Consider the following 144179-nt stretch of genomic DNA (forward strand, 5'->3'; position numbering starts at 1 on the left):
ACTTTCAGATATTCCCTTTGTGCTGCATGAGTGATTTTTTTCTTTAAGTACGATACGTCTGATGGATGATACCTGATTTACTTTTCATGCTTTGCCTCTATTTAAGCAACACAGACTGTGTAAGAAAGTGTGTGGAACGGATGATAGCTGAATGTGTTTCCATTCCTGAAGGAGTAACTTTGAATATTGAGATGGTGAGAGCATGTTCTTGCATTTTTCTTTTTACTCTGGACTTTCAAGACTGGGTTGAATGGTCACATAGAACCAAATTATACCCGTCCCTGAAAATATAGAGAAGGGTCCCTGACCCTGCAGATGCCTCCAAGCTAACAAGAGAAAATGTTAGTTTGTAATTTGGGAAGGAATTTAAAATAACAAAGAATTAAATATGTATCTGTCAGGTATCTTGATAATTACCTGGTTTTGTTACGTTGATATTTTACATTAAATGTAACAATGACAAATAATTGTCAAGGTACCTGACAGTCTGATAATGGTTGAAAGGTGGATTAGAATCAGAACTAAACATCTTCTAGAGTTTTTGTGTGGAAACAGCATTAGTATAATTCATTTCAGAGCCTGACCTTGGGTTTCCTGCATACATCTCTGATAAAGCTTTTTAAGGACAATAGTGATGTCAGGCTTTCTTCCCTCGTTCTCTTTGGCTGTTTGGTGTAGCAGTACTTAAAACAAGAGGAGTCAGAGTGTTTATATCCCCGAGGAAAGGGAACTTCAATCTGCTTTTTGTGTTGAAAGAGAAGATGCGTCTTCTCTGCAATACTCGTGCTGAATATCTCTTAACAGGCTTTGCATTTACCCTTCACCAAATGGATGCCTCATTGCTCCTCACTGCAGCTTTTCTGTTTCACTTTGTGTATATACACAAATATTTTGGCAGTAGTGCCTCCTTTTAATCTAGGTTATGTTCTTAAATGTTGCCTGTGGTGTTTTACAATTCTTACTGTACCTTCTATGAATGCTATATATAATATCAATACAGTATAATATAGTATATACATGATACAAACAAGCACACAAACGTGATTATATGTGTAAAATAGGCTTTACGAAGTCACAAAAAGTTATCCAAATCACCAACTTTTTCTCTGGTTCCTTTCAAACCCCTTTTTCCACCACGAGCGGCATGCGGTTTCACAGTAGTCTTTCTTTTGCTTGACTGATTCCTACAGGATGCTTCCCAACAGGCTCATTTCCCAGGCAGTTCCCAGTGCTGCGGAGGGGCTGTTCAGTGTTTAGGAATTGCTGCCACAAACAGGAAGCGTTTCATGCTTTCTATTCACAGTTACTTGAGGAGGGAAAGGACATGGGGCCCAGGGCAAGAGCTACTTTGTAATAGGAACAGAAAGCTGACATGGCTTTTGGTTATACCGGTTCATTGTGTTGGCTGTGGAAAGCAGGCGGCAGTTAAGTACGTGGGATATTCAGCTGGAATAGACTGACTCCTCCGTGGCAGAATGAGTAAATCAGGCGGTTTCACTAACAATGAAGTCCCAATAATGAAATGCAAAATCAAATAGATAATCAATAATGTGGCATTCTAACAAAGAAGTAAATAAATGCATGTTTACAGGAAAAAGGGTTACTTAAGGTGAGAGGCAAAAGCCATTATATTTTACAATCTCTGAGTTCCAGCAGTGCTACATGATTTATGAGATGGCACCTCTAAACGATATGTTGAACTGCTTTAACCTTGAGTTTTCAGCCGTGATGGGCCATGCAAAGATAAACACACAAAACTCTACTGTTCCCCAGTTCCTTTAACATTTATGCTGTTCAAACCGTGTAAAACAGGAAGGCTGATTAACAGATGAGATTGCTGGCTATGAAAAGGCATCTCCTCAATTGCTGTATAAACCAAGGAATTGAATCAGATTTCTAGCCACATCTTCAAGAAGGTGTCAACGCTTGCTGCCTTTCTGCTGAATTACAGAAAGCTGCTACTTTTAGATAACTTCCTGCAATTTACCAGCAGGATCTGCTCAGCGACTGCTGCAGTCAATGTTCTTTTCCTTTGCCTTTCTTTGTGGACAATGAAGCTTCTCTCTTTCATGAGAAATCTTGTAGGCTGACATCAACACGCAGTGATTGAGTTCTGAGTGCTAAAATTGAAATATATCTTTTTTTCTCCTTCTTCTTGTCTCTCTTTTGGAGAAGATGGGAAATTCTTACGCCGGTCAGCTCAAGACAACACGGTTTGAAGAAGTGTTGCATAATTCGATTGAGGCATCTCTCCGCTCAAACAACTTAGTTCCCAGACCAATCTTTTCTCAGTTGTATTTGGAAGCTGAACAGCAACTGTCATCACTGGAAGGTAGGAAATAGTGGAATTTATATTTCTGCTCAAAAACAATCCTGCTGTTTGCTCTCCTAAGGCCCAGCACATACATTTCAAATTGGAGTATAAAAACCCAAAAGTATTTAAAGATTTTTTTTGAACTTCTGTGATCTACATATATGCATATTTATATGTTTTAGAATTGGATTAAAAATACAAACTGCATTGTCTTTTATTTTGACAAATTCAAACCATTTTCTTGCTCAGATTTCTCAATATATAGAAATTGTTCCATTAAATGTGTGGATGAATCTCTGGAGATTTGGAACATAAATCTGTTATCCTATAATTTATCATACACTTCTGAAAGTTATACAGTAAATGATGGCAAACACATGACAGATTTGTAAAAGTTATATGCTATGACTGATTTGCATTGTGATATGTGAATAAATACAACAGAAATAGTTTTAGATTTTAAGAAGGTTTATAAATACTTTGGGCATAATATTTTCACTTACTCTGTGGTTGCAAAGGTAAAAATTTAGAATGTGTTCTCTCATAAACCCTGTACAACTTGGTATTTAACAATTGAGGTTTGTCACTGAATTTTTTTGTGTGTTGAGAGAAGTTTCTTTTGGCCAGGTTTTTGTGGGTTTTTTAAAAATTCCACAATTAGGTGTTTTGGTGTGCTGTTATGTGTAAGCATCTGGTGGTTTTCAGTGAGTTGTGTGCTGAATGCCAGCATGTTGGTGCAAGGTTGTGTTTAAAATCTCGTTGTTAGCCATTTCTGTCACCAGGGTGGCGTTCCATTTCTTCGAACCAGGTCTACCTCCCACGTTATACTTTGTTAAAGATGGCTAAGATAGACACATAATGAAAAATGCCTAATGGTTAATAATTCATAGAAATGGGAAAAAAGCTCAAGTAGCAGTACATAAAACAGTATTTTGCCCAGATTAAAGTCTTTATTAATACCTCATGGTAACAGCTGAGAAAACATTCCTTAAAACATTAAACCTGCACTCAGCTCACACATCATTAGTCATCTTTCTTTCCCCTCCTAATGTGGGACTTAATAATGAATACATATTATTGTTTAAAAATACACGCTGCTTATTCCCTACACAAAGTAATCCTTCTATCAAACCCTTCTGTGAGGTTTTCATAAACTTTTCCATGGCAGCCAACGGTGATGTCACAAAATGGATTATGACATCAGTTGGGAAAGATGCTACAATGCATTGTTCAGGGACAAAAGCGCAGTTTCACACTTCTGTAACTTCTTTCTTTCAAAGCAGTCAAAGAACTTTCTAAACCTTGAGGAGCTGATTGTGTTTTCTTTGCAGTTAATGGAAACGGAATTGGACTGTAATTAATTAAAAGTCTCACAACAGCCTGGCAGAGAACATTCCTTTCATGGAAGTTTCAGACTTCAGAGCTCCTCCTAGGTGTTCCTTAGGTGAGAGAGGTCTGCAAGTTGGTGTCATGTACTCCAGTCTTAAAATAAACTGAGATTTGCAGTTCCAGCTACATGAATCCCTGCATTCTGTGGGCTAGGAGGCATCTGAAGCAGAGAGCCACCCTTGGGGTCTTATATAAGTCCCTGTCCTTCCCTCTCATTGTCATCTTTCCTTGGCCCTGGCCTTCTGACATGGTGATAGACACGGACTATCCTTGATCATAGCTGTGTCTTGCTCCTCAATACAGCAAGTTTTTTCCTGTGGTGAAGGAGACAGCAGATAAATAATTGAGACAAGTTAGTGCAGTGGGTCAGTGCAACCCAAGTGTTTTGACTTTCTGTTTTGTGGATTGCTAACATGTTACAGATGTTCAAAGTAGCATCTGGCCACAAAACCAGCTACTTGTAATAAGGCTGATATTATGGATTTTTTGTTCATGATGTTGTTAAAATATCAAAATTGGTAGAGAGTCTGATGCTTGAGTATAGAATCAATTTAAGAAAAAAACAGAAAGGAAATTTTTCTCAAACTTTATTAATCACCTGCTCTAACTTGCCATTATGCTTTGGTTTTTTTTGTTATTTAAAAATGGTTTTCTGTCTCCTGTTGATACATAAATGACCATCTAAACCAGAAAACAGTACGTAGCCACTGACACTAGCCTAGTATTACGTATCTGTTGTGATAATTTATGCCTAAAAATAATTCATTTGTGCGCAAAGACTGTGGTGTGCCTGGAGACAAGTGAAATGAGCATGTTAGTTCCTTCTGTTACAAGTTTGTAAGCTCACTGCAAAAAATTTATTTTCCAATGAGTATGTTTTTTCGGACTACATGTTCCAGATTTGAAAAAAGCAGACATATCATAAATGTATGACTTTACAATCATTTATACAATTACATTTGCCTATAAAACTATTTGTAGCTATGTGAATTAGAATTACCGCATTCATCTAAGTTGATTTAGACATCATGTCAGATCTCCATGGCTCCAATAATAGTATTTGTTTTCATTCTGCTGTTTGGGTTTTTTTTTCCTAACTTTTATTATTGATGTGTTCCCTCTTCAGACCTGGGAGATCCATGCGGTGCTGAAAATAGACCAAAACCATTATAACTATCTAAAAAAACTTGCTAGAATTTTTGTTTTATCAGAAGGCTGTCAGTTTGCACTGGTTGAACATTTCTAATGAAGGTCTTCTAAATTTTTCCTCATATTTTCAGTCTTTGTAATTGCAGAACATATCTGCAAATGCCAGTAAATGGTCTCAATGTTCAGGAACTTTCTATGAATGTACATTAAAAGGTCTTTAGCATAGAAGGCAAGGTTATTTGGCTCTAACAGGTTTAGATTGTCTTGCATATCAGGTTTAGATATCTTGCAAATCTCTGCACAGTTATTATCATAGAAACTGTAAATTAAACCTCTGGACTGGATTGCTGGTTATTAGAAGTCAATATGTGCAGATCAGTGAGGCTCTTTAATTCTTCACTTCTGAAATTAAAACCCCATTTGAATCACAGCCACATTTACAGTTTCAAATCCTTAATCACATCTTACTTCTCAAACCCAAAAAATATTTCTTCCTTTCCCCCCTGGTGCTCATAGAAGAATTCAGGTGCCGTGTTTTAACCCTCTGTATTATGTTTGTTTCAGAGAGATGTGAACCCAATTTTAAATGTTAACAGCAAGCATTATTTTTCCTTTAGCATCCAAGTCCTATACCACCAATATCAGTGGGACTTCAGTGGTAAGTGGACGGGAAGCTTGGTGTGGAAAGCAGTGCAGAGCAGCAGGGGCAGCTGCCTCCACTGCAGTGGGGTTGGTCATGGAGTGTTGCTGTACTCAGCTCTGATAGCAGCACTGTGTGAGCTTTGCAGTTAGGCTGTGGTTAACTGATTCCCTGGTTCCTTCCCTGCTCTGCATTTGAGGGAGGCTGTCTGTTCATTGGTACATTATGTTTTGCAGCTGGTCATTTAAGCCCCAATGCTGCAATCAGTTTGTGGATAGCATAAGCCCTCTGAATAGTCCCACTGAGAAAAAAATTGTGTGTATATTAAAATATTCACTGAACTTATATTTAAATTAAGGAGAGAACAGTTCTCCATGTGAAATGCCTTAATCATACTGTATAAGCATAGAGGTCTAATAAATCCTTTGTGACAACTGGAAAGGACTCCTTGAAGCAAACAATGGTGTTTGTGGTATCTATGAATAAATTTAAATCCAATAAAATATGGACAAATCTCCACAGCATGTTTGCTGGTTTAATGGTGTTATACCAAGTTACATCACCTGACTGCCTAGTTCTGTAAGATGCAAAGGAAGAACCATGGTCCTGAGTCCACTTCTGCCATCCTGTCTCTGGTTTTGAGTGCTTGATTGTATGTTCCTCTGGGATTGCTTAAGAAAAGAAATGGAACAGATGCATGCAAGCATAGAGATCTTTGAAGGGCCCTGCTTTCAAAGTAAAATGGAAGCAGAAACTGTATAACCTTTTTAAAACAAGCAGCAGAAACCCTAATGATGCTCTTTACAGGTGACAGCGGCTCATTCTTGTGTATTATAGATATGTATTTGCTTTTGTACTCTTTTGATTTTTGACCTGAAAGTGCTGTAGCTCTCCTATTCCTTAGTCTCTAGTTCCATTTATTACTCTTTTTTAATGCGAAAATACCTTTTACGGCTGAACAAACCTAACTGCCTCAAGTGGAAAATCCCATGTCCTTCTCTCCCCAATCCTCCTAGCCCTAAGTTCCCATTTTCTCCTTTTTAATAAATACTGCATTTTTTTGGATCTTCCACTGAGCTAATTTAACACATAAACCCCGTAAAAAGAGATCCTGGTCTCTTTTGTTTGCTTTGTTAGTTCTCTGTGGGGCTAGCAAGCTGGGATGGCTCAGCACAGGCTCCAGTAAGTGTCAGACCTGGCACAAAGAGGAAAGAAGGGGCTTAGTGGCTACAAGTGTAAGGCAGGAGAGGAGAGCCAGACTCACCTCTTTTGCATTGCATTTGGATGTCATTCAAGGTTAAGTCATAACACTTTACTCACCCCTGACTTAAATAGCAAAGCCAGAGAGCTTCACTTTTGCCTTTGTTGCCTTTCAGCATTTTTGTCTTTAGACTAAAAGAGTCATGTTTAATGTTCTGTCCTTATCTGTGTGCACCAGGACTGAAGCTTGATGTTTAGACACTTAAAAGTAAACATACTCCTCAAATCCTTATCTGGACCATGGTGTAAGCCTTAATAACTTTCAGAGACAAATCTTCAAGCCCCAGATTTACATTCTTCAGTTTCCTCCCTAATTCTTATTTATCCCGTAGTATTTGTTTAACTCTTTCTGCAATAATTTGCCAATAAAATATAAAGATATTCTGAGGAGGGTCATATAAACAAAACAAAAAAAATCCTTGATGAATGTCCAATGGGATTCTGAGTGCCTGATCTAAAGTTACTTGAGGCAGAGACTGTATAGCATTGAGCTTTGGAGGATGACTGCAGTGTGTTTCATTGTCTTTCTGTTTCAAGACTAAGAGCTGGACCAACAAAATAATGTAGGAGTTTAACTGCTATTTTGCTTGCCTAAGTCCAAACAGCTTGGAGACTCTCGAGCACCTGCAGCACTTCACAACTCAATTTTGCCAGTGAAAGCTCTCTGTTTGCTACAGCCGTGTCTCTCTGAAGCCCTGAAGGGAGAAGCCTAAAACGTAAGCCCAATTGGGTTCACCTAGTACTATCTCCATCATATTTAAGGCTGGATCTGATCTAAAATTTTCCTTAGCTCTGTCCATAGAAGTGCCCTTCCTATTAACCTTTTAGGTGCACTGCTCTGCTTTCCAGCTTAGTCCCATGTGTGTGACTGAGCTGTAAGAGGGGATGGAGTCACTGCTCAATATGTCTTCTTGTAGCTCTTGCCTTATGCATGAAAAAATTATTGTCCTATGGGTGGAGAGAAGGAAAGCAGTCTCTAGTTGAAAGGCTGAAGCATACACCAATAATAAGTAGGTGATTTCTCTTAGCAAGCAAACTATCAGATAAAAATGCTGATTTAGGCAGCCAGCACAACAGAAAAATGTTTTATAGCAGACAATCTAAAGAAGAAACATCTTCCTAAAGCCCTCAAAAAAATGAAACCTACCTCATATATTCTTCTCTCCAGCACTGAATATTGCCTCCTAGTCTAGCACAGTCAATGCACAGGCTACTGTGAACTGTCTTCTGAGACATGTGCCTTTCCTTGACATTGTACAGGAAGCAGCAGAGCTTTGTTCAGAGCTCCGGATTCTGGTAGGAAACAGACAGCCTGAGAATTAGGTGTTCTTGTCCTGGCATCATTTGTGGTGAACCTACTTCCAAACAAGAATGGTTTCTTCAGTTTCCTGTTGTGGTGGTTTGACCCTGACTGGAGGCCAGATGCCCACCAAAGCCTCTCTATCACTCCCCTTTTCAGCTGGGCATGGGAACAAATATATATTGAGGGGCTTAGGAGTGGAGATAAGGACAGGGAGAGGTTGTTCTGCAATCAGCGTCATGGGCAGAACAGACTCAACACGGAATAAAGGAAAGAAAATTCTCTAATTTATTATACTACACTACACACCCAGTGACACCAGAGTCGGGTAATGAGCAGTGTGACCAGATCTTAAAGCACCTTCCTCCCACCCTTACCTTCTTAGCAGATGTCTCTTTAGTCATAATTTCACTCCCTTCTTCCCCTCTAACTGTGGCATAGGGAGGGGCAGGGACGGGGTGTTTCGATCAGTTCCTCACGATAAGTTTCCTTCTTGTCCCAGGGCGGGGGGATTCATCACACCCTTCCCCTGCTGCTCCGAGGGGTCCCACCCATGGGAGACAGTCCTCCAGGAACTTCTCCAATGGGAGTCCTTCCCATGGGGCTTCAGCTCTTCACCAGCTGCCTCGGCGTGGGTCACTTCTATAGGGTTCAGTCATAAATAATGTCTCTCAGGCCCAGACTCCTCCAGCCTGGTCCTCCACAGGGTCACAAGTTTTCCCCCAGCAAACCTGCTCCAGTGAGGGTCTCTCTCACTCATCTCTGTGTCTCTGTCTCTCTCCACGGTCTCTAAGTGCTGGCAGAGGCTTGCTCCAATGTGGGTCACAGCGTCTCCTGCATGTCTCCACCTGCTCCATTGTGGGGCCTCTCCACGGGCTGCAGGTGGGGTCTTGGCCTCTTCCATGGGCTGCAGGGGGACACCTGCTCCACCATGGGTTTCTCCATGGGCTGCTGGGGCATCTTTCTCTCTGGTACCTGGGGTACCTCCTCCCCCCACTTCACTGGCCTTGGTGCCTGCACAGCTTCTCTCATCTTCTCACTCCCTTCTCTGGTGACAAAAAGCAGCTGCTTGCGGGTTTTTTCTTCTTTATGTGATTCCCAGAGGTGCCGTGACCATCACTGCAATGACTCAGGCCTTGAGCCAGCTGGTGTTTGCTCTGTCCTGCAGAGAGCTTCTGGCTGCTTCTTGCAGATGCCACCCCTGCAGCCTCCCTCCCCCACCAGAACCCAGCCATGAAAAACTATGACACCTGTACAACATCAAGGACACAAACAATGCCTAATTAGTAAAATCTGTACTTGGACGGTAGCAGGGATATTCTGCAGTACTAAGAAGTAAGGACTTTGGCTTTATATTGGCTGGTAGTGTTATAAACAGTGGATAGAGTTGCACTACTGTGATCAGCAAGAGTTCAAGCATGAGGAGTTAGACCTCTAAAAATCACAAGATTAGTTTAAAAAAAAAGAGATTTTAAAAAATAATAAATCAAGGCTTCTTTTTTCTTTATCCTTCAGTTTCTTTTCACTTTCACAGGTGCAGTTGGGTCACGCTTTGGAACAGGTTTTTTGCACAGGAGCTCTTTTTGATGAAAGACATTCTATTGTAAGCATAACTGAAAGTTAGAGCTTTAAGGAAACAACATGTTTCTTAAGAGTTGGCAACAGTAAAGTCATTGTCAAGAGGAGAGAATCCAGTTCAGTCTAATACTTTCTGTAACTGGGTCACCGTGTTCATTCAGTGGTTTGTTGCCAGCATTTTCTGTTGTCTAAGTCATTTATGCCATGATAATTTGTAGCAGGCAGCAGAGCAGATAATGAGGAAGAAGAAGAGGAAGAGGAGGAAGAAGGTTCAGAATCAAGTAGTCCTCCTGTTTCTTACCAGATGAAGCCTCCCCCAGAAGGATGTTGCACTACCGATGGTAAGAATTACCCTGAAGGTACTGTTGGAAGGCATTTGCCCTACTGAAAAGAGTAGGACCAGGGCCATTCCCCATGTAATTCCTCAGAATGAGTTCATCTATATGCTGTAGAAATCCTAGAGGAAATGAATGGTCATTACGTGCCACATAAAGCTATATTGTTCTTCGTTGATCTTATATTTGACAGGGTCTTTGCCCACTGTGTCAGATAAACATTTGTGTTGGAACGCCTGGCACAAGGACAGAACTTCTGTTCTCTTGGGCAATGTGCCCTTTAAAAAGTTGAATCTGCAGGCATGGTGTTTGCTAAAGTGAATGTGGTGATTCTTAGCTTTATCATTGTTTTTTTCTATTTAAAGTATGCCTCATTCCCTGTTGCTATAAAAATATTCCAAAACCCAGTGAAGTTCACCAAATACTGAGAACTGTCATCTCCACTTTTGAATGTCTGTCCTAAGTTATGGTGCTGTTATTAAATAGTCCTTTAATGAAAAAAAGTGAGTACTAAAGAAAAAAACCTTGCCAACTTAAAAGACATTCAATTGTGTTTTTTTCTAGGTTTCTGCCAAGCTGGTAAAGATTTGAGACTGGTTTCAATTTCCAATGAACATATTGAGGTACCATCAGGGTTTTTGCTTGTTGGTGCAAAATCACCAAATTTACCTGACCACCTTTTGGTGTGTGCTGTGGATAAAAGATTCCTGCCAGATGACAATGGGCGCAATGCCCTGCTGGGTAAGTGTCTCTGATTGCAATCAGTGGATTCTTCTCTGGACTACAATAAATAGCTCATCTTTTTTTTTTGCAGAGTGAGTTCATCAGATCTTATTTCCGTTCCATGGCTACAGTAATACTCACTGGTGACGCACAACAAGATAACAACTCAGAGCTGGCTGTATTTGCTTTGGAAAGATACAGAGTGAGCCAGTTCATTAGAAATGCTTCAGCACCTTCTATCCATTAGTACAAGCCTAAAGTTGTTGTCTGATTGGTTTATTTCCCAGTTGCTGGAATTGCACATCTGGTAACTGGAGTAGTTGAACTGCAGCCCATCTCTGTTTCAGCTTTCCAGATACTGACACGGACAGGCTGTAGGTCTGTCAAGTAGAACTTTCAGGCACATGCATAGTTTAATGATAGTTTGGACTACAAAATATTTATGAGCTTTTTGACTTATTTCTTTGAGACAGCAGTCATACTCTCTCTCTGTGTTTGAACAATAGCATGGATTCTGGATCCTCATCTATGATTCTTTTTTTTGCTATTATCACAATATAAATAAATATCAATTAGTGTACATCGGAATTTTTCCTGTAAGTGTAATCAGGCAATACTGTGTGTTCGAATAATACCATTTGTAGGATACTACATTTCTTGCTTTTCATCTATTTAAGAGTCTAATTTCTGACATAAATCTAGGTCCTTCTATCTATTTTTATGATAGCCTTTCTGATGGCCATTAGCCTCATCCAAGTCAATTCAAATAGAGAAGATCTGCAATCAAGTGAATGAATGAACTGAATATTGATGCTATTAAAATGGAATATTTTTTGTATTGGGAAAAGTGGTGTGTAATCAGAGGGAGAACTCTTTCTCAATCAGTTACTCTCAGGTTCCTATGTGCTATTTTCTTTGTTAACCAAAATATGCAGCATCAAGTATCTATCTACCAGTCTGAGCTCTAAATACCAAAAAGGAAACATTTGCCATGTCTTTAACAGTTTTCTTTCACAAATGCTGAGGGATATGATGTGAAGTCAGCTGTTATCTCAGCTTGAGCAGCTCTTCGAGGCATTTGGGATGGCAGGGTAGTGTGAAGGTGCATAATGTAATTCTATGTACAGTAATTTCTTTCCTCATGTGATCTTGCAGACTTGGATTGGTCACAGTACATTTGACCAGTGATTGTAAAAGAATTAAGAGGGTTGTAAATCACCCACGTGTTGTCATTTTAAAGATAAAGACAGGAATGTTATACCACTCAAGTCATTCAGTGCTAGCACTATTAACAACTTAAGCTCCTTAGGCTGTTAGGAGAGAGGAAGTAGTGTATTTGTTAATTGCATGCTAAAGAAGAACAGAAAGAGGCAACAGGAACATAACTGAGAGGTTTTTATGCTACTTGCATCCTTGGCGTGCTTATTGAATACATTTTAGTTTCCTGAAAGCATTTGAATGCTTATTTTTGGCTGTTGTTATACACTGAAACACCGATTAATCACATTATTTTGCAAAGAATTTTAGTAATCCTGTAGGAAGATTTGTATGTATTCTATAACAAGCTTCAACATGAAAGAAAGATTCAAAATCTTCATCTGGGAGCTGGAAATAAAATGCTCCTGGTCCCTAATCTAATGAAAAAACATGGTATATCTTATTGGCGTGAGGATGGTTTGATTCAGGTTTTCATACAGTGATGCAAGTCAAATCACATTAAGTGGAATTAGAAGCAGTCACAAATAGTCTCATGGTTTCAGACACAGTGAGATAGAAGGCAGAACCATTCTTGCTTTACATTCTTTAACACAGTGACCTCTGTCTTGTGATAGATTTTGAAAACATTTCAAGTGAAGAACGGAAGCTCTTTTTTATTGTCTTGCTTTATAAGATGGGATAGTCTTATTTTCAATCTCCTGAGTTTAGGCTGTTCTCCCTTAAACATGTTGGACTTTTGAAGCAGCTTGCGGAGTGGTCCCTTCAAGCCTGTCTGAGTCTAGAAATAGAACTGGATTAATTTTGAATCGAAATGAGCTGTCATCATGAGTCAGAGTATATCCCACACTTCTGGTAAGCCTTATTGGTGATAAAGGCACATCACCTGTACACCTTCAACCCCACTGGTTTTACTTAATTTCATGCTTTTTCTCTTCAGATACGGTATTTTCTGTAAGGCAGCTCTTAGTACTGTCAATTTTTTTCCAAAACAATTTACTTTTTTAGGAAAAGACACTAATGAATTACCTGATATTTTTCTGATTTCCCATGTCTGTCTTCATGTTTGTGAAGATGCCTGTGGAGTGCACAAAAATTCCAGAAGGAAACAGGAAATGTCTCAGTAGCTTCCGGGCCAGCTTTTGACTTATGGTGTTGTTCCCATTAGGGGCTGTTGATATGCCTCTGGGGCATGTGCCAATTTATTGATTATGCTGTCCCACCACCAAGGCATATGTGCTTGTGATTTGGAGGTCATTTCTGGGGGAAGTTGTTTTGTTTCTTTGTTTTTACAATTGATGTATTATTCCATAGGAAAAAAATATCCCATATCCTGGAAAATACCATATTATTGGCAAGGAAAACATTCTCTGTGTCCAAGCATCTGCCTCATATGATTCTATTAATCAAATTAGATCACAGGTTTAACTACTCTGCAAAACAGATTCAGCTTTCTGCCTTTAGGAAGCTGTTTCTTGGGTTTTATTAAACCTAAAGGAATGCTTAGATGGAGGAAGCACTTCTGTGATAGTTTAATATTTATTGTTTCCTAATACAAACAGCTAATGTACGACTCCCAAATGTTTTTTTAATCTTTTTTTTAAATTTTTTTTCCCCATTTTTTGAGTCTCCCATGACAAACAAAGCAGCTATTCACCCATCATTTTCCTTCCCCAAAGACCAAACAGCTGCCCACTTTCCTAGCAGGGAATAAGAAATCCCCTTTTCTTTTTTTCAGTGGGTTCCTAAGGTCAGACTGACAGAGGAAAAGATGAGTTTGCTTTGCAGTGTAAGCTGCATGTTAGATGAAAACACTGTAGTATAAAATACTGTGGCTACTTCTCTTAACATCTGCAATGGTCTGTTGGGCTTCTGTAAGAGTAGTGAGTTTCCATTTAAAATTTAGGACTTCAGTCTTCAAATGGCATGGTACTGAGTAGGTATGAGAAATGTGGAGCATTTTCAGTGTTTGTTTGCTTTTCTTGTGAGAACTGGAAAGAAGAAATCGTTGTGCTGAAAAGTTGAAAATATAATAATTTATTGTTTAAGCAAGCTACCAACTTTCCACAACAATATTAACATTAATTAAAAGCCTGTTATTTAAAAGAGAAATAGGAAGACATTTTATGAAAGATTAGATTATAAGAGATGAGGTCATGAAATATTAAATGGATATCATGGAACCATAGAGTGGTTAGGGCTGGAAGAGACCTTATATCCTTCCATCCTGAAGATGTCTCTTCATCCCTAACACAAGCTCACTGTTGATACAAAGGAACCATTTCCCCAGTGAGAAGGTAGGTCAGGCTTCATACCCTTTTAGTCCAAAGTCCTTCTTCTGACCAGAAGGACCCTACTGTGGAAGAGATTTTTAAATTACAGACAATCGATCCCTGTGTTGTGAGCAAATTCAAGCAACTGCACGTGATAAAACACTAGCTACAATCAAACACCTTCTGATTAAACAATCTTCAGAGGATAACAGCCTTAAGTCACCACTGAACTGAGCTGGATATGAACTGGTGACCTAAAGGTGAAAGGCTTTTAGCCCCTAAACTCCAGGCATTGATTTTGAATTCTCTTGTGAAATCGATCCCATGACATAGATATATTGAGTCACCTTATGGCTGCCCCAGCTCCCCTGACCTTTGTCCTCTCTATAATGTATGGAAGAATATTTAATGCTGCTTGTTTATGAAACAAGCTGTTCCCTCTATCAGTGGCTGCCTTGGGCCACAGCATGTGAACAGGGCGTTCAGAGAAAGGAGGATGATGAAACGTTTGGGTTCTCCATGTTACAGAGTGGAAGCAAACCTGGCAGTGCCCTGCGATGAGTGATGGTGGAACAGCGTTTCATTGCATTGGAATTATAAGATCATGCTGTGTTCTCTGTGATGTCAGGGCTGAGCAGTTTTAACAAAGCAAGGGCTGTCATCAGAGAGAGTCGGTCAGAACGAATGGGATGAAAAACGGCCTTGACAGAAACTTGCAAGAAAGGCCTCTTAGTCTGACTTTGAGTATCTGTGAAAGCTTGAGGTGAAAGATAATAGTTTGATTTAAAAGGAAATTAAAAATTAAACTTCTAGAATGTTTTCCAAGGACTTTTCAAAACAAGTGGACAATTTAGATCTGTTCAATCCTTACTAGACCTCACCTGTATGCTATACGTGGTGTAAACTGATTTCCCAGCAGACCTCACATAGTTAAAAATAAGTGATATGGGCAAAAGGTTATTTTAGGTCGAAGTTATTGCTAAGTCTGGTTTAGGCAGATGGTGATTTACAAAGGTTACCTGTAATGACTGATTTAAGACCCACATGGAAAGATTCTATGTGCACTGTCCAACTTCCCTTAAAGAAATATTTCTACCTGTGGCTTTGGCAAGTTGCTGCACTTGCACCCTCCCAGCAAAATGATTAAACCTAAAAAGTGTACAGGTACTTCTGATTTACTTTTGGAAATGGTGCCCTCATAATTGTACTTGAAAACACATAAGGGTCTGTAAGTGGCAGCCAGGCAAGAATCACAGTGCTGCTGGTCACACTCAGTGTGCTGGCTGCTGAGTGTATGGAACATTTTCGTAGACTAGCAGAAGCATTTTTCATAATTTCTTTAACTGCATAAAATGCATGCAAGCTGTACAGCTTTTGCCACATCCATTCTAATTTTGTTTCCTTTTGTTGTTGCTTTTATTGCAGCTACTGAAGGCTCTGTGATGTTAGACAGATGCTTTTGTGCTGACTGATATAACACAGAGGATTCTGCAGAGTCATGACTTGTCCTGATTTTGAGTCATAATGACCTTTATCATCCTACTGACCAGGATCAGAGAGATAATAGGCAGCTTTCAGTAGTTGTCAGCCACTTGTTCCCATGGATACCAGACCAATTTCCACATGAACTTAGGTTTTTAATAAATTCTTCACAGGCATTTGAAAACTAATGAAAGTACTTGGGTTGTAAATCAAGCAACAGGTGTTTACAAAGCATTGTATTTTGGTGCTGTGTATTTTACAGAAGGAAAAATGTGTTGACTGTTAATTTGAAAACAATTTATTTGAAATATGTGATAAAAATTATTTTCAGAACTGGCTCTTAATTTTACCTACCATATTATTGATTCTTTACTCCAGTTATTGTTATTGTCCATATGTTACGTGAAATATATTTCCTTTAATTTTGCCATTTTCCAATTCACTGAGCAAACCTCCTTTCTATTTCGGTTCTTGTGTTGACGCATAAAAATGTTCATTAGATATGATTAGATTAGAATAAAACAAAACCTCTTGTTTCAGGTCCTGTGTAGGGAACAGAGAGAACATTCCTGCAGGGAAGATTATCTTCTGATTGCACACTATATATAGGATTTCTTTGGAGATAAGAAGCATTTTCAGACAGTTGCATTGCTCTGATGCAAGATGAAAATTTCTTAGGAAATACTTCGGAAAGCAGCCGCCCCTAAAATTGTTCAAGAATCCAAAGGCAGATAGTCAGCTGTGCAAGGAGTGCCCTTTATTTATGGTGATAATGATGTCACCATCATAAGCCCCAATTTGAGACTCAAAGGGTGTCTCTCAGTATGAGAGGAAATGGCAGTGTCCCTGGGAATGCCCCAGCGAGCCTGAGTGCAATAAGCTTCTTTACGTGCAAGGACTATGTCTCTGTCCTGTCTATAAAGTTGCAGACACTTTGTTTCCGTAATCATAAATACTTTAAACTGCTGTGAAGTGCTAACACAGTCCAGCCATAATTTGAGAAAGCTACTTTATATTAATAGCCCAGGAAGGCTTTAGTGTTTTTTTCCTCTCTAAAAAAAGCAGCTGTAGTAGGACTTGATCCTTAAATATACTCAGATCTAATTAAGTATATTTAATCTATTATATTTACTTTCTTGAGATGTAACTGCATGTTTTATTTCAATGAAAGCTGGAACAGAAGTAAAGCAAAACCTACTTTTTTTGGTGTTGAATAGGGATGGAGTTAAGCATGTGATTCAGTACTCCTCAGTCAGAAACATCTTGGTTTAATTTTTCACAGGTAGATAATAAATACGAATTATGATCTTTTTCTGATGGGAGAAAATGAAAAATATGGTAATTTTATTTGTTCTGTAAACATGGACTCTGTTTATTTCAGGCTGGTAGGACAAGTGCAATGAAGTGTACTTGATGAAATACATATTTTTTTTAAGGAAAATGTTACTAAAAAGCTTCCTCTGTGCAAACCAAAATGATTATAACTACAGCTTTTCTCCAGGAAAGATTCATGTTTGGATGCTATTAATAGTGGCCAACCTATCTCATTGGATTATATGTATTGTTTATTTTATCAGGCTTCTCTGGCAATTGTGTTGGCTGTGGCAAGAAGGGTTTCTGCTACTTTACAGAATTCTCAAATCACATTAATCTTAAACTGACCACTCAGCCCAAGAAACAGAAACACTTAAAGTATTATCTGGTCAGGAATGCACAGGGAGCTCTGACCAAAGGATCTGTAATCTGCTGGAAAGGGGCAGGTAAGATAATGAAGCTGTCTTCCTCGAGCTCTGGTTTTCGTCATCCAAGCTTAGCTATCACAGGGACTGGCGTCTGTGTAAAACCGAAGTTGAAAGAAAGACTTTAAAGCTAGGTGATTACTAGAGCAGCTGTAAAAGGCAATTGACAGACCAAATATGAGGGTGGCATGTCTGAGGGCATCAGTTCCTCCTTTCCAAGTGCTGTAACCTCTAAGTGATTCATGTGGGAAACTATCAAATCAAATATGCAGATAAAAAGCAAATGCTGCTATTGTCAGTGGATAAGAAGTTTCTTTTTTGTTGAAGAGTTCAGAGGCCGGCAGTCTTCATCCAGCACCTGCTCAAGCACATTGTTCCAGCTGCCGGAAAGTTCAGGCCTCTTGGGAAGCACCTCAAGCGAGCCGCTCCCAGCACCAAACCCAAGTGCTCCAGCTGGGACTCAGCAAACAGGTACCTCTTAGAAGGAAAATATGCTGCGTTTCCACCCGTTCCTCCTCTTCCTGCATCTGTATTTGTGTCTACTTGTGTGAATGGAAAGACAAGGCCTTAAGCACACTGCTACATAAAATGAAACAAGTTGAGATGTAGAGATACCTTACAAATGCAGAAAGCAGTCATACACTGAAGGCTTCTCACTGTCCATTTTCTCTCCTCAGGTTTATGTATAAAAGGTTAGCAAATAATAAAATAGATGTTCTGTGCCTTCCTTAGAGCTAAGGCAGACCACAATTTTTTAAAAGCCATTATTGTTAAAGTTGCTGAGAGTAGAGCTTACATTCCTCCAACTGGTGCTTGCCTGCTCACAGACAACAAATGTTACAGGAACCAGTGTCATGTCAGCTTTTCCTTCTGATCCAGTCTATTTTATGCTATGCCCAGAATCCTCTTTACTGCAGGTATTATATAGGCATTAAAAGCTTCCAAGTTTTTCCTTCTGCTGAAAAAAGTGGCTTTAATATTAGCAAACTATGATGACTATCTGCAACTTTTTTGGTATTCAAAATTCTTTCTGAAATATTTATTTTTCCATTAACTAGACATCAGTAAAAGCCGACGGGTGACAAAGGTTTGAGTGACATCTGAGTTTCTTCATAATGAAAACAGCTTTGCAGTGTCTTGTAACTGTTGCCCAGATTCACACAGGAGAACTGAGGCACATCTGTTGGTTATATTCCCTCTGTGAGTTAGAAGCCTGTTAAATAGTTGTGATCTCTCTACAGAACAAATCATTAATCTCTTTGTAAGAGCAGATTGCTGTTATTATTAGTTGTTATTGTTCAGAGGTTACATATATTAAAGAGCTGTGTTAATTTCAAGAATATTAGGCTTGAGAAAACCTCTTTTTAATGCAGCATAGTTAAAAAGCTTGGAAAGGGGATATCAAATTGGAATGGAGACTTAGGAAGATTTTTAGTGTATTTTGAAGTACCTGACTCATTCTTTTAGCTGGTTCTTGAGTAAACATCATGTAAGAGCTAGGGTCCACCTGCAAAGAAGCTAAAGAATTTGACGTATGTATTTTTTTGCAGAAATGTTTTTTACCCAGGCACTTATGTGGGAGAGAAACAGCAATAATCTGGTATGAGGTCAGAAGTGGGTTTGTTTTATTCAGCGTTGCATTCACTCTGAGCAGATTCTGATGGGTCTATTAAAGTAAATGACCAAGTGATCAGTTTCTTATACCATCTGGGAAACTTGAACTAGAAATGTTTAATGTAAATACTTTTTTTTCTCTTTTTCTTTTTCTTTTTTTTTGCCAGCTGCACCAATAGATCACATCCCTTCAACAGCAGCATTCAGCTCAACAGTTTATAATGGCAAGGAATCACCTAAACAACAGTTAGTGAAAAATAACCTGTCTGCTCTGACGAGGCCTTCCGTGCTAGGTATTTGTATGGATTTATTGTTTAAAAGCCCCAAACTCTATATTCCACAAGTATAATAGAAACATGGAAGAAATTATATCATGATCTTAATCTCCTGTATGAATAGAAATTGCTATTCCCTTCCCAGTGCTTTCTGACCATAGAACTTTTTTCCTATGTTAATTTTCAGAAAAAACCCTCTTGTTTACAAGTTTTCAGCCATAGCTGAAGGGAACTAAGGATAATTTATAAACTATGGTTCACAGGATGATTCCTATGTTGGAATTAATTTTGGGATGAAGCACTAGACTTTGACAATTTGCTCCAAATTAAGGAAACTGCACCATTGCTGTTTTCTGTCACAGACTGTATTCTGTGTCACTGACTTACTTAAACAAGAAAGTTTGTCTTCACTATGGCTAGAAACGTGCTATAGCTCTATTTTAGAGTAAGTCCTCCCAAGTTTTCCTGCTGTCATCACGGCCGAATTCTTTTTCTCTGCCCATTCAGGCTCTTGACCTCTTTCTTCCATGCAGCAACGTATTCTTGCTAATTCATTTCAATGGATTGCTTGCACATATCTGCAGGAAAGAGCACGGTATTTTCAAATAAAAAAAAAATAATCTTTCTATTGCTCTCTCTTGTGACTTGTCACAACATTATGCCCTAAAGGAGTGGCTGAACAGCACAGATGGCTAAATACTGCCCTCACGTGGAAATGGTTTAAAAGACAACGTCATCTTTGGAAACCTGTATATTAGTGCAAGTGAACAAGCTTATTCTAAATCTGAATACTTCAAGTGTATTTTTTGGTTTTATACCTTTTGCAAAATTAACCCCCTTTGTTATATAAGCTTCTTGCTCTCTCTTGAATTTTACGGGGGATTAACCATACTGCCAGGAGGTGCAGACCTCTCAGTGTGAAGTAGTGTTATTACATTTGCATAGTCATGTCCAGAAATAAAGACCTCAATCCTGCAAGATGCTGAGCAATTCCTGGACTCTCGATAAGAAGTACTTCATGTTAGTGGATGCTCATAATTCTAGGAGTTTGCAGGAATTCTGAGAAATTAAAGGAAGAACATTCAAGAAATTAGTCATCAGGAGCACCTAGAAAAATTGTGAGAGAGTTATTTTTTTACAGACAAAGGTGTCGGACTTACATGTGGAAAGGAGGGAAGTGTGGGAGTAATGTGCTAGGGGTTAATATGGAATATCATAACAACAAAGCTGGTAGCCACCAAGAAGTTGTAAACATCCTGTAAAGAGGAAAATTGTTGAAAAGAACTCAGACCTTTATTAATATTTCCCTGAAACCGTTGAGAATATTATTTTACAATGAGCTACCTGAAACACTGTTTTCACATGTCCAGAAATAAAAGGAGCAAAATGCCCAGAGTGCTGACTTCAGAATATTAACAAACATTCTTAGTACAACTCTCAGTCTTAGTACGTTATTCTTAGTGCTGAGTAAACATTGGTATAAAACAAGTGAAGTCTGCCCAGATAATTAAGACTTCTCTGCACCAGACAGTTCCTAGAAATTTAAACAGGACATAGCAAAACAAAGTAAAACAGCATAAAAAGTGATTATATTTATTGAGGTGACTCTGCCTACTACAGTACTTAAGATGCACATTCAATCTTTGCAAGCATGTTGAATTACCATGGAAAAAAACCAAATACATTTTGTTCTAATACTTTTCTGCAATATTACTGTTATTCAGGCACTTTAACAAATCCAGGGCCTCCAAAAAAGCGCCATAAAGGTTGGTCACCAGAATCTCCATCATCTACTGAAACTTGGAACTTGCAGCTCAACCCACAGGTTCCAAACAGAGTAAAAACCGGTAAGCTGTGCCCAAGGTAATGATAATGCTTGTTTCCCTATTCAGAAAATAATGGGGGAAAAGAAGCGATATTTCAAAGCTGCATGCAGACTCACAGTAGTGTTTTGAAAGGTGTTTGATACCTACATTTAGGTGCTTCATTTCCATTGATTCAGTTTTGAGGCCCTGACTCAGGCCCTAACTCTGATTAGTATCCAGTCAGTGAGTCATTATTAATGAATCTCAGCAGGTGCCTGTGCCCATCTTCAGAAGCTGAAACACCTTTGGGAAATTAAAAATAGTGCCATAACACAGGTCAAAGTACTGTACATTGCTTCAATTGTTTGTCACAGTGTTCTCGGCACTTGGAGTTTATACTCTAGATAAAGACTAGACTGACATACAGTGAAGTAAACATGTTTTCTTCAAAATGTTTTCTGTTCTTGTGCTGTTGTTTAAATTAGAAGTTTACAGTTGAGAAAACGTTGAATCTTATTTTTTTCTTTCTTGCTACAGCAAGACAATCTGTTCAGAATCAGTGAAACTAAATGTATCAAATGGAACACACAAATCATAACTATATTCTGCATCACATAAGTCTGTATTCTGGCATCCATACCCAGAACTGTTTGTTTACAAACATTTCAAAATCTTGAGATGCATGTGTGATGTTCAAGGTCACAACAATATAATTAGTCCTCCAAGAAAGTTAGCATAATAGCATGGATTGTAGTAACAGCTCACAAAATGTGTAATGTAACCATAAAAAGAATTTAACACTGATACCAAATGTGGGTATGAGGTGAAGCTGAATAACTTTTCTCTGAGGAATCCATTGTTAAACCTGACACCAGTAATGATATGTCTAAAATCTTAGATGGAGGAAACCTATCATCTTTACCACATTCTGCTTTGGTGGGGCCAGCCTCATCTCCAATGTTGGGCTCAGGAGAACCGGTCTCAGTTCCTGACAACTTGCTGAAAATCTGTAAAGCAAAGCCAGTTATTTTTAAAGGTAAAAGCAACAACTCCCCAACAAGACCTTGTATCTTTTTCTGTAAGAGATGTGAAGATCTATCCTACTGCTAAACACTGCTAAAGCTGTCAGATTTAAAAGGTTTACTGTTAAAACTGTTTAATGCATACATGGGAAATTAGAAAAGTAATGGGATGTGTACAAACACTGTTTATTTTATAGGTCATGGAAACTTCCCTTATCTTTGCGGGAACATTAACGATGTGATAGTGAGTCCTTTGTTGTACACCTGTTACAGAAATTCACAGTCTTTATCTAGAGCCTATGAACAATACGGCGCCTCCACAATACAGCCTATTTCAGAGGAAATGCAGCTCTTACTGACTGTCTACTACCTTGTTCAACTAGGTAAGACTATTTTACATCCAGATGGACTTCAACAAATATATTACTTGCTGACAAATGAGAAAGGGAATATTAGGGCAGGACCATTTTAAATATCAGTATTAGGACATGTGATATTAAACAATTTCATTTACAGTAATGAAAAAAACTAAATCATTAGTTCTTGAAGACAGATTGAATTACAGTAATGCAAAGTTCATCTTCTCCTATGATCTGAGACCTCAGCAACTAAAATTAAAAAAGGAAAAGAGCTGTAATTCACTACTCTTGCATACAGTCTGGTTTAGACGTATTATTATGCTGAGAGAGGCAGCACTGAACATCTTAAATATTTCTAATTACTGATACTCAGGTTCCAATTAGGGCAGCTTTACTTGAGCGTTACAAAGACATTTCAAAATGAAGAATTTTGTTCACATCTCCTAATGGCAGTAGATTCATGCATAGATAAATCTGAAACAGGATCACCTCTAAAAAAGTACAAATTAAAAAAAAATGGGTTTTGCTCAACAGTTTTTGCTTAATTTTTTCCTAATACTTTCCTCTTAATTTTTTTTAGCCTCAGACCAGGTCCCTTTGATTGAGGATTTAGAACAGATCTTCATGCGTTCGTGGCGGGAATCACACCTCTCTGAAATCCGTCAGTACCAACAGGCCATTCCCCAGACCTTTCCCCAAGCACCCAGCCAGATCGCACCAGTGACTTCAGCCCAGCTCCCTTGGCTGGCCGGCCTTGCGGCCAGCTCCTGTAATGACAGTGTCCATATCATTGAGTGCAGCTACTCCCTGGCTGAAGGGCTTTCAGAAATGTTTAAGCTGCTCATTGAAGGAAAATTAATAAAGACAAACTATGTGGTGATCATCTGTGCCGGTAGAAATCGAGCCATTGATTCCTGTATCGTGATAACAGGTAAGATCCTGAGTGTCTGACTCCAGGTAAAGCAGATTCATTCAATGCTGTGAGAAGGTGGCCTGGAGTTTTAATGAGCTGCCACAGAAAGCAGAGCTTTGACCAACAAGTAATGTGCTTTGATGTACCCTAGTTGATGCTGTGCAGTTGGGTCTCCTCAGCAAATCACGTTCTGCTGGCGTTGCCCATTTGCGCACTGAGGCATCCCAGCCAACACTACTGCAAACAAATGACAGTGAGCTACAGCTCTCTGACTCTGTGTGACTGGGATATTACTGTGGGGGGAGGACCAAAGGTTATCTTAACTTCTAAAATACAATCTTCCCGTGTCACTCCTTTGACAAGCTGTTGAGGGCTATGCTGCTAATTAAATAAATGAATAGCCATTCAAAGATTCATTATGAGTGCAAGGTAATTGACAGTTCATTTGACTATTTATAGGGTCTTTTTATATACTGTATTAGCAAATATTTCCTAAACCAGGAAAGAAACACAGAGAATTATTAACCATGAATCTGCCTTGCAGGTCTCTGGTGCATAGGAGAGGGAAAAGACTCATCTCTGCCATTCACTGAGCTGGGTAGCAGTTTTATTATGACTCAGAACACTTTTAACTTTAGCTTGAAGTGCTTTCAAAATTACTTTTTTTGTCTTTTAGGAAAGTATCAGGCAAGAGTTCTGTCTGAGAGCATGCTCACTCCTTCAGACTACCAAAAAGAAGTTAATTATCAGCTGGTCACTGGGAAAGTGGAAACTCTGGGGTCCTTCTTTAGCACACTCTGTCCAGGTATCTAATAGATTATAAAGAGGCATGTTTCCAAGTCCTTGAAACTTTAAAGTTGAAAACAGCTGTACTTGTTACTTTTCCAGAAGACATAATTATTAGAAATATATAAAAAATGCAAGACAAAGTTGTGAAAATATACTTGAATTTAAATTCTTCCTAAAAAATGTCAGTTTCTAAAATCCCTGTTTCATAGAAATATGCCAGTAAATATCTGGGCATACTGTTCTTAGGTATTCAAATGAGCACCATCAACGGTAGGACTTGCCCTTTCAAATTACTGTACTGTGACCTTGATCATGATGCATGGGAAAGAGGAAAATTGCAGAAAGCCAGTGTTACTGGATCATTTAAAAACTAATACTGAGGATTACTGCAGGCCGGATTATCTGGGGACAGACCCAGCCACATGGAAAGTTAAACTGTTATCACACAATTAGAGAAAATGCATCATATTTATCAGTGTTAATGGGACATCACAGTGTCTTTTCCCAGTCATGTCATGTCAGTAAGTCTGTCCTTAGATCACGAGAACCCTTTAGAATGTGACATGATACTTGGAGTGATCACTTAAGAGTAACTAATTTTCCTTGAACCATTGTGTACTTATGTTAGTGTTTCTGCTCTTAGTATCTTCAAAGATAAGTTCTCAAAATCAGTTTTGCTATTGGTATTGTTTGAACAGAGTAAGGAAATGAGCATCCTAAAAATAGTTGCTGTCTCTATCTGCCGGATTGCATTTCATGGTGCAGACCCTGCCTTTCTGAGCTCAGTGGAGACATGTTCAAATATCTTTTCAACTGCTTAGATAACACTAAATGCCCAGGCAGGCATGCTGTATTCCCTGCATAGCATCTGTAAGCAGGGACCCTGCTGAATAGAACAGGACCATAGAATCATAGAATCACAGAATTGTAGGGGTTGGAAGGGACCTCGAGAGATCATTGGGTCCAACCCCCCTGCCAAAGCAGCTCCCCAGCTCATATTGCACAAATAGGCGTTCAGATGGGTCTTGAATATCTCCAGAGAAGGAGACTCCACCACCTCCCTGGGCAGCCTGTCCCAGGGCTCTGTCACCCTCACTGTGAAAAAGTTCTTCCGCATGTTGGTGCGGAACTTCCTGTGCTCCAACTTGCAGCCATTGCCCCTTGTCCTGTCTCCACAGAGCACTGAAAAGGGGCTGGGCATTCCCCCCTGCATCCCATACTTAAGATATTTATAAACATTAATTAGGTCCCCCCTTAGTCTTCTCTAGGCTGAACAGTCCCAGCTCACTCAGCCTTTCCTCATAGGGGAGATGCTCCAGGCCCTTAATCATCTTTGTAGCCCTTCTTTGGACTCTCTCCAGGAGATCCCTGTCCTTTTTATACCAAGGAGCCCAGAACTGGACACAAGATTTGTTTGCAGACACGCATAGGTCAATTAAATGCACCTTGTTTGCTTCAGCATTGTTCATAGCTATGAAATTCAAGTTGTTCTTTCAGCTTTATAGGGAATGACTTTTCCTTCTGCCTCTCAAAAGTGTTAAAGATTTAAAAATATTTCTCAGACTTTCCAAAGCTTCTTGCAATCCTTATTAGTGAGCAGCCTAGCCCAACAGTGTGCATGTAAAGTAAGCCAGTTTCATGTCTTTGTTGTTGCTGACTTGCAGCAGGGCCTTGAGGCTAGTTTTCTGCCATCATCCATAAATGTCCTTAGCCAGTGGTCTGTGGAGTTGGTCTGTCATTCCCTGACCTGATTTGCATTTTATTACTGATATGCTGTGAAAACAGATGCAGTAGAATACCAAGAGGGTTCCTGTATAAAAAAAAAAACACAACAGTAAGCCAAGGGCAGGATAACTATCTAGCATGTAAAAGCTCTTTAAGATCTACAAAACAAAATCAGTATGAAATGCAGCTCTCATTAATATGAATGTTTATTCCACTATCCCTTCAATTTGATAGAAGGTGACATTGATCTTTTGCTGGAGAAATATTATCAGGAAAACCAAGGTCACATCTCTTCATCGCTTTCTGCTTCAGTGAATAAACCAATGGCACTGAATGGAACAGGAATGGCTGCATGTACAAGTAAGTAAGGAGGATTGTCTGAAGAAGTAATGCAGTAGGGTACTTGAGACCTGGTGTGTACAGTTAGATCCATCTGGGCAGAGTCCTAGGCTCTTGTAGGCAAAGGTCCTGAGGGAAACAACAAGTCATGTCTCTGCATATTCAGCCTTATGCTGATGGATGCTCTGCTTCATTCCACTGGGTATTGTAGTCCCTGAAGCTCTATGGTAGCAGAATGCTGTTGTACATACATGTTCACTTTTGGCTCTCAGACATTTAAGTGATTTACAGAAACAAAATTCCAAGTAGCCAAAAGATTTCTTTGCATATTCTATATTGATTCTCATAAACTGGAACTTCTGTTCATAAGCAAAGTACCTTAAAGAGTAGGTCAGTCACCCTTTGCCAGACTCTAACAGTTTGTGTTAGATCTGACTTTGGGAATATATCTAACCAAAGTTTTACCCTTTTCCAGGTTATGAGATTGAACGACATCAGATTCGTCCATTCCAGCTAGCAGTGGCTCAGAAATTGCTGTCTCATATTTGCTCAATTGCTGACTCCAGCACTCAAAATCTTGATTTGGGTTCCTTTGAGAAAATGGATTTCTTGATTTGTGTTCCACCCTCTGAAGTGACGTATCAGCAGACTTTGTTTCATCTCTGGCACTCAGGTCCTTATTGGTTAACTTTATTTTAGATTTGCAGGAAATTGTTACATCATTTGTGTCTGGAAATACTGAAATTTATTCCATCTCTCTAGGTATTTTATTAGAACTCGGATTAGAAAAGGAACATCTCACAAAGCAGAGAGTGGAACAGTATGTTATGAAACTAGATGCAGAAGCCCAGATTAAATTCAAAGTCTTCTTACAAAACTCTATGCAGAATCCACATACACTCTTTGTCCTAATCCATGATCATGCTCACTGGGATCTAATGAGGTAAGAAAACTTAAGTTGTTTTTAGAGAAATTATTATTGTTTGCACAAGGTCTCAAGATCAGCTTTCTGATCTATTCCTTCCTTCATCTTTGCATCTTTCTGCTAACTGTCTCTTCCCATGCATTGAATAAACATGTTTTCTTTTAAGGTCCTTTGTGATTTATTCTTATCCTGCTTATTATATTATGTCTCGGTGGACCATTTCAGATTTTCTTCCTCACCATTCCTACCTTCTTTCAGCCACAGTTCTTGTTTTTTTGGCTGTTGTCATTTGTTCAAAGGAAAGCTTCCTGTTAATGTACACAGAACTTGTTATCCTCTGTTGGTGTCCTCTGGGCTGTGAAACATGCAAAACCTCTCCATGATGAGTGACAACTAGTGAGCCAACACTGCTGCTCATTTTTTTTTTTTTTTAACTGATTGGAAATATTCCAGTACAATGTTTTTTTTTTCTCTCTAGAATCACTGGTTTGTAAGAATTGAAATCTTCTGTGGACACAGAGCAATGAGAGGTAGACTTCTCAGGGAAGTGGGGACGTTTCTGTCCAATGTTTCCCAAGTTCCCTGTCAGCTCATTTGCATAACTCATTGCTTCCCTCGCAGAGCCCTGTTCCCTTGGCTTCTCCACAACCTTGCTGCTGAGAAGTTGGGCTGCTTTTTCTTTTTGGCTCCTGAGGCCACTAAGGAGAATACACTGAATTCCAGCTTTGGGAGCATGGGAGTGTTTCTGAACCCCAAAGCTATGAAAACTTGCTTGTGTATGCAAGGACAAGGTCTTGTCTTTCCCACTGGTTAAGAATAATATTTTTCACCAAACCTTTATTTTTATGTGTGAGGGTTTCCTGTTCAACTCATCCATATGATATATTAAGAACTTACATGGCCCGTTGCAGCTCTCAGCCTTTAAAGCATTAACTCATATAACATCCATGAGTGATATTGCTGCTTAACACTGATATTTTTTTCCTGTTATTTAATGAAGATACACGAGTGGAAAATATTTAAGTGACTTTCTGCACAGCACAATTCATGCCACATATGTGAAATCAGTTAAATGAGCTGCCTAAAACAGGAGTGGGATTGCCCACATAGTCACAACCTGGAGATGAGCATCTCAGACTAACATCACGGGTGGTCACAACCCATTTCTGGAGTTACTTGTCTCTCTCCGCTGGTAACAGAAGCAGCCTGCAGTGACTAAGCTTGTAACTTAGTCACTGCAGCTACATGCCAAAAATGGAGTAGCATGAATTTGAACTGAGGTTTAATGCCAGAGCAAGGAATTGACCCTAAGTGTTCCATGATACTGGCATTTGTCCTAACAATAACTATTCATCCCTTTCATAATAGCTCTATCTCAGGTAGTTTCCCTCTGGTTTTTGGTGTTATACTGACTGTCTGTTGTTTTCTATCTTGATTTTTGTAGGTAGGAATTACTTTTACATTTAAGGGCACTAACAGTTTGGCCAACATTGCTACAGGACTGCACGTCTATTGGTAACTGCCAAAACATCAGCTTACTTTCATCCTTTTATTGCTCATATTCTGGTAGCTGTAAGGGACTGGTGATCTGCTGGCTTGGGAGTTTATCAGACGTACAGAAATTTTCAGCTGTGATGAAATAATTTACATTTCTTTTCTCATCCTTCTATGCAACAAAACCAGGGGAAAAAACAGAGTCCTAAGTTCCCTGTGTGTGTTTAACTTTGATTTCACATCCAGGTTAAAGCTATTCCACTAACACAAATGTTTCCTCATGCTGATCACTTTGGAGTGTTTTGGGTTTCTTTTTCGCAGTGCCATGCACAGCCTTTATCCTCAAACAGAGCTGTCTACGGGACTTGTTGATAGACTGCTGAACTGCAGGGAGGTGAAAGAAGCACCAAATATTGTGACTCTCCATGTGACTTCCTTCCCCTATGCGCTGCAGACACAGCACACTCATATCAGCCCATACAATGAGATCCACTGGCCTTCTTCGTACAGCAATGTAAGAGGGATGCTTTGAGGTGCTTTTTGTGCGCTTGTCTTAAGTTATTTTACATTTATATACTTGATGAAACTGGAAGCCCCGTGATTTTTGTAAACAAGAATGAAGTTTGCATGGCATCTTTTTCTTGTTCAGTCTGTGGCAAGTTCTTTTCTTCCTTTGCTTATCCTGCCATTTCTTGCTTTTTTCTTTATTCCTTTTATATCTTCTATAAACTATAGTAGCTCTGCTAAAAAGTTTTGAGCTACATAAACAGAAACCATCTGAAAAATCTGTCACTAGTGCATTACTGTATTTCTTCATATATATGCCTATTTATTCCATACATAGCTGTTCTGTCTGTGCATATGTGTATGTGAGGGGAGAAAAAGGGAGAGAGAAACAAGGAAAATTTGGGTCAGACTTCTGCTCTCTCAGAAAATCAGTTTTGTTTCTTTCATTGTTTTATAATGTCTGAGTAGGTTTATTAGTGAATGTGATTGTAAATATAAAAGATACCAATGATTAATCAATCGTAAATTAATAATTGACTGGCTTTACATTATATTTTTATTGCTTCATTTGCTTTAGGGTGTAGATTTGTACCATGAAAATAAAAAATACTTTGGACTGTCAGAATTCATTGAGTCCACCCTCTCTGGACATAGTATTCCGCTGCTTCGATATGACAGCTCTTTTGAAGCAATGGTCATGGCTTTGGGAAAGAGGTATGGTATCTCCTTTGTTTAAGACAGGAAGTTTAGGAGGTGTGTTCTAGTGACCTGAGTTACTAGCTAGAAGCCTCATTTTTCTTTTTTTTCCCCCTGTCTGTCTAACAGATCAGTTGTGTGTGCAAGGCCATTTTGCTCATTCTTATTTCCTCCTTCCATCTGTTTTGTACATATTTGGCCTGCAATCTAACAATCTAGGCTGCCTCCCACAATGAACATGCACGCAGTTTAGCACAAATTAGAGTGTGTTCTTCTTGTGACCAGTAGCTACTTCTCCATTACAATAACCTAAAATTGCATCATCATGTAATTTATGTTACTACTTTTGTCCAATGTTATCACTTGCTGACCCTGGTTCTTTTTGATGTATAAAATTTTTGTATTCTGCACTTAGGCAACAAAGACAAGTAGACATATCACTGTGTTTTGTACACTTAAATCAGCAGTGGTGACTTCAGAACATCATCAGAGCTTTAAAATACATCATCAGTTTTCCTTGGTCCCTGTGGACCAAGTCTAGAATCACTATAAAAGGGTAGTGACACATCATGTGCGTGCGTGCAGCTGCGGGACAACTCTTTGGGATCTGTAAGAAGAATGAGACAGGACAAATAAAATCTTAGGAATTCCTATTGCCAACTGGGAGATGGAGCACATCCACACTTAAGTGCTGGGGCTTGCTAGAGGGAGCTCCGGGACACCAATCACACGTGTCAGGCACTTTTCTGAGCAAGCCATAGTTCTACTTTTTACTGTGCTCCTGGGTTTCGTTCCTGTGAAATGAAGCTACTGCTTATCCATGTCTCTCAGGGATTGAAACAGGGTGTGCCTGGGCCTGGGAATTTGGAGTGCTCGTTGCATGCTGGCTGCGTATTCAGTCCTCCCAGAAACAAGAGTGAGTTTTTTCAGGGCTTCAGATAGAAAACAAGAGAAGCACCCCACCCCCTCTCTCACCCCTTAAGAATAATACATAATGAAGAATGCTATTCTCATTGGTAAGAGAAAGTAATTTTGATTGATGATGTTACTGAGTGTCTTAGCAAATATTCTGTGACAAATTTTGTAACAGCAGTAAAGTCTTGTTAATTTAAAGAGTTGTAAGCTTACTGGACTGCTTGTTTAGTAAATCTTTACTAAGAAGTGGAGAGTCACATCAGTTCTGGTTGTGAAATGACACCTTGCAAAGGCCATCCAACTGCAGTTTGGTGAGATTCTGTTGTATAGCAGATATGAAGGATTATTCACAGGAGAAAATCCTGCGTTTGCTGTGTTTTGTAAAAATTAACCTTTTCACTTTAGCCTCTAATACTTCACTATTTAATTCACCATTTATTTCAGGTTTCCCAGATTACACAGTGCAGTGATTAGGACTTTTGTCCTCATACAACACTACTCTGCAGCTATGATGGCTGTGTGTGGTCTTTCTCAGATGAAGAATTACACCTCAGTTGAAACTCTGGAAATCACCCAAAACCTAATAAACTCTTCAAGACAATGTCCTAGTGGCCACGGCCTCATGGTAGTGTTGAGAATCCCATGTACTCCGCTGGCTGCGGTGGCATATGAACGTCTGTATAATGTAAGGGAAAGACTAGCCCTTGAAGATAACTTTGAAATAATCCTGGGAAATCCTAATTCTGGAATCACAATAGGGAAGCACTTTGTGGAGCAACTAAAGGTAACTCTCAGAGTGACATATACAGGGATGCTTTGTTAGAAGGGAAGGTGGGAATAAGTTATGGTCATGAGCTGAAGTGTGGGGCTTACTAATAAAAACTATCATAAGGAGCATAACTTTTACCTCTTAGACATACTGTCTGTGATACCTCTCGTGTCCTACCTCTGTTTGATACTAAGTGGATTATTAACTAATATGGCTGGAACAAGACTTCCAGGACCAAACCCCCCAAACAGTCAAACAGCTCTTATCTACAGGGACCATGAGCAATAAGGACAAAAAGACAGAATCGCCACTGTTTTACCAGAATTTATTACAAAATTACAGTGCAAAAAGGTTTTAGTCAGTCGCCTGTTGAGAGTTGTGTTATTCCTGTCACCAGCAGGTGGCAAAAAGGCACCAAGTCAGTGATGTTGCTTACGGGTCCTAGAGCACCCTGCTATTCACAGCTCAAGACTTTATGCTTTCTGGACCATGCATTAGTTTATGGATTAATTTGTATTCTTCAGGTCCAGAGTCATGGGTCACCTGTTTAATAAAAGCCTCTGATACTACCTTGTTTTTCATAAAATTATCACAGTCTGATCACCAAATCAAAACTTGATTTACATTCTAAGATGGCATAGTGTATATATGGTACACTCTGTATTGTATCTGATTCAGTATGTATTACATGAAGCCACTGAAGATCCAGGAACTAATGCTGATCTCATTCTGCTATAAATTAGGCACAATATTTCCTGAAAAAACAGTGTTAGTTCTCCTGATTATCTTCTCTGATATGCATACCAGTGGTACATGTACAAATGTCAGAGGCTGAGTTGTCCTGTTGGTCCTACTGTCTAGGTCAGTCCTACTGCAAAGAGGACTGATTGGTGTGAGTGAAGCAGTATAGCCTGATGCTAAACAGTCAAACAATAATTTTAGTTATCAAACTTCTCATGAAGTTATCAGGAAAACTGATAGATTTTGGGAAGAGCAGAAGACTTCAGAGGGTAGCAAGCAAGGAGAGTGGTATGTGTATGTGAACGTTTCCAGCTTTCCCCTATCTCTCAAAGGTGAAAAAGTCATGTTCTTTGCTCACATTTCCCTGAACTCAGACATCCATACACTATCTGCCACAGAAAGCTACCCTCTATAATCTTTTCTCCCCCAAAACTCCTACTCATTTTTACAGTCCATTGTACCATATCCACTCTACTTTTCTATGCCCTGGCCTCATAGCTGTGCAACTGGGAAACTGGGAGACTTTTCAGACTGGAACATACTGTCCCCAATCTCTTCAGATTTACAGCAGGGAGACTGCACAATTCCTAGAGCATTACAGGTAGCAATGTAGCTACATTGAAATGAGCTCTGTTCTGTGGCTTCCCTTGGCAGAACATCCATACATATAATGGATGATAAAAGTATATATTTCTGTATTTTTGTGTCATACAGATATGTCCAACAGTGTTTCTTACCTTATACAGATCTGGCAGAAAATTGAAGATGTAGATTGGCGGCCACAAACCTATTTGGAATTAGAAGGTTTGCCTTGTATATTGATATTTAGTGGTATGGATCCACAAGGGGAGTCCTTGCCACGGTAAGAAGATCCAGTATTTTCTCAGTGACAGTTTTTTATCCATTGTTTATCAAATGGCTTAAGACCAACTGTGTAATTACCCATGGAGAAGAAAACAGATATCAGTGTCAAGTTGTTTCTTTTTTGGCAGTATCATAGATATCAATCCCATATAAACCTCCTGTTTGTAGCAAGATATAAATAGCTCTGAAAATATTATGAGAGTTTCCCCAGTTTAGAGGAGAAAATAAGGGTATGTAAAAAAAAAGAAAAGAAAAAAATATAGTTACTTTAGATATTTTATGTAGTACAGGATGTGTGGGGAGATCAGTGCCTTCTGGAATGGCAGTTAACTAAATGGCAGTTAGCTAAACAGGATGCCCTCAGGGCACTAAATGCTTGTGGATGTCCAACTGAATCCCATTCTGTGTGTTCAGCTTAGAACCCAAATGACTATTCTTCTTCTCATGCTGATGCTAACGTTCAACTCACTAGATGAAGCTGCATATGTGGATTAAGAAATGTGTATGCACCACAGTGGTAAATGTATCAAGCACTAAAGCTGTACTGTGCTCTGTCTCATATGTAGCCTAAGCAGATCATGAAAATTTCCCCTTTGTTTGTGTTTGTAACAGAAATACAGGAGTAGGTTACAGTGAGTTTTCATACTATCCCCTCTTATTTCTCTCCAGATCACTGAGATACTGTGACCTACGTTTAATAAATTCATCTTCTTTGGTAAGGACTACCTTGGAGCAAGAACTTGGTTTGGCAGCATACTTTGTGAGCTCAGAAATTCACACAGAGAAAGCAGTCGTGAATGATGTGTTAGAAAGTGACCCTGAGAAACTTAGCAGCACTGATAATGAAGATGAAGAAATAGCAACAGAAGGTATTACTAGTAGTGATAATAAAAGAAGCTGTAAAATGATTGAATTGTATTAGAAAAAGCAGGATTGTTTGGATACATACTCAGTGTGGGGTTTTGGTGTTGCCCTCCCCAAAGCAGGGAAGTGTGTGGTTTCCCATCTGGGAAATGGTGACTCGATCCACTCCCTCGCAGCAAGGACAACTGCACCTAAACTGTCCCTGCTTGATGCTGGCAAACCTATACTCACAATGGTGGAGATTCCTCTCAAGAAAACTGTGTATAGCACAGCTGAGTAGTGTCTAGTCTGTAAGGGATTAAGTACTACAGCTAGAAAATATAACTGAATATAGTAACTTCTGAGTACTCTTTGACAATGTTCAAATGAACAGTGTAGAGTTGAGAGAGAATTTAGGTACATATAAATGTGTAAATAAAACCCAACAATTTAACCAGGAGCTGTTGGGGGTTTATTCATAGAATCACAGAGTGTTTAGGTTGGAAAGGACCTCAAGAGTCATCTAGTTTCAAACCCTTTCCATTATTCCATGGTGCCCAAAGCCCCATCCAAACTGGCCTTGGGCACTGCCAGGGAGGGAGCAGCCACAGCTTCTCTGGGCAGCCTGTGCCAGGGCCTCACCGCCCTCACAGGGAAGAATTTCTTGTATCTAATCTAAATCTACCTTCTTTCAGCTTAAAGGCCATTACCTCTTGTGTTATCACTAGATACCCCTGTAAATAGCCCTCCCCAGCTCTCTTGTTGGTCTCCTTTAGTGTTGAAAACCTGCTAAAAAGATCCCCCTGGAGCCTTCTCTTGTCCAGGCTGAACAAGCCCAACTCTCTCAGCCTGTCTTCATAGGAGAGGTGCTCCAGCCCTCTGATTATCTTCATGGCCTCCTCTGGTGGCGTCCTCCAATGCTCCATGTCTTTTTCTTGGGACTCCAAAGCTGAACTCAGTACTCCAGGTGGAGTCTCACCAGAGCAGAGTAGAAGGGAAGAATCCTTGCCCTTGACCTGCTGGTCATGCTGGTTTTGATGCAGCCCAGGATGCAGCTGGCTTTCTGGTCTCCAAGTGCACATTACCAGGTTATACTTAACGTCTTGTCCACCAGTAGCACCAAGTCTTTCTCCTCAGGGCTGCTATTAATCCATTCTTCAGGACTTTCTTCTGAAGGACCTTGCACTTCACCTTGTTGAACTTTATGTGGCTTGCACAGGCCCATATCTCAAGCCTGTGAAGGTCCCTCTGGATAGTATCCCTTGCCTCCAGTGTGCCAGCTGCACCACACAGCTTGGTGTCCTTGGCAAACTTGCTGAGGGTGCTTTTGATCGCACTGTCCATTTTGTCAACAAAGACATTGTTAAACAATGTTTGTCCCAATAGTGACCCCAGAAGAACATCACCACTGCTACCCACTTGGACATTGAGTCATTGACTTCAACTGCTTGAATGTGACCATCCAATCAATTCCTTATCCATCGAGTGTTCCATCTAGCAAATCCATGTTTCTCCAGTTTAGAGACAATAATGTCATCCGGGACAGTGTCAAGTGCTTTGCACAGGTCCAGGTAGATGATCTCAGTTGCTCTTCCTTTATCCACCAGTATTGTAATCCCATCATGGAAGGACATCAGATTTGTCAGACACAATTTCCCCTTAGTGAGGATATATTTTTTGAGTGATAGTTGATGGGTGTTATCAGTTATCATTAAGTTTTTTACATTGTTTTTACTCTCTATTGTAATACTGTCCATTGTGCCTTGTAACTGTGGAAAACAAGGGACTTTTATCCCCATAGGTCCATTTAGTTGAAGTACACTGAGATTGTGTGTGATCAGAGTCAAATGGAAAGTTGTTAGCAGCTAAACTGTAAGGCTCTTACCATCTGTAAGAGCAGTACACTCCTCCAGAGCCCGATTCAAAACAACTGAGATAGACTTACAGTCCAGCTTTTCTGCTGGCAGTGCTTATGGTAAAACTGTACAGGAACAAGCATTTTAACTCAGAAGCCTACGCTAGGTACCTCATGTGCATCTCCTTGGTGGCTATTCAAATATGGATTTTTATCACCAAAAGCTGAGGTGTAATCTGGTCATAAAGCTGCAATGTACAAGGTAGGAGGTAATTTCGTAATGTACCGGCAAAATAGAGCTTGGTGCCTCTTGGTTTCCCTGACACTGGAGTAGTGAGGAAAGTAAGACATAGGTGGAAAGAGAAAACACGGTTGAGACATGCCTACAAATTACCAGCTCCTGGCTGCAACTTTTATTTTGTGAGCCTGTTGCAGCTTAGCATAGTTAGATTAGACCATAGGGCATTATTGCATGGTAGGAACAGATACTCTTACTGAAAACAGTGTCAGAATGAGGACAAACTGCACACAAACTCTTATGTACTTTTCCCTACTTTAGCAATGGAGCTGTGCCTTCTTACAAGCTTACTTAATCTGTGTATTGTTTTTGTTTTCCCTTGCTACCATTCACAAAACAGGTTCTACTTCAGAAAAGAGAAGTCCTATGAAAAGAGAAAGATCTCGTTCGCATGACTCTGCTTCTTCGTCTCTTTCTTCAAAAGCTTCCAGTAAGACCTTAAGATCATCTCTTTTAAGTGACATTTAGGACATAAAAAGACCTGTTTATCATCTTGTTAAATAAATTATAAAAGGCACTAAGGTTTGGGTAAGGTCTGTTTTAATGGGATCACTAAAGAGAACTTTACTAAAAGTAAGGATCAGACTCCTGAAATATAGGAAATAAGACCTTTCATGCTTGAAAAATAGTCACAGTGTGGGGTGCCAAAACCAGGCACTAATAATAATATGTGCCACTAAACTATGAAACCTCAGTCAGCACTGTGATGGCCGAGAGCGTTCACTGAAGCCATGACAATTCATGAAAAAGAAAACATGCTTCACATTTTTAAAAAATCTTTTGGAAATCAGTAGGAGAGGAAGCAGGTTTGGCCTTTTGGGCTTAGTCTGGAATGTTTTGGGTAATTTGGGTAATTTTTAAAAACTTCAGTTTCTTTTTAATCTGCAAACAGAAAGCATGAGGCAATGTTGAGAAGTGCTGCAGCTGTCTGGTCTAGTAAGTTTGTTTGCATGTATTTTATGCGGATAATATTAACAGGAGAGTTGAGTAGAAATGGGGAATATAAATTGTACTGTAACTTGCTAGAAGTAGCAATCTCATGCAGCTTTTAAAAACATGATGGTTTTTGTCAATGAGTAAATTCTTTTCAATCTGTTTCTAGTTGCAGCACGGTGACTTGCACATTTGGCATGATTTCTCTTCTACAGGCAAAAATTTTTAAAAAATCTTGAAAACACCTGGATAAACTTCATAAACACTATAATTTTCAAAAGTCTTTTTCTTCAGTGTCCATGAACCTGGCTGTGGCTTTCTGGCCTCAGTTTGCCTGTGGTTGAAATCCTTTTTCCTTTCTTTTTTTCCTGTGCTCATGGATACTGGTATTTTGAAACTTGGATACTGGTTTTCCTTGAAATCATTTATACCACTGGGGATATTTTTTTGTTTATTCCTAGTGTCCTTTACTGGTTACTTCAGTTTAATATGCAGCTGAATTATATCTTTTATATCTAAACATTGGATTTTTATTAGTTCAAAATGTGGGGGTTTTTTGAGAACCCAGACTGTCATTTTCACCATGAGAGGAAAGCTGGTTTTGTTTATGTGCATATTCAGAGAGATGTTCTTAGTGCAACATGGAGACTGGTTCCTCAACCACATCTCAGTCTGCTCTAAAGACTGTGAAATGTTTGCATCTCCCCTTTGGAATTCACTAAGCAATGCAGATGCTCAGAACCACTTAAAATGAGGCCTTAAACTTTCAAGAATTTGCAGCATTTAGATTATATAAATTAAAAATACACCACTTTTTAAAAATCACTAATTAGCTGTGAGATATATCTACAGGACATATTCAGGGCCAACATTCATGAGTTCAGTGTGTGCTCTGGGCTGACCAAAAGCTGTATGAACACATTAATGCATTATGTAGCACCAGAGACTAAAGAGCCAGGTTTTATGAGGTCAGAGTGAGTGCTGCAGTGACGCGCACACGGGTGTCAGATCAGATCTGACTCAGAGGACTGTTTCTAGACATCAGTCTGTGTAGACATTCCTATGGCCTTGATGGGGTAACAGCCTGTGAATACATATTTTTTTATCCTATTTTAAACAGTGGTTTCAGTGATGTTTTATTTGTCTTGAGCAATGAAACTATCTGATGAACACCTTAAGCAATGGATGGAGGAGGGAAGTAGAAGACAGGACAATCAATCACTGATACCTTGCTTATGCTTTAAAGTTTAAAAAACACTTTCTGTGTTGAGATGATTACTCCAAGCTAGTGCCATTATGACTTCCTGTATGAGAAAGGTGAAAACAAGGATAGGAGCAGGATTGCAGCTCTTGATGGATACTCTATCTAAATGCTATCTTTATTTTGTTTGTTTTGCTTAACTGTGGTATTGACTAGCAAAGATAGCTGCACTGTGTTGAAATACGAATTTTCTTTCAGTTACAGCATTCTGCAATGACTCATCTCCTCCCTTAGTACCAGCAGGGGATACAGCAAAATCCCCCCACCAAGTCCTAAGCAACAGCACTGAAGAAACAACAAATAGCTATGAAAAGCTGAAGCAGAAGGTAGACAAGGGGGCACAAACAACAGTCAGCAAACACTTGCCCCCAGTAACTGAACAGCTGGATATGAAACAAAACATTAAAAGCGCACAAATTTCTATTACCTCATCGTCCTCCTCACCTTTCTCCTCCTCTTCTTCCTCCTCTGCACCCACCCATAACTCCTTCATCCTACAGACATCTCAATGCTCCATGACCAAAGCATCAAAACAGCCACCCATAGTTTTCCTGCCCAAACTGGTTTACGACATCATTACTTCTACGGACAGCAGTGGACTTCCTAAATCATCTTCCCTCTTGCCCTACCATTCTGTTATGTGGGCAAGTTCTTTTCGCCCTCTGATGAGTAAGATGATGACTTGCACGGAGCAGTCTCTATACTACCGCCAGTGGACAGTTCCCAAGCCTATCCATATGGACTACAACAATAGAAATGAGGGCAGAATGGACACCTTTCACCCAAGGAGGCTGCTGTTGAGTGGGCCACCACAGGTGTGTAATAAAATCAAGGTATTATCATTGATTATCTTTGTCTAATTTTTTCATAATCTCAGAAAATAGACATTAGTTATTATTATTATTCCTTGAAGTTGGAGGGGTTTTTTTTAAATGGAGAGTAAGTTGCTTGCTTATATTTTATTTCCTAACTCCTTCTAATAAAATAATCTTCCTTTCTTTATTGTTAGCCTGAGTTCAAAGACAATGAAGTTGCAGCAATCAATATTCCTTTTCTGTTAAGTCTCTCTCCATTAAAATGTTTGGTCAAGAGATAGATTTCACGTATAATTTAAGTTTGCTAAAGTTGAATATACATTTACATTTTAAATAAAGATCAAAGATCTGCATATAACCACTTTCATCTGATCATTCTGAAGACAGTTGGGTGTTTGTAATTAAGTTATTTTCTCTGTTTCCTCTACACAGCAGACAGAAATAGAAGCTGTGGTAAATAATACATTCAAGAAGGCCAATTCAACATTAGCATAGCCATACTGACAAGATGAGTAGCTGACCCAAGAGTTTTTAAATTACTTTGAGAATATATATGGAAATAGGTATAGTCCTAAGAAGTTCCTTCTCTTCTAAATTCTCTATGAATGTTTAGCTCTTTTCTCTGAACAAGGTAGTTCCTATTTCAATGCATATCTTACTTGCTAAAGGTAATATTGTGCCTTTCCCGTTCTAGTGAAGTACAAAGCAACATGATAGGAAGATACACAATTCCTACTGAGAGCACATGGATGGCCTGTGAACCAGAGAGTTCAGAAAGAATAAATCCCAACCAAGACCAAGACTCATGTTTCCAGTTATTGTAACATCAACCCAAAGAATTAATCTAAAGATAGTTACTGGATTATCTTCTCAGATGATCCACTCTTCTATGCCCATCTGTCACAAAGGGAAACTACATATTGCTAGTTGTTAAATGATTGTATTCCATTGTACACCCAAACTTATGGGCTTTTCATACTGGGTCTTTCTGCAAATGTTACTGTAATTCACTTAGGATTCCAGAAAGTACTCTGGCGAGCAATTTTTTCACTGTCCTTTCCTTTGACCTAAATTGTCAATGCTTGCCAAAGATTGAGGTATTATGTGATCAAGAAACTGAATTTCATGCTTACCTGCAGCATAAAACAAATACCTTCTGGAAGAGAGATGTTCTTTATTTCCATCTTGAAGAAAAACATATGCTGTGACAATTTTTGTTAGAATTTTATATGCATACACATCAACCCCCCCAAAGGTACCATTTCCAAAGCCACCCTAAATATCCAGATTAGCTAATAAGTAAATATTTATTTGATATTCATTTGGTCATGGGTCACAAATGTAAACCTGTGATTCACAGAAGAGTGATTCAAAGACCTTTGAGAGCACACTACACACCTGTGAGAAGGTTTTGGTGCTTCTCACACTTGATAGTTGTAATTTAACTAATTATATTTAAAAAGGCAGCTTCCTTACTCATCAGCTCTGTTCCAGGGTACAATATTCACCACTTTTCATTTAAAAGCCTTTTCTTTTATTTCAAATATTGAATAGAACTCCTGTTGATGTGCTGTATGGCAGTGAACTTCAGCCTTAATATCACTCCTTTCACTTGAAATTCCATCTCTTCTCCAGCTGTCTTCACAATGCAGGTTATTTCCTAGTCTTGCATTGGGTCATACAGTTGGATCAGTTCCTAAAGGATACCCTTCACGTGTTTATTCATTTTATATCCTTCAGTCCTTTCTGAAGAGTATACCTATTTCACACGGAACAAAGTCACATGCATCAAATTGGGTGTATCATGTCATGTCTTCTTCCTAAGTATAAAAACTTTGGGGTATATATTCATTTCAATGTGTGGAAAAAAGCAGTTTTGCTTCTTTTACTATTTCAACCTCCCAAAATACTAAAACCTCCCATAAACCAAACAAAGAGTTATGAAAGTACGTTGATTGTTTATTGGTTTAAGGTATAACAATGTAGTTTCTTCTAGGGAATAGTTAGAGCAAAATGCACAGATATTAGAATTACCCTTCTATTTTTAGAAAGAAATAATTTTGCTTCCTGAAATACATTTTGCTCACATGTGTGTTTGATTATATTAACATTTTACATGGGCTTAACGCCAATTATGAAACAGCAGCAGCGTTAATAACATCTCAGCCAAAGTATGAGTTCCAGAGTACTACCTTTTCAAAAATTAGGAAGTAGTTGTTTATCTGGCAGCAATTACTTTGCTAAAATTCAAATCAGGATGCGGTTTGTTGCTCAAAATATGAAATCAACACAAGAAAACTAGGCACGTTAATGAAGCAGCATGATAATTCTCCATGCCAGGGTAGTTATCAATAAAGTACACTCACCCTTCTCTCATGGAGACATTTTAGTCTCTCTAATCTCAAAATGTTTTTCTAGAAGACCTGATCCATGTTTACAAGGACAACTATATTCACTAGAAGGTGCTGTATGTTAGAAGACCCTACATGCTTTTTTTCAAGAGGCTGTAGGGAATGCAGTAAAAACTGGATAGATATAGAATACACCTATATATTTAACTTTAAGTGAGTTCACACCATCCAGGCTAACCCACTGGTTAATGAGTATGAATAAATATGCACCACTGTGAACAATGTGTGTCTCTGACTAGACATCTAGTTCCTAGTGTGCCCAAGAAAATGCCTGTCAGGAAGCCTGAATTAATGAAAATATGTTTCTTAGAAGCATTCAAGTTCCCCAAATTGCAAATCAAGGTTTTGTACCTTTGTCTCTTAATGTGATAATACAAAACCTTAGAGCTAGCATTTTCCTTAAGGGTTGAAGCTGCTTGTGAACGCAGCGCAGTCCTGTGGCACCATATCCAGGGCATCAAGCAAGCACCTCTTAAGACACTTTCTAAGGAAGACAACTGCATCCCATATTATTTGTTTTCCTCTACTCCTATTAAAATCTTGTTACAATGGGCTTATATAACACTCAGCTTATTTAAGAAAAGTATTAAGGAAATATTTAATATATCTATTGTTAGCTATGTTTTAGAAGAATATTGCAAGTGGAAACAAGAAGAGCAAGTACCATTTGGCCAGCTGTCTGTGGAGCATGAGTATGTTTTCTATGAGTCATCATTGATTTGCAGACCACACTTTGAAACCACTACTGTGGTACGTGAGAATATCTCTCCTGGAAGTTCAAATAGAAGGGCCTTATGAAATTATTTCCCCTTTCGCCATATTTCTTCAAATGTGAAGACTGAAATCAGATGATACTTTATAGCAACATGTAAGAATAAAAAAAATACTTGGGGTATTTTTTAGTATTCTAGTATTTAGTTCTGGTATCTAGTGTCTGATCCAAGTTAAAAAGGGGAGCTCATTACCACTAGACCTGATGCAACAGCTCTTCTGGATGTCACCTCCATGAATAAGTGTGGAGGTGTGCACATAATTTCTCTGACTAGAATTTCTCTCTCTCGGAAATTCTTAGACTGTTTTCAGCTTATCCTTGATATCAATGGCAAGCACAGTTCAATGGTCAAAATCTTTGGATAGCTTTCTACTCCTCTTAAGCAGTGTATGTCTCTGACACAAAAAATACATATTCTTATCTCTTGAATTATCTGCAGGAAGAATTGGAGTTCATACTCCTTCCTCTTGCTCAGCTACAGCTGCACTTCATGAATTGAAGAGCTTCATGATAAACACATTCTTAGTCTTTTCTGGGCCAAATCATCCCTTGCACTAAGGTGGAAAATAGAAATCAAAATACAAATCTTTGCAGGCTTCAAGTTCCTTAGTTATCACGAGTTTTAACAAGATTTTTATGTCTTAGTCTTCTAGGATTTTCTTCCAAGTCTGATTCATCAGATGTATTTCAGGAATGTCCTTCTGGGAAGTAGAGCTGTCTGTAGTAGCAGCACCCCTTGTGTATGTTTTGCAACTCATTCCAGGTTCCTTCATTCTTTTAATCTGTAGCTTTTGTGTGCCAAGCAAAGACAGGATATGGAAGAAAACACCTTGCTCAGAGTACTTTCTTACCACTTGTCATCGATGTTAATATATTGTATCATGGTTAAGTCCAGAGTCACTAACTAGGATCAACACAGCATCGTACCAGGTTTCTCTAAAGATGCATAAAGCTACAGCCCAACCATGTATCCAGTTTAAAATTTCTTTGCAGGTCTTCTATTTTGGTGTATTTCCTTACCTGAGCATGTTACAAATTCAGTTGTTCAAGGCTCTTCCCTTCTGTAGTAAATGTTGATTGTAAATGAGAATTCATTTTCCTCTCTTTTTATTTTTGAAAATGTACTTGTCAAAATGACCCAGAAAAGGTGTTCTCCACTTCACTAGTTCATTTCTTCAGCACCAACTGCAGGCCCACGTGCACATGGATGAAGCTCAAATATGTATGCAGCTATGTGCCCAGCCAGATCTCTCTCTTTCCTGGCAGAGAGACATTCTGAAAACCTGGAGACATTCCTGCACACTCCTATCAACTTCTTACATACAGCGTTGCTAATGCCTAACAGTTCATAAAGCTCATGGTACTGTGTTTCACACCTATTATGTCACAGATAATGAGATTGTGTAGGACCTAATGCATGGAATATTTTAAGTATACATTTTAGTTTAGTGGTTAAGGACTAGCACTGGTAGTCCTGTGGTTTCCAACATTCTGGACTCATGATCCTACAACTTTGTGTCTGAGTTAATTGACAGCTGATAGCTTTCATCTAAGTACCATGTTGTCACACCCAGATACCTAGTTGAAAACCATTGGTGAGGGCTGGTCCCCCAGGGAAAGAAAAAGACATGATTTTGAAAGATTCAGTTTTAAATGGTTACCAAAAAGAAAAAGTAAAGTTTTCTGCCTGTTATTCTGTTGACAATTCTACGTATATACTTCAAACAGATTAGGAATTAATTTTTCACATAGATACCTGATATTAAGGGAAGAGGTTCTGTACTTTTGACAAGTGATTTCTCATATGTTTGAAATCAGGGAACTGTTAATCTGTTGGGCCACCCTGCATTTAATCAAATCAGAGGCACCTTAAAAGAATTTGTTCATAAAGGCTTATGAAGGTAATCTCAGATTTGAGAGAAAACATTGTAAAATGCTGTGAGGGCAGTGAGGCCCTGGCACAGGCTGCCCAGAGAAGCTGTGGCTGCCCCCTTCCTGACAGTGTTCAAGGCTAGGCTGGATGGGGCTTTGGGAAACCTGGGCTAGTGGAGGGTTTCCCTGCCCAAGGCAGGGGGTTGGATCTAGATTGTCTTTGAGGTATCTTCCAACCCAAACCAGTCTGTGGTTCTATGATTCTTTTTTTTTCTTATTGAAATCCATTGTGTACTGCTTCCTGTTCAAGTGTAGTGGTTTGTAAAGCTGTCTGCTTAGATATGGCATTATTGATATTATCATCAGTAAGCTTATACCTTTCATTATAAAAACTATAAAAGGGAAGCAATACTTAGATATGGCATTATTGATATTATCATCAGTAAGCTTATACCTTTCATTATAAAAAACTATAAAAGGGAAGCAATACTATTTGGTGTAAAAAAGGTTATAATCTTAAAAATTTAAAAACAAACATTTAAAATGTAATTTTGAAACAGTGGGAGGGAAAGAGTAAAGTTTCCATACAAGAGGTGTAACAACACATTGTTACATATACCACGACCTGCAGGAGTTGAAGCTGCCTGCACAAGTTCTGCTATAGCTGGGTGCAGCTTCGTTCATTGGGATAGTCAGGGTGCCTCAGTAACAGTCACTGAACTGGTAAATCATGCAAATGTGAAGGGGCTGAGGTAATTCTTGAGTTGTCTGGCAGTTTTTGCAACATTTTATGAGCTTGTATGGATTTTTAAAAGTTCTTTGCCTATGTAACAACTCTAACATCAGGAGAGAAAATTCTCATCTGTGGGCCTGTGATTAGAGCTGTGACATAAAATGCATTTTCCAGGCTAGGTTCCCCTGTAGAGAGAACAGAACTGTTGGGAATTTAAGCATTTCATTTATGCCAAGGAATATAGAAATGCAGGGATTTGCAAGCAATGAATTTTAATGTTGGTTTCACTGCAGCTGCAATTTCCAGATACGTGGAAAGTAACTTTTTTTTTTTAATAACATTGCTTTTGTATTTGCTAATTTATATATTTACAGATAGGGAAAACAGGTGCCTATCTGCAGTTCCTCAGTATTTTGTCCCGAATGCTGATTAGACTGACAGAAGTGGATGTTTATGATGAGGAAGAAATCAACATCAGTAAGTTCTGGATATAAAAAAATTTACTTCTAGAGCCCGTAGAAAAATATTATGTTAAACTGAAAAGTAGTTGTCTATCTTATGCAATTCACCTTCGCAATTAATTTATATTATTGAAATATTCTAAGAAAATTTTTGTGTGGTCTTCAAGTGATATTTAAGAATATGTTATTATCTTACTCATAATTTGGAGTTTAGTTTTTCTCTCTGTAAGAAAAATCACATATTTCTGTTTTTCTTGGGAAGTAATCAACAGCATTTATGTGTATTAAATGATATCATGCTATTGGGTTTCACTTTAGAGTGGGAATGGACTTCTGTTGTAAAGTATATAAAAAGAATCAGTGAAACTCTGGCAGATCTATATCATGAGGAGCAATGTCATATTTTCTAAGTATATAAGACTACAAGAAGTAGGAAAACAATCCCTAATCTCTAATAGCTAATTTTAGTCTAAACTTCCTTTATTTACACTGTATTACTCCCTTGTGTTTTCAGATGTATTTTTGATACCCAGCCTCAGTAACTAAGGGCTGGATTACATAGAAAAATATGACTGGTACGTTATAGGATATGTCTAGCTCTGCACAAAAAGCGCGTCCACAGTCAGCCATGGAGGGTCCCAGATGGATGCTACCTGCCTGCTAGCTGCCTTGGTTAGACCTTGGTCGGTCCAGTCATCGTACTGGGGACTGTGCCTCACCTCTTGTCTCTGAGGGCTTTCTGGGGAAGTACCCAGGAGTCTTTCTCCACACTGAACTGTGCTTGAGAAAGAGGCAACTATACCCCGAGGTTTATGGCAAAACCCGTGGCAAAGGTGACTAGTCTGCTAGGGGAGAGGCTTGTATAAGCAATCTTTTGTGTTTTAGGCAGGATTTTAGAGGTAACTTGCAGTCAGGGCACAAAGATAATTTCACCATCTGATTAATTCCATTTGAGTTTCATATTTACTTTGGGTGCAAATAAATAGGGGACTTATTTGTTGTAAATAATAATTTAGTTTATACGCATAGACATGGAGTTAGGGCTTTTCACAGCAACTTACAGCTGATCCCCAGGCTGAACTCCTCACTACTGTTCATTTAACCCTCGTCAGATCTTTCAACCTCTTCATAAAGGCAGAGAAGTGTTTTGTACAGACTTGGGTACATTTGGGGTTTTATGCCAGTTCCCCTGTTTCAGATAAAGGCATGATGTCACCACACATTATACCAATTCCATTTACTATTTTTCTCTTACCCTAGGCTGAATGATGTTTGAATTACTCTGTCCTTTATCACTAGAAGGGGCATTTGACTTTAATGCTGCACTGTACTTGATACTACCATTTATGAAGCTTTAAAAATGCTTCTTTTCCTCAGTGACAATAATATCTTTCCCCAACTGATTTCACAAATGTGGTGGTCAGTGGAAAGACTCCAAATGCCTGGATGAGGGTAGATCAGCCTTACAAGACCCTTGACATTGTTTTCAACATCATCCTACAAACTGCTCCAGTAAGATTATGGAGGTTTGAAAAGCAAAGGTTTAAAAAACAGAATTGCATTGAGGTATGACATATGTTTGTTGAAAGGTGCAATTCTTGATGCATAATAGTAGTGCTTCCTAAGAATGATGAAAGAAAAAATCACATACAGGAAAAATAGGCATAACAAAAACATCTATAGCAATATAAAGAGGTTTAAAAATTGTAATTACATGAATTCTTATCTTCCATTAATATCATAGACGTAAAAGAAGAATCTGATCAATTCTACCATCAACCTGGAGATACGTGGCCAGATTTGGAGACATTTAAGAAGATGCCTTTTGACTATACAATCCATGACCCAAAATATGAAGATGCAAGTCTGATTTGTTCAAAGCTTCAGACTATAACCAGCGAAGGTTAGAATTTGAAAAATCTAGATTAATACACATATATGTATTTATTTGTTTTTAATGTGAGAATCCACTGAACCACTGAACAGAGTGAAATTATCCGAATAGTACTTGACTAAGTAATAGTGAAAAAAATCTTGAAGTCTGTGAGATGAAGCACCAAGGTGTGAACATTATAAATGTTTTATGGAATTTTAGATAGGTAGTCTTTCATTTAAAAAAAATCACAATCTGACTGACAGCTGGGTATACATGGAGATGCTGAGAGTGAGGCAAATGCTGTTTGAGACTGACATTAATAACTTGGTCAAAGCAACAGAACACGATGCCAGCAAGTTCATGGATGATACCAAATTGGAGGAGCAGTCAACATGCAAGAAGGTAACATTGTTGTTCAGAAAGACCTTGATAGGCTGGAGAAATTGGTTCAGGCACCTCAAATCGTTCAACAGAAGTAAATGCAAAATCTTTCAATTGGTGTGGAATAACCTTTTGCATCTGTACAAGCTTGGTGCCATCTATGTAGACAGCAGCTTTGAGAAAGGCAACCTGATGGTCCTAGTAGACAACAGTTTGAATATGAGTCACCAGTTCTCTGTTGGCTTACTGGTTTATTGAACTAACTTACTAAAAATCTAGCAAGCAGGTCAAGGGAAATTATTATTCGTTCATGCCTGACACCTGTAAGTAACATATATGGAGTATTTTGTCACAGTTTTGACTTTCCAGTACAAAAAAGACATTGACCTACAGAAGTGAGTCTAGTGGGCACCCACTAAGACGGATAGAGACTGAAGAACATGAATTACATAGAAAATTGAAGAGAATTAGGTTTGTTTGGTCTGGAGAAGTCTAGCAGGGACATCTGATTGCTGTCGTCAACTTCACAGTGGGAACTTATAGACACAAACTATTACAGATACACAACATAAGGACAAGAGACAAAAGACACGAGTTGCAACATGGGAAATTACAATTAGATAGTATGAAAAATATTGTCAGAATAGAAGTGGTCAACCCATGTAGGGGGTTGTGGAAAGAGCCCTGAAACTCACATTCTTAGTGATTTTCAAAACTTGACAGGACAACCTGATCTGATGCTAAAAATCTGAGTGAAAGGCTTGGCCAGAGGACATAACAAGTCTTTTTCAGCAGAGATTATGTCTCATCTTCCTTCAGTTTCCCATAAAGGTGACCCTTTCTAAAATGCAGATATTCACTAATGAGCAATATCACTAGATCTGCAAAGTTCATTTCACATAATCTACTGTGATGTCCCTTTCAGGACAGTAAATGTCTATCACAAGACTTTTTTTTTTTTACTATTTATTACTTTTGCAAGCATTCAACTACTAATAACAAGGAACAATAATTTTAATAATCTGGTTTCTTACACCTCAGCCTTATGTGAAATCTGGACATAAGCATTTATAAACCATAGTATGCTCAGAATGAATTTATACTCTGCTTTACATGTGTTTAATCCTCCCATTGCTCCTAGAAGATAGTTCCAATGAGGTAAGTGGTTTGTCATAAGGCAATTCATTCTGGCCTTGAATATATATTTAAGTTGTTTCTTTTTCTAATAGACAGATCAATGAGCAGGAAACAGGAGGATATGTATACACGTCGTCAAACAACTAGGATGAGATTATCCAAGTATGCAGCGTATAACACCTACCATCACTGTGAACAGTGTCATCAATATATGGGTTTCAATCCTAGGTACCAGGTAAAGATTTCCAGATATCATGTTGCAGATCAGAAAGTGAAGCAGATACAACCCAAACATGGTTCTGTATACATTCAGGACATTTGAATTGCCTTGCACATTCTATGTCTGTGTTAAAATCAGCTGATTTACAGGTTTTGTTATTTTTTTTGAACTTTGCCTGCCTTGACCTCACTGCAGGTTTGGGGACATCAGAGGACTGCTCTTTGCTTGTTCACTGGCTTATTCAATGCTGGAATCTACCTTCAACATGTATAATTCCAGTTGAAACTACTTTCCCAGTAAACTTTTCCCACTGGGACTTATATGTTCATCAAAGTAACTACAAAAGGTGATACTTCTGATACAGGAGTAGTCCCATGTAGAATACTCTGTATGTGGCATACAGACTGTTACCACTCAGAGTAACCATCCCCTTTCCTGTCTGTTAGAATGTGAGGTAAAAGGTATTAACAATAAAAATACTGAGTTTTATGCGTCAGTGTTTTTGAAAGAGCAACCTCTAAGTATTGGTACCATCTGCAAGATGAAGCTGGAACAATGGTTTCAAAAGAGGGAACAGCTTAATTTATAGATTTTTAGTGTTTGCATTAACCTGGGGGACTTTGCTTAAACACCTGGTGAATCATGAGGTAAAATCTAATGCAATCTAGTCATTGATTGTGGTCTGTTTGGTAGTGTTATAAATGTCTATTAACCACAGACCTTGTAGGAAATTAGTTTGATTTTAACCACTGGAATTTTCTTATTTTTTCCCATCCTCAGATTTATGAGTCCACTCTGCATGCATTTGCCTTTTCCTATTCTATGCTGGGAGAAGAAATCCAGCTGCATTTTATCATTCCAAAGTCAAAGGAGCATCATTTTGTTTTTAGCCAACCAGGAAGACAATTGGAAAGCATGAGGCTGCCACTAGTCACAGACAAGGTAGATGGATAATTACATTTATGGCCATATATATGGGAGAGAGACACCAACAAGTTTAATAATTAGGGTCCATTACACTTCTGGTCCTGCTGCCAAGAGAGAATTATGTCCTGATACTGAGCTGGTATTTTCTCCTAGAAAGGGACACATGAAGCAAAACTGCCAAGCCACCAAAAAGCTGTTTCTTTTGCTTGTATCAAGGTTGATCCTTTGGTATATATGTTCTTATCTGGGGCAAAAGTTAGTTGGTTATGGTTGCTAATTTTCCTATTGAGCTGATCTAAAATGTAGCAGTTTGTCTAGTGATAATGAAGCTGATTTATTCTTCTGAAGGATCTGGTTCTCTTTCTTTAAACATCCTTCAGCTTAATACAGAAACTCACACTTTTTCTTTACAGAGTGAAGATTACATCAAAAGCCCCACTTTCACTCCCACCACTGGTCGTCACGAACACGGACTTTTCAATCTATATCATGCAATGGATGGAGCCAGTCATTTACATGTTCTAGTTGTCAAGGAGTATGAAATGGCCATTTACAAGAAGTATTGGCCCAACCACATCATGCTTGTTCTTCCAAGCATTTTCAACAGTGCGGGTGTAGGTAAGTATAACATAAACTTCTAACAAGTGCAGACACACAACCTGGGCCCTTGAGCCCTTGGGCCCTACTCTGCAGCGAAATGTAGACATGCACCTTGGAGCTACAGTATCAGTCTGGTGATATGGATTCTCTTTAAAGACAATGTGTCACAGCTGAAGGTAAAATTAAATTCTAAAACAAGTTAGACACACATCACACCATAGAAATACTTACTCTCCTCTATTGATTTTAAAGGGAGCTCAGAGTGTTAACTCAGAGTGAGTTACCAACCCTGTTTCCTTGAGGAAATCAGTTACCTACAATTTGCGTACACAGTGATTAGGTACATCTTTTAAGTTCTGCTAATACAATGTCTGTGAAATATTCCTCATCTGGCTTTTCCTGCTGGAACAACTTACAGACAACTGTAGCAGTAAACATTCAAAGTAGATTGTCAGGGGAAATTGTTCCCATGTTATTCAGTTGATCAATCAACAACTCTAGATATTTGTACTAAGAGATGCTAATGGAGCCAAATATCTATCAGTTTAAAAGAATCAGTCAGTGAACCCTTAAGACAGTAATAAATCTTTACCCCAGAAGTCAGGCTTCATTTTCTGTGCTTCCTGGGGGAGTGTGTAAATCACGTGCTTGGCAAATGACTAAGTAAGTTGGCTCTGGGGAGTGTTAAGGTGTTAAAATCTTAGAGTGATTCATACCCTGGTCTGCAGAAATACTCCAAGAGGCTTCCAAGTTAAAAGCACAGCATTTCTGCCCCTACTTTTAATCTGACAGTTTCTGTGCTTGGTTGCAGGTGCTGCACACTTCCTGATCAAAGAGTTGTCTTACCATAACTTGGAGCTTGAACGAAATCGGCAGGAGGAGCTGGGGATAAAACCCCAGGATATCTGGCCTTTCATTGTCATTTCAGATGACTCCTGTGTTATGTGGAATGCAGTGGAAGTTGATTGTTCAGGAGAGAGGAAAAGGTAAATAAGAGTAATATATGTTTTTTACAGGTGATCTCTTTTAACCTTTTAAAGCATATCAGTTTTGAAGTTACATATTTGAAATATCACAACATTCCCCCTGTACAAGCAGAGAATAGTATTTCCCTAACGAGAGATGTATTTTCCCTAGATTTCTGCCTTAGCATAGCACACAGTTTAGTGCCTGGTTTTCATTCCTGGTTTTCATTCCTGTCCACTGACTTCAGTGCCCTGCAGCCTCTGCTGTATAGCTTGACTCCAGCCCGAACTACAGTTGCTTGGACTGCAGATGTCAGACTCTGTATATGGTCCCTGATGCACTGGGCAAGCGTGGGCATTCACATGGACACTTTTAACAGGATTTTTCTAAAGATGATAAAAGACATTTTTGTGCAAAATTTGCAACTGATTTCCTCTGGCTCTTTTGTTAATCCCAGTCTGTATGGCTCCTTTATTAGCTCCTCAAGTCCCCAAACAAGTATTGGTGTTTTCATTTCTTTAGAGCATTTTTGTACTAGGTATTTTTATCTATTCCCAGAACAGTGCTATGCATGATTTACAGCAAACCTTCAAAGAGAATTAAAGTAAGTGAAAACTGAGATTTATGGACTCTAGGGGTGGGCAAGGAGGATCTTATACTTTGCACTTAAGTTATGGCATAAAGTCAGCAGCTTTCCCAGAAGCATATGGAACATTATCCAGGTAAACTGATCTGAATAAATATTTTGAAAGATCTAGACTAAGTTGCAGATCTGTCATAACATTCCCCACCACCTAAGCACTAGTTCATTTTAGGTTTTGATTAGAGACATAAGGTTGCAGTAAAGTAGGACAACACTGACCTTATCTACCTGACTCTCATAAGTACTTTCAACTGTTAAGAACTGCTCTTCAGCTGAATGAGATACTGCATATTCTCTACATACTTTAACACATTTTTGGAATTATGGTAGTGACTATACATGGACTGAAAGGAATGTCTCCTTGAAGCAAATTCTGCAACATATTGAAGCAACTCCCAACGTCACTCACTATGCCTTAATTGGGATGAGGAAATGGTCCAGTAAAACAAACAGTGCTGAGATCAAGGAACCATTCTCCTGCTGCCATGTGCATGATTTCATTATGCTGAATGTTGATCTGACACAAAACGTACAGTACAATCAGAACAGGTAAGTGAATTTGTAGCATCGTTCAATAAAGATAATGAACCAAATAAAGGAAATTTTACAAAAGCTCTTTTGGCTTTTTTGGGGGGAGGTTGATAGTGGAATGCAGACAGATTTTTTTTTTTTTTTCTTATGGATGGTTCAAATCCTTCCCAAGCTGCCAGCAGTTGGAAAAACACAGGAATTTCCATAGTTCCAAATAAAACAGTCATATTTGAATTATAGGGTAGACACACTCAGCAGTGTCCCCTGTAGTGCTGGTCCTCTCGCTGTGTGGTCCAAGCGGCCTTTTGGGAAACACTGCCCTTCCCCTCCTGCCAACTGGTGTGTGCTCCTTTCCAAAGGAAATGGGGGTATGGGGCAATGGTGCATAACCAAGCCTGGTTCTGGCATGGCACTGAGGCACAGCTGGACTTTTTACCCTGCATAGCACGACACTGGAGCACACTACATGTGTGCTCATCAGGACAATCAGAGGAAAGGAATAACATCACTAACCCTGGTGGTTGTTTCTCACGTTCAGCTGTCTCAGAAATCCCACTTTTTCATTTATTGTGCCACACAGGATATATCACGTTGTAACATTGCCAGGCACAGTATCACCACAGTTACCAGAACTGAATTTGGCAGGTACATGTCAGGGATACTGTGACAGAGATGTACTTTACTTGCAAGACAGAAGCAGCAATGTATTTTATTAATAACAAAGTGAGTTAACAAAGTTCAATAGTAAATGCAAGAGGGATTTAACAAGATTTGATGGCAAGGTACACTGGATTATTTAATGCATAAAGTACAGAGTCAGACAAAACTGTCAGGGGAATCCTCCCGTTGAGTCAGGAGGTTTGGAGTCAACCCCCTTGCTTTCTAAACTCCTTCTCAGAGAAGACTAGGTGAGGCTGGATCCAATCCTAGTTTCAGACTTGGTCAATGGTTTATGTCTAAAGGGATGTATGTGCACAATTCAATCTTTTATACCACTTTGCTAAGATTTGCAAAGTTTCAGCATGCTTATTCCCAATTCACTTACCAAGTGTCTAACATGATAAAGATTCTCTCAGCCTCAAGGAGCAACTTTGAGAGGCATTCCTACTCCTGGCATGCAGCCCACTGCCATGCAAGAGGACTCAAAGGGCTCTTGGGCTACTTATTGTTTATGCAAGTCAGATGATTTACTCATAGTCATACTGACATATGGACCAAAAATATCAGTATTTCCAAATTAGGTTAGAGTTGGACATAAACCAGCCCTGTAGTGAGGTGGGTGCATTGCTCAAATTCACCCTTGGCTATTGTGTTGTTATCTGCTTCTGAATCCACTTTGAGATGGGTGTAGCCATCACAAACAGACACATCTTTTGCCAAAGCCACTGGTGGTCATTGCTTGAGCAGGGTTTTGGGAAATAAAGGTCAGTTTGGGGTAGGGGGGAACACACCTTTGTAGTATATCATCTCACAGAATTTAATTGATCTATGTATGAAATAAAGTGGGTTTAGCCTCACTTCTGAGGGACAAGTGTTTATTATAAGACAATGAAGTCAGTATGACTAGAGGTGGGATTAGTTTGTCTGGAGCCAGTCTTCAGGCACCTCAGAATATGCAAGATACCCATATGGGGCTGACACGTACAACATGAAACCTGCATGTGCTTTTCTGTAAGCTAGGTAAGATACCCTAGATAATCTAACATGGTTTCACACACCTGGACTTAGACAACTGAACATCAGTCACTGTACTTCTCAGAAGAACTCTCCTGTCTCAGGAAGATGTCCAAATTTACTTACAACAGTTTTCATTGTTGTGTGGATAAAGAGAAGGCCTAAATTTTTCTATTACCACCAGCTTGGCACTTTAAAAGAGTGTTTTAAACTTGCTCCCAGGATCTCCTTGTGCAGAACTCTGCTCCCCAGCTGTGTAACAGCATTACCTTATGAAGCACGAAGAGCTAATGAAGGGAACAACAATACAGTCGAATGATAGGAGTACAGGCAGTGTAACACTCAAATGTGAGGAATGCCAGGCCATGCCACCCATTTCCTGACCATGCCTTTAAACCACGCCTGGCTCACCACAATCCTCTGTGTGGGGGCTTTTGAGTGTTGAGTATTGTATGACCAAGCCGGGGCTGTCAAAGAAAGAGATTTTAAATCACAAAGATGTTGACAGTTGGCAATACCAAACATCCACGTAAATATTACTAAGATCAAAGACAAGATTTAAAAAACCTGTAATTGAATGCTGTGTTTCTCACTGATGTTGACTGTTGCAGTAGTTGCTCAGCTCTCTTTTATCTAAGCCCTTGGTTGTTAATCCAACAGTTCTGCACGTCATCCTGTTTGCTGTGTGATATATGTGTTCACAATGGAGAACTGTGTCTGAATTTTCCAAAAGCCACAGCACTTACATTCAGTCAGCTTTAGAAGTTTACTTTTTATTCTGTTGCATTTTATTTTTCAAATGGGTCAAGTTTAGCTGAGGGATGTTTGGCCTTATTCTTGCTTAATTTATTCCTATGTGGCATCAGTTCTGTTGTATTAAGAAAAGACTCCTTGTCTTCAAATAGTTTTTGTCTCTAATACAGAATGACATTTCTGTAAAGAAACATTGAGGATATTCATATTCTAAGAGGAAAATGAACAGTCTGAGAGCTGTGCATTTGACAAATCAAATGTAGGGTCTCATTCATTTCCTTGGAAGTCAAAGGAATTAATTTCCTTGACCTTATTTGGGGTAGTAATGTATGTAGCTATTTCCTATGACTGTTACTGTAGTAAAGGGCAAAGAAATAATTTAACTCCTAGGTCTTCCCACTGGCAATTTATTAGCTTTCTCCTTCCGCTTTCCGGTGTCATTCTCTCTGTCATTCTGATCTTCTTGAACTCATTCTAGCACAGTTTATTATTGCAAAGCTGAAGCCTCTTTCCCTGATTGATAGGGTCTGGTGGAGTGCCAGTGTGTTTGACACCTGTCCTTTCTATGGGGCAGATCAAAGACCCTGAGCGCTTGTGTTTGTTAGTGTGTGATAAGAAATATTCCTCTGAACTCCTATGATTTTATTCTTCCCAGATTTACATGTGATGATGTTGACTTCAACTTGCGTGTGCACAGTGCTGGCCTTCTCATCTGTCGGTTCAATCACTTCAGTGTCATGAAAAAGCAAATTGCAGTAGGAGGACAAAGATCCTTCCACATCAAGTCTAAGGTGGGAACTGAGACCTCTGTTTCACTGTTGCTAAAGTTCTGTTTCCTTTTTGTACCCTGTAACCAGGAGAGCTGAGGTATTTTGGTGCATCACAAGTTGCCAGTAATGGGGTACGTCTGAAATGCTTAGGTTTGCTTTGTTTAATTTCTTTCTGAAATCCAGAATATTCTTGGTCTAAACACACCTTTCCTTTAAAAAAAAATAAAAACACCTAAAGTATCTTAACAATCCAGCCATTCACTATCAGGTTTTTATCTATAGCTATGGAATTGTTTGTCTTTGTATGTCTTTAAGTGTCAGAGAACTTTGGGTTCAAAGAAACCCCGAAGGCTCTATAAATTCAAATACAGTTGTGTGAAACTCATAGTTCTTTGGCAGCAGACATTTTTGGCTGAATGACTTTGCTTCCTGTATAAATCTTAGATTTGTAGGATAGAGATATATTTTATACAAACCAAATTTCAGATAAGCACAACATGATTGATCAGGATTGACTTGTACCAGAAATATTTTTTCCTCATAGGTATCTGACACTCCAGTTTCAATCTCCCCTGCTCAGTACATTTGTGCTCCTGACAGCAAGCATACCTTCTTGGCAGCACCTGCTCAGTTGCTCCTTGAAAAATACCTCCAGTATCACAGCCATCGCTTCTTCCCTCTCTCTCTGAAGAATTATAGCCATCCAGTGCTATCTGTGGACTGTTACCTTAACTTAGGACCACAGGTACTGAATAAAATAATCTTCAAGCAGCTCTAGAAATGTATAGACTATGTTTTGGATGAGTTAATTGATGCATTTCTAAATAATAGGTGCACAACCGTTGGAGAATTGGGTATTAGATCCCTATAATGTTAAAATCAAATTATTAGTCCAATGGAGATATTAGAGGCTACAAATAATGTACACAGAGAACAATACCAGAGTTGTCCTAAATACTAATATAGTCTGTGAATTGTATTAGACTCTGAATTAACACATAGCACATTTTAAGAAGTGTTTTCTCAGTCTGCTATAATTTGATCCTTCTTACAGCAAATTTCTTCCACAAGAGAGTTGTACAAATACTAGTTAGCCCTTAGAAAGCACTTTGAAATACAAAAGTTGTAGCTCACTGAGGCAGGGAAGCAAATACCAAGAAAACAGTTGAAACAGGAGATGTTGACATTAGTTCTCAGGAGCTGTTGGCACTCTCCAATGGGTTTGGAGCTAAAGCCAAGTTCATACTTAAACTGAAACCTAAGTCAGGTGGAATTACGATACTAAGGCGATGTTGTTCAGGAGAATGAAACTGGTTTTACCTTTTTACCTGACTTGAATACTAAATGAAATTCAGTCGCTGGATTTACTAAACTTCTTTACTAAAACAGCTGTGTAATGACCTTCCCATAAAAGTTGCTCCCAGAACATTTGTAACTTTGAATTTCCTTTCTGGCTGAGCTCCTACAGGCCTACATTCCCACCATGCTTGGAAAAACAAACTCTGTGAAAGGGCATTGTACTGTTACTGTCTGTATCCATTGCATCCTTTCAGCCCTAACCTGTTCAGCACACGAAACTAGTTCAATTTGGTTCTAGAATTGTAACCTGAGCTGGAACGTGATACAATAGGATTGAACGAATGTGGATAAATATAGGCATCCTGGACCAGAGTCTCAGTTACTGTGGGTCAACCTTCCTACACAGAATCATGCTGATTTATGCTAGATGAGGGTCTGCCCCATCTGAGTAATACAGTGGCATTTTGGAAACAAAGCCTTGTGTGGAAGATTCCTTAATTTATATTTATAAATCCTGAAAGAGTGCTATAAATATTACCAGTTCCTGGTGGATTTGGGGACTAGCCATAAAAATAAACTAGACAAGAAGAAACCTCACACATTTATGTAGATGTGCAACTCTACGGACCTAAGTAATCCTATCACAGTGTAAATGAAATTAGGCATTTCTGAAGGGTTCTTTTCATGTCCAACTGCACACTGTATTTACTCATGTGTAGATAAACTGTCATTATGGTTGTGGGGAGCTATTGTTACTGCAGCTTTCAAAACCTATCATACCTAAACCTCATGTTATAAATAGTAATGAATAGTAACTGCTAATGCATAGTTATTAATAATGTTGTTACATAGAATTTTTAATAAGTAGAGAGATGTTTAAAAAGATCACAGCATTTGTAGTTGGAAAGCAAGTCTGATTTTGAGCCAATACTGAAAGCTGGATACCAGGCCTTCGTTTTATACGGAAGACTGACAAATGTTTTGGATTTTTGTTTTATTTTCTTTTCCCCTTTCCCAATCAGATTGCAGTTTGCTACGTGAGTTCTCGGCCTCACTCTCTGAATATCAGCTCCTCTGGTTTGACATTTAGTGGTCTCCTGCTATACCTCTGTGACTCCTTTGTTGTAGCTAGCTTTTTGAAGAAGTTTCATTTCCTTAAAGGTGAGCTGCAATAATTTTATTACAGAGAATTATATGACCTGGTCTCTGGAAACCTGGAGAAAAATGTATTTTATATGAAAACATACATGCATATACATGCATCTATTCCTATTGGTCTTTACACAGCCCACTCATCTTTAATGCTTGATCATGCTGGCTCTGTACTGAGGTATACTGGTAGAAGTGCTCTAAGTTCTACAGATTTCTAAGTGGGGAAGAATGTTGGCTCTGTGTCATGCCTACTATTAATGGATAACTCTTTACTCATTTATGTACCAAGCATTTACCTGTTGTGTTTTTGTAGGTTTTCTGATTTTTTCTAGAAAATGGGTTTTGTTTTGGATAAGCCAGGCAATTATTATAGCATGTAGCACAAAGTGTATTCGATTCAGGATTTCTCCATTTCCCTGGGCAGTCTGCTTGACCTAACCAGTCACATGATCATTAAACTCTGCACATGACTGTCGGTCTTGTGTCTTTTTATTGTATTCTCAACTTTTTTTTGTCTTGGGCATCTCCTCCTACCTCACCATCTCTTGTTTTGAACACTGGTGAGGTAATTATTTCCTCTTTGTTGAGCCCTTTTCTCAACAGTCAGGAATTCTTGCAAGCAGGTTAAAGTAGTATCAGCATGCCAGCCAAGACAGTTGATATTGTTCACAAAAACATGATATTCTGGATACACCTGTGTTCGTAGCCATACAGACCAGATTCTTCTTCCCCAGCACATGATCTTACCAATCCAAAAAGCAATAAAGTTTGTGATTGGTTTAAGGACATCTTTAGGTGGTTTCTGGTCAGCAAAGAGCAGTGTGTAGTCAGCCATCGTGGCGATCAGCCTGTGGTGTAAGTGTTTTTCTGACCGAGAGTTTCACTCCACAAGGTAATGATCAGTAGGGCTAAAACACTAATGGATGTAGAGATTTATCTTGCTTTCTGCCAGGACACATTACCAACTCCTTAGACTTGACAGTTTGACCCTTCCTTACCCCAAAGAGCAGGGAATGTATTGTTAGTCCTGATTACTAGATGAACACTAGATACCTCACAGAATCACAGAATGGTGGCAATCATCTAGTCCAACCCCCTGACAGAGCAGGATCACCTAGAGCAGGCTGCACAGGACAGTGTCCAGGTGGGTTTTGAATGTCTTCAGAGAAGGACACTCCACATCCACTCTGGGCAGCCTGTTCCAGGGCTCTGACACCCTCACAGTGAAGAAGTTCCTCCTCATGTTTAGGTGGAAATTTCTATAGTCAGATTTGTGCCCAATCGCCTCTTGTCCTGTCCCTGGGCACCACTGAGAAAAGACTGATCCCATCCCCCTGAGCCCTAACCCTCAAGCATCTATAAGCATTGATAAGATCCCCCCTCAGTCTTCACTAGGCTGAAGAGTCCCATGTCCCTCAGCCTCTCTTCTCGTGCAACCTCAAGTTACAGAAGACCCTGATAAATAGGGAGCTGAGCACAGCTCTCCTCAGTTCTATGACATGAGCGTCCGAATTTTCTCCCAAGCCTGTTCATAACTCCTGTGATGAAAACGGTGGAAGTTCTGTGTGCTAAGGGGTGATGGGAGGTGGGTGACCTGAGAACAAAGGGGATACTCACACGCGTTTCTTTTCAACTGCTTGTTTAGGTGCCACCCTGTGTGTGATATGTCAGGATCGCAATTCTCTTCGCCAGACTGTGGTCCGGCTGGAGCTGGAAGACGAATGGCAGTTCCGCCTGCGGGATGAATTCCAGACGGCCAATGCAAAAGAGGACAGGCCGCTTTTCTTCCTGACTGGACGACATATTTAATTGAGAGGAGACACATTTCCTAAATGAAACAAGATGCTAATTGCCACCATCTCATGAAATCACTTTGAGAGGCTCTGCTTTCTGAACAGAAACAGGGCTGTTTGCCATTGTTTATCAGAATGACATCTAAACAGAAATATGCTCATATTTCAAAATACTGATGTGAATTTTCTAATTTAATTGTCTTCTGGAAGTCAGTCCTAGCTCCTGGGAGAGAAGCCAAAGATCAGTACTCCACATGGTGGAAACAATTTTGGACCAGAATGAGTCAACGAGCGTGCTGCTTCTGTGACAAAAATGACCAGATGCAAGTTCATAACCAAGAGTCTCAGAAAACTTCTTGCACATTCCAGAAAGTAGGAAATGTAAACTTAGGGGCAGGTTTTGTTTTACAAACCTTATTTATCTAACAGTTGGCACAAGGCAAATGGGTTTTGTAGTATACTGCTACTGATCTATCCAGGTAGGGTTTTTATATGAAGATTTGTAAAGTATATTTCTTAACTAGTGGGAACTCAGTTGGAGCCTTAATTTTTGGAAAAGGTGACAACCTGGATAGCTTTACCATACAGGACTCTTGGGACAGAAGCATAATTATATTTCTGGTTTTATTAGCATAAGGAAGAGAGTTAAGAAAGTAGATTTTAAAATGAGAGCTGAAACTTAAGCCTGAAACTGAATTTACCTTAAGTAACCGAAGAGACCAAATGGATACATTGTCCTGCAAGTGACTTAGTACTTGTAGAACAGTGCTGTTCCCTAGCTTCTGGCTGAATTGTTGCACTGGCTGCAGAATTCATGCTGGGCCCAGTGTACTTAGGACAGCAGACAAAATGGTTCTGAAACACTCCCAATACACTTTCTGGGGATATTTTCTTGCCAAGGTGCTTTAAAAGAGTCAGAAAATGGAGGTTACATGTCTGAGGAATTCAGGTAGCAATCTGTTCTAGAATGGCACCAGGCATCACAATATTTTGTATGCTCTAAATGTGAAGTCAGTGATCACAACCTTTGTCTATGTTTTTGGAAATACAAGTTGCAAAGTTTATGTTTGTCTTTATAGAATCAGTGTTAATGTCACTCAGTCCAGGTGCAGGAAGGATGAGTGTACACATTGTCAGAAGGCATCTAATGTTTGAGAAGTCCTTCCTTGCTGGTTTCACCAATGGGAGAATCATTGATTTTTTACTGATGAAATACCATTAGGTGACTGGACCCATTACACTACTGGCCTCGAAATACAGACATCAGTATGATTGTGCCAGAGAGCTGATTTAGGTTCATTTACAGAGGAAAAAAAAAAGGTAAGTTCTGTAAGATTGAGAGACTTAGATTGCTATTTACAAAATAACTGATAGAAATCAGCATGTGTCTCTATTTCATTGTCTTTGTTTCAGAGTAAGAATTCACTTTGCTTAAGTTTTGAGAAGGAAGATGGCCATTGTCCTGTGTAAATAGTATTACCTGTTCGGTTTTCACCAGTTGATTAGCTAATTTAAACTTTTTTTTTTTTTAAAGCGTGACATTCATGTCTAATCCATCTTTTATAAATAAAGTTCATGCTGCATGGACATTTGTCTTGGTGATGTACAGGACCATCAGGTATGCCTTTGTGGGGAAAAAAGGGTTGGCTGAAAGGAGCTAATGTGATTAAGGAATGCTCCGAACTGATCAAGAGAAAATGCAATACTGCTTAATGGCCTAAAATGTAACACAGCTCAAAGTTACAGGAGTTTTTACAAGAACTCAGAACTAAAGATGGAGGGTTGAAATCTCCTTCCCTGTAACCACATACTTCGAAGCATACTTACAAACACTTGTACCATGTGTTTGTACACTTTGTGTTTTTGATGTGAGATCTGCAAGTCTTTAGACATCCGTTTGCACCAAGAAACTGGGCAGGGGTGGGGGCAAGTGTTAGGTACATAATAAATAACTCAATCACATCCTTTCTTAACATTCCTTTTTGCCATAAAGTCTTCAAAACTTTGCCAAAATGCAGCTGCTAGTGGGCTGAAACCATCACACTCTTGAGTGCTGTTTCACCGTTAACCTTTTGCTATGTGATTTACCTACCTACTGTATCCTGTCTACAGGACAGGGGTCTCAGGACCTGGTCTCATCAGGTGTCTGTCTATCATGTCACTGAGTGCGGTCATTCTCCATCGTGGAGTACATACATAAGTGAAACTTATGTGTATATGGTGAAACTTGCTTGCATAGCCCGTTGCCTGACAGAGCACATCCTGCTATAAGATCAGTTATTCACTCACTGCATGACCAGAATGCATTACTTCCTGTCATACAACCAGCTATGTAGCCAACATGGTAGAAAAATACAGCATTTTGTTCACAGAATGCCAAATAGTAACAGAGGATCAGTGATGGAGAGCCACTCTCCAGAGCTCCATCCAAAGGTTTCTGCAGCCTTGACCTAGTTTGCAAGCTAAGCACCCTTGGAATGTAAGCTTTTGTGGAGAGGGACAATGCAGGACCCATGCCCAGGTGAGATTCTGAGTAATAAAAATCAAGAATAATAGTAAATAACTCAAATCTGTTTGGATGGGGCTGGCATCCTCTGCTACAACTTCTTTGTGCTCTAGTTGGTTACCAGAGACGCATGTGTTGAGCTGGGAACCCAAGTCCCAGGTCCATCCATGTCTTGTCTTGCCTTTTGGGGGAGGTTGCTGGCTTTCAGTCTCAGTAGCCTTAGTGAGAAAACGTGGCCCATGCCTATGACCACAGAATCAGAATCATCAAGGTTAGAAAGACCTCCAAGATCCAAGTCCAACAGTCCCCCAGCCATCTATATTACTAACTAAATCATGTTCCTAAGTACTTCATCTAACCTTACCTTGAACACCATTATTTTTAGAGACTTTTTCAGTCTTCCCTTCCTGACTTTGGACATGGCAAGAAGAATTCTTTATTACAGGAATTGCCTTGATGTCGTAGCAGCAAACCAAAGGCATTGCCTGTGTGCTTTTACGGCTTTACAGCCTCTGCCTTCTTCTCTATGGCCTTCCATGCTTGCTGGTTTAGTCATCCACTATTATCACCTGCAGCTACTATTGCTAGCATGCTCTGTATTGTGTGTCAGAGTGAAGTATTTTATGATTCAGCTTCTGCCAAAGGCAGTAGCCAAATATAGAGAAGGTTACTGGGAAGGTGATATTATTTTCCTTCCTAACATCCTCTTTCCACTATCAAAGCACTCTTCACAAGCACGTAACAACGCCTGCTAGCTAAACATCTGAGTCTTACAGATGATTTGAACACTAGAGGATGTAAGGGATTTCATCTTTCCCTAGCAAATGCCTCCTATCATGACAGGGAGTGTACAGATCTCAGCTCCCACTCTCCATCTAAAATCATCTGCTAAATATTGCCTGAGTGGGGGCTGCTTTTCCAAGGCTGTGTCCGTGACGTTCTGGTGAAACGTGTCACTCGCAAAAAAAAAAGGGGGTACAAGTAACAGGCAAACAACCCAAAGGAAGGGTCAGGGGAGAGGGTTGCAGGGTGGGAAACAGAGAGCAAAGGAAGTAGGAACTGTGAACAGAGGCAGCAACATGGAAGAAGCTGAGGGGTGAGTAGGGCTCCTGGCTATTGTAGGAAGTGTTTGCTGGGACACGAGGACTCTGGACAGGGGCTGTGTGCACTGTGTGAGAATCATGATTTTCCTGGCAAGAGTAATTCAGGTGGGTGGTGTGAGCACCCAGCATAGCATGTCCCTGTCGTCTGCCACAGGCTGCTGGGGTGGGCTGGCTGCCGTCTTGGCAGGGCATCGCAGGGCATCACAAGGCATCATTGCTTCCCAGGGTCCGCTCCCCAGCCACTGCCATGGTGTCTGTCACAGAAATGGCTGTGCCAGAGCTGTTTCTCAGAGTCACAACACACTGTAAGTATCTTAAAGACCAACCTCCACTTGCACCCATGTGCCAGGCACTGCTTACCCAGCGAGCACAGTCCTGCACACTGGCTGGCTCCTGCATCCTTGCTATGCAGCCTTTCCTGCTCCATGCATGATCCATCACCCTACCTTCTCATTCTCCCACCAGAGTCCTCCATTCACACATCATCCTGCAGCCCTCAGCAACCAGCCTTCACATTTCATCAGTTGTCACTGAAATATGGTGGCTGTGCTGAGGTGAAATTAAAACTGCACTTCCTTATTCCAACTTCTTCCTTGAGCAGCTCTTTGGTGAAAGATAGTACTAGTGCCATACATCCTCTGCCTGTCAACTCCTTATCCCTGCTCCAGTTTTTGCCTGGAGAAATACTCTGGTTCTGGAATTTGCTAATGCTTTTATAACATTTCCAGTTCTTTTTTGAAGCCCCCAAAATTGTTGTGGAGGACACAACTCCGGGAGGTCTGATTGCTGGCATTGCCCGTTGCTGGGATATTATTTGGTGAGGGAGTGGTGGGCTGTTGGTTATCACAGCGATACTCCTGCTCCGTGAGAGATGTTTAGACTCAACTGCTATCATTTCAAGAAAGGCTTTATAAAATTGCTGCATATGTAAATGTGATTTTGATTCAAATCCTCAAGAAAATCGAACTGTTTGCTTTAGATTTACACAGCAATATAAATGAAAGAGATTTCTTCACACGTTACGTGACCGATGCGTGGATTATGCACTTAAACTCTGGACGTACTGTGGAGTATTATTCTGGCAGAGTGTGCTGAGGTGCTGTAGGAAATGTGGAGTGGCACTGTTAACAGGAGCATGACGATTTTCTTAGAGACAACAGGAAAGTGAGTTTTTACTTGATGATACCTACAGGGACCAGTAACTGTTTGGAGAACAGTTATTGGCTCACAGAGTATTGTGGTAACCACTGGATTAATTCTGCACCATTTATTACCTATGGAAAACTTCCTTTTGCAAACACGCAGAACTTTGGGTTTGGTGATGGTGTGATTTCTCTCTACTCAAACTTACATTATTCTGGTAAATACTGTTGATTTATCAGCCATAAATATCATATATCTGTCCCAGATGAGATGGCACTTGTGTTAGGGCAGGTTGGCAGCATGGTGTACCAGTCTGGATTCCCCCATCAGGCTCGTGTTTGGATTGCACATGCACTGGCTTGAACCTTACCTCTGCCCTCACTGCGTGTTTTTTATTCCTTGTTCTTTTTAGTACCTATAGAGCTAAAAATGCCAGAGTCCATTGCTATGTAATTTTCTTTTATTCTCATGGTCTGACTCAGCTGCCCTTCCAACAGCTTTATTGCTATAGTTACCAGATGCTCAGCCCCTTTCTCTCTCCCTTGTGAAAGCTCTTCTAAATATCCTTTTGGAGGAGGTTTTTCACGCTTTCATGTCCAGCATGCTTAAACAAGCCTCCTAAAACATCTCTAGTTGATATGCAGCAGGCCATATAACAGGGAAATGTGTCAGACATGGTGGGTCGTGGGACCTCAGAGGAGTCACAGCACAAGGCTGCAGGTGGGCAGCCCCCACTGAGCAGAAGCTCTGCCTCTCTTGGTATGGGTGCTGCTGGCCAGCGCAGCACAAGTCCCAGGGCTTCGTTTCTGCTCTGTGCCCAAAGGCACAAGGCAGAGATCTTTCCAGCTGCTTCTGGCATGGGAGGTCTTGGGGCTGGAAGAAGGTCATGACACTGTGGTGTGCCAGAGCACCAGAAATTTCCCCAGCTGAAGGAGACAACAGACAGAAACCTGATCTGTCTCCCGTTTTCCCTCAGTCTGTGTGTCATACGTTGTGTTCGCAGTGACAGCACTAGAAGCCCTGGTCTGGAGACCCTGCCATGCCTCACATCCCAGGAAATGGCCATAGATGCAAAGCAGGAGAGTTACAGCACAGCAGCTACATAAGGTAGATTTTATTCTTGCTTTCTTAACATAGGCCTGTTTCAGGGACCATAAGTTGCCGTGGCTGTTTGTGAGGCAAAAGCGCTTAGAGAAAGGAAGTAGAGAAGAGCAGTTCCACACGCTTTGTCCACAGCAGCTGCAGTAATGTGAAACGGCTGGAAAAAGCCAGATTGGTTTAGGGGAGTGACGCTTTCTCAGGCCAGTAGAGTTGTGATTGTACTTAAAAATATCTTAAATCAAGATCACATCTTCTTATCTGTTCAGCAGAAAAGTTCACTCCAAGGTTGCCGTGATGTAGTATTACTATACTCTAATATTCTGGGATGATTACGGATGGGTTTTTTTCCTTCTCATGATACAGCACTTCCAAACACTGTTTATAAAAAGAAGTTGGCTCTTGTTGACCCAGTCCTGTCATGCAGTGAAATCATTAGGCAATGTTTAAAGCTGACATCAAGATTCCTGTTTACACTGCGTAATTCTCCAATGAAACTCGTTGCTACTGGATCTCGCAGAGGCCACCGGCTGAGCAGGAATCCACAAACCCTTGTGAAGCTTATGATATGAACTGTGGGTCTGAAAACAGCTTCTGAGGTTTTGTGTCCGTCCTACACACTTCCATGTGTGTCTTTGGTTGAAAACATCAACAGGGCAAAATCATCGAGTCCTGAGAGTGGGGAAATGGGAAGGGAGTGAGGGAAAGGCTGCTGCTGGGGCGGTGGGGAGCACAGGGAAGGGAGCAAGAGACAGGGGCCTGGTTCTGTGGGCATGGCAGCAGGGGTGGTGGGGAGTGCGTGGTAGGAAGGGCAACCTTGGGAAAGGCTGGAGCAACTGTCCTAATTTATGAAAATGATGAAGAGAGTTCTTTTTTCATCTGGTTATTCTTCCATTTCTGGTTTTTATGATCAGAGGCATTTGGTGATGGTCACCTTGGCACAGAGGATATCAGATTATCAGGTCCATTGATCTAGAAACTGTAGTCATTGGGTTCACATATGTTGCACAGTGGAAATGCTTGTACTTGTTAGTGCTTTCTGGTGAAGGCAGAAAGGTCCTGAAGTTGGATGATGCAGAATATGACAAAGGCTTCAGAAATACAGTGTGCTGGGAAAGCTGCAGACCGATTTAGTGAAGAATTTTATAAATAAACATTATGCAATGCAGTACTATGATTTAAGGAGTTTTTCTGATAGATTGTTATACTTACCCATCACAGCTTGAAAGCAAATTTAACAGAAGAAATGGGTGGAACAGTGGAAAATTACTTGAACAAACATTGGATCCTATCTTTTAAATGTAGTGAATAGACCTTTCAGCAGAAGCAGGAATGCCATTGAAATCCGTTAGGTGTGGCATTTCCCTGTTTAGCTGCAATGAGGAGAATTGTATTGAATTTCCTTCCCCAAAATTGTTCCAGAAAGAAAATGTGATCTGTCAGATAGCTAATAAATGGGTTTGTGTGCTCACATCCTTAAGATTTGGTATATAACAGAAATAAGTAACTTGGTAACTTAAGGGCTGTGCTGTTTTCTTCTGGAAGTGTTAGCCTATGACTTGAGATTGACTTGGCTGTTGGGTCAATTTAGATTCTGAGCTTCTAACATGAAATGTGAAATAATCTATGTGTCAATTGTCTGAAAAGCAGGTCTCTTCCAATGTCAATATCCTGTGATCCAAAGTCACCCATCGGGGACTGGCCCTGGCAGCTCAGAGTGGTGGTTTCAGGGGTCAGGGCAGGTCAAAGCTGGCAGCACGAGGCTGCCTGCCAGCACAGGGGGGATGCTGAGGGCAGCCCAGTGCATTCCCACAGGCACACCAAGTAACTGGAGTGAGCTGAGAGTGTGTTGCTTGCACCCGATGCCTGTCCTGTGATGCAAACTGACATTTCCTTCGCCCAGAGAAGCTGTGGCTGCCCCCTCCCTGGCAGTGTCCAAGGCCAGGTTGGATGGGGCTTTGGGCAGCCAAGGCTAGTGGAGGGTGTTCCTGTCCATGGCAGGGGGTTGGATCTAGATGGTCTTTGAGGTCCATTCCAACCCAAACCAGTCTGTGGTTCTGTGTCAGACAGTTTGGCAGTTGTATTAGCTTTGGTTGGTACACAGGAATAATATTCCCAGTACTCCCAAAGCTCAAAGGCAATGCTTCCCTCTCAGCTGGGATGGCACAGCTCTTCTTGGGACCTTGGAATAAGGACTTATAGGAAACTGTTTCAGACTTTATAAAGCTCCATATATTGTAGTGTGGGATAAAGTGGATGGCAGAAGCAAGTACAGCTGATGCTGACATTGCTATTAAAAACAACACACTCTCACACCACAGCCTGTGGGACTGTGATACCCTGACCCTTAAGTTGATGGTGCCTGGTGGGCTGCTAATTATCAGAAGGACTATCACTTTATAGTCCTGTCTATCTTTACATGCTGCCCAGCTTAGTGACACTCACAGTGATGACAGACCTGCAACAGGCTATTTCCCTACTCAGTGCTATGTTCCCAAAGTTTTCTTTTTCCATCACTTAATTATTTTTCATACTTAAGGGAAAAAAAACAAACATATAGCTTAAGTTTAAATATCAAACATAACTGGCCATATTTGTTGATTTGGTAATTATTATCAGATCATAGCTGATATTAGGACTTCCCTGCCATGGTGTGCTATAAATAGCCCATTTTGTTATGTAACTCATTGGGCAGAATTAGAAACTTTACCCAAAGTCAGAGATGTAACAGAAAGATTCAGGGGTTTCAATAGCGATTTTATGTCACCAGCTACTGCAGACAGATGCCTTGTAAGCAGAGGAATAGCAAATAATGAAATTCAAACCAAAGGTTGTGGATTTGAAAGTATATCATAGATGTGAATGAGCAGTCAGTCCAGGCACAGAGGTTTCTCTTTGTCTTGGTGACGAAGCTGCTGTTCCCTTCAGCTGCCAGCAGTGAATTCAAGATGCTGGACTCGCCAGGCTGCCCTTACAGAACCAGATGTCTCACAAGTGTCAGGGCCAGTTTGCCTGAAGTTACATAGGCTGAGATCTCTAATAATTGGAGCCTACACTCTGGTAGCAAACCGAACCAAAGCAGAAGACCAAAAGGAACAAATGGAAAAAGAAAACGGCCCTCCTTCAACCTTGACTGCACAGCAGAACAGAGAAGCTGTGCTGCCTTCGCACACATACAGTTGTGGCTGTGGAGTTGTGCAGCTGTGCAGAAAGGCAGAGTTAGATTTTGACATTAAGAACCTGTCTTGACAAAAAAATCAGTCTGTTAAAATCCATACAAAAAATCTGGTTAAAGATGGTAATAAAATGTTGGCAGTGAAAACTCTTCATATGCTGTGCACAGAATTTATAACTCAGCAAAGTGTCGGACTATCAAACCTCATATGAAGGTAAGGATGCTGACTGTTTGGAGGTGAATTTGTGTTTGCCAGGGTCTAATTTTTCACTGCATCTTATGACTTAATTAGGATACCCGAGTCAGTTGCAAGGAAAGTGTGCTCTGGTTTACTGAGCTCAGGTTTCTTGCTCTGACTGCTTCCAAGAAGCTCAGCAGGTAAAATTAGCAAGCAAACGTACTCACTGGGAAATTATACTCTCTGAAGCTTTGTTGTCAACAGCTAAAACTCTAAAGGCAGTATTTTTGTGTATGGCCAAAACCAAGAGTGGTTTTAGTAGAGTATGCAAAGGATGGGGGAAAATCATCACCTCGGGATGTCGTCTGAGGAGGAGGACCAGCCAGAGACACCAACTGGTTCCCCTTGGTCCTGGGTAAGAGCTTATGCCTTATGCATGAGGGGATACCTTATCACTCTCTACAGCTACCTGCAAGGCAGTTGCAGAGATGTTGGGGTTGGTCTCTTCTCTCGTGTGACAAGCATTGGGATGAGAGGGAATGGCTGGAAATTACACCAGGGGAGATTTAGGTTAGATATCAGGGAGAAGTTCGTTACTGAAAAGGTTATCAGGCATTGGAACAGGCTGCCCGGGAAGGTGGTGGAGTCACCATCCCTGGAGGTATTTAAAAGGTGTGTAGATGAATTCCTTAAGGACACGATCTAGAGGTAGGGTAGTTATGGTTAGGCTGTGGTTGGACTTGATGATCTAAAGGGTCTCTTCCAACCCAGGTGACTCTGTGGTTCTGTGATTCTATGAAGTAATACTGAAAGCCCTAGGAAAAATGCAACAAGCTGTGCTGTGTGTAGAACTGAGCATCACCAGATTTTTACTCTCCTTTTGAAACGTGTGTTTCACTGATGGATACATTGTCTGTTCTAGTTCCACCTCTGGACATTACAAAAAAATTAAATGAGGGAAACCCTCCTTTGCTGCCCTGCCAGTGTCAGATGCTACAAGGAAACCTGGCTGATTCTGTACTGTTTGCTTTGCTGTCTCAATGTCTGTGTAAAGCAGCACTGTTGAATGGTATCTTTTAGGTATAATGGAAGGAAAGTGATGTAAGCAGTAGTGTAAATGCTTGCTCTAAAGGTCTGTGTTAAGAGCAGAGCCAGAGAGACCCCTGTTAGAAATACAAAAATGTTGTCTGTATTTTTTTAGTAAGGGGGAAGCCTGAATGAAAGACGATCTGCACCAACGATGCACTAACAGTGGTCATATGGTCCCGTGTTTTAAGGTCTGGGCTTGATGCCTAGTGCTGCTGCTAAAGTATATGTGGGTCAGTATGGTTTTCGAGTGGAAAGATAAAGGGTGCATTAGCTCTGAAAGGGCTTCAAGTGGAAATAGGAACAGCTCTACTGAATGGTCTGGGAATTCCCTAAGGGAATAGAAAGGGGTACAATCAAGGCTCTCAGTTACCTTAAAAATAACCAACATTAAAGTGATTTAAAAACAATTACATGTGTTGAAATTTATGGTTTCATTTCATAACCTTAAATTTCTGAATCTTTTTAAAGGCATAGACATACATGATTTTTCTGGAAACACTGATGTTTGAAATAGCTTATTAATGTTTGTGGTCAGGCTTGGGGGCATGTGGGCCTGGAACAGATATTCCCTGCAGGTACCCAAGCAGCTATCTGAAAGAATTGTTTTTGGAAGGTAAAAGCCATGGCATGAATTGGTGCTGATAGAAATGCAGAATTAAAATGGTCTCATCTTTGAAGGAACATGCAGGTAGGGTGAAAAGGAGTACCAGTTGTTCTCTCTGTCAGGACATGGGTTTCTCAGGGAGCAACAGTTTGTGCGTGTTGGTGAATGTCTATTTTTGATGTGTAGGAAGATGATTTATACATGTTGTTTATTTAATGAAACCTAAGTGGAAACTTTCTATTTCCACTGAAAATCCCCTACAGACTGAGGAGAATGAAGGCTGTGGAGAGAGAGGTGTGTAATGGTTAGCAGATGGCTGGAGTGCTAAGGGGCATCTCAGTGACATTCAGGATAAACTGAACTCTGAATATGAACAAAGGCAGGGATTTTTTAATATTTCTTTTAAACTTGAAACATCAGTGGATTTCTGGCTATAATTTTAATTAACAATTAAGATGTCCTACACAACATTTTGAGGGTTGCATTTGTATGTGTACTTTAGCTTCTTAAGCTTCTATGTGGGAATTCCCTTCACATGTAAGTCCATTAAATTCCCACCGCTCTGTGGAACAATCTGTTCCACGACAAATGTGTAAGTTTCATCACGTGTTAAATAAACAGTGCATACAGCATATTGGATTTCTGATAGAAATAGATGTGCTAAAGATCATTTGAACCTCTTGCTACTGGACTTTAGGAGCTGCTGACTGTGCTTCTGCTAAGGGCTTCAGGAGAGAGGCATTTCCCTCCATAGCACTGAAGCACTTCAGCATGTCTCACTATCGTGTAAGTTGAGGGGATGACAGAATACATATATTTGAGCGTGTTAAAAGCTCATAATAGCGAGGTGTTGGAGAAAAAGACTCCCTAGATATGCAAAGATGAACATATGAGTGCCTAGGCTTTGAAAAGTAACCTGTGATTTAAAAAGTACACGCTTCCAGAAGCAAAAATTTGGTTTAAGTGTGTAGACCTCACAATACTTACTCTGCTTCACCATGGTGTTGCAAGAGGGCCACAGAGATATGATTTCATGCAGACATTTTCTTTCTATAAGGGTATGAATGAGATTGTATATGTCTTGCCTTTTCAGAGGAGGGATAAACCAACCAATAAATTATGCACCACTGAGAGAAGCTGATATGACATAGTGGGGATGGTGGTACCAGAATTTAAACACAAGTGACCTTAGACTTGAAACAGAAAGGTGCTTAGGAGCTTCTGTGAAATCCCCCCAGAGCCACCATACTGAGTACCCAAAGCAAATGGGCACACTTGAAAACTGTAATCACTGTTTCCTTCCCCACTCACCTTCTCCCCCACCTCCCACCACCCTCTCCCCTGCCCTGTGCCCGCCCCCCCACCTTCCTTAGGTTAACCTGAAGCTTCTCCTGTATTTTGAGACCCTCCCAGAGAAGCCTTGCAGAAATGCAAAGCCTTGCTGCAATTAAGTTGCCATCTGCTGCCAAAGCTACTGCTGCAGTTGATGCCGCCATGGGAGAGGGCCTGGATGGCTGCTCAAGGGCAAGTTTCCATCAATCTCTGCCCAGTACCAGGCCAAACCACCAGGTTATTTATAAAACACTGTCATTTCCCTGGGGCAGTAGGCAGTCCCGGATTTACCAAATTCCAGCAAGGTACCTATTTAATTAGCATCAGTTTCTTTGGAATGCTGAAAGCATCTGTGTGTCTCACTGTGAGATGTTTACCGCAAGAAAACTGCTGTTCCTCATAAGCTGGAAAGCGGGAGCTGGGGCCAGGACTGCTCATACCTGCAAGGTGGTGCTGATTCAGACTGATTGGAGATCACAGCCCATCTGCCTGGGGGCTGCAGCCACCTCAGTCTCCTGCACTTCACAGCAAGGGTGCCCTCAGGTCTCATGGCAGCTGTGCCCGCAAATGGGTATGGTCTGGGGCCTGGGACTGCTCCATCCCGTGGACCTACCCCATTCTCTGGGGAATGTCCAACATGGGGCCTGATCCCCCCTTGACTTTCTGACCCAAGGCTGATCTGCACCGCTTCAGGTACAAGGATTCAACTACCACTTGGTGCGCAGGGTCCATGGTGTGGGCTCTTGTTCTGTTTTATTCTGCTGGGCCTTTCTGCACCCATCTGCTGAGCAGACCTCAGGCTTTTCAGAGGCAGGAGCTTCTTTTCCCCGTGATGGCCTTCCTGTGCCGTGCCTGGCAGGTCACAGCTGCAGCCCAGGGAGCAGGTGCTGCCTGTTTGCAGCCCCTTGCTCTCATTTTGGAGGGCTGACACTGCAGCGACTGAAGGATGTATTTTTGCAAGGGTAAATAAGCCTCAAAGGTATTCACCGCAGACCTGCTTTCCTTCAGTATCAAGTGCATGTGCTGCCTTCTCCCCTACTGAAAAACAAGCACTAAATTGAACCCTTCCCTGAGCTTCACCCTGGAGCACCCAGAGCACCTCTGGAGACCAAGTCCTTTTGCATTTTATTTAGAGCAGATTGCTGGAGGTCAGCAATCCCTCTGTATCTGGAGATCATGTCTCAGAGAGCCTGCCCTGTCTTAATATAGATTTGAAAGTTCAGCTTGGTCTGTGGGGACCAAAGGCTGTGAGGGCAACAAGCTGTGAGGGCAAACAGTGTCAAGGCTGTCAGCTGCTTCGCCCCCCAGTTCCTGTCGCCTACACTGCCTTGGCACAGTAACAGTTCTTGGCGTGATGAGTAATGCTTTAATAAAGCTTCTGTATGTTATGGGGCCGTCAATGCAGTCATAGTGTCAGCCTCTCACTCCTCTATTTGTAGTGGTCTGTGACAGCTGAATCTCACCTGGAGCAGCAGTTTGTGCCACAGCTGAAGGCCTGGTCAGCCCAGGGGTGAGCTTCAGCAGCCCTGACCAAGCAGCTAAGCAAAACCTACACTGAGATCTGTGCTGCAAGTTCAAAACACTACTAAAAGGGAGGCATGTAAGAAAAACCCAGTGCAAACAGGCAGAAAGCACAAGCACCAGGGCTACCTTAAAATCTGAGATATTTTAAAGCAGTGAGCCTTATTTGTTTCCCGCTGCCCACTTTCAGATGTTTGCATTTAAAAGTTTATCAAGCTTGTACCATTCACAACAAAGCTTAAAACTTTTTTTGCATTTAAAGCCCCCTGTCTCTGGGAGATAAGAAAACGCTTCCTGAAAAGCAGCAGAAGTCTGGTGCTTACACTGTAGGCTCTTGAGAGCTTCTGGTCCAAGTCAGTGAGCAGATAAGGGCTAGGCTGTCATCAGCTGAGCATTTCCCACCACAGTCACCCAGGAAGCCAAGAGGCCATAGGTACCAAAACAGGGTGTGCATGAAAAGGGACACCTGTGTACCCACATTCTGTGGGCACCCCAGAATGTGCATTCTTTGGTTTTAAAGGGGATGAGCTGGGGAACTCATCGAAGAAGAGCATTCATGGCAAAGTGCTTCAGGAAACACAGAACTGTCTTCTACTGTGCTTGAAATTATGTATGTGGAAGGGGTGTTAGGGAAAGGAGAGCCAATGGTCTTGTGGATCTCACTGCTTTCACAGAGCTAGCTATGCCAAAGAAATGACAAACGGAGCTGCGTGTGTCGAGGGCTAGAGACAGGCGTGGGAAGAGTGTGGGAGCAGAGAGAGGCAGTGAGATGTTTTACCTCAAAGCCTTGCACCTGCCCACCCCGAGAGGGCACGCTGACTGACAGCTCAAGCCCCCACACTCCTGGTTAAAAAGCACCATGTATCAGTCATGAGGTAAATCTCACCTGGGACTGCTGGTCATGAAACAAGGGGGGAAAGTGACCCCAAGAACTTGCTTGGAATTAATTTTCTCACTTTTGGTGCCAGCAGCCACCCTCACAGGAAAATCAACACCATTTTTTCTGAGAGATTACTGGTATAATGTTACACATACAAGTGCAGAAGGAAAAATAAGTTCCTGAAACTTTTTCTCATTTAACCTACGGTCTGTATTGTTCCAACTGAAGCTGGTGCCTCCTGTTGCACCTTCATTGTCAGCCCCAAGCTCTCCGTACACCTGCACCACTGCCTATCCCTGCTGGGCCGGTTTTCCTGCCAAGATGAGAGCGAGGGAGAGTCCCCAGTCAGCCTCGCAGAGCGCCTTTGCGGGGGTCCTACAGGGGCCTGACACTCTCCTCCTGGGCAGAAGTTTTGCTTAGGTTTCAGCAACTGAAATAAAAAATAAAGTGAGTAAAATATATTTAAAATATGCAATTTTAATAAGGGCCCCGGGGAAGATGCAGTTTTGGTGTCTTGGAAAATTCTACTGCGTGGCCACGGTGCTCAGGGGCAGGAGTCAGGAGCCTGTTTATCCCTCACTAGCGCCACTGAGAAATTATAGCTCTTTAAATCTTCAACAAGTAGCAAGCTGTGCTTTATATCTTTACAGCCTCCCAGGAAGTTCATCATCAAAACCATAGACCGCAGCACAAAAGAGCAATCATTTACTCGGACACAGCAGGCTCTATATTACAGGCACTCTGACCGGGCGAGGGACGGGCCTGCTCTCAATAAATTCTCCAGCCTTCCCTTGGAAAGGCCAAGAAGAAAACACTTGATGGAAGGATTTCTGTGGTTTCTATATTTTCTTGCCCTCTTTTTTTTTTCCCCTTTCTGTCTTATGAAGCAAATGCCTTGGCCTGATGTTGGAGGAATGCTGGTTTTGTGGCACTGCTGCTGAAAAGCGCTGCTGTAACGGATGAGCAAACTGTCCTTTGTCCAACAGAGGTGGGGAATACAAGGGATGAAGGGATTGCATGGCTTCTCACAAGCAAGAGAGGCCAGGAAGCAGCCCCCTTTCATGGGAGCCTGAGAAAACAGGAAAGACTGCAGAAAGAAAGAGGCTAATCTAAAAAAAAATCCTTTTTTATTCATAGTCTGACTCTGAAGCCATTGGTATTAAACATGTAAAGATGAGCCCCTTGGGGGAGTAAGATTTTTTGGGATTAATCTAGAAATTAATCAGGTACACAGAATCTCACCCTCTGTTCTTTGCTCCTTTACTTCTTCAGTGGCAAATGCCTGAAACTTGGAGCCTTTGAGTCATATGAGTTAAGCCTTTGAGCTAATGTCTGATCCACAGATCAGGTGAATAGTTTTAACATTTTCTTCTTTCAAATACAGAGTCAGTAATGTGTCTGCATAGCCACAAAGACTAAAAAAAATTACATCCTTTTTCACTCTAGCCCAGTCCTATAGTTGCTGTTTCAATTAATTGATTTATCAATATTATTGTCTCTCAGGCTCAAACAACCAGACTGCAAAACTCTTCAATATGGAAAAAAAATTAGTGAGAATAGCTGTTTCATGAAGATGATTTGCTGTAACTCCCTGAAGCCCTTCTAAACGATAACATCCTAAAATGAAATAAATATTTTCCAATGAAATTTCATAAGTTGCAAACTCCAACTGTGCTTCTTTCTGGTTTCGCAGCAGATGTGTTGTTGCCAGAGGGCCTCCAAGGTGGAGGATTTCTAAACCAAAAGTGACCTCCAGTGGTCAGACAACTTACGCCAAGTATTTACCTTTTTAGAAGTGAGGCAATACGATAATGAACAGCCTGCCACAGGCGTGGCTAATTAAAGTGGATGTATCATTTAAAAAAGAAGTCAGTTAATCCGGTTGTATCCGTAAACCCAAACATTCTGTGTACTCGCTAACCAGTATGGAAGCTCTGCATTTGTACATTTGTGTCAACGTTTTACATCTCAGGGGTGGTTTTTTCTGCAGTGTGCTGAGGTATAATGCTTGATTCTCTTTGCTCACCTTCTGCACGTCGTACAGCTCTGATGCTAAGAGCCTCCATATGGCAATCTGCTACAGGATGCAGGTGTCCTTTCAAAAAGCAAATGATATATCATCAAATATCTCAAGGTTAATTTTTACTTACACAAGCAATTAGGAGTTCTGCATAGCTTTGCTAATAAAACCATTAGTTTTCCTCTAAAATTTGGAAATCATGATGGATTGCCCTATCTTTTCCTACATATATTAGGATCCTATGGACTCATAATTTCTTGGATGCTTAAGGCAGAGAAACATGAGACAGAGGTGGAAGTCCAGGCTTTGTGCGATCTCCACCCCAGCAAATATCTCAGAGAAATCTCTAGAGTCCAGGCATCTCCTTCCAACATAAATGTCTGAGCACCTGCAGTTTGCCAGCTTTGGCTTGGAGGGGTTTTTTTGTGTGTCAAAGACATCTGCGGGGGGTGGCTTCCCTCCAGAAGTATGCTTAGGGAAGTCAGTGGAAATACAGTCTCTAATAAATAAATAAATGGCAGGAAATATTTATATGAAACTCTCTGGGAAAAACAAAACAAGTTTCCTTAATTGGTATTAGCCTAATTTAAAACAAAACAGATTAAAATTGAAGGAGACTTTTCCTGTAAGTATTTAAATGCCCTTCATCTTTATATCCTCAGTTAAACTGGATTCACTAGCTGAGTCCTGGTATTTTTTGGAAGGTCAGTGGAAACGCAACAGTCATTGCAATTGAGCTAAATTAAAGCAATACAGACATGACCTTTGGTAAAAAAAAAAGTTTGGGTACTCACAAATCCCCCTGGAAATTTATGTTGTTCATGCAATATTGGCCAAAGCTTGAATCTAAATCAAGACAGACTTGACTTTCAGCTGAGATTGAGAAATTAACTGTAGCTCTTGCCCTCATCACTGTGGTGCTGGCCTGAGACAGGATGACAAAGCTGTTTTCCCTTGTGCTGCTGGATGAGTTTCAAAAACCCACTGTGACTTTCTGAGTTGCTCCAGCTGTTAAAAAGGGAGTGTGCTAAAAACATCTTCTGTGAGATCCATGGAGGCTGCGCTGTATCTATAACACACATAATGCATATAATGAACAGTTTATAAACACAGTAATACTCCCCTAGGTAAAAAGTAACATTAAGTGAATGGAGTTTAAATGGTGGAATAAGGAAGTTTTCTTTATTTTTCATTTTATCTGTCCCCTCTTCTCCCCTCCAGCAGCTGTATTAGATTTGCAGAGCAGGACCCCATGAAGATGGCCACCAAACGTTTCTGCAGCAACACATTTGAATAAAAACTGTGCCACAAAGCTTAAGTCTTGCTCAAAATTAATCTACTTTCTCAGGACTAGAACATCCCTTTTATGAAGACAGTCTGAGGGACCTGGGATTCTTTAGCCTAGAGAAGAGAAGACTGAGGGGGGATCTTATCAATGCTTAAAAATACTTGAGGGGTGGGAGTCAGGAGGATGGGGTCAGTCTTTTTTCAGTGGTGCCCAGGGACAGGACAAGAGGCAATTGGGCACAAATTTGACTATAGGAATTTCCACCTAAACATGAGGAGGAACTTCTTCACTGTGAGGGTGACAGAGCCCTGGGACAGGCTGCCCAGAGAGGTTGTGGAGGTCTCCATCTCTGGAGTTATTAAAAACCTACCTGGATGCTGTTCTGTGCAGCATGCTCTAGGTGATCCTGCTCTGTCAGGGGGTTAGACTAGATGATTTCCAGAGGTCTCTGCCAACCCCCATCATTCTGTGATTTCCCCCATAAGGTAGTAGGTTGTGGGCAGTCAGGCCATAAAGGTTTAGCTGAGAATGAGTATATTCCTATAACTCTTGTGTGACTAGTTCACAGTTTTCTGTATTTTTCATCCTCCTGTCTTTCAAGACATCTCTGGGAATGGTACAGAAAAGAAAGCTCTGTTAGGACCTGGGAAACACAAAGAAGGCGTATCTTGGCATAACTCTGCATCAGACAAAAAGGGGGTTGATTAGAAGCGGTTTGGCAGACATACTATGCCAGCACTTAATGACTGCCAGAAGACCACAGCAGGTGTCTAATTTCCTGTAGGCACTATGTGTGGAAGGGGTGGCAGGTTAGTGCAGGAGAAGAAGCAATGGTCACATTTCCCGGATCAGTTTTCTCAGCAGTTCTGGGCAGGAGAGGCAGGTTTCTGTGTTGGATGAGGCACTATGAAATGTTCTGCATTAACCCAGTGCCAACTGCAGGCCCAGGTATTTAGCTTTTGCACAGACTGTTCTTGTAGCCTGTAAGTAGTAAAGGACTATTAGTGGGCCAGCCTGTAGTGATGGAACCAGGTTTGGAAGAAAGGCTGGCCAGAGATAGAGCGTCAATGGTGAGAGTGAAGTGGAGTCAGGAGGACAAGGGAGGTGAGGGAAGAAAGATCCAGAGGGATAGGGTCACTGGATGGTGGGGAAAAGGTTTCCCTTCCAGAAGCCACCCATATAAGATGCAGGCAAGAGCTGGGTTGCATCCAGCCCAGCAATGCTTTCCCTTACCTTTGGGCAGGAGCTGGAGGGAGCTCTCACCCTCCACTGAGGTGGGCTGCCAAAGGCCAGCAGCACCAGCCTTCAGCCCTTCCTCTCAGGGCACTGGGGAAGGAACCTCAGCCCCCACTGGGATTCTTTCCCACAGGTTCCCTGGGGCTCTCACCTCCTGCTTTCCCGTGGACTCGTTTCATCTCCACCTGCAACAGAGGGAGTGAAATAGGATGCTGTGGGTTTTGGGGGTTTTGTTTACCGCATTTGTGTTCAGTGGCAGAAGAGGGAAATCCCTGCAGAAGGGCTTGTTTCCCCAGCTAAAGACAGTATGTTGGAGTAAATAATTCCTTGAAATAGTTTCTACCTCTCCACTGCCTACAGAGGGGACTGTAAGCCTGCTTAGGCTTGGGCTAAGGTTAGTGAAGATGCTGCTTACTGGAGATCACCACCACATTTCCACACAGGAGGGGAAGTTCCTCTCTTCAGCTGCCTTCTTCCAGTTCACAGCTATAGAAGAGCGGTGCCCTCACTCGCTTGGTAATGCCGGTGGTTTATTTTCTGCTTTGTAAAAGGCCTTTACATACCCCAAGACAAGCATCCCCGAAACCAGGACGTGGGGAGTGCTGGAGCAGACATACGTCCTGACCACTCAGCAGCTTGCAGCATGTTTCTCACTCTGTCATAAACATCAAGCAAACTTTTTGGCTCATCCTACATTAAGGACATCTTGTTCCTTATTATATTAATAAAGCTGGTGACAAGCAGCAGACTGGCTGGACTTTTGAATGCTAATATTTGGAAATCCTTCATTTTCTTAAATTAGGGAGGATTGGCACAACCTTTTCATTTTGTCCCTGTACAGTGTGAGGGGAAATGAGCCACAGTTAAAATTTCTAAGCATTACTGAAGGACAGAAAACAGCTGTGTAAAATGTGAGTCTTAGTGCACGTTCTTTCCCTTTGTAAACCCCGAATTATTGAATCCAGATGAAGAAATCAGGCTCATTTGACTGCTGTACTGAGTTTCAGGGTGTATTTGCAGTTGTTTTCACTTTTCTGTTGCCTGTGAAAGCTTTACTGAAGAATAGCTGATTTTGTTTCATGGAGATGCAACTGCTGATGGAAGCACTATGTTTTAGGCAAGGTACAGAAGCTGTGTCTATGCTCTGGGGAAAAAGGCTGAAAAATGTAAAGAAAAAAGAATAGCAGGCGGTTATGGAAATGGTCTTCCCAAGACAGGCTGAAGGCCTATTTACAGAGAACAGGTTGCATGAGTGCTCTGTGTCATGGCATCTTCAGGTAGCTCAGATGGGTCATAGAAACACAGAATCATAGAATGCTTTGGGTTGGAAAAGACTATCTAGATCCAACCCCCCTGCCATGGGCAGGGACACCCTCCACTAGCTGAGGCTGCCCAACGCCCCATCCAACCTGGCCTTGGACACTGCCAGGGAGGGGGCAGCCACAGCTTCTCTGGGCAACTTCACCACCCTCAGAGTGAAGAACTTCTTCCTTATATCTAATCTAAACCTACTCTCTTGTAGACTAAACCCATAACTCCTTGTCCTATCATACACCCCCAGATAAACAGCCCCTCTCCAGCTTTCCTGTCGGCCCCTTCAGGTACTGGAAGGCTACAATAAGGTATCCCTAAAGCCTTCTCTTCTCCAGGCTGAACAAGTCCTAATATGGAATATTAGGGCTTGTTCATTCCATACTATATGACATCATACTCAGTATATAACTGGGGGTTGACCAGGAGGTGGCATGGCTCAGGAACCAGCTGAGCATCGTTTCCAGGTGGTGAGTAATTGTGCTATGCATCTCTTGTTTTGTGAATTCTTTTTATTATTATCCTCCTTTTCTGTCCTATTAAACTGTCTTTATCTCAACCCCAAAGTTTTACTTTTTTCCTTTCAATTTTCTCCCCATCCCACTGGGCAGGGAGTGAGCAAACGCCTGTGTGGTTGTTTTAGCTGCCTCTCGGGTTAAGCCACGGCAAATGCAAACATGTTTAACGTAACATCCCTCCTATATTCAGTCCTGATGTACCTATCTGGCTTTAAGGACAAAGAATAGTCCCCCCCAACTTCAAGAACAGCTTTCTTCCATAGGATCAGATCCTTCGACCTCCACAACAAAGATGGTTACATCTGGATTCCCTTTCTAATCAACAGGAAATGCGGCATTGCTAGAGCATGACTGGTCCTTGAAGGGGACCTACAGGGTGATAGAGGGGGCTTGTTTATCAGGGAGTGTAGTGATAAGACGATGACAATGGGTTTAATCTAATAGAGGGCAGATATATATTACATATGAGAAAGAAATCCTTCCCTGTGAGGGTGGTAAGGCCCTGGCACAGGCTGCCCAGAGAAGCTCTGGATGCCTGCCCCTCTCCGGCAGATTATCTCTTGCCACTGTCTCACTTTGCTGACTTTCTAATCTGGCAAGTTAATTTAAAAATGAATCCTGCCAGTCTGGAGTATTAGGAGGTGCTCATTTTTCACAGAGCAGTTAATAATTCTTCATCCATCTGACAAGTACCTTTAAAGTCCGGCCTGCTTGACTCACAAAATAGAGCTTTCAATGTTCCCTTGATTTAACTTCTGGGGAAAACCAGCCCTGTGTAGGTAACAGAAGCACCAGTCAGGATCCTCCACTGTCAGAGATGGATCTCTGATGACTTCAGCCATATTTCTGGATACTGCAGGAGGTTTGTGGCAGAGATCTTGCTACTCACCTGTCCATGTCCACAAAACAGACTCCCAAAGTGCTCCTGAGGGCAGCTGGTTGCATCTGTATCAATCTGGCGCTGCTTCACCACCAGCCAAGCAGCAATGGCATCTTCAGGAGTGTAAAATAAACACTTGTAGTTATTGTTAGGACCTGTTGCTCTATTCTCAGGTCAGACCCATGTGGAACATCCGCTGGTGATGTAAACTGCATTCTCTACAGCCGGGATCTGTAAAGCTTCATGCATAGCATTGTGCCTCCCAGAGAAAAACTATATGACATTTAACAAAAGAGAGTGATAGGTGCCAGGCCACTGAGCCAGGTTTAGGCAAAATACTAAGGGAAGCAGGAGGAGAGGGCAGGGAATCTCTAAAAGTGTGGTATTGTTACATAGTGGAAGAATTTCAAAGTCAATCCAATTATTTTAGCATTAATTAAAGCCCAGTTAAAACCAAGGGATTATTAACATTTGAAAAAAAAATATTTCTAAAGACTTTTCAAGCTTTCTATATGAAGAAATACAGAACTTGCACCACAGGAACAATACACGCCCGCCCCATTGCATTCTGTGATGATGACACACAAGAAGCTGAGTCAAAAACGTGCTCTTGTTCTGCACGTGCTGTTTATCTACTTACTAGTCAGCAAAGCTGCAGCGTATTTTGATTGGTATTTCTGACTGCCTCCTTCTTCCTAGAAATAGTCCTGAACAGTGTGTAGCATTAGTGAGAAAAATAAATCACATGCAATGAAAGGCACACTTAGCTTTCCCCTCCTCCTTATTTTCAGACCTCCTGGATAAAATCCAGCAGGCAACTGCTTCCAAAGTCTATTTATGAACTCATGTTTACTTTTGCATAACACATAGTCTTTACTACATGTGAGCTCAGTGTACTGACCCAAGGAGCTCAGAACCTTTGTGAACACTGAGAAATTCAGTTTCCTAACAGTGGTGTGACGTTGATACTGTTTGTTCTGTTTTGTATTTAAAGAACCAGAAGCTGGGTTGTGCAGCAGCACACTGAAAGCCTCCGTACTGCCGGCTGCAGTGGAAGTTTCCAAACTTTCTGACCCACCCCTCAGATTGTTTTACCTCTCCTGTGGTTTCCACTTCAGAAATCTGATCTTGGGGCAGAAGTTCTGTCCTTTCCATATTAGCAACATACCCAAATTTCAAAAATCACCTGAGTGTGCCCTCTATAAAGCTGTGGCTAGCAAATCCCTTGTAAAAAACTGAGGGCTACTTATGAGATGATGACACTTTTTTTCTGGGTTTAATAATGTGCATGTGAGGCTTTAAGAGCTGATTGCACATAAGGTTTGAAAGAATCACAGCAAACCTGTTTTTTCCCAGATAGACAGAGAAAAGTGGAAAAAAACACCATGTTGTATTTTCATCCACTTGCACTATAATGCAGGCTTCTTGTCATTCTTTCAAACCCAACATGAAGCCCTATCTCGAAATCTACATGTTACTCTGTCTGCACACTTGCTGAGTCTGGATGGCAACTTATGCATAAATATTTAGATACCATTACTGACTTGAAGCAAATTCAGTCTGTGGCGAAATTTAATCCGCTCTAAATAAATTGCATTCCGATGGGAGGTTTACCACAAATCAATGGGCAGGGGGATGGGAAACATCACCTGCAGTCTAAAATAGCTATGATACCCACAGGGAAGACCTCTGAGTGAAAGTCTACAAGCAAACAAAGCGAGTAAACAAAGAATAAAAACCCCAGCTAATTTTTAAAGGTTGGCCCCAGATGTGACCACTGCCTCCCACTTGCTGTGGTGACATTTATGTCATGCTACAGAGTCAGCTGCATGATGCGAACCAACAAAGCGTTCAGTTCACAACACAAAAGGCTTGTACAGCTTTTCAGTATGCAGCACCCAGTTTTGTGCCTGTCATCTTCCAAACCCCATCCCCACTCGTGACACTTGTCCCCAGATTTACAGAGAAAACAAATGGGATCAGGGAAGTGCTTCTTTCAAAGCCGCCCACAGGCTTCTGTAAGGTATTTGTATGTGACCCCTGGCAAAATTCACTTACAAGTGAAAACAGACACAAACTGTGTTATCTAAGGAGCAGGCAGTAGTGGAGCAGTTATACCAGTTTTTATTCCTGTGTGCTTCTGGGTGCCTGAGGATCTGGCGTGTGTCACAAACGCAGTTTCCCAAGCCTCTAAATGAGCCTGCTGTTTAGTTCTGCTGCCGTACCTGTTTGACTAGAATATGTCTGGACTTAGGCAAGAGCCTCTTAATAGCTCCTTACTTTTTTCTTCCTGAGGGTCCTCCGTCTACATGACTAAGCACGTATCTTGTGTCTCAGGACAGGTATTAATGGGGTTACACGCTAGAAGGGAACAGCTCCATCTGTTCCCTATTTGTCATGAAAAGCTGAAAGTTTCCAAATTCTTCATGGGAGCAAATTTCCTATTTCACCAGACCTAGCGCTGAACTCCTCTGCCTCGTACTGAACAGCAAGGGTTCAGACAGCCCAAAGCTTGCCACAAGGCTAAGCCCAACACACAAGGGCATGTAGGGTGCAGATAGCACAGTCGTGCAGCTCCACCACTCACCAGTTTCCTGTCCCTAACTGTGAGGAGTAAGCAGCTATTTTAACCTTCCTCTGGTGAAAAACATGTATGGCCTTCCTCAGTGGTCCGTGGAGAGATGCAGCCAGCAGGCCCCATTTCCAGGCGTGACAGCCAGGCTGCCCCGTCAAGGAGAGGCCTGGGAGGGCCCCCGGGGTTTGGAATGGCTGAAACCACAAAGGAAGGTGTGATGATCAGGTGATGTGGAAACATCACCTGATGAAACACCTTTTGGTAGCCTGGGGTAGCTCCTAAGAGCACATTCCCAGGTGCGGTGTTAACTGCAGTCATTCAAATAGCCACCAGAAGCAAGGGGCAGGCGTGGCAGTGGGGCCACCAGCCCAGCCAATGGAGGCCGCCGTCAAACACGCTACTCCAGTGGAATGGAGTGGTGGAGATGAGGAAACAGCCTTTATCAGCTGTCAGTAGATGTGTCATAAGATTTTAGATAAACAGCTGATAAGCCTGGCTGTGAGTGACTAATGTGGGGTTAAGAAATGGGAGGAGCTGTGCAGAAAGAATTCAGACCTGGCGTGAGGCACGGGGCAGGGAGGGTGTATTGCGCAGACAGTGCTGGAGCCTTGTGGGTTAAGCCTAAACAAAGTGCCTGGCTAAATAGTTTAACTACCCTGCATTGCCCCTCATCCAGGCCTCAGTTTTACCTTTGCCCAAACTCACTTTCAAATGTGCCTGGGCTCTGCTGCAGCTCACAGAAGTCCAGCAGTTCGTCATCTCCCACTGACGCTTCGGAAGAAGATTGGAACTCCAGGACAGAAATGCCATGGATGTTATTACTTGTATAATGTAGGGATTGGATTATTACAAAGCATTCAGCACAGGTTTTAAAATCCATTAGGACCTCGAAGGATTGCAAAAGCTGCTATCTGTATTTTCAGCAGGGATGATGCAGGGAGAACGTTGTGCTCGTGTTGGAGGAGCTGCCCTGGCTCCCACGCTGTCACAGTCTGTGAGGGCTGGGTAGGTGAGGAGGGCCCATGCTGCTTGGGATCTTCCTACCCTGTACCTGTGCCTCTCTCCATGTGCGCCTTGGGACCCTGAAGCTACCAAAATGCGTCAGCTTAATGGCTTGTTTGACTTGAAAGCAGTGATGCAGCCCAAGTTTGAGTGATGTGATAAAAACCAAACTGGTTTCTTACTGGGTTTCCCCCAGTTCATACGATAAAGCTTGATTATGGTTTTGATGTTATAAAGCATTCAAATCATGCTGTGCTGACCTCTGCGTGCTGTAGCCTCACATGTGGCCTCCTCTAGACCAGCAGCTATATTTTGGTAGCCTTTTTGTTGGAAGCAAGTGTACACAGCAATTTTTTGGCTTAGTGGGTTAAGACACTGGTCTGTTTGACTAGGAGCTCACTATGGCAGTTTCTGACAGTGCTTTCTGTTTATTACATTCTTTTGACATTGCTTACTGATGTCCTCAGCTTCACGTGACTCTAGATACACCTCTCCAGAAAAACTTTATGTTATCAGTCAAACCTGAATATTCTACATATTAAGAAATGTTTTTCTTTCTTTAGGTCATATGGAAAAGTAATTTGGTCATGTGCTGAATTTAGGATTGTTATCTTAGCTGAAAAGAAGGCATCCCTTTGTTGCTTAAAAGATGGTCTCTAGTGGAGATAGCATCCCCTCATCAAAGGTATTGGCTCAGGGTCTTTGAAAGAACAGCTCAGCTGCTCTGCACTAGACATCCACACTGCACAGAAAAAGTAAGTCACCTCTGGGCATCAGAGGTGACCTATGTTTTAAAGTTATGTTTTCCCTAATTATGTTTTAAAATCAGGTGCCCCTCAAAGGAAGAAATAGAATGTTTCTATCTGCTATTAGCTGCAACGAAGCACAGAATCACAGATTCACAGAATGGTAGGAGTTGGAAGGGACCTCAAAAGATCACCAAGTCCAACTCCCCTGCCGGAGCAGGATCACCTAGATTAGGTCACACAGGAACACATTCAGGTAGGTTTTGAATGTCTCTAGAGAAGGAGACACCGCAATCTTTCTGGGCAGCCTGACCCAGTGCTCCGTCACTCTCACAGGGAAAAAGTTTCTCCTTATGTTCACATGGAACCTCCTATGCTCCAGCTTGCACCCGTTGCCCCTTGTCCTATCACTGGCCATCACTGAGAAGAGCCTGGCTCCATCCTCCCGACTCTCACTCTTTACATATTGGTAAACATTAATGAGGTTACCTGTCAGTCCCCTCCAAGCTAAAGAGGCCCAGCTCCCCAGCACACATACAGTATGTACTGAACTACATCAAGAGGCATGATTTATGTAGGAAGCAGATTTAAATTACCTGAGTAATTCACAAGTGAGTAACTTTGTTTGCAACATCTTTTGCATCAGTGTGATGACTTAAACACCAGTCAGGTGATATCATGAGATTGAGTCGGAAGTTTGATACAGAAGAGCCTCTTAGGTCACTCAGCCTGTCCCTTGCCTACTCCGCCATGCTCCCCTACAGCTTGTTCCTGCACTATAGTCAAATGTCGACTGTCATTGCTAGGAAAGAGGTCCTGAAAATGCAGCCTCATCCTGCTGTGTCACTTTATCACACAATAATGTAATACAGGGCTGGAGTAGACTTGGAGATCATCTGGTCCATTTCTATGCCTCCAGGCAAATTCAGCTATAATTAAAGCATCTGACAAATGCGTGTCCAACCTGCTCTGAAAGAGCTCAGCCTCTTCCAGCAAGCCATACCAGAGCTTGCTTGCTCCTTGTATTATAAAGTTCTCTAAATGCCTAAATGTTTCCTGTTGCATTTCATGCTTGCTGCAGCTCCATATGTCTCCCAAGGAGACATGGATTATAGCTACCACCTTTTCATTTTTTCCTTGCAATATTTTTATGCAAGATACACTTTCAACTCTAGAGAGAGTATGAAGTATAAACTAATTTTTTCTGCAGATCATGCTATAATACCTGTTACCATAATATCATATATATCAATATATTTGTATTTAACTGGGAAAATTACAGCTTGGCTTAATGCTGCCAGACTGGCCCAGGTAGGGCCATAAAGCCTCTCTTTAGCGGTTATAAAGCAAGTTTTCTTTGGCACACTTTTCTTATGAATGAGTTTATCCCAACGGCTTAGGAAGATATTTTTCTTGTTAGACATCAGGATGACAGTTTAGGAGGATATTATTCCTGTTAGACATCAGAAGAACTGACCAGCTAGGCTTGTGGTATGTCCACACTCTTGGAAGAAAGAGCACTCAGGTAGCTCCAGGGGAGATCTGGATCTCCTGCCTATACCAGTGATAGTGAACAGTGCCCATCCTCCAGCTTTGATGCTGCCTGGTGTGATCTAGTCACCTCCATTCTATTAAGCTCCTTCAACCCCAAAACCTAGTTGGCCCCACTCAGATTCTTCTTGGAAATGCTCTGTGCCCATTCCCAAACTGGGAACTGCTAGCTGGCCAGGGCTGCAGCCATGCCAGGTGCTGCTCTCCCAGTGTTAGGGCAGACCAGAATGTCCCAGTGCCTCCACCTGTGCCTTGACCCTCTTTATAGTTTTCTTGTACAGGAATAGCCCTTGTGTCCTATTTCACTAACTTAAGCACGAGGTCATCTTTTCCCTGTGTTTGCTTTGTTCTTCAAGGTCAGTAGGGTGACTACAGACACTGACACAGCTGAAGAAAATGTTTGAGGCATTGTGTCTGCTTTAAAATCATTTTTAGTCATGTTAGTTTGCCTTTCCAAGCCTACCAAAGGCGACAGGCAGACACATGATTTATAACAGGCAGTCTAACTATGGACAAAATATCATTCAGCAAACACCAAATTTATCCATTCCTTGCAAGACTGAATGAAAGCACCACAGGGCTGTGTCTCAAATGCGATCAGGAGCAGAGATTTGACAACTCTAATAACCAAATACTTAACTGCAACATTAACTGTACTTTTAAACTGCTGGCAGGGATCCCGGAGAGTCGCGTGGTTGTTACACCAGTACACAAAGAATGTTTTACAGGACTGCCTCTGATCAGTGTTTTTCAGAGGGACTGAATGTGCAGGCGGCAGCACTATTGTACAACTACCAACGCTGTTGCAACACACTGTTGGCTTCTCTGCTAATGAAATGTACTGTTTTTCTGTGTCTGTTCCTATTATTGTGTTTCTGAGATTTATTTATTTAATCACAGGTGTGATTTATCAGGAACTTTGGTTGGTTTTAAGAAAGAAAGAAAAAGAAAAGGAGAGGGAGGGAACAAGGGAACAAAGATGACAGAAAGAGAGAAAGAAAGAAAGAAAGAAAGAAAGAAAGAAAGAAAGAAAGAAAGAAAGAAAGAAAGAAAGAAAGAAAGAAAGAAAGAAAGAAAGAAAGAAAGAAAGAAAGAAAGAAAGAAAGAAAGAAAGAAAGAAAGAAAGAAAGAAAGAAAGAAAGAAAGAAAGAAAGAAAGAAAGAAAGAAAGAAAGAAAGAAAGAAAGAAAGAAAGAAAGAAAGAAAGAAAGAAAGAAAGAAAAGAAAGAAAGAAAGGAAGAGGAGGAACAAGGAAGGAAGGAAGGAAGGAAGGAAGGAAGGAAGGAAGGAAGGAAGGAAGGAAGGAAGGAAGGAAGGAAGTCCAGTCCTTTCATGAATGTAGGTATTCGAAAGTAAATCTATTCTGAGATTTACTACTCTTGAGCCACTTTCTAGTTGAGTGGATTCCAGACCAGACTGCCAAGGCTGGGGAGAGAGGAAGAAGGGATGACTTAATCCAACCCCACCCTTGATCCCACCATGTCCCTGAAATTAGAAATAAGAAGTCATGTCCTAGAGTGTAGCCTGCCTTCCAGTCCATCCCCAAAGTAGCTCTTCTGGACCCAGCAGTGCGCACAGGCAGCAGATTGCTACCTGAACTGGTTCTTGGGAAACACAGAGGCTACAGCCAGACTGTGGGAGTGGGCATTTTCCAGGGAATTAACCCAGTTATTCCATAAACACTGCATCCAAGTGGCACATCTGGGTATCCTTCTTACATGGTTAAGACATGGGTGAGGATGGCACCTCTCCCTGGGAGGTGCAAGTGCTTCTAGATTTAAAAAAATAACAAACACTGAAGACATACACTGAGACCTACACCTCAGACAGTGTAAAATGGGATGAAACTGTGATTATTTCATGTTCTAAAACACTTACTGTTATCACTGAGCAGTCAACTGCTGTATCTTCAAGCGACCATCTTGCAAGCAAAGCAGCAAGATGCCTCTTAAACCCAGACAGACACATGCAACAGGAAAATGTAATTATATTAAATCTAGTGTTTGTATACAGCACACATCTTTATTTCAATTAATAATTCAGCTTGCAAGAACATTTCTGTTTATGTAATTATTGCTTCAGTAATATCAGTATTTTTGTTCTGCCTCTGAGAATAGGTTTGTGTTAAAGCAATGGGCCAGATGGAAAGAGATGTTTCTCATTCTGCTGCTAGACTTCTTCTGTAACACAGAGCAAGCCATTTAATCAGGGTGTATGTCAATTACTTCATTTGGAAAATGGAATTAATAATACTTCCTGGCACATAAGGTTGGTAAATTGTGTTTGAATAGTGGGATGCAATTCCTGATGCAAGGAATCGTGAACAGAGAAGTGCTATGTGATAGATCTCTACTCTGTTTTCCCAATGGTGCCACTCCAAACTTACATCTCATGTCACCCACACAAAATGTTATTCTAATTATATGTATAACAGAGGATGTGAGGGAGTGTAATGCACACTAATCAAACTTCAAAGAACTGCACCTAGCAGAACTGGGTGAATTTATTTCTCTAATGCTTGTTTTACTATTTCTGATTCATCCTTATTTGTTATTGTTTCATTAGCAATATTTAAATGAGAGAGAGTTCAGAGAAAAGGATCATTTTGTACCTTTTCTATTTGCTCAGTAAGATTCCATTGAGTATTCTGGGTGTCATATTACTTGAGAATGATAAAGAGTTAAAGGAGCTTTGGTTTTCCCAGTGAGCACTTCTGCTTGAAAAATTCTGAGATTTGACAATGAGGGAATATGAATGCTTTCAGAACATGTACCACCAGCAAACCTGGGGTATTTGGTCTGGCTGAGCTGGAGCTAACTCTCCCACAGCACCCTCACAGCACTGTGCTGTGTATCGGTACCCAGCAAGGTGCTGGTAACACACCAGTGTTTGGCTGCTGCTGAGCAGGGCTGGCACACATCAAGGCTGTTTCTCCAACCTCCCCCTCATAGTGGGCTGGGGGTGGGCAGGATCTGGGGAGGGGACACAGCCAGGAGAGTTGACCCACACTGACCAAAGGGATATTCGATATCATATCAAAGAATCACAGGATGGTTTTGTTGGAAGGTACCTCAAAGACCATCTAGATCCAACCCCCCTCCCATGGGCCAGCATACCCTTTGCTAGCCCAGGGTGCCCAAAGCCCCATCCAATCTGGGAGGGGGCAGCCACAGTTTCTCTGGGCAGCCTGTGCCAATATCATCATCCAATGTATACATTAGAGCAGCTGGGTTTCAAGGACCATAATTGATGCCTGGATAAGTTAACTTCTGTGCATAGTTAATTAACTGTATTAAACTCATTACTCCTTGTTTCTTTCAGATTCCATTGATGAAAGATCCCGGTTGGATTCGAAACGTCTGGACTAGAAATCTAAATGTAGGAATTTAATTGTTCATTTGTTTTGTAACTCCAATGCCTGAGGGCAGGCCAAGCTTGAAGCCTGGTGGGTCTTTGAGAAAACAGGATAAAGCGGTGACTAACTCTTGTTTGTCTGCTGGTACCTAGTGTAGCATGTCCAAGTGTCACTCTTTGGACACTGCATGACTCTATGTCCACTGTGGTATTATTATTTCTGTGAAAGTTTGGATGGCTCTGTGAAACTGCTGGCCATCACACATAGGCAGTACAAGAGGGTTAATACCCACAAAAATTTGGAAATCTGGCTCTTGACCTGGGCAATAACAGAATCAGCAAAGCTGTGGCAAAGGTGAGATACGAGGCTTGTCCTAGGATAGGGAAAATTTGCCCAGATGCCCTTGCTGCTGCTCTCCTGGAAGGCAAAGAGCACATCTGTGAAGCGGTGGTGTTGGGACGCAGCCATGAGTTGGACACAAGAACCACTCAAGAAGTAATGAGAGGGAGAATGGCACTTCCCACCACAGTTACAGAACTGCCACTGCTGAATGGCTGATGAAGGAGGTAAAAGATGCAGACCTGGGGAACATCCTGATCATTTCCTTTGCCTCTGGCCTGTATTCCTCAGCAGTGACCTAGTTACAGTGATGGTGGGGCAGAAGATTTAGAGGCTGATGTTTGAAATCACGTGTAGGACTACGGCATTTCTACCCTGCACCAGGCAGTGCCACGTAGACATATCCGCTTAGTTGAACTATTGGAGTCACTGTAAAGCTCTGCGTAGGTTTCACAGGAGATGTATTAGCCTGGGTGGAGTATAATGCTGGCATAGTTATGCTGATATTTCATGCAGATCCTGCTCAGGAGTTTCCATACAACCTACACAGTGCAGTATGGGATATACTGTATGGTTTATGGAGGAACCTTCCTGATCCAGGAGTCTATGGTGACTGGCATGTAGCTTTTGGGTGTGCTAGCTGGTTGGTAGAGCCTGATAGCTTTTGAGTATGGGTCTGGCAGATGTAGATCAAGATTTCCATGAAGCTATGCCACTTTTACCCTTTGAGGATCCAGCCTTTATGACGAGTTTGCTATTAGCAATGTCATGTAAACTGGAGAGTCAATCAGGGAGTCTGAAATGAGGATGAGCTTGATAGCTGTTGTCAGGGGTTGGGTTTGGATCTCCATTTCAGTAGGTGAGCTATGCAGACAGAAAGGTACCTAGGAATTCAAAATGCCAGTAAAATAAACAGGGGAGGAGCTCAAATTAGCAAACAACAGCATAAAATCTGAAAATTTCAGCCAGATTATGGATGAGATCCTTCCTTTCCAAACTTGGAGAACATTCAGATCTGCATTCAGGTGAGATTCTGAACTTCACAAGAACGTCTCCTGGGTAACCCAAACATGCCTTCTACTGTAACTGTGAAAGAATTGAGGACAGTATCAGTTTGTGTTTTATTTGGGCAAAATTTTGAATTAATTTTTATGTATCATTATTAGCTCTTTGTCCTAGATTACTCATGACATAGAACAGAAATAACATGAAGAAGAGGGGGAGGAAGAATTTTGTAACATGGATGTGCTATATTTAAAATGTGCCACACAGAAGTGAAATTATCAAATCACAAACGATAAAAAATCCCAAATATTTTTGCAGACAAAAGATGTGTTCACACTAAGCTGTGCCTGTGTCTGTACATTAGCAGTATGAAACAGAAAGTGAGAAAACCCTGTTAAACCCAATCTGCCAGGGGAAGCAGAATAATTACACGGGACGAGTTGCATCTGACCCTGACGAGGTAGATGAGCAATAAGCATGATCCCAAGCCCGTGCAGGCAACATGCAAAACACGCAGGGTGAGTGAGCTGGGCTGTCCTGTCACCATGTGCTGCAGGGGAGGGGCAGCTGGTATCACAGGGATGATCGCACAGGGAGGCACGGGGAGCCTTTTTTTTTTTGCCTGAATTGCAGTGTGGGGGTGGGCATGGGGAAAAACAGGGTGTCTGGAGTTCAGATCAGAAGCAGACATGTACCTTGACATGACTCTGAGCTACCTGTGGGTATGACCGTTTTTTTTTATTCTATTAAATAACATTATTTCTGTATTTCCTGACCAGGTATTTGTCTCTTCTTGTACCTTGGCAGAGCTTGATGCAAAGCAGATGCTCGCCTGTTCCTAGCATTGCTTTTTTAAAAAAAAGGTGTTCCACCTGTTTGGAAAAATGAGCAAGACCCTTGGCTTGTGTAACGTAGAGTTCACTGGCTTGAGTGGGATTATGTTGCTTTGTGTGAGCCGAGCATCAGGCCTGATCCTTTTCAGGCTCTAACTCACTGGGATGGGAATGCTCTGTGCGCATGACGTGCTGAACACAGTGTCGCTGGCGTGCGAGTAATAGTAAAACACGCTTGTGTTGCTTTTGTGGGCAGAAGCTGCTGGGTTTGAGAGACAGTTCGTGGCATGTAGATTTGTAGAGAAGCTGTACAGAGAACTGTTACACGGGTAGCAGGGATGGGGCAAAGCCTCTGATGAATTCTGGGATTTACATAACGGAATATGTAAAGCATACAGCCTGCCAGGACAAAGGCTTTCTGCTAATGAAGTGGATCCCACTCATTTCACTGAAGGAAATTATTTCCATAGACTTATGCAAAGTACTTGTATATAAGAGACATTGCTGCCAAATTTATGAACAGGGACAAATTATTTTCATGGAGTGCTAATTCTTAAATGCAGCCATGAAATTTAATTAAAAAAAAAAAAGTTCTTGTGGGTTTGTGCAAGTGCTTATGAGCTTTTTTCACATGGTAAATGGAGATACATGGACACAGAGTTGAGCCTCATCGGCTTATACGTAAGGACAGAGTCTAGAGAATGACAAGTAGAACAGGCAGAACTGATTGTACATTTATTTACAGCTTTTTACATACTAGACCAACTAAAATGGTTTCAAATTTCTTATTTCAGCATTGAATTAGATTTCCTTATAGTGGGTTATTGCAGCCCAAGAGCCATTCGAATGTGTCACACTTTTTGGCCAGATTACATACCCATAATAGCTCCCCTTTAAGCGAAATGTTTTATTTGCAAAACCTTTGGTGTATCTTATACATTGAGACCCATTTGTATTTCAGAGTCTTTTTTCAAATATTAGTATTAAAACATCAAAAATTTCCATCAGGGTAAAATTCTAATTTTTGTTCAGCTTCCAACACAACAGTAAAAATCGGAAAAAAGAAATACATCTTTTCAATCTACAGGCTGTAGTTTCTCCATTAAATACTTTATTATTCAAATTGACTAGTATATTCTTTGTCACAGCAAATGCAAGTTTAGTGTTCCAAATAGTTATTTTTAGACTAAAGGAAAAGAAATGCTATTTAATTGCAGTTCTAAAATAACATTCATGACCATGTTCAGGGACTGTAGTGCTGTACCACTTTGGGAGAGACTACATTCACTTTGACATCAAAAATATTTGGAGGGAAGGATTTACTACTGTGGGACACTACTTCTACAGGGACACTTCTCCCACATATAGAAATTTGAACATAAACTGGAAAAAAAAAGTACTATTTTCACAATTTTGCAAAGCCAACCACATCTCTTAACTATATAAATACTCCAGATGCAGAAATCAAAAATAAGGCCAGTTCCTCGGATAAGGACACGTGCCCATTAAGTAAATGACAATGTATCTGCTTTAAAACATCTGACTCAGAGGGACCAGTCAGAGATTTATACAAGTCCTCAGCCTAAACCAGGAGAGTGAACTGCTTAGATAAGAGAAAGACTATGATAACTTTATTTACTGATTAATTGCCCAGACTTGATGCAAGTAATTAAAAATAATTCATTGTCTTGTGACTGCATGTGTAGGATTTAATTCTGTGCTTCAAATTGTTCTGGGATTTCAGTACAATTTGATCATTACCTTTATCAGTAACAACCTATTTAAGAGAAAAAATTCATCCTGGAGGCAGTAAAATTAAGTTAGCTCTGACAGCAAACAAGACTGAAAAGACCCTGTGTTTAAATCAAATATACATTTAAACTTTGTTGTTGTTCCATACAGTTCAAATTCTGCCTAAAGAAATTCTTATCGCAAGGATTCAAAATCTGACTGCACTTTAGATCGAGAACAAGCACAGTCCTTGGTAAGATCCTTTGGTGAGATCTGTAATCTCACCAAAACCTCCTAGAAATGCCCTAATCTGGCTATTATCTGCCACTTCAAATATTCATGAAAATCAAGTCTTACTGAGAGGAAAAGAATAGCAAGGAGGGTTAGACTACTTCAAATTTTTCAGCAAAAACCTGAAAGTAGGTCTGAAGTGGAGAACTGAGCAAACCTTGCAGAGGCCTCTCCTTTCTCTTCAGTGGTGGGAGAGAAAGCAACCAGGGTCTGCCTTTCCTCCTGGCAGCTGTCTCACCCTCCTCTCTTGCCTCTTACCATTTTTTATCCAGGTCTAACAACAGCCTGGTCTAATGACAGTACCTGAGACAGGGCAGAATTTTCTGACTTCAAAGGCAAGTAAAGCAGCTTCTCGCGATTTTTCGTGACAGAGACCCCCTTCATTCACCAGGAGCCACACGCAGAACAACCACTTTTATATCCTTGTCTGCATGGAAGAGAAGAATTTTTCTGTCACAGTGATAAACACCAAATATTGTTACTTTTATTACAAAACTGACTTTAGAAACTACTCTCTCAGTGGAGTTACCAAATGAACTTCAAGCTGAGCTCTACTGGCAGTTAATGCTTATCCTACCATAAGAAAAAACCTTCTACAAAACATCTCTTTATCTCCCTGTTATCTTACATTGGCCATAGCTGTTATATCTTTGCTACAGGAAAGAGGGACAGGTTTGCCTAGTAAGGCGGTAGGAACAAACTAATCAAGATGTGCTACTTTATGACCCCCCAAGCAATAACAAGAACCTGTTTGTGAGGATAAATCAATATTGCCAGGCAGTCTGATGTAGAAATTGCAGACAGGAGGCTGCGAGGAAAGCGACAAACTTCTCAGCAGGAACTGGTTTCTAAAGATCTTTTCCTCATCAGGATTAAGATTGCTATTTTAGTTTGCAAGAGATGGTGGAAGAAGAAAAGTAGAACAGCTTTGAAGTTCTCAAAGCATGTCTTGTACTGTTTTGTTCTGAACAAGTAATACTGATCATCTTGCTTTTGATTTGCTGTACTTTGAAACCAGCGTTATGGGTAAAAGCTTTGCTAGTCAGAGACTGATGAAAAGCTTGCTCTGGGCTGGAAAGCATTTCAGTCCAGAACAGGACGGAGGGGTTTTCCATGGTACGATCTCTCATTTCCATGGTGTATGATCTCTCATTCCTTGCATGTGTGTGCATTTAAACCTCAGGATGTGCTTTGCCTGAGCGGAGCACGGGGCTGTGTTTGAACATGCCTGTGCGGAATTCTCGGCTTTGGCTGAAGAAGGAACGTGTTGACGGTTTCACTGTTATATCCTTAGTCTCATATGTTGTGATGGCTTTGCTTTACTGGGGCTCAAGATTTTCTAAGCTATCTAAGATCACATTTAGAGAGCTCAAGCTTGGTTATTTTCAGATTTGGAGCTAAATGGCTTTCAGATGAGATTTGACTGGTGCACGTGGAGCTCCAGCAGGGATGATGTATTTAGCCTCCCTTGTTCCAAATTGAAATATTCCTACGCTCTTTTGCTTTGGCCATGTTTGGGTCATAGGAGTCAATAGATGCCTCTGTTTCTCAGCAGCCAAGTATTTTGCAGCAAAGAACTGAGTTTTGACTGTGGAAAGAGCTCCTAGGACATAAAGAAAGCATTGAGGTTTTCATGGCTTTGCAGGGCTGGACATGGATCTACAGGAAAAAGAAAGGCTCTTTTGACAACTTTCATCATCAAGACTTGTATTCTGAGAAGGAAAAAAGTCCATTTGCTATATTTTCAATGGGGGGTGGAGGGTGAGGGGAGGAAGGGGGTGGACACCACAGGGTTTCTATCAGAAAACTATGCCTGAAAGTACTTGGTTCAGGATCCAGCTTGGTTATGTAATACAAGCCCTGATGGCACGAGAGCTGATAAGTGTGTTATCACTACAGATGAGCACTTCAGTATGTGATCAGCAGCTCCTGCCCTGCCCCTAATTTCAGCTGCAACAGTTCCTGGAAAATTACAGTCCCACCTTTGATCATTTGCAAAATAATCTTCTACCTTTTCACCTGTCCCCCCCTTACCTCATTAATGACTTAAACTTTATGGCAGTTCTGATAACATCACAGTCCTCCTGAGGATGATGTCATCCTCTCAGCAATCAACAGTGAGGCCAAAGAAGGAAGGTAAGAAATGATGTCAGAAATGTATTGGCTAGCATGTGCAGCTGTCAGCAGACAATTGCAATGCTTGGGAACTGTGACCATATGGAAGGACAAAATCAAGTACTAGGTAATTGGACTTGAAGGGAGAAGAAAAAGAAAGGGAAAAAAATCATGTGAACCAGAGAGAGAATTCAGTAGATAAGCACAAGTACTGTAGGTACAGTGTAAAAATACCTACTCATGTTAGGAGAACAATGCCTTTGCTAAGTTGGTGGGACACTTAATTAGATAATTACAGAATCACAGTCCAAACACTTTCTGACGTTTCTGGAATAAAATTAGATAAACTATTGATTTCTGTTGCCTGAGCTCCTCCAAGTTTAATACTAATACAAAGAATGTCAGTATCAGACTCCAGAGCTGTCTTTGCGTCATTAGAAATTAAAGGTAAAAGCTGAACTTTTCTATTTACTGAACCATGCACAGTGTGCACACGTTAACCATTGCAGCCCTTCATAACCCAGGCACTATGTGCCTGAGCACGCACTCCAGCTTTAGTGGGCAAAAGCCAGACAGTACTGATAATGCGTTAAACAATTAACTCATTGCTTTGAGTGATTATTTTGCTCATTGGCAACATACTTGCCAGGAAAATCTGGTGTCCCAAGTAGGAACTGAGGGCCTTTTAAAATTATTGTTTTTAATTGCATGAACTTATGTACTGCTCTCTAGGGATCTTTTCCTGAACTTTATCAAACACTTGTAGACCTGTTTTATTTTACTCTCTTTTATTAATTTATTGATGACTACACAGCTCAGCTTCCTTCATGCTTGCTTTTCTTTTTCTCTTTTTTTTTTTTTGTAGTAACCATGAGCCCAGATCACAGGCTAGAACTCCACTGTGCCAGAACTGTACAAACACAGAGTGAATACGCAAATTGCAAACTCTTTGGGACAGGAGTCAAGTGTTAGGTAATAACGGATGGATGCAAACAGACCAATGAGGAACTGGAAAGAAAAAACTCCCATGAGCAGGTCCTTTGAAAGTTTATGGACAGTTTTAATTCAAACCTCAGGAAACAAACTTGTGTTGGCCAATGCAATGCTTCCAGAAAGAAACTTGCCAAGGGGGAAATGTTACCTAAAGAAAACAGTAATAATTCAGAACTTCATCATTCCCAGGTGTATTTTGGAAATGAGACCCCCAAGGGACTGTTCTTTTGCAAGGGCAGAGCATGTGGCCTGACCGTACTCCCTCAGCCATCCAGTTCTGTGGGTAGCTCATGACTCCTTAGGAACCATCCCTGATATACTGTCTTCCAAACTCTGCACTGGGCTGAGCCAGAACCACAGCCATGACCATGTTAAAGCTTGGCAGGTATGGAAGATTATGTGCTAGTGCTTGGTTCTCTGTAGAGATGTAACTGGTGAGAATAGTTATGAGCTGAAGTGCAGCACAAGACAAGCAAGGATTTCAGTATCATTTGGCTGAGGTTGTTCCAGACAAGTCATCTGATGAACCCTACCCTCACTGCACTGTAGAAAAACATGACCTTGCACATGGAACCATTAAAAATATAGAGCATTATTCTGTGGGTTATTTTATGTCAAGCAGCAGATCGTTGGACATGATAAATAACTAAAGACAATACAATACTTCCAAAGCTGGGGCTTTAGCTTCTGCATTTCTGAAAGAATCAGACAAGGGTGGGTGTTGTTGAGGCTGTGGAAAGACAGTGGTTTGGATTCCGTGTGGTTTTATTTCAGTATTGTAGTGAAAGACCATAGTAGAAGAGTATGTTAGAGCAGACCTGGATGGTGACAGCTGGAGGGTATCACCCCCTCAGAGGGAAAACAATTCAGGATCTTATATCACACGGATGTGGGGGCAGAGTGCTGTTAGGATCCAGCACAGACACAGCTTCTTGTATGTACATCAGAGGTGGGATTACTTATCGGCATGTCTCATTGCCTACTGACTGCCCACTGACAAGGGCTTAGACACGATATGTCTGGGAAATTAAACTGGAGGTATTTCTGGGCTCAGCTGAACATTGTTTTCTCTTTGGGATCAAGTAAATACCCTTGCTAGCTGTGCCCAGGCAGAAACTGTCTTCACTGACATTTTTGTTCAAAAGTCAGGATGAACTTGGTAGTGTAGCTGTGTAACTGGGAATGGAGGAGAACAAGAAGCAGGGATTCAGGGCTTTGAGCGTGCACCAGGCCCCATCACCCAGCAGTTCTGCCACAGTTGTGTGCTGTAAGAGGACTAGCCACCACGGAGATAGAGTTAGCAGACCTGAAAGGAGGAAGATGTGCTGAAGAAAAACAGTCTGAAGGATTACCATCAGGTGATGACCTAGAGGAGATTGCACTGAGATTGTTTTATGCTATAGCTTGAGAGTTAGCAGAATAAAGAAAGCTTAAGTGCTAATTACTCAAAAAAGGAACTATTCCCAGACTTCAACCATGTATACATTTTGTGGACTAGATCATGTAGATGCATGAAATTCAGATCTACAAGATTTGTTTTCAAGCTTAAGATTATCAGGCTTCTTTTCAGCTAATGAACTTTGATCCTGTTTTGTGCATATGCTTTGTCCTCTTTTTCTGTGTTACTGTTTCCTGCTTATTTGTTCTGCACTTAGCACCACCCTCTTCTGCCTCTGTAAACAGACTTGAAAAAGCCTGGAAGATTCCTCTACCAGTTAATTTTTATCAAGGACATCCACTTTGAGTTACATAAGGTACCCAGTAGAAGGATGTTACAGCATGGCTTAAGTGGAAGAGAACCATTATCTAGTGGAAAAACTTAATTTCATTACATCTATTTACAGTGACAAAGTATATGGTACTGAAAGATGAGTTTCCTCCTACCTTGTATTCTAGGATCCCTGGCTTCACAGAATCACAGTCTGGTTTGGGTTGGAAAGGACTTCAAAGCCCATCTAGTTCCCACCCCCTGCCATGGGTAGGGATACCCTCCACCAGCCCAGGGTGCCCAAAGCGCCATCCAGCCTGGCCTTGAACACTGCCAGGGAAGGGGCAGCCAGAGCTTCTCTGGGCAGCCTGTGCCAGGGCCTCACGGCCCTCACAGGGAAGGATTTCTTCTTCGTGTCTAATCTAAATCTCCTCTCTTTCAGTTTAAACCCCTTCCCCCTTGTCCTATCACTACAGTCCCTGATAAACAGTACATAGGAGGCCCTCTCCAGTCGGCTGACCAGGCTGGGCAGAATGAGTCCCTTTTCCACTGTCTTTTTTTTTTTCCTATCTAGAGCCCCGAATAAAGATGTTCCTGTTGTCAAACATTTTTGACGTTGACTGAAATGAGATGTAAAAGAAAAATGAAAGGAGGCAATTCTGGGATGTTCATTTCAAGCTCAAAGTAACGGTTTAAATCAACAAAAGCACTACCCTGGGCGGCTGAAGGCCCCGCCGGCCGGGGTGCAGCAGCGGGGTGCGAAATTGTCCCCGCTGGACTCCTGGGGGGACCCGTGAGAGGTACCTTGGTCCCGCGGGGGCGATCGGCCGCCCGCCCCTGGCCGCGGGATCACCTCAGCGCCGCCCCGCCGCACGGCCTCGGCGCCCAGCCACCGCCCCGCCCCCGTTACGCGATCAGCCGGCTGTCGGCCTCGGTGGTGCGGGGAGCACTGGCGGTGCTACCCGCGGCCCGGGCGGTGGTAGGCGGGGGCTGGGCCGCCCGCGGGCAGCTCCGGCGGCCTGGGCGCTTCGCCGCCGCCCTGCCCCGGCGGGAGGCGGGTCAGGCAGGGACAGCTCCAACGCCGTCCCGGAGCGCCCTCCCCGCCCCGTCGCGCCCTCCGCGGGTGCTGCGGTCCCTCCCTCCGGGGCGGTACCCGTTCCCGTCTCCCGTCCCCGTCGCCGCGGCGGGCGGCGCGCACAAAGGCGGCGGCAGTGGCGGCGGCGGTTGCGGCAGTGACCGGCAGAGGTGAGTGCCGGGACTCGGGCGGCCGCTGCCTGGGGAGGAAAAGGAGGAGGAGGACGAAGAGGGGGAATGGGAATGGGAATGGGAATGGGAGCGGGAATGGGAGCGCTGCTCTTCGGGGCTGTGCTGGGTGGGGAAGGCCAGGCTTGCCCCGCCGAGCGTTGGAGCCGCTGGAGACAGCGGGTCCCTCCGGCCTGGGCATCCGGGCGGGGATTCCCGCAGCAACGGCTTTTTCCTTGCTGAGGAGTCCGGCTTTTGGGAGTGACAGTAAACTACGGGGCTCTGTGGTTCATCTGGGGTCGACAGTGCTTTGTGCGCGGTGTTGGAGGGAAAGGGGCGATCCCGCGCTCACCGGGGGTACCCAGCGCGAGGCAGCTGTGGTGGGTGTCGGTTTGGGGACCCTGCGGCTGCCGAGCTGTCTGAGCTTGTGAAGCCCAACTTTCATGTCAGATAGGACGTTTTGCCTCTCTTCGGCCAGCATCTGCTGAGGCAAGTTCCTGCATTAGAGCTAGTGCTTTCCTCGAGATGGGATAATGAAATTGGTGCTAGGCCAGAGGGGTTTAATGCAGTAACAGAGCCCGGCGGGCAGCGGTGCAGCTGCCGCACGTGAAACTCAACTTGCAGGTATTTTGGGTTTCTTTTATGTGATTTATTTTTTTTTTCCCTCCTAGAGCAGCAATTAGCTTCTCTGTTGATTGGTGTATTTTGTCAAGAAGAGAAAGGAAAAGAGAATGATTCTTGTGGACATGCGGGAGGAAGCAGAATTGTGCAATGTTTTTGTTGTCTCTGTCAAAAAGAGGAATTGTAGAGGCCTGTGTAACAACAAGGGCTCAGCATTGATGTTGCAGACACTAGCCGATCATTTTTGCTTTCACGTGTAAAGCCATTGACCTGGATTGAGAGATTGACCTCTGATTTGGTTCAATCTGGAGGGTGTTTTGGAGTGGTTTATTTTATTTTATGGATGGCTTTATCTGCATGTCTGCTGTCTTAGGAAACAAATACCGGCAAATGTTTGGTGTACGTAGATAAGGTCTTGTTGTCATCAGTGTTCCCAGTTAGAAGTCGGATGGGTGTACCATTGCAGTAAAATGAACCTAATTCCATGAAGATACCTGGACAAAAAGTTGGGAGGCAGTGGAGGCAGTAAGATGGGAAAGATTCAACTTAATTATGTTTTGATTTTAGTCACAAAGCTGTTAGAATATCTTCTAATTGGTTTAGATACTTTCTGCTTTCCTGATAGCTCCAGTTCCCTAGTGTGGAATGTAGACTACCAGATAATATCTACTTACCTGACTCAATTTGGTCTGTTTGTAAGAGACTTGGGCAAGTTATAGGCTTTGGCCCTTTTCCATACCTGAGGATGTGCAGGTACACACATTTGTTTATCTCTGAACACACACACACACACACACACACACACACACACACACACACACCCCCACCCACCCACCCTGCAATAATCAAAACAGTTGAAATACTGTAAGAGCTTACTTTAAACTCTGAAAACGAGGTATCAGCATAGAGTAAAGCCACTGCTGTGCTTCTGTTCTGTTTTATGTTCCTCCTCTGACAGCAGAACATAGTGCAGGGCAGCACAGGGCAGCACAGTACATGACCTGCCATATATTCCCCAGTTATTTCAAAAGTTCTCAGTTTCAGACATCAGTTTGTACTTTTCCGTTTGTTGTAAAGTTTGATCCTTTATATTCAGTGTCACTCCAAAGGCATGTCAGCCCTGTGTATGTTCCCTCAAAGTGTCTGTGAGAAGGGAAGTGCTGTAGAGGTGGGATGCTGAAATGCAGAGAGATCAAGGGAAATGTGGAAGGTCTCTCAGGAGATTTCTGGGAAAGGAGGCAAGTCTTGGGATCTGGTTTCAGGATTGCCTGAAATGACAGAAGGTGTCCCTGGTACTCCATGGTACTACCCACCATGGAGTCTTTCTCAGCTTCTCTTAGTTGATAGCAGCAATTGTATGGGTATGTGGTGACTCACGTCATTCCATTGATCCAAATGAAAATTGGTTTTGGATGGTTTTAGTGGTGTTAGTTTTCAGTGCTGACACAAGGGCAAGATTTGGGAGAGTTGGGAATATATGATTGGGAGGTTGTTGTGGGGAGCGTGGTTGTACACTTAAACTGTCCACAAAATAATTCTCTTGGACCCGTGAGTGCCAGTCCAATACCCTGCCTGTGGAACTATAGGCCAGTCCTCCTCTTTGAGGATTCATTACAGGCAAATTGAATTTTTTATTTCAGCTGCTCTCAAGAAAATCTTCTGTCCTTTATGGGGACTTTGTGAAATATCGGACCGAGTGATGTTTCAAGTATTCGAAAGGTAGTGCAATACCAGAACCAAGTGAATAACCATCTCATAGTCTGTATCTGGGAGCAAGTGGGTTCTGGAAGGGACTGGCAGCTTGAGAGAGAAGTTTGACATTTGATCCATTTGACACTCAGGCCATTATAACAAGTCAGAGTTTCTGGCACTGGCCCCGGCTAACTTGGAGTAGGAGTCAAATAGTTCCTAATAGAATTAAACTGAGGATAATCCCAGCCCTAAAATATTTCTGGAGATTTGGATGGCAAGAAGCAAAATGCTCTTACTCTGGTGTAGAGCCAGCCACATCCTGCATGTTGCTTTCTGATTTGGAATGTACAAGTGAACTGCACCTGTCTCCTGACTGACCAGAACTATTGTCAAATCACCTACAGGGACAGGGCCTGTCCCACGCCTCTGGGACTGTGGGGAAATCTGCCTGTGTATCTCTCGGACAAGCTTGATGTGCTGCAGTTGAGATACAGCCAGCCACAGCTCTCCTGGCTGTGTCCCCTCCAAACTCCTTGTGCACCCCCTGCCTCCTCACTGGTGGGGGGAGAAGCAGAAAAGGCCTGGATGCTGTGTAAGCACTGCTTAGCAATAGTGAAAACATCCCTGTGTTATCACCACTGTTTCCAGCACAGATCTGCAACTTAGGCCCATACTAGCCACTATGAAGAAAATTAACTCTAGCCCATTCAAAACCACAACTCTCACCTGCATTTTTATTATAAATCTTTTTTAGAACATAATCTCGTTATACTGTTTTTTTGTGGTAAAAATTATGTCAACAGTAGAATTCCATTAATTGCTGTAGAGGGAGTTGGTGTTTAATATTGTGAGCAAAACTAAATTGCTTCAGAGTCAAGAAAGTAAATGTAATACATCTTACATATTACATAATAAATGTATGTAATAAGAGTAGCAGTAGCCACTTAGCTAGGAGTCTTTAAAAAACAGTTATTTACTTTTTTTTTGTAAACAAGGAATAATTCACTCGAAGGGGCCACAATCTGATTCCCAAATGTAGTTCGATCTCTTACAATCCTTTTTATCTCCAAAAGAGACGCTAAAGCCAGGTCAGGGGACCGAACAGATCAGTTTGTAAAATTGTCATAGTTTCAGTGTCAGCAGTAGAGCTGCTGTGATTTATTTTAACGTAACTGACCCATCAATTTTTGTCTCCCTTTCACAATTTTGCAAGTTATATGGAAAAGATCTTAAGAAAGTTCATTTGTAGTTGTGTCCATCACTTCAGCCGTGGACCAGGTTCTCATCATGACATCAGGTAGTAGTAAAAGCATAACTGACAGATGTGTCTGTGTGTGCTGATTTTCTTTGTGTTAAGCACTGGGTTTATGTTACATTTACTGTTGCTGCAGATCCTCCTCTCATGGTGTACAAAACCAGTGCATGGACATAACTATAACCTGAGAAAAGGGGCTGAAAGGGATCTAAATGCTGCATCCCTGGTAGTGCATGAAATGGTGCCAAGGCCCGTTCTTGGCAGCCAGACCAGCTGGTGCCATCTGTTCGTGTCTGCTCTATAAAATTTTCTTTACCTTTTAAGTGAAGGTGACTACCTGTACACTGCCAGTGGGAGTAGTCCCCAGTCCATCTCAGTGCATCAGCTGTGCCTGGGAATGGTTGGGAGAGAGTTTATTGGCCTGTGCCTAAAATGCGCCAGAAGCAGTTCCAGTAATTGAAGAAGATTTGGTATGGATGGCTGAGATGTCGTGGTCTGGGCTGTGGTGTGAGAGGTGTGACTTGCATCTTTGGGCACGGTCACGGTGGCAGTCTCTGCCCTGCAGATTACGATGGCCTGTTCCTAAACCAGTCCTGACAGGTGTTTGTCTTGCTCTCCAAAATGTTTTGTATCAGAGATTTCATATCTACCTGAGGAACTGTGTTCAAGTTTTTAAGAACCCTTACAGCTTGCTACCTAAAGCTTTTTTTTTGTTTTTGATGATGGTGGTTAGTCTTTTTTCTTCCCCAAACCTTTGTGGCTCTAGAACATTTTAAACAGCACTTGTATCCCCAAGTAATGGGATGTGCGTGGGAATCTACCTTGTTATTCATTGTGTGGTGGCATCTGAGGAGGCACTGGATCTTGCAAAAGGAACAAAGGCCAGTAGTTCCTATGACTTTTTGTGTTTTATTTTACAAAATGTGATAGAGAAAGATGAAGTGGTGTGGGGAAGGGCTGGACTGTGAAAAATAGGCCATGAAGGGTACAATTACTAGATTTTTCAGTGGAATTAGAACGTAGTCTGGTGTACCTGTATGAAAGAAGTGGATTATCTAGATTACAGTACATTTGATCTTACTGTGGCATCCAGTGGAGCAGGACTTTAAAGAATTAACTTTGTTAGGTCAATGTTTGCTAAGTTAATAAATCAGTTAAGTAATAAGGCAACACCTAGCTGTTTATTTTTCCTTTATTTTTCCATCACTACTGTTTTTAACAATGAAAAGAGTTGGGAATTTTCTGAGCCTTCTGGCAGGTGATGCTAGTTTAATTGACAGCAAAAATTGTACTAGAAAATACTTTTAATTTCATAATAGTTGCATAATGTATGGCTGTGGAGTGTCACTTGGCAAAGAATGAACTCAAGCCATTGAAGAATCCTGACAGAAGCAGTACAGACTGTTCTCACTTGCTGCAAGCTTAGATCAAAAGAATTCTGAATTTTCACAGCAGCAAAAAATATTCTATGCTCCGTCCACTAGCATGGTATAGGAACAAGAGTTCTACTAATTCAGTATATTTAGCATGGTATAGGAACAAGAGTTTTACTAATTCAGTATAATTAACAGGCAGGCACTGGGGGTTTAACCTATGACATAAACTCATGTTTACTGCTGAAGTTGCTGCTGCCTGTAAGTAAAAAACCCAAAATGGCCAGAGTAAAATGCTGCTCCAAAACCACATTCAGTCTCTCTGGGGTTTGAGGAATGTTGGTTTCCTGGAGTACTGACATAGTATGGGCTGACTTCAAGTTCTGAGTATATATTTACAAACCTCAGACTCCAAACAATCTTTGGTGTGTATAACAGTTAGCATAAAGGGCCTGCATCCATTTCTGAACTCTCCCTCATTTTAACTACTGCATCTTTTCTTCCCTACATCGGAAACACAAACCCATTTTTGTGTGGTTTCCCGAGGAAGTAGGGGTTATGAGAACAGTCTCTCAGTCTGTCTTTTAATTCTGTGGGGGTTTTGTTGCACAGGCCAGGATCAGCCCAGCTTGAAAGGAGTGCCCATCACCAGCTGACAGGTTGAACGTGGCACTTTCTTTTTAAGGGATGAGAGATTTTCACTGGAAGCCAACTGTGCTGTGCCAGTTGGCCTCAGAGCATGAGGATGGTGTCTAACTTTGTTAGTTCACAAGTATGAAAATAATCTCTGTGTCCTAAGACGGGGCGGGCAGTGTGGCTAAGAATGGTTGTGTCCCAGCAACTCCTTCCCCACCAAGGAAATCATGTGTGTTTTTCACCTAGAAATGTTGTTTCAGCAGACCAAGCTTTGACTGGGGTGAACTACACCACGTAATTTGGAGTCTAATTGTAGCCATCTTTAATCTTAGCTCCATAAGAAATGTGTTTTGTATTGTGCTATAAATTAGAAAAATCCCCAACAGGAACTGAAGTATTTTCCAAAGCAAAGGGATAATTTTAAAAGTTTGCTTACATTTGTCACCCTGAAGGCTCACTTCTGAACTGAGGTCTGTGCCTGTGTGGTGCCAGCTTTTTCTAAAGAGTTCAGATGATGGCCACCAACATTTGTTAGGGGGTGAGGTCATTTGACCTAAAAGGAGATGCTGGGAATGTTAGTTTTCTTTAGGCTTCAGGGCATTCAGTTACCTGTTGGAGGTCTGGAGGAAATGGAGCTGGAATTTAGATGTGTACAGTGATAGGACAAGAGGCAATGGACACAAGTTGCAACAAGGGAAATTCAGGTTAGATATTGGGAAGAAACATTTTGCTGTGAGAACAGGCAGACATAGGAACAGGAGCACAGGGATGCTTCTCCGTCCTTGAAGACACTCAGAACTTGACAGGACTAAGGGGTTGTGGGCAACCTGGTCCAAGCTGGCCTTCCTTTGGGTGGACTCGTGGACCAGGTGACATCTAGAGGTCTGTGCCAACCTGTTGTTCTGTGACACAGCACAGGGTGCAACTCGAGTTTGAAGTGCAGTTCTCTATGAAAGAGCTTACCACTAGATTTGCATTCAGGAAGGCACGTTACTAATATGTAATAGAAGCCCAAAATTGCCAATGACACTTGAATTCTGGAGAACTGAATATAATTGCTTTTCCTGCCATGAGGTTTTCATGTGTTGACTTTTCAGTCGGTGGCACTTCTAGGTGCCTTAATTGAAGGCTGTGCAGAAATGCTTCTCCAAACAGTATGTAGGGATTGTTCTTTCATTAGTTAACATCTTGTACACTATATATTTCAAAGCCTGTTTAATTTCTAAAGTTAGCACCTAGTTTTAATCTTAATCTTGTGATTCAGCACCCCATTTATCAGATGGGGAGGGCATCATCACTTTTCAGGGGCAGTGTTGTGATGACTATCATAATGTCCAAAAGAACGTGAATAGCTCTTCCTTCAGAGCTTGGTTTGTGTCCTGATACCCATTTATTGCCGTAGAAACAGAGAAGAATGCAAAGCTTCAGTCCATCCTATGTGAGGGAACTTTGGAAAAACCCTATAGGTGATCATTAATTAATTAGAACAATTATGCATGAAGAGACCAGCCTTAATTACAGCATTTCCCAACTTTCCAGATTTTTACTGCAATGCTTTCACTCTGTTCTTTTAATAGTTTTTTCTAAGTATACATTACAGTTAAAAATTGGAGCATTTTTATAGCGCTTCACACTTGCATCTTTTTGTTTTCATAGAAGAAGGCAGCTGAAAGAGTCTCTGTTGTAGCAGCTGAGGCTGGTTGACACATGCCGCCAGCTCAGCGCAGTGACTGTCAGATTCTGAGCTCAGTTCTGTTCTCATCACCATTGATGGGAGTTTTAGCATTGCCTACTCTGCAGGCATCTCTTTTATTCATGTCCAGGTGATCTAGTCCAGCCTAGAAAAACACTTGTATGTGGGGCATGTGCCAAGACTTTCCTGGATTCGTTATCTTAGAATTGGTAGGAGGTGTTGGAAAAATAATGAAAACAATACATGTTGAAAGTCCTTAAGTGTTCGGGAAAATATTTGCTGAAATTCATTAATATTTTGAGAACCCTTGAAAGACTTTTTGAACTTTTAAGTATGTCTAAGTATGCATGCTGTCCTGTCTAGGTGACTAAGTGTATTAACAGAACATCTATTAACAGAGGAAAAGCAGGAAACTAAATACTAAATAAATCCAGGAGCAGGGGAAATAAAAGCAAACACTTCAACCATCAACATGTGCCTAGTTTTTAGTAAACTTGCTGATACTAAAAGGCTGTTTTAAAACAAGAATGATAAAAGTTGCATTAGGAAGCACTCTAAAGTTCAGACGCTCTGGATTGACAATTGCTTGTCAAACCTTAATGTGTGTCATGCATATGCATTGTAATAATCTTTTAATGGGAGATTATCTTCCATAATGTGGGAAGATAGTCTTCGACTTCAGTGTGCTGGAAAATTCAATCTGCTTAAAAGAATTCACTTGTCCATCCCTTAAAAGCCTGTAGAAATAAATGAGGAAAGTGTATTTGGTGTTGAGGGAACAAGAAGTGATAGCAGATGTTATTTTGGAAAGTATCTTCAGAAATAACTGGAGCCATTTATGAGCTGCAGAGTCTAAAAGTCTGGCAGTGGTTTTGAATGCAACTGATTTTATGAACTTTTGAAAGTTGTTGAAATTCTCTGATTTAAAATGTCTCATTTGCTTTTGTCTTAATAGCTCTTTACAAACGTGTCAGTTGTAAATAAATCAGGTGGTAAATCCTGATTCTATGTGAAGGTGTTAATTTGTGAAAAGGGAGAATACCCCACTGCTGGAATCTCTCTCTCCCAAATGTCTCTGAAATATAAAGCAGGGATTAAAATCTTACTTGTTCTATCTTTTGCCTTTCAGGTCCAAACCATGAATTACGTTGGACAGTTAGCAGGGCAAGTGTTTGTAACTGTGAAGGAGCTCTATAAGGGACTAAACCCAGCCACGTTGTCGGGATGCATAGATATAATCGTTGTACGGCAGCCAGATGGAAATCTTCAGTGTTCCCCTTTCCATGTACGCTTTGGGAAGATGGGAGTTCTACGTTCTAGGGAGAAAGTGGTAAGAACATTGACAATTTTCATGTCTTCTGTCTGTGGGTTCACTCTAATGATGTAAGAATTACTGAATGTTCTGTGGTTTTCTTTATACAGTTTTTGTAGTGCCCAAATCAAGGCAAGGTTCAGTTAAAATGGTGTTACCAATTCTTGCATTTCAAAGCACAGTTTGTAAGACATTGTCTATAATAAAACAAAAAAAAAAGGCCAGGACATTTATATAATTTATTTTAAACGAAGCAAAGTTTTGAATATACTAATTGGAGCCTATACTAGATTTCCTTAGTGACAATGTTTGAAGACCCCTTTGTTTAACATGTTCAATGATAGTTACAAAAAAGGAAGTAATATTAAATATTATTAAGGTAATAATAATTTTCAGATAACAGAATGTTGAGGTTAATTGAAGCTAGAGGAAGTAATGAAGGCCTTGAGATAAATGGAACCAGGCGGAATGACTTGGCAATATGATAATCAGATCCAAAGTTGCTAGTGAGTAATGCACGAGAGATTATTTTAGGAAATGGTTTGTAACTACATACAGTCTAGGTTGTAATGTATCTATAATTGTTCAGCAGAAAGATCCTAATGTCATTGTGGACATTATTCAATTCTTATAAATATCAGAAAGAAATTAAAATATTTAAGATGGGTAAAAGCTGAAAATGTTATTGCACCAATGATGTACCGTGTCCTGAAATATAACATAAATGTAAAATTGTCCATCTCCAAAAAAACCAAAACAGTGAAAATGCAGTCGTTGGCCAGAATGGTTATGGGCCAAGAGAAAGATCCTCCTGAGAAGAAATGGAAATAATTGGGGCTGTAAAATAAATGTGTGGAAGAACCAGACTCCTGAATCGTGTCAAGAATGTAAACCAATTTTTTTATTTGTGGTTCTTACAGTGTAAAGTGAAGTCTGTTTAATGAATTTGAAAGGCAACCTGTTGAAAGTTTGCATGTAGAAGTACTTCTTCCACAATTCAAAATTAGGCTGTGAATTAAAAGAGCAAAAAGATTTGTGTGGTTAGGGAAGCATTCAGAATAACACTTAAAAAGGTTTAGGACTTCACGTAATGGCTATAAACTGTCCCAGGTAGAGAAGCAAAACAGCAACAAGCTGGATGAGTTAAAAAAACATTTTGAGAATTGATGGCCTTGTGAAGGGCTGAGGAGACAAACAGAGATGTTTACAACTTTATGTTTATTATAAGATTTCCTACATTTCCTGGAGAAGCATTTGCCTGGTGACAGCAGTAGGATAACTGAACAGGAACGGAGTACCTACAATACCTTCCTTCTCATATGAGAATGTATTTATTTTCTTCCAGGTTGACATAGAAATTAATGGAGAAGCTGTAGATTTGCACATGAAACTAGGGGACAATGGAGAGGCCTTTTTTGTACAGGAGATGGATAATGATCAGGTAAGGGTCAAAATTAAGTTTTAATTTCTTAAAAATTCAGTTCCTGCTCTTCAGTCAGTTTTGAGTTTAGAATTTTGTTGAAAAATACACCTTTACCCATTTTATAGATTTGGAAGTTTCTGAACAATTCTTTTGCTATGGAAATTCAACACTATGCAGTTACTTTGTTTTTTGAGTTGCTGAGATTTGGGAAAATATGAAGATGGTAATCACAAAACTGAAAAATAAATGTTAATGCCAGTGTGTGAACAGAAATACATGTCCACAGTTCACATGCTCCAAAGTTGTATGCAACAGAGGTTAATATGTCCATGAACCTGTTTTGTGCAGAAATCTTTACTTTGAATGTAGGCACTCAGCAGACTGCCAGTAAAAGTGCACCTGTCTTGTAAACATCTGTGCATGCAGTAATTCTGGTACTCACCAAATATGTGATCTTGAAACTATTATTCATGTGGAATTGTATTTAAAGGAGAATGCCTGCTGTTGAAATGTGCAATTAAATACTAGGCTGTGTCAGTTATGGTCACACTAATTTTGAGTAGCCCACACATAATATGCCATGTTTTTTACATGCATTTCTCTTCAGAGATCCCCAGTAAGTTTTTTCACTGTGCAGAATGGGATGAGTCCTCAAATTCTTATGTGGAGTATGCTATTACTAGTTTTGGGTGAGAGCTCTATGTGCGTGTGTGTGTAGTATTAATCTCTGTATCCTTATGTTTAAATCTTCTGATCTTTAGATGTAAATTTTTCTGTGTGGTAACACTTGGTGACTGAAAATTGCTTGAAATACTTCCATGAGTGTCTAGAGGGGTGTGTGTGTATATGATGGAATAAGGGGGTGTTGTGTGACGTAGTTATAAATTGCTGACCTATGTGACGACTCTGTCATCTGAGTTGTGCAGGAAAATTGGCTTTTACAAATTGTTCAGGTTATTAGCTAGGATTTTGTACTTGCACTGTATCTAGCAGTAGGTGGACAGAGACTCATGCCATAACCTGGTCAATATTAGATGTTCAGAGGATTCCCATATTAAGAATATTGTTCCTGGCTTATCTAATGAGATCCAGCTATGGAACAATTTCATAAGCAATAGGATCACACTGAACATCCATATGTATAATCTTGGTTACTTTTCTGATGAATAAATGTCTTAGATTTTGGCAATTGTGCATAGATACCAGTGGAACTAATATGTTGTTTGGTTTGAATTTTTTCTTTTTCAGGAGGTAATTCCTTACCATCTCTCCACATCTCCCATTCTGTCTGAGGGAACTGCTTTAATGGAAGCTCAGCTGAAGAGGAACTCCATAGACAGGATAAGAAACCTGGACACCAGTGCATCCTCACAAGTACCACCCCAAGCCCATGGATCCCAGCCTTCTACGGAAACATCTCCAGTCAGTAGCTCAGTGAAAAAAAGGAGGAAAAAGAGAAGGAAGTCTACTCATAAAATAGACAGCTTAAAAAGGGAAGACAATGGAGACACATCAGAAGATGAAAACATGTTTTCTATAGAGATTAGCTCAGAGGATGAAACTGAACCGTTGGACAATTCAAGGTATCACAGTGGAATTGTGATATGTAATGGAAACCTACTGCTGGTTAAAGTTCCATTCCATACCTTCTGATGGTAATTTCTGTTGTAAGTCAGTCATGGCTGATGAAAATGTTTCTTTAAGAAAAAAGCTTTAGGCTAGAAAGCTGTTTGGAATGTTAGTAACAAAAATAATGAAAATAGGTTTGTGGAGGGTCTAGGACACAAGTCTTAGGAGCAGCTGAGAGAACTCGGGTTGTTCAGCCTGGAGAAAAAAGAGGCTGAGGGGAGACCTTATTGCTGTCTGCAACTACCTGAAAGGAGGTTGCAGCCAGGTGGGTCTTGGTCTCTTCTCCCAAATAACAAGTGATAGGATGAGAGGAAGATGGCCTCAAGTTGCTCCAGGGGAGGTTTAGATTGGATATTGGGAAAAATTTCTTCACCAAAAGGTTTGTACAGCACTGGAATAGGCTGCTCAGGGAGGTGGTGGAGTCACCATTCCTGGAGGTATGGTTTAATGGTGGACTTTTCAATGCTAGGTTAATGGTTGGACTTGATGATCTTAAAGGTCTTATACAAGTGAAATATTTCTATGACATTGAAAACGTAAGAACAATCCTCCATCACATTATGGACTAGGTGTGAATCAGGTAACAAAAAAACCCCACTGCAGAGAGAAGAATTAGTATAAGCTGAAGTAAAATGAGATAGAGTAACAATATCTGAAGTATATGATGGTTCAGTAATCAAGTGTGTTTTTTAAATGTCATGTGTTTTCCTATACCTAGGATCCCTGTTCCAGATGTTTTTGTTGATGATGTATCTGACATAAAGACTCCTGCAGTTTCTACATTTCCTCAGTCTTCATCTTACCCTCATTCAGATGGAGAATGGTCACCTATTCAAAGGTACTTCTGCTGATAGTACAGTTCTAAATAATCTTCCTCTTACCATTTATGTCTTATATGCTAGTGCTATATGAAGTCTTAATAAAAATTTTGGTATCAAACATGGTTGCTGTCAATGACTAGCTGAATGCTGAATTGAGATGGTGTACAAAAACTTCAGATTAGCTTTGTCCTTGAATTGAAAAGTGCATGTGTATGAGTGCAGGTCCACAAATTCTGAAGAGTATCTGTTACTGTTGCTGTTTGCACATAAATACTGTAAAGGTATGAATGTTTTGTGACATCTGCATCTTTGCCTGATGCACCCACCTCGTAAGGACTTCAGTCAATGCAGGGATATAAACCTTTAATACTTTGGGTGCAATCCTTTTAAGAACTTGTAGGATTGGTGGTATATAAAAATAAGATTTTTTTTCAATGAATAATAACTTTTTGTGTCCCTTCCAAAGCTGATCCGTCAAATTGCAGTTAGCTAGACATGAAATATTTATTGTGTGAAAAGAACACATGCAGTAATTTGCTTACTTTTTCCTGTATGTGTGTGCATATGTGTACCTTTGATGTCAAAACAGATAAATTCTGACCTCTTTGTGGTGTCAAAAAGGGACAGTTTTAATGCGATTGCATTATAATTCCAATGCAATCTGTGTCTGTGTGCTCCCAGGCACATGTGCCCCACACCCTCCATGCAGACAGTAGGCGTGGAGCAGTGTTCCCAAAGACCTTATCCTAAGAAGTCAAATCTAAATTTGCTGCCTCTGTAGTTGAGGGGCAGAGGAAGGAAGAGGAAAGAGATTATTTCAGACCAAGGGCTTCATTTAAATGTTTTGAATTGCATTGTGGACGAATCTTTCTCCAGTGACTGTAGAGCTCAGTGCAGTTAGCTCTGTGGGTCGGGTGACAGCATGTGTCAACAGCCTGCCCCTTCAGTGGCTTTTTGAACTGTATGTTCTGTTTGTTTCTTGATCAGGGTGTTCTGGATTTAGAAATCTCTAGATGTAAATTCAGCATTCATGTAGCTAATACACAAAGAGCTTATGTTAATCAGCACTTGTGAATAATGACACCCTGTTTTTCTCTCTGCCAACACGCTGTACTGTCCAGTAAGCCTATAGGTTGCGCAGGGCAATCCTCTCTTCTCACTGTTCCAGCAGACGGAGGCCTATCTACCTCTTGTCCTCAACAATCTTCTCACTTTTCTCCTCCAGACAGGTAGATCAGCTGTCCTCCCTCTTCTCTGGGCTGCTCTTTAATCCTTTTAACACATTAATACACTTCTAACACAATAGTTTGTGAGCTTCATTAAAATTATAACTGCACTTATTGCTAACTCAGCCTCTTTGAAATAAAGTGACACTGCAAAGCACTTCCTCTGCTTGTTCTTACGTGGCCACTGACAGGAGGTAAGTCACCTTCATCTGTTGAATGAGGATGGCTGATACAAAATCAGGCCAATGAAAACATGGGTTAAAAGTGAAGTTGATTAAGATGATTAAAGAAAAGGAAGAACGCTTACATTCCTCTGAAGACTCACATTTCCATGTGGCTTTTTTACAGTCAGAGTATATTTTAATGACATTTTTATCCTGTGTTTTTTCTGAGTTGTTTGCTTGTGCATAGGTTGCAAAAGTAAAAGAAAAATAAAGGCCTTAGAGATTAAGTGAGCAATAAGGAGTGCACAACTTGTAAAGGGAGGACCCTAGTACCAAATGAGAACTTTTTTTCATTTGTTTCCTGTGTTGGGGGAGAGGAAGACTTTCTGTATACTGGATTGCATTCGGGGAGCATCTTATAGAGTAAGGATGACACGATAGATAAAGCATCTTTTCTAAGGTTTAAGAGACCAGACTTAAGCCTTTTTATGTAATGTAGGATTCCTCTGACTCTGGACTCTTTCTTACAGAGCTAAAAGTGGATATAGAGATTTTTATTTTTGGTATCTTAAATCAGAGATGTCTCAAGATTCTGCAGCCAGACCCTTTCGCTACATTGAGTCAGTGAAGAGAAGCCACAACGGTTCAGTTAAAATATTTAAAGTAGTTTTCTGAATATGACCCCTACAATTCTCCATTAATCTTGAGGAAGCTGTGAGTAATAAATCACGCTAAATCACTCATTACTTATCTCAACATAGCTACCACACGAGGTGCCTAAGGCTGTATTGAACCTGAAAATCTTGAGGTTTTCTCAGCTTGTTGGCCTGCCCTCTTTAACCTGACCAAATTGCAGCCCCAAGTCAAAGTGGGACATCCAAGTCTGTTCTCCTCAGTGTTTGTCATGGAAAGGAAGAGCAGACACACAGGCTGGGATGGAGCAGTGATGTGCTCTGGATGCCTCCATGGACTTTGCTCCAGAGTTCACCTACCTGCTGTGTGGTTATACAGCTGAAGTGCTGTAATAACTTGTTTGAGTAAGGTGCTCGCTCTGTCTGCAACTGTTTTCCTCTATGTGAAATGTGAAATAGCTCTTAAGGAATACATAGGACTGTGACACAAATATTAAGCGTTTATAGGATGTGAATCAGACATGCTGATCTAAATTACTGGACTGAACTGAACTGTCCCTTCCTCCTTGGGCAGTGTTGCAGGTCGAGTGTCTCTAGTTTGATCTGTAATATCTCAGCCATCTGTGTAAGGCAAGAGAATTTCAGCTGTTCAGTGCCTAACTTAAGGACAGGGGAATTGCAAGGCTTACTTCAGTCCAGGACAAATGTCCTGGTAGTGTAAGGAACAAAGAACCCATTTTGAGTCAGATTCATGGATGCATTTGCAGGATACTGTCACTGGGTTACAAGTCCAACACTGTCTTGATATTCAGCCTTACGTTGCTATTCAGCCTTGTGGATTCCTAGTTCAAGTGTAACATTAATTCAGGATTTAATTTGACCTAAATAAATAATAATTTCAGGGAATGTGATTGCAAGCTTTATTAGTCTTCTGTCTCATTTGACTTTGGTGGCAATAGTATGAAGTGAACAGCAGCCAACATAGTCCCAGTGTGGGTAAAGGAGATGACATCTGTCATTACACATGGAAGCAGAACTATACAAAGAGGAAGTATACAAACAAGACTGTAGTAGGCATAATTGCCATCTGCGTCCATAAACTACAGAGATTGTTATTGCTGTTCCAGAAGGATATTAGTTGGAGAGTAGCTATTGAGTGTTAAACAACAATATGGCATGCGAAACAAAAAGCAAAGGTGTTTCTCTAACGGAAAACCATCTCTCACTGGGAGGCCACCAACCCTTTATTAATGTTTGTGGGTGGCATAGAAAATTCCACCTTCTGTTCCAGATGATATAAGGAATGAGAATGCTTTTTCATCCTTTTATACAAGCAAAATAATTTCCACCTTGTTTGCTGTGTGGATGCATGTTTGCAGTCTCATTTGGTCTTGGGCCTTTTAAATTAAGATGATATTGCAATGACAGTTCTGGTCTACCCTGAGGTTGTGTAAATAATTTTACACTTAATTTGGATGCCAATCTACAAAGATAAATCAACTCAAAAGAATTCTGAAGATGTAACATTTTGTCACTATCTTATATCGTACATAGAAATGGTATTTATAGAATGAGAATGAAGATGTTTCCATCATGCTTAGATAGGGACTTCAATAGATTGTGTGTATTTTGTGTTCTTTGTTTTGGGACAGGGAGTAATACCTTGGGGGGATGGATGCTCACTCCATTCCTAATTTATCACAGTTATACTTGTCGTTGTATCTACTCTGAACCAGTAACCCAGATGCTTGCATGGACCATCACACAGCCTTTTGCACCAATAAACCTCTTGGAGCAGAACTCTGCCAGTTTTAACATGTACACACATATGTGAGCACCATGTTTCTGGCACTTGCATGCACGTGTAGCAATATACATCATGGTTCTTGGTGCTGTGAAACAGCTGTACTTCTTCCCCACTCAGTTCTGTATAAGGGAACTGTATTTTCAGGGAAAATTATGGAAAAGGCAGGGTTCTACTCCCCCACTCCCTGATCAGTATTCTCACTGCAAAATGCAGAGGTTCTAGCTGATAATGAAGCAATGCCTGTATTCTCTCAGGTCATCTGGCAGGGTAAGTGAACCTGAGCTGAATATAGCCTGGAGCCCAGACTGGAGATTTTTCTAAGTAAACAGTAGGTGTTTTTAAGGTTAAAATGTGTGTAGTGCACAGATTAACTTATGCAGTGATAACACTTCTTAAATCTAGGTGTTTTGTGTTTAATGAAGCACTAGAACTATGGTTGCGTGCTGAACATTTTTCTGAAGTGCTCAGGCTCCTGATTTCCAAGGTTTCAATGGGCCCTAGATGCATGTAGAATACTGCAAATCCTTCAAACTTGTTAGTAGGAGGAGATGCAGAAGTTGCTGAAAATCCCACCAGGCATTTCTTAAATCCTTAGAGCTCGAAAATACTTTTTAAATCATAGAATCATTTTGGTTGGAAAAGACCTGTAAGATCATCAGGTCCAACCATTAACCTAACATTGCCAAGTTCACCGCTAAGCCATGTCCCTCAGCACCACATCTACACATCTTTTAAATACCTCCAGGGATTGTGACTCTACCACTTCCCTGGGCAGCCTGTTCCAGTGCCTGAAAACCCTTTGGGTGAAGAAATTTTTTTAATATGCAATCTAAACATCCCTTGGTGGCACTTGAGGCCATTTCCTCTTATCCTATCACTGGTTACTTGGGAGAAGAGGCTAACATCCACCAGATCACACAGTATTATTGATGCCTTTATTGGTCAAATTGTAGTTTATATGCTAAGAACTAATAACACCCTGAAATTCTTTGGAGCAAAAAAAGATCTTCCACAATGATATTGCATACAAATGTTATAGTTCAGTTAGATAAATAATTATCTGTAGCTAAAAAGTCCATACTGAGGCTGTAATTTACTGCAGCATAGATGAAGACAGGAATAATGTTTTAAAAGTTGTTTTGTGTTGCTGTGAAGTAATTATTTTCTTGTGACCAGCAAATTCCCTACTAGCTCACTCTACAAAACTGTCTTACACTGAAAGAGCAAAACTGGTTTGGATATTCAGTTTATGCAGAAGAAGGTAAAGAATAAATCAACCATGAAAAGGTTGTGCTAAACACAGGAAGCCTTTTGCTTTTGAGAGTGAAGGTAACTCAGTTTGGATCTTTGATTTAGGAATGTTGTGGATTGTTTTGTTGCTTGTAGTTTTTAAATCAGAATTGCATGAGTATACCAATGACATGCTATGGCTTAGACAAAAAGTAGTGGTATGACCTGCGTTATGGAGAAAGGCAGAGTAGTTGATCAGAATTTTTCTTTCTGTCCTTGAAATCAGTGAATGATTATTTATTAATGGCTGACTTGACAACTCATTATTGACATCACCACATTAAAAATGTGTTGTAAACAGCAAATGCACTAATTAAGTATTAAATATTTTATATTGCATAGTTAGCAAAAGTGAATAGTTACATATTTTTGAACTGTAAGGACTCGGGTTCTTTGTATATCTCTCCTGGTGGTTTCCTTATGCACATGCATCCAAGGGTAGAACTGAACAAGTTAGTAGAAGGAAATAATCAGCTGGATTCCTTAGAATATTTTATTGCTTGGAATAAAGTTCCTTGTTGATGCTAGTGATTTATTTCTGCACTGCACCTGCATTTTAACAATACTAACATCTATTCATCTACTGCTGCTGGTACCATCCTCATTCCTTTTTCTATACAGAAAACCAAAATCCTCCTGAAATGCTTAGGTCCAGTGCTCTTGCTCCATCTCTTTCAGCTTCCCAAATCCTGCTTCTGTGACAGTGCTTAATAAAATATATATCAGACCTCTGACTGCCAGTGTAAGAGGATCCTGAACCATTTAAACTGGTTTTCCATGCTCTCACACTTTCAGTTGGCTAATTATTATTTACATGTTCCATGCTTTGGGTTGGTGGATATCAGTTTGGAAAATGCTTAGTACATGGTGGTTACTTCTTGTTCATTAAAAACTTTTGTTTGTTTTGATTCAGCCCATCAGGTTCACGCCCTTCTACTCCTAAAAGTGACTCAGAACTAGTCAGTAAACCTATGGAGAGAAGTGGACTGAAGAATAATCCCCACATGCACTGGGCATGGGGAGAGCTACCCCAGGCTGCAAAGGTATCCAATGTAATTTGTTTAATTCCTGCTAGCATCTATTGTGCTTTAATAGACAGCTATTGTGCTTCTAATAGACAACTGAAGAATTGTCTGTTTATGTTTTTACATAAAATTACAATGTTTTGCATAAAGGAATTACATCTTGCTCATTAGGAGCTACAGGAAAGTACCTTGTGCTGTGGATGTTATCAACACCGATGATAGACTTTAGATAATGAAGTACCTGAGACCTAGTCTTGTAAAAGTTAGGAGCTTAAATTACATAAAATCAAACCCAGCATCCTTTGGTAAATCACTGAAATTCAGAAATGTTCTTATACAGAAATTAGGAACTTCGTGTCAGCAGTGTGATTAACAAAAATTAAAGTCGGTTGCTTGAGTACATCCAGAACCATCCTGCAGTTCTGTGTACCTGATGCCCACGTGTGCTGTTCTCTTGGCTGAGCTGACTGGCTGGGTGCCAGTCTCCTCCCTGAAGCAGTGTGTCCCAGTCAGGTGGCAGGAGCTGTAGTGCCAGCGGCCTTGTGTCTCGTACTGCACAGTAGCCGTGTGCCACTGAGTGCTCTGCGGGCCAGCCAGGCCCTGGCCGGCTCCTTGTGATAACTATGGAGTCAGGACATTCATACAGGAAAGGGGAAGCTCGGGTCTGACACCTGTCTCAGGGTGTGAGAAGGAAAGGTCAGGTGTTGGTGGCATACTGCAGCTGTGGGGCAGGGCTGGTGCCAGGTTTCGCCCCTTCTGCTAAAGGTTGGATTCTCTGCAGAAAGGAGTGCAGGAGTCATGGGGCCAGTGTAAAGAAACAAAATTCTGTTTTACGGGCCAGGGAAGCAGATATCCTTCTCAGAAAGAAAACTTCTGTGTTCTGGTAGTGGCACCACAATTATAACGGCACTATTGTAATTTATCCTTAATTCACTGTTGGTAGCTAGTGATGAGAATTCTTAGTTTCTTCAGAAGAGCTCTGGCCTGTTCTTTAGTAGGCCAAAGGTGAGCTGTCCCATCACCTCTGCCTTATTCTCTTCCTCCTCATGCATATTACAATAACACTGGGAGCTATTTTCTGTACATAGAGAACTGATTTAAATACACAGGTCCAGGCAGGAGTTACAAATTGTTATTTTCACTCTAGAATTTGGGTTTCCTGTAGATTTTGGTGTTTCATTTTTATCCCAGTCACAGCCTGGTGTGTATTGCAAATCTTATTCCTCGAGGCCTTCCCCTTTGCAGTCCTGGTCTACGTCCATAGATGAGCTATTTAGAGTTGATCTGCTCCTTCCTGAACTGGGAGTTATGCTTTGGATGCTGTTGATCTTCGTGTGAGTTTGTTTTCCATAAAGTGAGGGTTATAGCAGCTATGCAGCTGTTGCTGTAGGAGTTCAGCACCCCTCTGTAAGAATATCTACTTTTCCACTCTTGGAGAAGATGTAGAATTGCTCCTATAAAGTGAGTTAAAAATCCAGACCTGAGGTTTAGATGAAGGAAAGTGTGCCCCATCCTGGTCTTTGAGAGCATTCTGATTGTATAAGGGCTCCAGTCTGCACTCTGTTCTTATGCTTGCTGGGATTACCTTCTGAAGAAAAGCTAGGATATGTGCAGGAAGGGAGGAGGGCAGGGCGGGAGCGTGAGCAGGAAATGAAGACTGTAGAGCACATTGTGGAACAAACCTTTCCTGGCCCCAAGACACAGATGAATTTTGCACAAGCAAACATACAGGAGAGAGGTCTTTTGTACACTGTAGCCTTCAGCTCAGTTAGTGGTGGCTTTCTATTGTACTTGGTTACCTTGAGAATCTGGAGTGAACAGAACAGGTTAAACTCTGGCTGTTGCATTTTTAAGAACTTTTCTGTATAGCAATCTGTTTATTTTTCCTCACAGGCCAGTTCCCCGCTCAAAGCAAAGGAACCCAGCACAGTGAGTGCAAATCCTTCTGAAAGCACTCACTTTCGGGTCATTCAGAGTTCTCCTGTAGAGGAGTTTAACACTGTGTCTCCTCTGCCTGCCCTTGGACAAGCAGAGGCAGCAGCTGCTGATGAAGGTGAGCCCTTACCAGTGGAGACAAATAAGACAGAGGCAGAGTCTACAGGAGCAGCTGTGCCACCATTGCCTGCCAGTGAAGAAATAAAACAAGCTGCAGCCCAACCAGCTGGCAAGACAGATTCTCCTTCCAAAAAGAAAGGTGAAGTTGCTGATTCTGCACTTTTATATGTATGATGTTTATATGTATGATGATAAGTCTTTAAATTTCATGGTGATAAAGCACCTCATTGTCATGTAAATTAATCTGGGCCCTGAAGGCATTTTCCGATCTGGAAAGGAGTAAGCTTTGGAAAGAACCTTTGAAACCTGAGCTGTGCAGCAGACCATATAGTAAGACAGAAGATTCTCCTTGGTCTGTGATTTTTGGCAACTGTACATATGAGCAAGACCGTGAAACTTGTTCATCTCTATTTGACAGACTCAGAGATTTCACTTTTTGGTACAAGCATGCTGTAGATCTGCCACTACTTTAAGTTATGTGTTGTTAGTAGTTGTGGAACATCTCTAATACAAAGTTACTTTGCACAAACAACAGATTTGCCATAAAACAAGGTGCGTTTGTTTCACGTGAGCAATTTCAGTTCAGTGTGATACACGTCCTGTCTTGAATTTGTGCAATGTAACTCTCTCTGCTTTTCTATTCTACTTTTGGGCTTTATATCCATGCTATTTTATTGTAAGTGTTACAGTCTTCACAGGAAAACTTATTTGCTTACAGATGTTATAGTTTAGATTTTTTTATTTTCTATAATTAAAAAGACCTGTATAGACCTAGACTCTGCAGCTACTTTTTAATCACTAAAGATGAAATTTTCTTAGCTGCTTTCCTGTGCGTTCCACTGTCTTTGAAGACAAGAATGACATCAGTGTTACTCTGCTTGCTATTCCGTCTTTATGTAGCTTTTTTTTTCTGATTGCCTTTCTGATGTTTCCTGTTGGAAATCAAGACAGTGAGAAGTCATGGGTTTTAGAATGAATTCCACATTACGTTTTGGCCTTACAGCGGTTACTTGTCTAGATAAAGCAGCAACAACAGGACAGTGGTGACTCTTGTGTATGGGTACTCATGAAGACCCAGGAGGGTTGTCTTGTCCTCTGCATGTGCACACACAGGACATCACTTGTATGTGTTGAACAGTGAGCTGTTTCCATAACAATCCAGTTACAGTGTCTTGGTGGCTATAGTGTAGCCTATTGTATTATTTCCCTTTTGTAAGGGGGGATTGAAGATTAGTTCTTGGAGATCAAATGCTCTGATTGTCTTACCTGTGATAGTAGGCTTATGCAAGTACACAGAAAGCTTCCCCATCTTCCTGCATTGACCATTGACTTGTAAATCCCAGTGTCCAGGACAGGAAGGCTTCAACATATCTCAGAGCTAGTCTTCTGCTGTCCCATTTTGTGTATTCTAAGTCTGAACAATGTATGTGAGCAACTTATTGTGAATTTTTTGGCAGGACCATTTTATACCAATGCAGTTCACAAACTGTTATAACTTGTCTTGTTTCTCAATCTTAAAATGAATAGCTAAACAGTAATAAGAGTTCTGGCTTGTTACTCAGAAAACACTCATTAATAGGGTTATTTGTGCTGTCCCTTACAGACAAACGGAGCCGGCATCTTGGTGCTGATGGTGTCTATTTAGATGACCTCACTGACATGGATCCAGAAGTTGCTGCACTTTATTTCCCCAAGAAGTATAATTCCTTTGCTTATATTTTTGCTATTTAAAGAGCTCTTGGCACCATGTAAATTTAGATCAAAGTTTTCATCGTGAGCCAGTTAAGACCTTTTTTTTCAGAGTCCAAGCAGAGGTGAAGGCAGAAGGAAAATAAAACTCTGTAGAGAGGAATATTAGTGCTTTTGGAAGGGTCTGCATGTGAGCCTGGTGTGCTTGAAACTGATCTTTCTATTTTTGTCAATTAAGCATCATATATTGATTGTGGCTTGTTATGTAATGTACACTGATGCTTGTGAGTGTTACTCATGTGCCCTGGGAGAGCAATTGGCTTTGGGATATATTTATCTCCATGTCCTTGCTTATTACCTTGAAGAACATATCTTACTGTTAACAGTATTAGCACAGAATTATTGCTCTAATGTTGCTGTGCTGTGGGGGATTATTTTTTTACATATGAATGTAAGAAAATTGGAAGACACATGACCGATTTATTTATGAAAATACCACACCCTGAACATACGGTTTACAACTTGTTCCTGTCTTTATTAGAGCCTCCTATAACATTTATAGTCCTTTTTCCACATCATAATGTAGTCATTTGATTAAAATCATTGAGCAACAACTAAAGTAGCTTGCATATTTTATTTTTCTTTTATGCTTTGCTTGAATTCAGCTGTTGTAGTATTACCATTTCAATAAAACTGAGAAAGAATGGAGAAAAACTTTGGATTGAAAATTCCTTCGTCAAATACATTCATATAAATCTGGAATGGAAAGCTGTGTTTGATGACCCTGCACTTTGCAATAATGATCTCATCTACACACAAATTTTAAGTGGATCTTGTTTCTTAAAATATGAATCATCATAGCCTATATGTAGAGTATTTCAGTTATGTAGGCATGACATAAATACACTAACATACACATCCTTTGTTTTGGGTTTAGCTATCAGCTTGTATTATTAATATAAATTAAATAGTGAACGAATATGCTTATTCCTGTTCCTTTGTGGGAATACCAATATAAATTCTGCATTATTTTGTCTACTAAAATTGTATGTTTCACTGTCTTATTTTTCCTTGTGAATTAGCGAAGCTATAATTATACATGCCTAGTTTAGGCAAGATAGTAGAAGCAAGCTAATATTTGAGGATACATGAGATGAAGCCTGGATTGCTTTAAATTTTACAGCAAATCCAAGCAAATTTCTTTTTTCTTTTTCCTAGGTGTGTGTCAGATATAAATGGTGCGTGTTAAAGGGAGCAAATTTGGGAATGTAGAGTGAATACTTGCAGAGTGAATTCTTGATTGTTTTTTGTTTTTTTTTCAGTGGGGATAATGTCCAAAGCAAGAACACAAATGACACAGGGCCACGGTCTGCCAGCCATTCTCCACAGTCTGTTGGGAGCTCAGGTGTTGACAGTGGAGTTGAAAGCACCTCGGATGGAATTCGAGATTTGCCTTCTATTGCCATTTCTCTCTGCGGAGGCCTTACTGACAACAAAGAAATAACCAAAGGTACAGAATGATTTTCTGAATTGCAGGCATCTGGTGTCAGCTGGGTTTTAGCATCCTAGACTGAGGAAGCAGTGCCCTCCTGTGGCTGTAATCAAGAGTGTGTGGAGAACATAAACACTAATGATGAGTTCCCTAGAATTTTTCATATTTAAAATAGTAGGCTTATGATTTTTAACCCATTTTAATAATCCACTATACACTGATTTTTAAAGTATTTTATTGGTACTTTTATTTCCTGAGACTACTTGGCAGAGTGTATAAGTAGGAAATTCACAGCTGTGTAACTTAAAACAAATAATTTACAATGCTCTGTGCCTTGAACCTCCAGCTGCATAATGTGAAGATAAATGCGTTAAGACTTGCACTTTCTGCAGTAATATGGTGCTATAAAATTGTATGAGGGTTGATTGCTATTCAGAAGCTAGTTATTAAAAAATTTCAAATACACTGTGATGTACTAAAGTTGTATTGTTATCTGAATTATTTGTATGTTACATAGACTTTGCAAAAGGAGTCACAGCCAGTGGGAGGGGTATTTGTTCACAGACATTTTTACTTTGCTGTGGGTCTCACAAGTGATCAATATGTTTCTGGCTGTAGGTTTGCATATAAGTTCAACCCATCAGTTCCTGCTCCTAACTTGGATCAATGAAAGGCATGATCAAGTATTTCCTTGCCTTAGTTAGAAGCCTGATTTTCATCCCTCACAGCTCCATCCTTGAGCTTTCACTTTGCTTATATTTTGAACAGGAAAGACACCCAGCAGCTAACAAAGAAACTCTCAATGTCTTGAGATGGATAGTCTCTGAACATCTTGCTTCCATAGTAATTCTAATCTCAGACCCTAGTAATGAAGGGATGACCTTGAATGTGAACTCTACATGCCCGTGAGATCCAAGGAGGTTTAGGTTGGCCCATCCCAGGCTTCTATAAATGCATGCTTTACATATGTGAATTTTTCCCCCCACAGAAGAGTTCTTAGAACATGCGGTATCATATCAGCAGTTTGTGGACAATCCTGCTATCATCGATGACCCTAACCTTGTGGTTAAGATTGGAAATAAGTAAGTATATTTCAGGAAAAAAGTATTTTACTGTTGTAACAAAACCACTTCTGTGGCACTTCAGTGTGTTTTATCAGATTCACCATAGCTGAAAAATGGGTTTTGAATGTTCATAGCATGGATTAATCTGGAAGTCAACTCTCTAGCGAATTCAGTCTCTTTCCTCCTTTAAATTGAGAGTAAAGAGCAGTTTCAGATGACCTGTTCCAGCTGACACAACTCGAATTTCAAGAAGCTAGTATTAAATGCTAATAGTGTTCACGCTCAATTGGCAGACTAAAAATGAAATAGGATGTGAACTTGCTAAGGCTTGCCCTGAGTCAGTTTGGATAATTAATATTTAGAGGGATATGTCAGTTTGCTTGAAAGCCCTCTGTACCCAGCAGGTTGTCTGTACATACTGAGTATCTTGCTAATATGCTTCTATGGAGTCATTGCTTTTCAAGATGTGTCAGACTTAACCCATCAAGTATGACACCTCTATTCCTTCAAGTCTAAGGTATTGTTTGCTATGTTTATGCTGCTGGAGAAGTGCAGCACTATGGTCTATGCCAGATGCAGATTTTTAGAGGGTGTTTGAACTTTGTTGCAGAATAGAGGAGAGATCATGGCATTGTGCTGCACTTAGAGGTTAGGCTACTCTTAGGCAGACATTGCTCATATAAATTGATGTACCTGGTGCATCCTTATGTGATAGTCTGATTCACCTATGTTATGGCCTCATACCTGACCCACTCTGTGCTCTGAGGCGAGTCACTTAGTGCTTCCTTGCCACAGTTCTCTGAACTTGATGATAATGTGTATCTGCCTGCTGGTATGTTGGGAAGAGATGAGTACTTAAGGAAGATCTTACTTAAGTACTTGCATGTTGTTTCAGCTTCAGCTTCCCAAGACAGATGGATGATAATACCGTATTTGTCCTACTGTCTGTAAGAAGAATTGATCCACTTTCAGCACCATAATAGCAAAAGCCTGACATCCCACAAACTACAGTCCCTAACTTTTGTGTAGTTCCTTGATGGAAAAACAGTTAAAATAGCTTGTAAAAAATGTAGCTCATGCTGTGATAGTGAAATATAGCAAGAACATGAGGAATTTAGGATAATTACCACCTATGGACCTAGCTTCTCTTTTATAACTTGAAAAGTATATGCCCTAAATGCCTGTGAGCACAATATGGAACAAAGTGGGTCTGCTGGTACTGCTGCAGACTGAAGTTTGATGTGTGCTAAAGAGGACTCATGGCTTTAACCTGCCAGACAATAACTAGGTAGGTTGTGAATTGGAAGCTTGGGATTACAAAATGCAGTAATCGTCTCTCTTGCATGCCCAGGTACTACAACTGGACGACAGCTGGTCCCCTTCTGCTGGCAATGCAGGCATTCCAGAAGCCTTTGCCAAAGGTGAGATTGAACATGAAGGTTGGTCAGAGGAGGAGTTATGACATCCTGCCATTTATTATGGCAGGGAAGAGGGTTGCCATACAGAAAAATCTGCACAACTGTAATATCTATTCATGCATAACTATTGAGCTAAGGGCTAAATAAGCAGGACTAAGTTTGGTTTGTGAATAGGGTTTATTTGCTAGGCTAAGGTCATTACGAGTATTTTGAAGGAGGAAAACTTCCTGTTTTCTTGTAATAAAGAAACTGGTTTGCTGTACTAGAGACACTAAGGACTTGAAATACTAAGATACTTTATCAAAACAGGATTGATGAAGTGATTGAAAACTGGAACTTTTACCAAAACTTCCTGTTTTGCTTCGTTAATATGGATTGTAAACATAAATTATATTGCCTCATGTTAGTGTTTGCCGTAGCTGAATACTTGGTTACTGCTTTCTATTTTATCTGTGTACAGCTTATATTATCAAATAAAAATATAGGTCAGGAATTGTAACCTCCGAGAATAAGCTTTAATTACTAGATAAGGAAGGCGCATAGCTTGCTGTTTTTCTGTTTCTTGGTGGTTGTTAATAACCAACCCAGGTAGGTAGTGGCAGATAGCTGTGATTGTGTGACAGCTGTATGTTTGCTTATATTAAATGCATTGATGAATTTAATCCAATGCCATGTGACTTTGTGCCGCACAGATGCTCAGGAGAGAAAAAAGTAGCATCAGCATTGGCACTAACTTGTATGAATTTAATAAATTTTGGAATCTAAACTTTCCTTCTGCCCTTTTCAGCACTTCATGTGTCTTTGGGTTTAATCTGTGTGAATTCAAATTAAACACGTTGATGCCCGAGCTGTGCTTTGGGTTTTGCCTGGGATGGTTAAATGGAAAGAATTGGTGTGAAATTTTTTTTGCCATTAAATTAAGGGAAATGACAGCTCTTTCAAGTGTTCTGGTTATGGCTTAATTCATGCAGGTTGTCAGTTAAGCTTTTTATGAGTGTGAAATTAATTGTGTTCATTTTTTTATATTCTGAATGCTGATAACTTTGTAGACAGTGCAATTTTAATTTAGTGGAGAAGCCAGTATATGTAGTTGGAACAGTCTGTCTGATTGAGGCTTACTTGGCTGAACTGTGCCTCTGAAACTAAAATTACTCGTTTACACTACAAGTCATCCTGCTGGTTTTCTTAATGACTTGTTAACTAGAGTTTTGATTTGGTGTAATAAAGAAACTAAGGAGTTGAAATACTAAGATACTTTACCAAAACAGGATTTATGAAGTGATTGAAAACTGGAACTTTAAAAAAAAAATCTCATGTTCTACAAAATACACTTAAAGCCCTGTCTAATTTAAACATGTGAATTATCTCACTAAAAGTCAATAGCATGTCTGCTTGAAGTTGTCCATGTGTTTGAGAACCTCCTTAAATTGTAGCTATTGTTCTTAACAGTTGCATATCATGCTCAGTAGCTCCATCTGCTGTTTTTCTTTGTTGAAAAAGTTCGCAATGTACTTGCTCAACTTTATTCCTCTATCATTCCTTTTTATTTTGTCGTATACTGCAGATAGAGTAGTGAGGAGAACCTGTGGAAAAACTGAGAGAAGTCCTATACATTTGATGAACTCAAACCTCTCTCTTAACTGCTAAGAGGTTTTTTGTTTTGTTCTTTTTAAAATCCCTAATCAACAGAACAGGTTTATTTTGGTGACTTTGCTTACACTGGAGACTATAACTCAGAAAGCCAGTAGCTAAGCTATTTTAGGATGCACCAAATACTATGGCCATCTTTACAGAAAACTTTTCCCTTATAGTCCTTTGCTTCCTCTCTGAGTGAAAGAATTCAGCTCTTCCTGTTACAATGCATAAGGCTCCAGTCCTTATAGGTATAGAAAGAAACTTTACTGAGATTTAGTATATATATAGCCAATATAATGTAGCCAGGGTTTCAAAAACCAGTTTTAACATTGTCAGTCAAATCATAGCGTCATACTAAACTCATAAAAGCTAGTAATTTCTTTGCTGTTTTCCAAACTGGTGATTAAATATGAACTCTCTAGCTATTTTTAAATTAGAGTAACTATCTTGCATGTGGGTTTGTTGCTGTTTTGCATGAGAGCTCCTTCAGGAAGTGATTTTTTTTTTTTTCTTTTTTGAAATATAATTTGCACTAAGCAGCTTCAACTTAGAAACAGTAGATTCTCCATTCTGGACATTATACTAATACTTATTTATGCTTTTTTTTTGTTTTTTTTCCCCTTTGATTTTATATCTTTTTTCATTTTCCTTTTAAAAATACCATAAGTATTCATGCCTAAGTTACTTCAGAGCAGCTCTGGATACCATTAGATTTTGCTTTAGTAGAGTTTACGGTCCACAGACAGTATGTTTACTTTTATTCTATTTATTATCAGTTAAAATTGTGTGTTTGACACTTTCTTTCATTTACATGTATCAGGTTGTCCTTTGTTTTGGGTTTTTTTTATGTTACCATCCATTTATCACAGGCCACTGTGGAATCTATAATGAGGGACAAGATGCCCAAAAAAGGTGGAAGGTGGTGGTTTTCATGGCGAGGGAGGAACAGCACTATTAAAGAGGTAAGTTTAAGAAGCAAGCAGAGTTTCCTTCCCAGTGGGAGGGTTTGATACCTCCATATCCATCCCTTAGTACTTTATTTCTGAGCGTGACTCAGTAGTCAGTTTAGCTGAGGATATGCACACGGAAAGATGTTTAAAAAGGGTCTAAAGCCTGACTTCTTTTCACTTAAGACAGCTTTTTATCAGACCCTACCCAAAATATTTGCCTGCAGTGTTTTGATTTTGCATTTATTTTCATTGTGCAAACCTGAGGCAGTATTATCTAATGGATTGGATTTCATGTTTTTGTGTAGGTTACCTACCTTTCTGCAGCTTTCCTTTGACACTTGAAGAACAGATGTATTTATGAGTAGTGTGAGCTACAAAATTCAGCTCACCTAAGAAGGAAAACTGACTATATATTAGTTGTAAAATCTTTTAAAATTTCTTTTCTGAGCATTAAAAGTTTGTGGTAACAGTCTTAATGCCGCGGCTGAACATTAAAGAACAGGGAAAACACCCAAAACTTTATATGGAATATTGATCTCCTGTCTAGACATATTTAATCTTTAAAGTTAGCTAGTAAAGTGTCTTCATATTAATTTATACTATTGAAGCATTAGTTCTTGAGAGAAGAGAAAATGACTTGTAATACATTTTTATGCTTGTGCCTCAGTCGATGAACTTGCTTTTAGCCTTGCATGAAGTAACCGTTGTCCTGATCTGCGGGTGTGGGCTTCAGAGCCCGAGACTTGGCTTTTTACAGTTTGTTGGAGTTTTTAGGAGTTTTCTTTGGGTGGAAGTATTTGGTTATCTCTTGAGCTTTTGGAGCTATAAACAGAAAGGGGAGGTGTTACTGTTCTTTGCCTGCCTCATAAAATCATTCACTGTTTAAAAATACTGTTGTGGGATGAAATTGATAGAGCTTAGCATCTACTTGAGGTAAAAGCAATTTGGAAAGTTCTATTGGATTAAAGATCCTAATGGTTCTAATGGTTCTATGAAAGGTTATTGTATTGTTTTTCCTGATCCATCTTTGCTTTTTAATGTGAAATCTAGTTATTTAAGGTGTATGAACTGTGCAGTTGCAGACTTGATCACAGAAATTCAACAGTACTAGATGTGAAATTTGATATTTCACAGAATCACAAAATCACTAGGTTGGAAAAGACCTTTGAGATCATGAAGCCCAACTGTACCTGTCCTCTGCTAAACCATATTCTTGAGCACCTCATCTACCCATCTTTTAAACACACCCAGGGTCAGTGACTCAACCACCTCCCTGGGTAGCCTGTTCCAGTGCCTGATAACCCTTTCAGTGAAGAATTTTTTCCTAATGTCTAAAACATGTATTTCTCTATTTCTGGATGTACTTCTGTACTACATCCATGAAAAACTAAATATTAATTATTCTTGTGAGTTTTATATTTGCAAATTTTAGTTCTTTGTGCAGCCTTTATTCTTTAAGAAAACCACAAAGTTTTATTTTTCCTACAAGCAAAGGAAACAAACAAGCCGTTGATTTTTACCAAGTCTGTAGAAGGCAGAATTTGGTTTTCTAGAAACACTTGTTCTCTGCCCAAGAAAAGATGTGCAGCTGCTTATTTATACTTGTATTTTTACAGGAAACCAAGCCAGAACAAGGTATGAGTGCGAGTGGTCTTACAGGAGAAGACTCTTCACACCTGAGCATGGCAAACAGGTACAAAAAAACTAGCTGAAATGAGTGGGAGTTACTATTAAAAATCAAAGCAAGCTACCTCTTACATTTGAACAAAGAAGTGCTGCATCAGTGAAGTGTGTTTAATTTGTTGTTCATTGCATCAGATAACTGTGGATACAAGGGCTGCACCCATGGCAGGGTTGCAGACCTTGCGAGTACACTCGCATTGCTGTGGTTTGGCTGGCAGCTCAGTGACACACATTCCAGCCCCTTGAAAACAAACAGTAATTGGAGCGGTTCTCTGAAGCTATATGTATCTCCCTGGAGTTTTCAAGGAACGTCATAGATGACCACATGCTGTTATCAGATCTTAGTTGCTAAAATTTCTGATTTGTTTGTATTTATGGCCTGACAAGTTTTCTCTTCCTGCATTTTTGGAGGAAGTTCAGGGGTCTAAGACTTTCCAGAGCTTTTTTTGCAGGCAGCAGTCATGGTTTTATATTATTTTTTTGAAAGATTGCAGAAGTCTCTTCCTTCTTGTGCTTCAAACTGTATGGCCAGAATCTCCCCTTCAAGAGGGTTCCATGAGCTTTAATGCAGTTTGGAGGCATGAGTTATCAAGGGACAGCCCTCCCACCTTGTGCCTTTCCTGGACACAGAGATCTTACTGTAAAGAGAACTCATCTGTGCCCTGGCCTCACTTAGATCTGAAGGGGCCAGGTTCAAATATGCTTTCCGCTCACTAAGTTCAAGGATCACCTTTATGAAACCAGAAGGCATTAGCTGTCATTCTGTGTCGAGGTCAGCAGTTGCAGTGCCACAAATGTCGTGGAAGGAGGGTTCCTCAGTCAGTCAGAGACTAGCTCTTCTCTCGGTTGGCTCTTTGAGTTGTGAGAGCCACAGAATAATCAGAAAGGATGATTTTCCTTTTAAGGATGACAAGTGACATTTAGGTCTGTTTCTTACACAGTTTAAAGATAAGCTTTAAAGTGGGATTAAGAATTCAAGCAGACTAGGTTCTGTAGTTGGCATTCTTCTTTTAAATTTTAACTGACCTTAGAAATCTGTCATTAAGAATTTATTGCTTACAAACAAAATGCACAAGCGTGATGTTGAGTAAAGCTTTAGAGGTCTGATGTTACAAAGGATAAGATAGGCTTTTAAATGTTGCTAGGCATGACGTAGTACCTTGATATTGGGGCAAGACTTTCAAACATCAAGCAACATCCAGGTGTGATTGAAATAAGAGGTCAAGTGCTTATTGCTTTAAATTACAGGACATTCTACCTTCCACCTTAAGTGATAGATTTGGTTACTGTAAGAAGACTTTTTCTCTGAAGAAAAATATCCTTAATGCATTTCTGAAAAATGGTTGTAACAGAGAGAAAATAAATTCTACTGAAGAGCATTTAAACAGAATTGTGTAAAGGAGCTCAGGTTATTTATGTGACTTTTCATTATCATAGCCTGAATGGGGTAATCCTGAAAATCCTGGAAAAGAATAATCCTATGATCTAAAGTTGTACATTGAAAGAGAAGAGGGAGCTACTTACGATAGTAAAATTTCCATCACCTGGATTTTTTAATCGTTAAATTCTTTTGGGGAGGTGAGAAGTAGGGGGGGGGGGTGAGGGGAGAGAAATCCAGCATAACAAATGCTTCTTTTTTCCTGAGAACTGAGGAATTTTTGTAGTTACAGTTTCTAATGGGTATTACTTTTACTGCTATGAGATTTTGGAGTCAATACGGCACATTATTTTATATCTATTAAATCCAAGTAATGAAAACTAGCTTACAGACAAATAAATGTCTAGAACAGTCCAAGTATGAATAATGGGGAACATGCGTGAATGAAAATTCTCACTTCATTGATATATTTAAAGCCACAATGTGAATGACCTCCTGTGAGACAGCATTTAGGAGCAGAGAATCAATGACTTATTTGGTGACTCACTGTTAATGCATTTTTAATGGATACTGAGATGCATTTACTGACATAATAACATCATTATCTGTGTGTGCAATGTTCCAGAATAAAAGATGAGTCTTCTTCAAGCGATGAAGACCCCAGAGCTGCCAAACAAAACCTCGGGTCATTACAAACCAACTCAAGTCATCTCTCATTATTGTCTGGAATCAGTTACAAAAAAACGCTTCGACTCACTTCTGACCAGCTTGTGAGTTAATTTTACATCCTTGTCCTGAAATGTTTCTAGTGCAACGTGAACAATGGTGTTATTCTGGCTTGCAAAGCTTAATTAGCTCTTACATCTTGCATTTGATTCTCTCAATATATTTTTTAAAAAATAAAAATGTTTTTTTCATACTCTTTTTAGTATGAAGCATGAATGTTGTACCTTGCAGCAAGTGCTGAGGTTCAGAGATTGGGCCACATGGGATCTCATTTAGGAAAATATCAAAATTAAGTTCCAGAGTATTTAGGTGTTATTATGTATAATGTGTGTATGTTAGCCCACAGGCCTCTCTTGTCTTTTTTCCTTTTTTCCTCCTTTCCTTTCCCCTCATTCATAGGCAGACAGTCACATTTTACATAAATGCGGTTTTCTGGTTTTATCTTCTGAAAGAGCTGCTTGTGAATTTAGTATGAGGCAAGGCTATTAATTTCTTTGGAGCCAATTCTCTTCCTCTGTCACAGAGGTGTTTTGACTAATGGTGACAAAATTGTTACAGTTCTCTGTTCTGTGCATTCCAATTTGATCTGGAAAAATGGGCTACTTTTGGGAAATACTTCTTGTCATCTTATCTACAGTCAGTTAATTTTCTGAAGAAAACCCACACAAGGCGTATAGAATCAAACAGCCCATCACTCACTGCCTGAATAGTTTGAGAGAAATGTAGACTTTTCCCCAAAAAACAGATGGGGTGTGTTGGCAATTCTCTATAGCAATCAGAAAGCAAAGTTTACACAAATACATTAATACTTTTCAGATTCAGAAACCTTGTAGAAATTTGCTGAAGCTAAAACTACTTTTAGATCGGTTTCTTGATGAAATAGTGGATGAGACTCATCAGTTACCCATCAGCTGTTCTGCGTCCCCAACTACCTTTCAGTTTTTAACTAATTGAAAAATTGCAGTGAAATACAAGTTTAAAAAAAAAAAAGAGACACTTAAAGTATTAAACTTCTGCAGACTTTATGAAAACAGTTAGGTCCACAAATAGAATCAACTCAGAAGTCTCTTGCCCAGTGTGTCACTAAGTGACACAGGAGACAGTGGGACCAAAGGGCAGGGAAGTGGAAGAGTTAAGGAAATCTTGGAGAGACTGAGGGGTAATAGGTCATATGGTATGAGAAGTGGGTTATTGTCAGAGGGAGATGTAATATCATAGAACACTAATCCCCATATAAACACTTTTATTTAGATCTCACAGAACTCCTTGTTACTCATACTTCTCTCTTCATATGTATCTATACCTGAGAATGGAAAACCCTCAGGCAGCTCTTATTCCACATTTTGTTACTGTTTATGTGAATTTTGGGGGATTATTTTTATTTTCTTATCTTTCTGACCGTGAACAGATTTAATTTTTTATTTGATTTTTGTTCTGCTTTATAAATCAATGCCTAATGTACATCACACAGGGCAAACCTCTGCTATCATTGTTTAGACAATAGCTGTGCTGAAAGCAGTAAGATTCAGTGTGGCCAAGGCAATGACCATCAGTGGCTTTTTGTTTGATCTGTGTGTGTTTCACATGCTCGATTGATTATCTCACTGTTAATGTCTTGCAGAAAAGCTTAAAGCTGAAGAATGGCCCCAATGATGTGACCTTTAGTGTGACAACACAGTATCAAGGCACTTGCCGCTGTGAAGGCACGATTTACCTATGGAATTGGGATGATAAAGTCATTATTTCTGACATTGATGGAACAATCACACGGTGAGTTCATGAACAGGGAAAGACTGTCTACCAAGGCAAGTTGTCCTCTGGAACTAAAGGAAAAAGTAATTTATAGGGAATTTTGAGTCACAGAATCATCATACTCTACTGTGTTGGGGGGATGGCATGTGTCTTGGAAAGCCAGATAAGAAAGAAACAAACAATTCAGTAATCATTAGCTAAATTCTTAATTTAATAAAGACATACTCCATATGGGCCCATTATTTGCCACTTACTGTTGTTTAATGATAGTATTTACAGTAGTATTGGAAGACCTTCTGCAAATATCATGACCTTTTTTCTAGATCATGCTTATGAAATACACTGGCTACATTAAAAAGAAGAAATACGTGAATTCTACTTTAAAAGGCATTACTGGGGCACTCCACTGACAGGCATTCTTATTTAGAAGACAAGAGTCCAAAATTAATGTCAGAATTAGAATTTGATTGAAAGTTTCAGATTAGTACTTTGGCAAACCCTGTAATTTTGGAATGACCAGAATGATTCACTGATTTTTACTTGTTTAATGTTGGGGAAACAATTGTGTGTGGAGAAGGGAAAAACTTAATAAAAATATAAGCATTGTCTTTTGATCTTTTAAAATTAAATTTAGTTATATCTAATTGGAATAAAGAACAAGGAAAACTAATTTACAAGAGAAACCTTGAGACAACTAAAATACTTGATTCAAACTGAAACTCTTTTCTTCCCAGTGATTTATTAATTATAAGGCAAACTTTTTTTTTGAGGTGCCAACATAAGTTAATATGCAGCCCTGCTTTATTTTCTTAAGTCTCAATAAAGTAAATAGGATCTGTTCTCTCTGCCATTGGGCTTACCAGAGTTAGTGCATCGTTTCACCTTACAACACCATTGCAAATCCATCCTAAGCCACTGCCCAATGTTTTCAAGATATTCAGGGTGAGAATTTCTTTCTGTGTATCTGTATAATGCTTAGTCAAGTGAGGTGCTCTTTTGTTTGAATATTTAGGTGGTATTACAGTGTAAATACTTTTCTCTAATATGAAGAAGGAAATACATTGAGACCAATATAACTGTTTCATGATACTTTGTGTGTGACCCACTGCCAGCTTTATGTGGAGATGTTAGTTTGAGTTAAGCTTGAATGTGACTTATGTTTGCAATTTCCCATAAACTTCCCTTATGGGTAGATTTGGTTTATTTAGAAAATTTTTAATGTAAACCTCAAAAAGTATGCTTAGTGCCTGCCAGCTTACTACACAGGTCTGATTCATAGCCTCTGTGCTGTAACTTCCATGTTACCTTAGGGGTCATGAACTTATCCATGAAGACAGGTCCTGGGGCACAAGAGTAATTGAAACAACATGGCCAAGGATGGACAAGTCAGTCTGTCTCAAAAGAAACAGGAATAAAATCCTCCTTTTCTGATCACAATCAGTACCTTACAGAAAACTTTGTTTTACTTTGCTGCTAGCCAACTCAGTTAGTGGGCTTTTTATTAGCCTCAACTGTTATTACAAGTACTGGGTTTTTCTCAGTTTAATTATATTATTTTTCCTTCATTCAGGTCAGATACTTTAGGCCACATTTTGCCAACTCTTGGCAAAGACTGGACACACCAAGGGATTGCAAAGTTGTACCATAAAGTGAGCCAGTGAGTATTCAGTAAATCTGCTCGTGCATCTGTGGCTTGGTTTTGTTTGTACATTTGCACATAAAAATTAAAATTTCTCTAGGCTTCTCTTCACATCTAAGGCTGACAAACTCATCAGTATCTCATCACTTCAGTTGTGCTTTCTCAGTGTGAACATCTGTGTGATAGCCAGAGCAAAACCTACTTTGTGGTATCAAAAGCAAAAGCCTCTTACCAACAGCTAGTGATTGCACTTCCAACTGTCCTAATACCAATAGCTACAGCCAGTTCCAAAAACTGACTTGTGCTGTTGCAGCAAGTGGAACTTTTTTGCCAACGGAGTTGCAGCAGCATTAAGTCAGAAGATGCTAATACACCTTCCCTGCTCTCCTTGTTGAGGAGATGGTGAAAGGCATAAGGACTCTTTAGCCCAGGGTGGTTGCTGTAGGTAAAGAAGTTGTTGCCAAACTTGACTTGCTTAGATACATGCAGGTATGGCATGTAAAACACATGGGATGAATCTGTTTGGGGAAGTTCCCTCTCTTTCCAGTGTGTAGAAAGGGAGTTCAGAGAAACATCTTAGACTTGAGCTGTCTAAACATTAGCCTTTTAGCCAGGCAAGGCAAATCTCACCCTTAAAGCACAGTACAATGTCTTACATTGCACAGAAGCGGATCCATTTTGGATACTCACTGCTGTTTATTTGTTTTATAAATAGTGATGAGCTTCAAAGGCATAGATCATGATCCTTACTCCTGATGACGATGAAATTTATTTTGTTATTTCTGTATATAAATATTTGTTGTTCCATTGTTAAGTCGAAAAGTTAGGAATGATCGGTCTTAAAAGTTTTTGTTGATTTTGAGAGTAGGTGATTAAGATTGCTTTAAGTGCATTTTAAAGACATTGAAAAGTCAGTAAGACTTGTGCTGGGAAGAGCCTGGGAAACAGGCTTTTACCTGGCAACACCAGTGTGAGATATTACAATTATAGCTTAGTAATTGACCTACACTGGTGCCTGTTGGTCCACAGCAATAAATACCTTCTGTGCCACTGTGGGTGGAAGGACCTTGATTCATCATGTTTACTTGTGGTTTGTAGACTCTGTGTAATCTGTGAAAGGAAGACAGGCATCTTCAAAAAGTAGCTCATTATACCTGAGATCTAACGATGTTTTAGAAGAACTATTTTTTCCATTAGCTATTGAAGAAATACTGGGCAATGATAGATCAGCTGTACTTTAGATCAGTTCATGTCATTAACAGGGAGAATATTCTGGTATGACCTAGAAGAATGTATTAAAAAAAAAAAAAAGGATATTTCTACTGATGAATATAAACAGGAGAAAAACTATCAAGACTTTATGGACTTGCATGGGGTGATGTGTGGGAATGCCTCTAGGTGAGTGAGGCTAGTGTACAAGTACAGGTGTATGTTTGAGTCCTGCATGTATTTTGCAGTGTAGTGAAGCCATTGTGTACACTGGAGGATCAAAGGCAGAGAGTTTTGTGACCAGCAAATGAGAGAAAAAGGAAATGAGGAGAAAAACTGATTGGTGTCTGAATGGAATCAGATAAAGTATCTGATTTTAACATATCAGATCCTTTACAAGAAGGATTACTGATTGCTGTCTGTTGAGGTTGAGATTTCTGTTTGACACAGAACATGCAAATTTTCTTTCATTACATTGAATCCAACTGTTCTTATACATTTGAATTACCATAAATGTTTGAAAAGCATCTGGTACACATCATGACTGTCCTCTTAGTTAATCTGATTTGTTCTGTGTACTAGGGTTATGCTAAGGTTTCTTTTTTTCTTTTTGTTTTACACATATTGTGAATTATAAATTATGGATGATGGAATCTAAATTATACCAGAGACACTTATCTGTGCTTTTATTCTGTATAGACAAATGTGGTCACAGAAAAGACAGGACATCCTGGGAATTCACATGCTGAGCAGTCTTTAGTTCTGTGTATAACCTCTGCATTGCATTTGGTGAAAATGTTAATTAATTTTTTTAATTGCAGTTGTTATTTCTATGCCTGCCAGCACTGTCAATTGTTAGGGCTTTGGTGATCATAAACATAGGGGAAAAAATAGATTTGAGTCATGTTGTTTTTCAAATTACCGAGTTAATTATGTAGTGGCTAGATATTACAGCTGAACAGCATATAAATATTCAATAGTTAGATTTAATGACCAGGCGTGCACTGAATACGTATTTCTTCATAAGACTTGCAAAGTAAATTGCTATAAAGTTCAACTAACATCATTGGACTCTGTTCTGTTGAGAACAGAACCAAAGGTAACCTGTGACTTCTTCTGCCAGGATTTCAGTGTCAAGTCAAAGATTACTTCTCATGCTGTGCTTCGAAGTTCAGATTTGCTCTGACTTGAAGAAATATGTTACTGCTGCAGATAGAGTAGTCGTTTTATGCAGAGGCCCAAGAGGCAGGAGTACAACAGTCCTAATACAGCAAAGACTACTACAGCATTGTCTGCGTTATGCCAGGTGTTTGCCTCTTAGCAGATATAATTTTGGTTAATTCTAAGGAGTATGGTGCCACTATGCAGGGGCAGATAGAAAACCATAAGGAGTCATAAGCCATGAGAAGACCAGAGATAAATGAGCCCTCTTTATGTTTAAATCACTAACTGCAGTGGAGCTAGGCAGATTTTAGTTAATCAAGGTTCTGGCACAAACGTTTTTATTCAATTTAAATAAGTGTAGCTTAAACATATGTCTGTTTAACAGTTATGATTTGATTCATGTAGAAATATACCCACAAAATTATTAATGTCAATACACCAGCTTTATTTTTCAGTAACTTCTTTTATTTCTGTTCACAGAAATGGATATAAATTTTTGTATTGCTCAGCACGAGCTATTGGAATGGCAGGCATGACCAGAGGGTACTTGCACTGGGTGAACGAGCGAGGGACTGTGCTGCCTCAAGGGCCGGTGCTGCTGAGTCCCAGCAGCTTATTCTCAGCTTTTCACAGGTACTGCAGTTCCACTTCTTATGCAGAAAGAAACTTGGAGGTTGGTGGAGAATTAATTCTCAGCATTTTCTTATCCATCAGTGCAAAATGTAATTAAGAAATTTTGTTAAAGAGAGACCAAAATGCAACAGATGGTCATGCTGCTTGGTTTATCTCTCAGGCATGTCTCAGTAAACATGTGTGTGTTGTTTACCGATAGGTGCTGCCTGTTGACTTCATGTGTTGAACACGATGGGTTAATATTTAGCTATGGGAACAATGTGAACGTTTTAATAACAATCACTGTTCTCTTCACTTGTGATTGGAATATTTTTCGTGGAAGAATATTACTTTGTGGTTTTGAAGAAATTAATTTGAAAATGATATGAATTTTTGATACTTCTGACTGTGCTGTGGTATTCTGTGTGGACAGTGTTGTTCATAGAATCATAGAATCATAGAATCATAGAATCATAGAATGGTCTGGGTTGGAAGGGACCCCAAGGATCATAGAGCTCCAACCCCCCTGCCATGGGCAGGGACACCAACCTCCAGGCCTGGATCTACACAAGGCTGCCCAGGGTCCCATCCAACCTGGCCTTGAACACCTCCAGGGACGGGGAATCCACTACCTCTCTGTTCCAGCACCTTGTTCTTTCTAGGTGTTCAACTGTAAGAAGTGGGTAATAATAGCACAGATTATGAATATCATACATTCTTCTAATTCAATGAGACATGTCAAGTGATTACTGAAAATATTTTCAGCAGTTAAAAGCTGCTGTGACAGGATATATTTCATTAGAATTTTTAATGGCAGGTTGTTCAGATGTTCTCCTGATTGAGTGACATGCTACAGGCTGTCTTAACCAGTCGTGTTCTAAATATAAGAGACCATGGAAGTGTTACAGCACACTTCTTAGACTGATTACACTTTCACTGCATTTATTATTTTACTGTTACCTTGCACTCCTTATATCTAGAAATACATTTAAAGCGATACTCTTTTTGGTATCTTATGTAGACTAAACAATGCCCATCTTTCAGTGTACACTGTGGTAACTGCTGTGATGTGTGGGTAATAAATTACTGTGTTGTTACCCACAGATTTAATTATTGTGGTTTTGAGGGCTCTGAGATCAGGTCTATGTGAGACTGAGGAGAGATGACTTTATTCCCCTTTTGCATGTTCTCAGACATTGGTTTATACATGGAGCTGCTGTTCCAAAGGGCTGTAGTACACTGATGAAGCTTCTGTACTGTTCACATCTTCCTTGACATATGTGTTGGTGCTAGGATGTGGGATTCTGAGCTTCTTAAGCACTTTTGTGTCATGCTGGCATCTTCCCATGTTATGGGAACTCCAGACTCGCCACCTGTTCAGTCTCTTTGCCAAGAGAAGCTGTTGTGGAAGGGCTTTTGCCCAGAGATGAGAACTCCTTTGTTCATTAATGAATTCTATATTCCATAAGGAGCAACTGAAGAGAAATAAAAGATTTCTTTATTCTTTAACTTTTGCTACTTAGCAGTGATGGAGAAAACTGACTGTAGAAATGAGGTGCTCCTAGCACATATGGTAATTGCAATCCTTTTAAAAATAATAGTAATAAAAAAGCTACACACGTTGAAGGCTAATATAATCTATGAATCATTCTGCAGATCTCAGGAAGCAGTTTACTTGATGGCAATTTATGTCTCATAAGGCTTTATTTAGCAGCTACTCCCTGTAATCAACCATCCTTCCTCAATAGCCATCTTTACAACATAGGTTTCAAGAGAAATTCCCTTGTTTCAGAGATTTTATTTACTGTGCCCATTATGAAAGCTTGGGAATGCTATTTTGTCTTTGTGCATGCTGTGATTTCCAAATGAAGATTTATTGGAGAAGGTGTGGGCTCTGTAGGAGTATCCAGCTAGGTGGAAATGTTGAATAATGAAAGTAAAATGGTTTGTGTTGTATTTCATGTGTACTTACTTAGTCTCACTTTTTTATCATTTCAGGGAGGTGATAGAAAAGAAGCCAGAAAAATTTAAAGTTCAGTGTTTGACAGACATCAAAAATTTGTTTCACCCTAACACAGAACCCTTTTATGCTGCTTTTGGAAACAGACCTGCTGTAAGTAATAGCTGAATTTATTTCTATTGCAAAGAACAAAAAGGTGTCTGTTATTTCATGGTTCTGTTGCGTTATAACCTAGAAGCTTGGAGTTAAGAGTATTTTACTAGGCCTTCTACAAAGGAAAATATAAAGGTTCTACATCAAAGTTCTCATAATGTAGAATGCCGCTCCTCCATCTCCGCAAAATAACTGTATTATATCTGTGTAAATTAACAGTTAAACTTGTATGAAAACACTGATCTGTTTTAATCCACACTGATACAGCATCAGGGAGATACCTGTGGACTGGCAGAAAGTCTTTCAGATTAATACTGGTGGCACTTACACTTCAAACTCTAAGTACACTTAAAAGACCTTGAATGTCCCGTTGAAATCAAAAAGTTATACTTTGCAGGGAAAGTGATATGTTGTTTGATGTGGGGAGGGGAAGACAGATCTTCATCACCCATCTGAAGGCTCTATAATTGGTCTGTAGGCTTTTCTTACTCCTGTCCTAGCCCTGAGGTCATCCTTTCTTTTAAATTCCCTTTGCATGTGATTATCCCTTCTTTTAAATTCTTAGCATGATCCAAGAGACTATTTTGACAGGGGCAGCTAGCAGTGTTCAGGTAACTGCTGTGTATGATTGCCATCTTAGCTTGGGGCATGTTATACTGGGGGGAGTGAGGATGGTGTATATGTGAGGCTGTGGGGGGCTGTTTCTTGCTGTGAGATTTGGTTTTGGGATTTTTGGGGGTGTTTTTTCAGAGGAAGGGTATAAAGAGTTTGATAATGCTGACACAATGTCATGAGACTTACAAGTCTCACGCTGTTTAGTTTACTAGTGTAGGTATCGTTACAGGTGCCTAAGGAAGAACAGAGGCTGTGGTTCACTCAAAACCTTTGAAAGCATCCAGCTTTCAGAAGGTGATATATAGAAAACCTACTTATTTAGATGTGTACAGTTTCACTGAGCACCTAAGTTTAGATGCTAACTAAATTAGGCATGTGGGCCTGTAAAAAACGGTGTGTGGTGTAGTAAAACCTGGTGGCACCAGTGAGGTGCTTATGGCTAAGGACTACTGACATGAAGCTTGGGTCTATCTACCCAGTTTTGGAAGCTGGACCCACTCAGTTATATGCCTGTACCTTGGCCATGCAATTCGCTGTTAAGAGAATGTTTCTTGACCCTTTATGTTTCCTGGTGAGATTAGCCAGAGAACACTCCAGCTGATTACCTCTTTCTTTAGTTGGTGGAGGAAAGTGGGACACATCTGGAGAGAAATTAATTCAGGTGCTAGGTGACCATTTTGCTCCACTGACTCCAGTAGAGCTGAAGGCTTCTTACTGAAGTGCCCGAGGATGGTGGATTCCAGCCCTAGCTGCTCAGTGCTGTAGGACCTGTGACACATTCCCCAGAAGAAACATTGATGGGGAAATTATCAGTATAAACATGGATGCTGGGCATTGCCAGGGTGAATATGGACGTTCAGGGATGGGCCCCGATGTTGGACAGAGGTGCCTGAC

The 144179-nt window shown here is 40.5% G+C and overlaps 2 protein-coding genes across 2 annotated transcripts in view; both read left to right on the plus strand.

The window, feature by feature from the left end:
• Positions 1 to 2175: 2175 nt before the first annotated feature.
• On the plus strand, positions 2176 to 60141 carry GREB1 (growth regulating estrogen receptor binding 1; the record flags this gene model as incomplete). The annotated part of the gene is made up of 32 exons (XM_084261639.1): positions 2176 to 2332; positions 9849 to 9971; positions 10530 to 10706; positions 17236 to 17418; positions 17725 to 17868; positions 19179 to 19304; positions 21011 to 21133; positions 21990 to 22127; positions 22311 to 22496; positions 23053 to 23403; positions 24062 to 24190; positions 26134 to 26259; positions 26714 to 26911; positions 27001 to 27181; positions 28979 to 29171; positions 29742 to 29878; positions 31220 to 31559; positions 33032 to 33147; positions 33819 to 34018; positions 36486 to 36575; positions 38538 to 39154; positions 45317 to 45419; positions 47148 to 47306; positions 48890 to 49032; positions 49798 to 49959; positions 50358 to 50562; positions 51356 to 51530; positions 52484 to 52702; positions 55767 to 55902; positions 56426 to 56626; positions 58203 to 58341; positions 59978 to 60141. The coding sequence occupies 32 exons, from the start codon at positions 2176 to 2178 to the stop codon at positions 60139 to 60141; spliced, it is 5841 nt and encodes a 1946-aa protein (XP_084117765.1).
• A 41305-nt stretch (positions 60142 to 101446) lies between these two features.
• Positions 101447 to 144179, plus strand: part of LPIN1 (lipin 1) — a 48819-nt gene continuing 6086 nt past the window's right edge. The window contains exons 1-19 of the mRNA XM_084260943.1: positions 101447 to 101495; positions 109892 to 110092; positions 111420 to 111515; positions 112746 to 113080; positions 113845 to 113964; positions 115069 to 115176; positions 119980 to 120109; positions 121985 to 122285; positions 123750 to 123843; positions 125158 to 125345; positions 126316 to 126409; positions 127743 to 127812; positions 130314 to 130406; positions 132011 to 132087; positions 134081 to 134225; positions 135803 to 135951; positions 137504 to 137590; positions 140426 to 140578; positions 142556 to 142670. Coding sequence (XP_084117069.1) covers positions 109901 to 110092; positions 111420 to 111515; positions 112746 to 113080; positions 113845 to 113964; positions 115069 to 115176; positions 119980 to 120109; positions 121985 to 122285; positions 123750 to 123843; positions 125158 to 125345; positions 126316 to 126409; positions 127743 to 127812; positions 130314 to 130406; positions 132011 to 132087; positions 134081 to 134225; positions 135803 to 135951; positions 137504 to 137590; positions 140426 to 140578; positions 142556 to 142670 — 2547 coding nt within the window. The 5' untranslated portion in view covers positions 101447 to 101495; positions 109892 to 109900. The remainder of the gene's footprint in view (positions 101496 to 109891; positions 110093 to 111419; positions 111516 to 112745; positions 113081 to 113844; positions 113965 to 115068; positions 115177 to 119979; positions 120110 to 121984; positions 122286 to 123749; positions 123844 to 125157; positions 125346 to 126315; positions 126410 to 127742; positions 127813 to 130313; positions 130407 to 132010; positions 132088 to 134080; positions 134226 to 135802; positions 135952 to 137503; positions 137591 to 140425; positions 140579 to 142555; positions 142671 to 144179) is intronic.

The sequence above is a fragment of the Gallinula chloropus genome (assembly GCF_964237585.1).
Source record: "Gallinula chloropus genome assembly, chromosome: 3".
Classification (NCBI taxonomy): Eukaryota; Metazoa; Chordata; class Aves; order Gruiformes; family Rallidae; genus Gallinula; species Gallinula chloropus.